We start from the raw sequence: 144,179 nt of genomic DNA on the forward strand, positions 1-144,179 counted from the left end.
TTGGCTTTAGTCTTAGTAGTGATGCTACCATGCATTTAGTCAGTAATTACATGTCTCAACTGTCACATACTCTGGGCAACAGGGCTACCAAATAATCTTTTCTAAACTTCACCCGTGGTCCCTTAGGAAAAACATGTCTTTTTCCATGGGTCTTGATCAAAACTTAGTCTAAATGTAGCTGCCAAATTGCTTCTGCTTGACTTTGGGTGTAGCTCCCAGCCCAGGCGCTGGGGCTCCTGCTGAGGGCTGGTTGCACAGTGACACATCTTCCTCCAGCAGCAGCCTCCTCCAGCAGAAATAGCAGCTGATTTTTATTGTCCTTGCTGCTGTATATTTATTTACCGTAAAAAAAGAAGCCATTTCTTTTAACCTAACCTAACTTAACAGTTGAAAAACAGGCACCACTTGATTGTGGTTGAAAGCACATCAGGCAAAGAGGCTGGAATTCTTCACCTGCATTGCAGAAAAAGCACCTCGCCTTAAAGATAACTTAAGGCATATCACCAATAACCAGGTTAAAACCCTCTTAAAAGGAAGGTCACCACAGTCCTTATTGGACAGAGCAAATTACTCTGGTGCCTTTTCCTTTCAGCTATGATTTTGTGCACTGACCTTTGGAAAGCATGGTCAAATAGCCTTTAGCAGTAGTTGTAAAGCATAAGATCATTGCATGGACACTGATTTCATTAGGCAGCTCTGTATAAATTAGCATTACTTACTGGGTGGTATGCAGCTAATGGCACTGAAAAGAGGTGAGGTCTGTTCATTCTGCGTGCTATGCCTATAAGCGAAGAGAAGCCTTCCTGTCTCTGCAGAGACACAGCTCCCCTTCCGCGCTTTGCTGCAGATGTGAGGTGTTGCACAGAGTGAGTCCCTGTGCAAGACTTTTTTTTTTCCTAGCAGAGACGATGCAGACCATGCAAGTGACGGAGTAGTGGCCATGGATTCTTATGAGGCTACTTTGATTTAGTCCAAGATCTTGTTCACTGTCAAATTTTGCACCCTCAAGTAAAACAACCTCAGGTCAGATTTGACCCTCAATAACGTCTGAGCACCTTCCAGGTAAAATGAAACAAGCAACAGTGAAGTCCCTTGTAAACTCCTAGAAGCCTCCAGCAGCTGTCTATCAGAGGGGAAATCTGGGGTTTGGCCCTTCTGGCTATTTTTTCTTCTTACAGCTCACTAGGTTTAGCCATGGGAAGGGTTTCTGGCAAGTGCCATTCTCATGATGGCAATGAATTTTGAAGCAGAAGGCTTGTTGGGCGCATCCTAAAGATTTTTAGACCTTAGATATACCTGATTTTTTCTGAGATTATTCCCCAGCTGAATCCCATCCAATAAGACTGCCAGTTCTGTGCTGGCAAAAATGTCCTCTATGTAGCTTAGCTCCCACCATTTATATATCTCTAAACCTTTAAACACCCTGAAACTGCCTAACAGTTTCAGATTTGGTCTGGTTTAACACAAGGATTAGCATTCAGGGTCACTTTTAGTTTTTATGGACCAGTTTGCTAACCTCCCATGAGAAAAGTTAGCTCTGTCTGAATGTCAGGGAACAGGGAAGAGAATGAAGGATTAATAACAAGAATAAAATCAGAGAAAAGCTTAGGTAATGAATTATAAACAACTGCCGGTTGTGGCAATTGTAGAACAGCTACTAAAATGACGGAAGAGAAAAAAGCACCGTTCTGATACAAGCATTAAAAATTCCCATTTCAGTTGCAATCCTGACACTCAAACTTGTCTAACTCCTTTAAGTGATCCTCTAAGTCTGTCTCCTTCTATACTTCAACAAAACAATAGGAGCTAGCAGATGGGAGAGGTGTACGCTGCTACACAGTCCCTTCCCTTGATCGCATTCAAGAAGCTGATGGCTGTCAGGCCCCACAAAGAAAGTTTGAAAGGCTCAGGGGGGTGTTTCTTCTTCAATATCACTGACTGGAAACATGCCTTATACACTTTCTCCAGCAGATTGAAGACCATCACTTGGAGCTTTGTTATCCATGCGTGTAAAAATTGACGTACCTTGACGTATTTTCTGCTACTAAAAAGTGGCGATTTTCGCGTTCTGCTTTACTTCCTCAATGTCAAACTTGATCTACGATTTAGAGCAGTGTAATGGCAGCAGAATTATCTTCCTTACATATTTATGCTTGCTTTTAGGAAGAACTTTAAAATTCTGGGTGCTGTACTTGCTCTTGCTCTTTCAGTTGAGTTTCGCTGTGGTGGTGACAAATGAAGCAGGGTGACACAAAACGGGGGCATGTACAAACTTCAGACTGTGAGTTAACTTAGGCACCGAAACATGCCCAAAGGAGAAATCTCTCTTCTTCCCCCTTTCTGTGGATGGGGAAGCAGGAGCAGCTGGGGCTGAAATGGTGACAAAGGAAGAAGCGAACTGGGTCCTGGTCTCTGCGTTCAGGTGAGACGGTGACCAAGGAGCTTGGGCTCGTCCCAGTCTCTGGCTGCAGTACACGCTACCATCTTCTTACCTCTATATTCTGTAGCTTGCCTTTGTCTAGGATGGGCTTTTGTCAGTGTCTCCTTGTCTTTTCATGGGCAAGATAAAGAAATGTAGTCCATATTATACTACTGTAAGAAGGGAATTAAATCAATGTTCTTTAACTTAAGTTTCAGTTTACATCCATTTGCAACTGAGACCTTTCCCTTTAATTCCAGTCTTGAGATCTACAAAGCTGCCCAGAACAGTTAACGGTCACTTCCACTTCAGGAAAAAATCAACATTTGAATCAGTTTAGTCTGAGGCTGATCAGTGGCTTTATAACACTAATTTTGGTTAAGGTTCAGTTTGAGAAATGAATGACATTTCAGATCTTCCTTGAGAGGTAGGCTCAGCACACACTGTTACTATTAAGCAATGTTCATGTGTTATTACAGATCTGTCCTAGCAAATTCTGATTAGCAGTTCTCTGTCATACTGGAGGATGTCTCAAGTGTGGTTTCAGAGTCTGGTACTATCCTGCTGTCTGTACTTCCATGCATAGACCCAGTGACAGAATAGAGTGCGCTTACTAAATTTGCAGATAACACAAAGCTGAGGGGAGGCTGCAGTACTCCAGAAAACACTAACAGAATACAAAGTGATCTTTACAAAAAGGAAAATCAGCCTGGAATTAAAAAGGTATCGTTCAATAAAATGAAGTGCAAGATAGTTCAGTCAGGCAGGAATACTGCACTTCAGACAGGACAGAGAACAACTGGCCAAGTGTTCACTCTGCAAGAAAAGTTCTTAAGGCCACAGTGGGTCAAAGAATTTTAATCAATCATGATGTAGTATGGAAATCAAAAAAGTTCCCAAACTCTAATGTCACCTTTAAGTGCATGAACAAGGATATGATCTATGACACTGAAAATAACCCTTCTATTCATAAGATCTCAGCCAGGATACTGAGTCTGGTTGCAGGCATGGGATTTCAAGAAGAGTATGAACATTTGGTCTAAGAAGATTGATAAGAATCAGGCCAGAGATCCAAAAAATGTGACCCAATTGGGGGGGGGGGGGGGGGGCGGGGGAGGAGAGAAGGAAAAAGAAAGGAAAAAAGAAATTATTCAGCTCAGAGAAAAGATGTCAGGAAAACATAATGTGAAATGCAAAAGCATCCTGCAAGGAACAAAGGATTAATCTGTCTATGCAACTGGTGGGTAGGACAGAAGGTAATGCATTAGGAAGTAAGGGAAATTTTCTAACCATAAGATCAGTGAGGGACTGGAGAAGTTTCCTGTAGGAAGCAGTTCTGTATTTTCACTGAAGTTCTTGAAGAACAGATAAAACAAATGCCTGTCAGGGATGCTTTGGGTGTAGCTGATTCTGCTTTGGAGTAAAAGGATGGGTTAAGATGACCTCTTGAGATGCCTTCCAGCTCCCTCTTAGCTCTAGTCTCTGTTCATTCCACCATTTCTATGTACCTACAGCAATATATCTGAAGGCAGTTAAAACATTAAAAAGCACATTTTATATTTTTTCTTCCTAAAACTGGCAAATTAATGATACTAATAAAAATGGTTTGCTCACCGAGCTCCCTTAGTGTGCTCTAATTACAACACTCTGAAATATTTGTGCTTCATATGGGAGCTCTGCTTACTATGGAGATCCAAACTTGTGTCATCTGCTTTTTCATAGCTAAATCTGTAGGCAGCAGCGGGCACAAAACCTGCTCCAATCTTAGTGAGACCAACAGCAAAGGAAATGCAAGCTCAGCCATTAGTTATCTTGGCATAAATAAGTATATACCTTGCCCAGACTAGCAAAAGCAATCGTGGATACATGATACACCATCACAGCTATTAGTCTGCCTACCTTTAGCTTGCATTGCCCTTTACCAAGTGTCACTGAGCACATTAGCCAAAACTCATCTTTCCTGACATTTCCCAGCGCAGCTCTAGCAGGTAATGCCCATGTTAAATCTGGTTCTTTCACTGGAAATGTCTGCTGGGTGCCTGAGTTACAGCAGCCACAGAGTACCCCCAAGCCTGCTTGCTGGGACTCCAGCCCTCACAGAGACTGAGCCAGCCCAAGCTGTTTGGCAGCTGAAAGCAGGTTTTGTCATCTCAGCTATGCAGCAACTGCTCCCACGTTGGCAGGATCCAGCTCTGGCACACACGCACAGGATTTTCCTGGTTAGATGTGCAAAAAACTCCCGGAACGGTGCCTAGATAGAGTCAGGTTATTAATGCAGAACACAGGCTTAAAAGAGCAGGGATGTCAGAGCAGCCCTCGGGATGCTCGTGTAATGAGGGGCGTCCCCGATCAGAGGCAAAGCCTTGTTTGCTCTTGCCTTGACCTGTGCTCTGTGCGAGGGGCCGTTACTGGCCCCTTGTCTTCTGCTCGCACAGCAGCTTCGTGCTGCTGGGTCTCCTTGTGCACAAGTCTACGTGCAGTCTCTCTTAGGCACCGACCTTCCCAGAAGAGCAGCTGTAACATCGCCCTCGCCACGGCACCTCGAGGCAGGTATTAGTTGCCCCGTTGTCAGCGGGAAGGAGGGAAGTGAGGGTCCCACACGTGACCGGGCAATGAACAGTCCCGGTTCTGTGGCCAGCTCACAGGATCCTCCTCCTGGTACCCACAGCCCTGCCCCTTTGACACAGACACTGTTTTGGCCTATTTACTGGGGGCAGCAGCAATAATTTCCTAGCCCAAATGAAGCCAATGCCTATAGTATACTCACAATACTGAGTACTCCCAGCACCTGGTGCAGGACTGTATCACAGCAGTCTTCCTGAACCTCTTATAGTTAACCGCTCACATACATTCTGAAAACAAAATACCTTTCTGGACTGCTACCCTACAGTTTTACTCTATATCCAGTACAATTCCTGGCCAAGAATAACAAATAAAAAGAGAAGATGTACCAATCTTTTATATCTGGAGGGAGAAAGAGAATAAATAAAAAGAAAATAAAAGGAACTGTTAACTATTCCAGCCCTTCTGGCAGCTAAAACACAGAGTAAATGTTGGGAGGGCATACCTCAGAAGTTTCGTCTTTTATATGGAAATACGGAAAGTGCTGTTAAGACTAGATTAACTGGTCTGAATTATTAAAAGACAAAACCTGAACATTTATTCAAAATTCAGGCCAAACTTCAAGCTGCTTTGAGGTTCATAAACAAAGCCAAAAACTTGTACTACCTCCCCTTTACATTATTTTTTGGTTTTCCCTAGCACTGAAATACTTCAGTGCCTGGGTTCTGTCTAAGCAAAACCCCAGTCATGCTGGAACGCTACCAGAAAATCCTCACACATCTATCCAAATTTTGCACCCTCGGGAGATTCAGGTAGATGGGATAAGCTTACAGATTCTTTCACCTTTCAGAAGCTTCCTTGTCTTCGGTAATTTTTCATTTTCTGAATATTTCTCTACTTCTGCACAGAGAGCAAATGCTAAGGATGTGCCATACATACTAACCACCAGTGAAACTAGGTTGGAAGAGAAAGCTTTTATTGATTAAGTTGCAAGGCGCATTACGAGAAGACAGCTCCTTTTAATCAGGGGAAGGAAAGAAGATTGTCCTTCCTTTCTGAACATCAGTATTTTAATACCGATAGTAAACCTCCCAAGGCCATGGAGAATTATTAGCCTATAGAACTCACCAGACAATGGTATCTTTCTTGGTCTGAGAACAGCAAAATAGATGCATAGTATTCTCTTTTTCCAAAGACTCTTAATACAATGTCTTATAGGGAACATATCAGGCTATCCACTACGCATTTACAAACACTTCTTCTCTTGCAACATCCTTTCCTTTTCTATATGCACACTGCCGTGGGAAAGGAAAGCAAACCCATCTTTAACAAAGGGTCCCCACCAGAATTGGCAGCAGGAGAAATGCACGTTTCTGCATATGCACTGGATGTGAGGGTGTTTCAGAAGGAAGAAATCATAGATAATTCTCTTTTATGTTTAAATATAATAGTACTATTTTACTAACAAATACATTCCCCAACATGGATCACAATTAAAACACCATTTTGGATAATAAATGATCATGTTTATGAATTTTACTCCTTTTAAAAGCCTAATACATGGGGGTTTTATGACAAACTGAAAGCCAGAGTGAGAACTTAAAATAACGTATTTGCTTTTCTAAATGAGAGTGATAGTGGCTCACAAAAGTGAGATTTTTTACAGTAACAGACTGGAGGAAAGTTTCTGACTGCGGTATGAGAAAACTTAAGTATTATTCGCTGAGTCACAATTTACCCTCAATGCTTTAATATTAAAAGGTATTAGGAGATAAAGTAAACTAAAACATAAAATATGGGTTACCACATCTTTTTCCTGCGTAGCACAGAAGACGAATGTTTCATCTTGTAAGTGTTAAGGATTTTCATCAATGAATAGCTTTATCTCAGCTCATGTCACCTCCTCCACCCTTTCCTTTCACCCTCCAGAATATCCTAGTACCTCTGTTAATGACACTGGTCCTCTTGCATGTTGCCACCATAAGCGTGTCCATGAAAGCTGTATGAATCAACCACCATCTTATGCTGGCTACAATTAAAATGCAAGAGTGGCAGGGAGTCTTAAAGAAATTTGCAACAATAACTATTCTGAGTATCTGTCATACCCCCTCCCGAAAGATCTCAGAGTCTTTTGGGGGTATGTAAGTTTAACACCTAATTGAACAGACAGTGACCAGTGATTTGCTCATAGTAATGCAGAATATCTGTTGAAGCGGGACTAGAACTCTAGTGTCTCACCAGCATTTCCATCTTTAACACTAAAATCACTTCATTTATGAAAGAAAGAGTGAATATTTCAGATGGACCAAATTAACTATGACTGAAAATTGCCAAACTGATGGCACTTGATGCCGATCTTTTATTGTTGTGGTTCTCTAAAGCACTGCTACAGTTTTGATGGTCAGAACACGGAATTCAGAGCTGAAAGTTGAGAACTGTGTTGCACTAGCAACAAGGCTGAATCACACCAGAGGAGATGATAATAAAGTAAATAGTCAGTGCTATAGATAACAGATTAACTCTACCATAAAGCCCAGTTTTGAGGCATGCCAATGCAAAACCTGTCATCCTAATTTACAGAAAGTGGTGTCATGTCCATAATAAGATGCGCTAAGGGATGCACACAGATAGCTAATCCTGAATTGTGTTATTGCTGGCAACAAAACGAGGAACTGCAGGATGCTATGGTTAACAAAAGGGGAGAAATGCTTGTGCAGATGGCTCACCCTGACCTGGGGCACCACCAAGGGGCAGCGCGTTTAACACTGTAGGACCCTATACGCAACATGTGAAGCTTGGAAGAATTGGTAACCAGGGTAGGAATTACCAGGGCAGCCCTATCATAAATACTAATTAAAGGAATAAATACTAATTAAATGTATATAGTCAACAAAAGCAGCGCTAGAAGGGAAAGTGTAATCAGGGTTGTGCTTCTTTGGGGAGGGTATAATGAGGAGGACTTGGGTGGTGAGCAAATGGAGAACATAAAGTGAAGCTACTCATATGATAGGGGCTGACCTGCTTCTTTATTCATGGCATATGAGGTGCTCACCCTCGTGTTGACCAGGGAGTCTCCAGAGGGCATAGACAAAACACCCTGACTTGTCAGTTCGCTCTTTTCCTTATTTCACAGTTGCCAGTGCACCGGTATTTGAGTGTGCACTGAAAGCAGTGGGAGATGCTGTGTGTTTGAAAGCCAAGGACATTGTACCAAAAAGGCTGTGCTAAATCAATGAATGGTTTGCCCACCCTAAGAATACTGCATAAAGGCACAAGCCTTTTAGAGCCTGAAAGATGCCAGTAAATTGGAAAGGACTCAGAGAAATGCAACAACAAATGATTAAGAGACAGATGGACTCCTGAAAAAAGTAATATTAAAAGGACTGAATAGTTGGGATAAAAGGAGGTCATGCAAGGCAAAGACTGTAAATAACAAGGATAAAATAAATTATTTAAGACTGTAAAAGGAAATACAATCCACTGTCACTAAATAATACTGAGCAGAGAAAAATTCAGTCAGCAAATCTGAAAAAAAAAAAATGTTTCTTTTCTGGTCCAATAGGTCGAAGAATAGCCTCCCAAAGGACATGATGGATACTCTACGGCCTGAGGAAATTTAAATGCAGAATCACAAAAATCAGGAAGAATAGATGACAGCAGGGGTGGAAAATCAGTCTGGAAATAGTGAAAGAATTATATGTGCTATCAGACTTCCCTATTTCTCATTTCTCTTTTTTACATCTTTATTGTGGTAACAGTGGTGAAGATCATATATGTGTGTTTTATTATTATTATTATCTGGTGTATGTGTTGAGGAGAACTTCCTTAACCTGCTAGCTGAATATTCATCACGAAATTTTGTTTCCCTCAGAAACATTTATATCGTAATGATACTATTTCAAATGTTTTGAAATGGGGATTGATCACAAATATTTTGAAGTTCAACCTGAATATCATAGAAAGGTTAATGATTCATTTTCCTTGATTGGATGAACTGCAATGCAAATATTAGTATATGAGGATTTAAATTTCTGGATTTTGGGAAAATGTATGCTTGTAGCTTTGAAATTTGTCTTTCAAGTTCGTGCCAGTTGCACAACAATCAGGTGGCAACACCAAACGAATACACAAGAGAGGTGCACTTAATAGAAATAAACTGATTAAACATGTTTATTCACAGAAATATTCTTGCAGTGTTTGGCTTGCTCTAATGTAATTATACAGCACTCTCATTCCCGCTGAACAATAAAGATCGCTGCAATTCTTCAGCGCACATACAATGAACCAGGATGTTCAGTATTCATCGGGGGTGGGGGGGGATTCTGGAGTAGGGTCTGTGGCCACAGCTCAGAAAAACATTTAAATCCATGCTTGCAGAAAAAAATCAAGTATCTTCTCAGAACAAGAGGCACTTTTAATTGCCTCCTGAACAAAGGGCTTAGGACTGTAAATTGTTACATGTGGGCAAACGGGCCCTATGAATGCTTGATCCTACCATCACACTCTAATATAATCAGAGAATCACAGAATGGGTTGGGTTGGAAGGGACCTTAAAGACCATCCAGTTCCAACCCCCTGCCATGGGCAGGGACACCTCCCACTAGACCAGGTTGCTCCCAGCCCCATCCAGCCTGGCCTTGAGCACTGCCAGGGAGGGGGCAGCCACAGCTTCTCTGGGCAACCTCTTCCAGTGTCTCAAGCAGGTCCACGTCTTTCATGTGCTTTGGCCTCAGAGCTGGGCGCAGCGCTCCAGGTGGGGTCTCACAAGAGCAAAGTAGGGAGGGAGAATCACCTCCCTCAACCTGCTGTCCACACTTGTCTTGATGCAGCCCCGGATGCAATTGGCTTTCTGGGCTGTGAGCGCACACTGCTGGCTCATGTTCAGTTTTTCATCCACCAACACCCTCAAGAGTTCTCAAACGACTCATCACCCAGCCTGTATCTGTGCTTGGGATTGCCCTGACACAGGTTCAGGACCTTGTACTTGGCCTTGTTGACCTTCATGAGGTTTGCATGGGCCCACCACTCCAGCCTGTCAAGGTCCCTCTGGACCTCTGTAGTTCCCTGGGTCTTCCTTTTTTCCCTTTTTAAAAGTAGGGGTTGTGTTTCCCCTTTTCCAGTCAGTGGGAACTTCACCAGACTGCCACAACTTCTCAAATATGATTGATAGTGGCTTAGACACTTCATCTGCCAGATCCCTCAGGACCCACGGATGCATCTCCTCAGGTCCCATGGACTCATGCACCTTCAGGTTCCTTAGATGGTCTCAAACCTGATCTTCTCCTACAGTGGGCAGTTCTTCGTTCTCCCAGTCCCTGTCTTTGCCTTCTGCAACTTGGTTGGTATGGCTGGAGCACCTGCTGGTGAAGACTGGGGCAAAAAATTCATTAATTATCCCAGACTTCTCCATGGCTTGGGTAATTAGGTCTCCTGTTCCCTTCAGAAGAGGGCCCACATTTTCCTTAGTCCCGCTTTTATCACCAATGTTGCTATAGAAGATTTTCTTGGTGCCCTTGATGCCCCTGGCCAGATTTAATTCTATCGAGAGTACGTATTCTAATTCTATCTAGAATATCTATTCTATTATACAACAACATAATAACAATGATGTGTTGTTGAAACCTTCTTCATTAGAAAGGCACTTGTGGAAAGTGCATCTCCTGAGGAAGTAGAACAAGAGTTTGTCACTGTAGACTTTGTGCAAAATGCTTTGAAAGATAATGGCAGGGGGTGATATCACACAGAACTGCTTCTCACCCTCATGACCACAAAGATGTTCCCTGTAATTTCTCATCTGTATCCAACAGTTTAAAAATAACCCACCCACTTTCCTGAACTAGTGCGTGTGCCTGCGCTGGACGGCAGCATGCTCAACAGTAAAGGAACAAAAGATACAGGAACAGTTTTCTTCAAGAACTCCAAAGGTATATTTTTGCTGTACCTACTACATCAGCTAAAATGAGATGGACAACGTGATGCCGGTCATTTTAACCAAAGAGAGTTTAAAGGGTAACTTTAAAATCGTATCTGAAATTATTATTTTCTCAGCTTGGGCCTGGAGTCCATTGTTCAGTTTTCACTTCTAAGATTATTATATCCCACATGGCCAAGTGGTTCCACTGTTTTGGGATCATAAGTTTCATTTTAACTGTAAAGCATATTACTAGGTGTAATATAGAAATGACTTGTCAGAGTTAACCTCCCTGTTCCCTTAAATTAGCCTGTTTAAAGTACTCTTTAACTTTCCACTTAGGCAGCAAAAAGCTGCTTTCTGTTCTCAGGTGCCTTAGGACAAAGTCAAAATTACTCCAGCAACTTTAACAGCTACTCCTCGTTTCCATTAGTGAAACTGGAGTCAAGATTTCGTCCTTGAGATTCAGATACTGTTTGCATACAAAGGAGCCTACTACCTCTACAACACTAAGGCAGAAGAGAAATAATTTATAGTATAAATAATAGCAATAACTCAATAATGAGGTCTCTATAGCTAGATTTGGTACACATCTTTCAACAAGACTACCTCAAACACTCACAGACTCAGATAAAGAAATCTTCATCATTGCTGGGGCAGGTAAGCAGAAAGAAGTAAAATTGAAACTAAATGGTCTGGTTTTGCTTTCTCTTTTCAGGTGAATGCTCACAGTTAAGTCAATGAGAAATAGGATTGCGCATCATCTCTATAAATCAGCCCAGCTATTTAAAGCCCTAACTTACATTGTTTCAGAATTTGGAATACAGGACTTGCCTAGGGATGTAGAAGGATGAAAACCCCAAGCAAGGAAGTTGCATTTTAGGAGTACACTAATTAGCTCTGTGTAAACTGTTGTGTCTACAGAGCCTTGAGCATCACAGCCCATGTTGGTCCAGGCCTGGAAGTCGTACAATCTTTTCAGCATGACCCTCCGTGCACACCAAATCAGTCCAGCGTTTCTAATTGTTTCAAGCACAGCTGACAACACAGGCAGGGCTGCACTGTACTGAAGACCCACATCGGCTTATTTAGAGACGGTACAAAACCTGTGCACAGCACTGTTTCGCTCAGCATAACCCGTGTAGAATGTCTCATCTTGGGAACTGGGAAGCTGGGAACTGAACTCAGCCGCCCTCAATCATAGACCAGTAGGTGAGAAGTGGACAGCTTAGTTATTTCCCTCTTTTATTCAGTCAATTATTTTAGGCAGCTAGCTGATTCTTGCAAAGCTAGAAGTGGAGATGGGTAATTTCAGCACTGCAAGGTTGAAATGCCTGTAGCTTGGTATGCAGCGTACTCTCTGCGTGTACACATGAACGTATGCAAAGGCAGGGAAATGAGAAATGTATTCTGCAGGAGCTATTTAATGGCCAAAGCAACATCATGCTCAAACAGCACATAACCTCAGTTTTTCTCGCTGTGCCATGATATTAGGGTAGGGACTGACTGACAAGGAAGAGAGCATCCGACTGAGTCATGAGCAGCACTCTCTGCATGAGTCTCACGAAAGCTGGGCTTCCAAAGGCTGAGCAATACCCATGTCATTCATCTCAACCATGACTGTGACAGCTCTTTCCCTCATTGATTATGGTTAACAACGGCTGAGCAAATCAGAGGAAGAGAATGACAGTTTCACAGCAGGCAGAAGACTGACCTTGTTTGGAAAGGTAATAGCAAAAGTGGTGGCCACAGAAAAAGGCATCTGAAAAACACAGTATCTCCTTTAATGAGGCAAATACTATGCACAGGAAGAGATCTCTCCAAATAAAAACGTCACTTACTTATCTCAAGCCTCCCTCCCTGCCACCGTCAACCTGAATTGTCCATCTCTTTCTTCTACCTATGAACTAACATGCATACATCTGCATTTGCTGATTTCTTTTTTATGGGTGGCAGAAAAGATTCTCCAAACTTGCACGTTTCTGGAGCCTGTTAGATGACAAAGTGATAAGGCGCAGTCTCACTTATCCCGCCACATTTGAGACACCAGTATAGTCATGTTAAAGCCCTCAGGACTGAGAAGCCAAGTGGATGAACAGATGAGATGAGATGGGATTGTTGTAAAAGAGCCATCCACTGCCTACTATTTGCTGCTCCTGGGTAGGATAAGACGTGTGAAACAACCCAGAGGGTTAGCTTTTCTTCCCAGGCAGTAATGGATTAAGTTGCCTATCCGAAAGAGTTACATCAGCATGCCATGTAAAGAAAAGACTTTGGGATTATTATCTTGTTTTAATCACTGAAAAAGGGATCTTTTTCATTTAAGATTTCCATGGTCCACTGCTGTCCTTGCTTCTCTGCATATCCAGACACGTCTAGAGCTGTCTTGAGGGAGTGGTCTATTTTCAGGAAAACATCCTGCGCCCTGTGATTCTGGTTGCCAATTTGTAGCCCTGTTAGTTACCTGTCCAAAATGAGCTAGCCATGTTTTGTACTGCAGTCAGGAAGAGTGTCACCTACACAGAAAAGGAGATGTTATGGTGGGGTGGCAGGAAAAGTGACACAGAGGTATGAATGGCTGCATCTGGACTGCAGTCATAAGTGAAACTCCTATTGCCTCCAGCTCGGCTAGGCTTACATCTTGCTGATAACAGGGTGGTTGCGATAGTTCCACACTTTACCAGCCTTATGAGTTCAGCCCCTCCTTGATATATATCCCAGTATGAAGATGAGATTGGTTTGGTTCTGAGCCACGGAAGTCAGAACCATCTCTGTGCATCAGAGATGGAGATGGGGGTTTAATGAAGGTGTTAATCAAGCTGGAAAGTTCAACCTCATAGGGAGATCTGGCTATCTTGAAAGTTCAGAGTAAGTTAAGTAGTGCCTCTAAAATCTAAGGATAAAACCATAAACAAATACTAAGCTTTGGAGAGGGAAGGAGACACAGAGGGGAAATAATCTAAAAATCTCTTCCCTGTTAACATGATTTTAGAAGAAACTTCAAAAATAGCACTCACTTACAAGGAAGGAGTAAAAGAAGACCCAGCTTTCTGTATCTGTGAGAGCTAATGGACGAAGAGAAGTGACAGGCAGAGTATATAGTTTAGAAAGCTGTATTTTACTTGATATTTTATTTAAAATTTTTTTTGAGTGTAAACATCTATCTATAGAATGCCCTTTCGTATAAGGGCATGCCTATCTGCCAGATAAAGCAGCATGCAGGACACAGAAAAAGGCTTTGAAGCCTCCTAGGAGAAAACAGTTCTACCTTAACGAAGTCCATTATGGAGCTCTGCTTTCAGTATGGGAAGGCACTTTCAAAACACGTCTAGCAATGAAAATGAGACTCTCTCATGAAGTGTAAAAGTTGTGACAAGTCGGCTACAGATGGAAATGACAAGTTTTGCCTGCCACAGACAACTCAGAAAATATCCCAAAGTGTACTGGAGCCTCAAGGAGATGCTGAATTTCAATCAGGGCTCAGTGAAATGAAGTGCAACTGAAAACACACTAGCTGCACCATGCATGTATTTACAACAAGGTAAGAAATACGTGAGGATGCTGTTTTCTTGGCATTATCCCTTCAAGTGTAAGGGATGCAACTACCTGAATGAGGCTGGAAGGTTATTTATCTAGTTAGGATGGAGGTGTGAGACCCAGGAAACCAGGTTTGCTTTGCAGCCCTGTGCTGCCTAGTTCCTGCTTGACCTTTTGCACTTTTTTTTTTTTTTTATATGCTTTAGATCCCTCTCTGAAAAGTGAAGACAACACTGGTTTATTTATTTATGTGGCTATTCTTGTATAGCATGGGGTTTCTTCTTAATACAATGGAAAATTTTCTGGATCTTGAGGTCTCCAGGTTAATAAAGTGGAAAGAATAAAAAAAAGTGTAATAATGTTCTGAGTTAATTCAAGATGGTGCCTCCTGCTGACTTTATTACCTCTCCTGTTGCTTGGAGGAGAGTGAAATCACCTTCATCTGAGACTTTTACTTTTGACATTTTGAAAACACTGTTGTTGAAACCTGTTATAAACAAAGGAAAGCCAAGCTGATCCAGTTTAAACAAGACGCCCATAAAACTGAACCTTTTGGCAATACTAGATCTCACTAGATTTGCAAAACTATCCGTCACATCTGTTATGCCCATAACACTTCTAGGTCCCAGTGGGACCTTGCCTAATAGGCAAGGAACTGAAATGCCCTATGGAAAAATTTTCAGTCAGATGCACAGAGGGCTGGCACTCTCACACTCGGAAGGCCATAGTGATGAGATTTCAAATGCCTTGCTGCGTGTTTTATAGATTTGGAGCAGGTTCAAACACCCAAACCCAAACTCCAGCCATATTTTTGCATCATGCGAGAGCAAGTGGTCTGAACCTGCCATGGAAGAGGAGGATCCTCAGGTTCTTGCACCTGTCCGGTATGACTCCGCACGCATGATTTATACTCTTTTCCCATCTGTAAAAAGAAGATAAGAGCTTCCTACTGGGCTCCTGTGTGGCTTAAATGAGTGTTTTTATATCTCTTCTACCATCACAACCCAGCAATGCTTCCAGAAAAACGAAATGTGCTCTGTAAATCTGCTCTGAAGTTCATAAAACATTGACCTCAAATACCAATGCGCAAAATTACTGTGAGTTTTATTTGTGGCAGGGGTTCCCCTGAAAGCCACTTCTAACCCCAAAAACAAACCAAACCAAAAAATGTTATCTTTCTGGTTGCTGCAGACTGTTTTATCCGCAAACTCTAACCCTGACAGTGCAATGACTGACTGACTTGGGATATTAAAATAGCACTTCTATTCTTCTAGAAATGCTTTACATGGTAATTCATCTTTGTTCGTGCTGTCTTTGCAAGCAGAACGTAGCCCCATAATTTCTGTGAATTCTCTCCTTCCCTCTCCCATATATTATCTTCCAGACCTCTAAACCCAAGTCATTTTATTATTGATGAACAGCATTTTTATAATGTTTGTCAAGAGATTTGATATGAAGGATCATAAACTTAATGTCATAATTTTTTCAACCAATACTGATATGCAGCCCTCTCCATTGTGGAACAGAGGATGCCTTGCAGATTAGAGGTGAAAGAGAAGCAGCTTGCAACTGAAAATGACCATGAAAATTAGTGCTACACAGAAATGAAATTATTTATTCAGACCCTAAGTTCAACAGTTTAACTAAAACACCCTGAGGTTTTCATAAAGTGCTAAGGACTTTTATCAAATTGTAAAAATTTTATAATGCTTGTTCTGCAGACTCACGGCAGCACGTTCCCACAGCACCCAAGCAGCATACAGCACAGAGACACCCATCTGGAGGAGGGAAGGTAACGCTCCTCATCATGGCTCACAGCCAGCCCGCAAGGCCTCCCTCCACAGCATCATTCCCACAGCTTCAGTGGGAGGTTTGAACCAAGACAAATGCCTGAACATATCTAAATTTTCTGTCACTCTCGCCGTTCGACACTGAAAAGATGATAGGGAATTTAATTGGGGCTGGGAGAGGGCACATTTCCTACAGAGTCATTTCTTTGAGCTCGCAGCACTCGTTTCCTTCACCCAGATCTCCTTGCCTGTCAAAACAACCAGCTATTGCTCTTATCAGTCAACTCTGAAGCAGAGCATCCTATTGAGTAGAAGAAGCCCCAGATTTTTCTGGAGGCAGCATGCATACAAGCACTGACAAGACATCCTCCTACTGAGACTCTCTAAATCCCTACAGCTAAATACAAGGGGGCTAGGGAGAACATGCGGCTGCCAGACTGCCATGAAATCACCCTCTGTAAGTGGCAGCATGGAGCCCTGAGGTGGGTTTGGCCCACCAGCACTCTCCAAAAGGCTGATGAGGCATGGGGTCTGGGGCTAGCACAAGGACCAAGGAGGAAGCATGCAGCTCAGGTGACAGAGCATACCAGAGACTTTCTCCCATACTCAGCATAAACAGTTTTGCCTCCCATCTCCCTACAAAATCTTCCAGCACTGTCCCAGCCGGTTTTGACACTTCCAGGACCAACATGTACATCCACCTGGAGCCAAGTGTTATGAGACATGGATGCAGGCAGTTTGTGCCACTGCTCTTCAGGCCAAAAAATGGTCCCTGGAGATTTTATTTAGCAGCAAAAGTGTAGACTCTGAATTCCAGAGATCCCAGTCCAGCTGGCATGGTAGTGGAGGGACTGACAACATCTTTACATCAGATTCCTTTGAATCAAGAAAGTAGAGACAGAATTCATTTTTCTCCGTTGCTGTCATGTTTGACTGGTGATGTCAGCTGGTGGCGGATTTTCAGTTGGATTTAGGAGATTTACTTTTGGTGTGATAAAGGACAATCTCACTTAAAGAGCCACTCTCCTCATCATTGCTCATTCTCTTTACACAACAAGCAGAAAAAAATAGAGACTAAACTTGCAAGAAAACTACAGTAGTAGTAGTAGTAGTAGTAGTAGTAGTAGTAATAATAGTGACAACAACAAGAAGCATCACCAAACAACCTGGGGCAGGAGGGACTTAAAATGCCTTATGTTTAGTTTTGATCTTTGCATCAATAAGGAACGAAACAAGCAAAAAGTTATCTTAAACTATGCCTCCATGTGCAACAGAAGGGAAAAGTCACTCTGAAATCTGGGTTAACTAAAAATTTATTGTGTCAGGGAATATTGGATCTAAGACCTAGTGCTCATGGCAATAAATTTAATTTTTTCACATACATTGGAAAATATGTCTTTCCCAGTGTGCAATATTTAATTAGACCTTCATAAGACTCTAAAGCAGGCTCCAAGGATTTTCATAACTCCATCATCTTGTAAGTTCACATGATAAATTTACATAAATGGAGACAAAGAGATTAAAAAAGCAGGAAATGTAATGAAAAATGCTGTCACCTAAGACCTTAGGATGAACAAAAGGGATAAGAGGAAAAGATCCTTAAGAAAAAAAATATGAAAAAAGAGAATTTATAAAAAAGAGTGCATGAAAAACATATTTAAAGAAGAACCCATACCTTATGAATGGCTAACAAAAATAATAGATCTTTTAATCTGTAGATCTTGTACTTCAAAGTGTAAAGAAAAGTTCATTATTTTAATTTTAGTAAAAGGAGGAAGCTGAGGTATCAATTCTGGTTGGCCCAATGAGGACTCTGATTTACTCAGTGACAAAACCAGCATGTTGGCTGTGCATAAAGAATGAACTGTCTGATCTCCAAAGAGTTGCATCTATTTCCCACTGCCTGCACACCCATGGTGCCTACAGACTTCTGACCCACTGACATGCTGTTCTTAGTGGTTGACTGCAAAAGACTCCAGGTAATGTACCTTACATAAATATATAGAAAGAGGGTATCCAGAGATGGTCTACCTCATATTCTTTTAATCTTAAACTTAATTTCTCTTCGAATGATGAGATTTCTCAGAGTTAAACTCCTTCTCAGGCCAAAGCCAGGGCTACCAAGAGACATCATCTTTCTGACCTGGGCAGGTTGCTTACAAGTGACTCAGCATGTTCGGTCTTCAACGTTGAGCCCCACAGAAGCTGGAAAACCACTTTCCTTGTCCAGAGTCTATAGCCTTGTCAGTACTTAAACCATGAATAGTTTTAAATACACAATAAAGCAGAAGGTAAGCAGAAAAACAGTAACAAAAAGAGACTTGAAGGGTCTTGGACACGGCCAAACAGCTAGTCAGTAGCAAAGTCAGAGTCATTTGAAGGCAAAAGGATTTGGGCTGAAGACAACACTGTTAAAGATGCATGATCTACCTTCAATATGACTCAGAGCCACCTCTTAGCACACTACCTGCAAAAGGGTGACTGCTCTTCTTCTCACTTATGCTTCCTAAGGGAGATCCAGAAGATTTCATCTTCTTATGAGGTCAGTGAGAAGCAGCATTAAAAGGAGGACTCTGGTGTGTTGATATTAACAGAGATACTGTCCTGATCTGGTGCCACAATGGCAGAAAACATATTGTGCATCACTGCCTCATCCTTCCTCTTCCTGTTGCCTACTGGTTCCCTTATCCTCTTCCTCTTTTTTCACAAAAACAAGTTCTAACCACCAGCTTCTTTTAACGCTGTGTCCAGAGGGGAGATTACCATTAAAAACTAATGTCCAGCCAACGGCATTCCCCGTTGTTTCCAACAAGGAACGCCCTTTAGGTCTACAGCTCAGCTCACTTCTGGTATACAGCTCATGTAACGGCACATTAGACAACAAGAGTTAACCTACCTCTGCATTCCCCTCTCAGTCCCCAGAAAACTTTTTAGACCATTTGCTCACTCCCCTCGAAACATAAAAGGAGGCATGCACAGTGACTAAAGCATGACATGGTATTCTTATGTTTTCCCTGCCACGCAGGATTTTTTCCTCCACTTGAACAAAGAGGTTTTCTATGGCTTTCTTAGTTCAGGAACAGCAAAGAAACATGCTTCATTTGGCTCTCTCCTCCCACTAGCTCATGCTGAGATCAAATATGTGTAAAGCCAAACCCAGCTCTTTACAGAATGCTCTCACTAGGCTGAGTTTTTGAGTCATTTTATGCATCTCTTCAGGGTGCTCTCAACAACTGAGTCATCACTGAGAAAAAAGATGGGGGAAGCAAGGGAGAGCAACCTTCAAAGGGATGACAGAATATATCATAAAAGATAGGGGTTTTTAAAAACAGATTTGAGAGGTATTCATTGTCATTATGTACACTGGAGGACAGAGGCTGAGTTCATGAAAGAAGGTATGAAGAATGAGCAAATAGTAGAGTTCAAGCAAGAAAAGAAATGAACAAGAGCTGGCATTTGAGCAGGACCATAGTCTGGAGAGTCAGAAGGCAGAATCTGAGTGTTTTGCAACTCTAAATACTCTGACACATTCCTGCTCCCCTTAGCCCTCTTTCATGGTATCTCAGCTGCAATATGGACTTATGTAGCTGAAAAACATGCAGAAGTTGTTGAAGGAATATCAAGGAAAAATGAAGATGAATTTCACAGCAGCATGTTGCATGGCCTGATAAGGACCAAGACAAAAGCAACAGTGAAAATGACACCAGTCAAAGTGAGAGGCAATAAGAGCTGAGAAGGATGTTAATCGGTTAAAAAGATGTGCAGTGATGCAATAAGGAAAAGCAAGGTGACTTTATGACTAATGATTGAAAAATAAAATGAAATTATGTTGATGAGGGGGAAAAAAAGTGCCTACAGACCTGTTCATCTAAATAAGATGTGTACAGAACAAAAGTAAAAACCAGCTTCCCTTCTTCCTGAGCAGACCTTGTTTAACAGTACAAACAATTGAGTGGAAGGAAGATCCAGATTTTGTAATTCATGATGATAAAATCTCCAATAGTATGTCCTCACTGGCTTTCCTGAGGTGGGGAACTGGCATCCAGACCACCCCTCTCCACTGAGGGAGATGGACAACAGGCAAGTTATCCCTGTATTTCTTCCTATTTTGTGAAGGTAGAAAAGAGCCACTGAGTTTCTCGGTCACCATGGCACTTGTCCTGACTCCTGGTGAATGGAGAAAAAAGAACAGGTAGGATGGAAGGAGGTTCCCTGTGAACGTAAGGAAAACCTTTTCTACTGTGAGGGTGACTGAGCAGTGGAATAGGCTGCCCAGAGATGTTGTGGAGTCTCTGTGCCTGGAGATACTGAAAAGCCATCTGGATGTGGTCCTGAGCAACTTGCTATAGCTGGCCCTGCCTGAGCAGGAGGGGCTAGACCAGGTGGCCTCCAGGGGTCCCTTCCAACCTCAAAGACTCTGTGATGGTTCTGTGAAAAAAGTTCATGAGTGTACAGAGACTTTTTACTTATATGCCAGATTTTCTTATATCTTATTTTGAGTTCGGACAAGTCATTTCATCCCTTAATGCTTCCCTTTCCTCATCTGCAAATAGGGTTTAATTATACTTACTTCCCAGGGAGGTACACTTCATTAGGAGTGCAATTCACCCACACACAGAAAACTTATCCACTGTTTAAACACGTATGAGTGGAACGTAGGTGATGTCCAGACCTTGTGACTAGTCCAAGGAGCTGGGATAAATGTCACTTTCCATTTGCAAAGCCCCTGGGATCCTGAAATCAGAGGAAGTGTTAACAGTGCAAAACATTCCCCTTGTTCTCTGTGTGGGCTGGGGAATGCCGCAGCTACGAACACTTTGTGATTCCAAGGCATTAAAATTTGTCTGTTGTCATAATCCATACGCTTGGGTTGTTATTTTGTGTAGTTAAAATCCGAACATGCTTCTCCGCTGCAGCTAATTAGTGATATGCACATGGGAGATGTTACAGCTCATAGGCTAGTCTTTGCTGTGACAGAGTTGACAGTGATGGCAATGCAGTCTGTTCCAAAGAGGGGAAGGGGAACAGTGTTATCTGGGATTGATTTTTGTCTCCATTAATGTCTTGTTGTGGTTTAGCCCCAGCTGGCAACTAAGCACCACACATCAGCTCACTCACTCCCCCCTGGTGGGATGGGGGAGAGAATCCGAAGGGTAAAAGTGAGAAGACTCGTGGGCTGAGATAAAGACAGATTAATAGAGAAAGCAAAAGCCGTGCACACAAGCAAACCAAAATAAGGAATTCATTCACCCTTCCCATCGGCGGGCAGGTGTTCAGCCATCCCCAGGAAAGCAGGGCTCCATCACGCACAACAGCTCCTTGGGAAGACATACAACATCACTCTGAACATCCCCTCCTCCTTCTTCTTCCCCCAGTGTTATATGCTGAGCGTGACGTCGTATGGCATGGAATACCCCTTTGGTCACTTGGGGTCAGCTGCCCCAGCCATGTCCCTCACAATTTTTTACGCATCCCCAGCCTGCTCACTGGCAGGGCAATGTGAGGAGCACAAAAGGCCTTGACTCTGTGTAAGCTCCGCTCAGCACTAACTAAAACATCCCTAAATTAGCCCCACTTTCCAGCACAAATCCAAAACATAGTCTCTTACTAGCTACTATGAAGAAAATGAACTCTATCCCAGCCAAAACCAACACAAGTCTATGCTTTTTCACTATTTTCCCCTAAGCATACCTAATGCACAGATTTATTTTAAAATATAAAGATAACTTGTTACTGGTTCAGTTTTATTGGAGGGGTTTTTTATGTATTTTAATATACTCACTACTCAAAGCCTTTGTGAAAGCTAACTCTACATCCGTATTTTGATGTTGTGAGGGTAAACGGTGTACAAGAAGTTTAGTGTTCACTTCTGGATGCCAAAGGGCTACATATTCTAAAAGATGTGGGATATCAGTATTCAGAATATTTGGGTTAAAGCAGATTATGAGGACAGTTAAATCATAAATTTGTAGAAATGACAGTCAATACCTACTGAGCTGTTGCAGTAATTCAGTGGAAAGGGAGAGTAAAGGTGTGATAAAGGTTTTTTGTGATCATGGTGCTGTTACGCTGCTAATAATCTGTTCCAGCCCTCCAGTCCAGTCCCATCTCTTTTCTCTTTCTTTCTAAACTATCAGATTAGAATAGTCCCATTCAGATCTTTCTTTAAGAATAAGGGAGTAAAACTTCAAACTTCAAGATCTATTCTTGAGACTCTAAGAGAACTACAGGAGTCAGATGGTTTCATGGAGAACACCTTTTTTTACTCCACTACTGGACTGTGCCTTCATTTTCCAGCTTCTGGGAGGACAAACCACAAATCAAAATCCATATGGACATTTATGAAATGGTCCATGTGCCAAACAGTGAATTGGAAGTATTTTGACTCTTGTAGGTCAAGGAAGTTGAGATTTGCATTATATGTAGTTTGGTATCTGTTATAAAAATGTCACACACATTTAGCCAGAGAAGAATATTTTAATGGACCATCCACATGCACTTTATGCCCAGCCAACCAGTCCATTTTATCACTTTGCTCTGGTATGTCCATTAGTGCTCACATTTAGAAACAAGACAATAAGCCTGATATGCCCGTCATGTGATTGATTAAGCCACACTGAGTGTTCCCATCCACAGAGCAAAAATATAATTGCCTGACTTACCCACTGAAAACATGCATCCCTTATTTCAAGGGAAGTCTAATAAACACTGCTATACCCAGTGGCCCTCTGTGTATGGTGGTAGCTACACAGAGAAGCCCTCCTCCTCCATCACAGTTCTCATACCTTGCAATATGAAAATGAATGGATCCTTCTGTCTTCGTTGCTTCCTCCTAGAAGTCATGACAGGTTTGCTCCACTGCCAGCTTAATCCACTTTCCAGTTCCTAAAAGGATTAACCCTTGTATTTGCAGGCAAAATTAGTGTTTCCCTTAAAACCTGAGTTTCAGGTCTGATGCCCAGAGCCTCAACATCACAAATGACACAGCAGTAGTGGTGACTCAGCTGTAGATCATAGCTGTAGATCATAGGTGTGTGTCGCCTATGTTTGATGACTTCACAGAGAAGCATCTTCCTCCTCATGTCTTTCCTTGTTTTTGTTGTCCAGTTTTATATGCATCCAAAGTTTTCTGGCTAAATTTTATTCCATCCCTAACTGTAACTCTATTGACAAAGGTTTTCTTGTCACCTGCATCTTCAAAACTGACTCAAAACACACTACTTGCAAAATTTTTTTCCATGGGTCATGAGGTCTTGGATAAATGATCAAAACCACATCAGTCATTCTTTTTATTCCAGCATAGTTATCTGTGGAACATGACTGAGAAAATGAGAAACTGCTGCCCCCTTAAGCTTCACAGTATTGCTAACTGAAGCGATACCCTATCATATCTGAATATTACTGGTGACATCCAGCCACATGATATAATTAAAAAAAAGAAAAAGGAGGAAAAAAAAAAAAGAAATGCAAGGCATGTAACTACTAACAGAAGGAATGATCCACTTTATGTATATGTATTAATCACAAATATTAGCCTCCAAGACTTCAGAACTAATTGATAGATGCAGTAATAAAAGTCGATAGAGATATAACAGCTGTGCAGACTTCTCTTCCTTCTCAACAGGATCAGCTGAGCTGAGCATAGCATTTTACATGGCACCACGGTACAGGATCAGTGCTGGCACTAGAAAATCACCTCTTATGTGGAGAGGATTGACAAAGCCCGTGGTAGGATATACGGTACAAGTACAAATTCAGGGGGCTCAGGGATTGAAAGTAAGATTTAGAGTTTTCAATCTAGGCATAGGCATGTAGGCATAGCAGCATGGTTGATTAAAACCAGCACAGAACGGATACATTCTGCTCCTTTCAAATCCAAGTTTCTGTCCACAGCTCCTACCTCTGGATGTTGAGAGATTACATGTTTCTGTAACCATTCTTTACAAGAGTTTTGAGAAGAGATTTTTTTCTTTTTCAGAGAAAAAAAAAAAAAAGCCATACTGAGGAGCCTAAGACTTTGGGAAAGGACTGCTAGGAGAGAGCAAGAGAAAAGAAAGAGAGGGAAGGAGATGTCAAAGAATGTGAGCAGAAAACCAGAAAACAAGTATGAAGATTTATAATGATGCATAGGGAGAGGGAATATTTTTGTTTAAGGCTCACGCTCATCCTTTCATTCAGACAAAGATGAATCCTCACAGCTGGGCTTTTGCTTTTGCATGGACTCTGTGTTTCAAGGGAGTGAAGTCAAGAGGGAACTCAAGTGTTTTCATGGCAGTGGCATTTCTTCTCTCCTGTTCTGGGTAGAAGTGGCATTAAGTGCGTTGTGCAAAACGGCAGCTTCTGAGCAAAAGCACAGATTGTCTTGTGAACAGACAGATGTTCAGCTCATGTCCGCATGAAATTGTAACTCCCAGAGCCACCAGGGTTGTGAAATGGAGAAACATTATTTGTTGCTTGTGGCCGGGAGGGAGTGGGAAAAGAAGGCGAGAAGGCAAAAGTGAGAGCAAATTTTTCCCTTTCTTAAAGTCACACAGAAAATCTGAATATTTCACTGGTTTCAAACGAAGCAAAAATCCCTGTTCTGAAATTACGGGGAAGGAGGATGCTTCCCATTTCCTTTTGCCTTAAAGTTTCCCTTTGAAATGGATTCATACCGGTACCATCAAAAACTTTGCAAACACAGTACCAGGCGACAAACATGAACCAGGTTTATAGTGAAGTGTGGTAGAAAACAGGTGAGAATGGCTTTTTCCCTCGCTCTTCCCAGGTTTGTAAAGAAAGGTTTTCAAAGCTCTAATTATAAATCAAAGCTCAAGCTCTTCTGTGAATCAGCGTTTGAAGGAGTCACAATTTTGCTCTTTAAAGCATTTCCTCAGGCAGACAGATGGATGGAGGAAGGGTGATTTTCCATGTTTTATAAGGTGGGCAGAGAAGGACAGTCAGCTGCAGAGAATAAGGCAGCATGGATGCCCCACATTAAAGAGAGGCGTGAACAAGCTTGTGAATAGCTCAGCCAGGTGGATTTATTTTTCTCCTCACCCAACAGCTGTGGTAAAACACAGAAGGCAAAAATAAATTTCACGGCTGAAAAAAAAAAAAAAAAGCTGTTTGAGTCCAGCCCATGACACAAAAATGTTGTGTGGGGAAAGGACAGACACATGTAAGGGATCATTCACCTGACCCAGTGGAAGGAATTTGCCTCCGTCAGCAAGTTGTTGGGTGATGCTAAGCAATTTGCCAGTCTGTCTTTAATTATGCTTTTCTAGAGGGCAGGTAGTGGAGATAGTAACAAGTCCTAGCACTGGGGTGCAGTGAAGATAGATCCATGGAGGTCTATGAAGCATTCAGATATTGAAAGAGTGAGAACTGAAAATTTTAGCTATGTAGAAATAGAATAATCCACTCTCATTTACAACAGGATGCAAAGAATTGCTTAAAAAAACCTCCGTGATGCTATCCAGATGATTTCATCTCCTATTTGAAACTCAGTAACATCTGGGTAAAACCTGTCACAGTTACATCTGACTTCTGACAATCTCTGCCACTTATGAAGGTCCTCTGTGTCTAGGAAGCCCATTCATTGTGTTCCCATAATGCTGTTTTTCTCTGCATTCACTTTTGCAAGGACCGAAGCTTTCAGATCATATATTATTGAACAATTACCACTTTCACAGAATCATAGAATTATAGAAAACCAGGTTGGAAGGGACCTTAGGATCATCTGGTCCAACCTTTCTTGGGAAAAGCACAGTCTAGACAAGATGGCCCAGCACCCTGTCCAGCAGAGCCTTAGAAGTACCCAGTGTTGGGGAATCCACCACTTCCCTGGGGGGATTATTCCAATGGCTGATTGTTCTTGCTGTGAAAAATTTCCCTCTTGTGTCCAATTGGAATCTCCACAGGAGTACCTTGGACCCCTTACCCCTCGTCTTTCCCATGTGACTCCTTGTAAAAAGGGAGTATCCATCTTCTTTGTAGCCACCCTTTAAATACCAGAACAGGGTGATAAGGTGTCCCCTAAGCCTTCTTTTCTCAAGGCTGAACAAACCCAGTTCTCTCAGCCTGTCCTCATATGGCAGGCTTCCCAGCCCTTGGATCATCTTTGTGGCCCTTCTCTGGGCCCTCTCCAGCCTGTCCACATCTTTTTTTGTATATCAAGGACCAAAACTGAGCACAGTATTCCAGGTAAAGCCTGACAAGCGCTGAGTGATGCCCTCGTTGATGCAGCCCAGCATCCTGTTGGCTTGCTTTGCTGCAGCAGCCCACATGTTCACTCACATGGAGCTTGTTGTCCACCAGGACGCCCAGGTCCCTTTCCACAGAGCTGCTCCCCAGCCAGGTGGATCCCAGCCTGTGCTGCACTCCTGGGTTATGTTTTCCCAGGTGCAAGACCTCACACTTGTCCTTGTTGGACTTCACAGGGTTCTTGTTAGCCCACTCCTCCAGCCTATCCAGGGCTTCCTGCAGGGTGGCTCTCCCTTCCAAAGTGTCCACTTCCCCACTCAGTTCAGTGTCATCAGCAAACTTCATCAGGGCACACTTGATGCCCTCATCCAGATCACTCCTGAAGATATTAAACAGTGTTGGGCTCAATATTGATCCCTGGGGCACCAGATGGCCAGTCTGAAAAAGAGCTGTTTACCACCACCCTCTTCTGGATGCGGCCTCTCAGCCAGTTCCCCACCCACCGCACAGACCGCTTGTCTAGGCTGTAACACACCAGGTTCTCTAGGAGAAGGCTGTAGGAAATTTTAATAATATTGGCAGTAAAGCTCCCTTGTCATTCATCTGTTTTTCTCTACCCTGCTTACTAGAAACTTCTCATCATCATCTCTCTGTAAAGGGAGTAGACAACCCCCTGAGACCACATTTCCCCGTGCCCCAGACTGGGTATCCGTTGTGAACAACTTTATAAAAACCAAGGAAGAAGAAAACCAGACCATATGTGACAGGTAATCAAACTCCATGCTATCATACTTTACAAAACCTCAAACATCATTGACAGTAATTCATGTGTGTAGCCCTGTATCAGCTATGGTGGCTTGGATTCATATAAACATCAAGGGATGTTTCCTAGTTACCATATCTGAGAAGTGTTATGAGAAATAGAATGATGATTGATGTCTCTGCTTTACCTGGCAATTTCACACACGTTAGCCTTTTCCCTAATTGCTTTCCTAGACCTCACAAGCTCTCCTCACCACAGGAGCCTTGGGAAGAACCACTCCACAGGGGCAGGTTTCTGTTCTCAGAATGGTGTGAATGCCTGTTCTCACAGCTGTGCCCAATTGTAGGCAGCCTTTCCTTACACCAGGAAGAAAAAACCCGTATCTTCCTTGTCTACATCATTCATAAGGAGCTCCCAGGAAAATACTTGGGAAAAACACCACATTGTCATTAGTACAATTTGAGGAGCAGAATGATTGTGTGAAAATCACACTCAGTCCTGCCATGGAGACAAGCTTTGGCAGGCATAACAGCCCAGAATCTAATATGTCTCTCATCTGAAAATGATAATTTCATTCAAGGGCATAAGCCAATAAAAAAAAAATTGTTATAAAATTGATTAGAGGAGGGACATTGCATGTCTCTGCTTTTGCAGGGTTTATTTTTCCTCAAAAAATTAAATTAATACCAGAGCCTTTATTTAGACTAAATTACAAAGAGATGAAAATTAAAAATGTGATGCAAGAGTTAGAAAAGCTAAACAGGAAAATTACTTGATGTGCACTGCATATTGAGTGTTCATATTTCCACTGTGAGAATAGGAATCAGTCCCACAAGCAACAGAGAATAGTGCTGTTCAGGTAGCTTCAGGTATTAGTTTCCAGCTGGTGCAGAAGTCTCTGATTTACTTAGTGGCAAAAAAATTTTTTCCAACATACTGGGGTCTAATCAGTACAACTGGATTTCAATAAATGCCATCATATTGAGCTGGAGAACACAAGCAAGTTGATTTCATGACAACTAGAGATGTTAAAATCAATCTTAATAAAAATTCTTCTGATTCATAGAGAGAAATTTTTAAAATATGCTGTTCATACTATCTAATTAGTTATTTAATATGTGATTTATGTGCACATACTCTACCCTATGGACAGCATGGCTTGTTTGATACAAGGTCTACTGACTCTTGTAGACGTGTGCTTGTGTGTGTGTGTGCATTCCTGTCACATGCCACCTTAGAAAGGGTTTTAAGAAGAGTGTAACACCTTTTAAAACAGAGTGGTTGAGTGGACATCCTCCTTGTCCGTATAAGCCATGCTTAGAGCAACAGGACAGAAAGACAATTGCTGATTGTCCTACAGATAACAAACTACTCACAGTCTCCTCATGATAAGGGTTGGTCCCTGACTTGCAGAGAAACAATACCCAGAAGACGCTATATTTTTACTTTTTTTTTTAGGAAGAGGAGGACCAGGGATACCCATATAATATTAATAACAACTGCTAAGACTGAGAGCCCAATATTTGTGTAAAAACTGCTTTCTGGAGGAAGTCCATCTGAAATCTGCAGCTACCAGAATCTGCAATGCCAGTGGTTTCCACAAACACTTAACAGCACCAAATCATGCTTATATTCATTTTAGCACAAAAGCAATGCTTCTGCACAGGGGATTCAGAGTGCAAACAACAACCGTGTAAGGAGGGACAGCCAGTGGGGAAGATCTGTTCCTGAAACGCTCATGTCACACTGAGAGGCCTCATTCGTCCCCAGCTGCTTCTGTAACACACACTTGTTCCTCAGAGCAGGGTGCCCATAGGAAACAAAATCCCCATAATTGCACCAGTGCCTTCATTAAGGGCCTCACTTGCCCCTTGCTAAACGGTCCTGTTGTATCTCCAAGGTGGGAACTGCCACAAGAGGCTGGGCAACACCAGCACTGGCGTCTCTTCCCTCTTTCTGCTTTCAACGTCCACCCGCTGCTGGGCAGCCCTCCACGACAAACCCAGCGCTCATGGCACAGAAACAGAGGCAGCCAGTCCTTTGCCATCACTTCACGTTGGAGCAGGCTGGCAAATCTCTTTCCTGCCCTTCACTACAAGAGTGTATTACATCCCTAAATGTTGTGAAAACAGAGCTGGTTTCTTCCTGCTCACACTTAAATGAACGATCCTTTGGTTTTACTTGCTTGAAGTAATTTTTAAAATGCATTGTCCCGGTAAGTAGATTCCCCCTTTCGGTAACGACCTTATTATGTGACAACAGCTTAAAAAAATTACTCGCAGTTCTTAAGGAAATTTTAATTTCCACTTTAGAAAAAGGCCAAATTATTTATGAAAATTAAGTGCCTGTAACTTTTAACCAGACAAACGTTTGGCTTAAAGTCATTTATTGCCCTGGTACAATGTAACTGACTAATTGTGGAAATTGTAATACATTTCTCGCTCTTGAAAGCAATTATTTTACCTGGAACAAACTGGGAGAAAAAACTTCTCCCCTACCCCCTTCAGTTCTGAAGACTTCAAGGTATACCTTTGAAATGTGGACATCTGTCACCTGATGTTGACAGGCTGGGCTGGCCTCTAAATGAATGACAGATGCTCTCTATTAACCCCTCTCCCTTCCCAGAGAGGGAAGAGAAGGAGAAAAAGGGAGAGAGATGGGTTGGAAAAACCCATAAAACAGCTTTAATGAAACAGTAACAATTACAAAAGGAAAACGTTAATAAGAAAATAATGAAATATATGAAAATACGTACAAAATCAATATCAAGCCCAACCGCCCTGGTGACCTCCCCACTGATGCCACAGGATAGGCACTGAGAAAGTCCCAGGTTGGATTCAGCGGCAGACGGGAGCTGGATTAAGGAGCGCACACATTGGGATCGAAAGCAGAAGAATGGACAGAGTCATCTTCAGACACTGGCCATAAAAGAAGATGACTTGACCTTTGTGATCACTCAGCTTTATACTGGGTATGACGTGTGTGGAGTGGAATACTTAGTGGGTCAGGTTTGGGTCACCTCTCCTGTCCGCTCCTCCCCACAGGCGTGACCTTTTTACAGACTTACAACCCTCTTACTTACAGCACTTCAAGATGGCACACAAGATTTAGCAGTGACGTTGGTTTCTATAGGAGCAAATATAAACAAGAGCCTTTCTGCACACCATTCCTTAGCAGAATCTATGAACAGTAAACGCTAACAACTCCAGAAGCAGACACTGTCTGAAAAAATATGTTGTTAACTTCAGAAAGTGTAGTCACTTAGAAGGGACTTAACTGAAAAGTAAAATCACTGAACGGAGAATTGTTTCTCTGTTGAGCTTTAGAGCTCAAACGAGGACAACATCTTCTATTTTGTGTTGTTTACTTTGAAGAGGAATAATGAAATCCTAGATTTACACAACTTTCATCTAAAACAGTATAAAAGCTTTTTATAATGATGCAGTGCAGATCATGACCTTGTTGAGAGAGGCACATGTAGACCTGTGTGCATATATACACACAAGCATACATTTATAAATGCATCCACATATTATCATCATGTAATGTGATGCCAATAGACAGTTATATATATAGTAGAGTAGTTAAAAGCTTTTAAAATAAACCTATATGAAGTAAAACAATGAAGTTACTTCCTTTTGCAACACACACAGTTGGTGCACAGGTGTGCTTGTCCCGCTTATGGGCAAATTTCAGTGGAGTTTAAAGGAATTAATAAAAGCCTGCAGGAAAGGATGATGAGAATAAATCTGCAGTATATGCCTGCACTCTGAGAGCCTTTCTTCTCGCTGCCTTGTATTCTCCCTCAGCTTTTTCTCTCGCTCTTCTCCTCAGAGGCTCCTACAGCACTCTTTCCATCTTTCGGCACATGGCCCTTCTGGCAACCTGCCCTTGCCATACGAGACAGTACAGGGCTACATTCTTCGTGTGAGCACCCAACAAGCTCTCCCCCAGAGCCAGACTCTCTGTAATTGCATTAGGACATTCATACCACCGTCGGAGCTGACATTTCTATATGGCGCTGTCTTTGTACGGAACAGGCACGCCCACGCTCGCAGAGATTGCTCATGGATCGCTGTAAGGGCGCAGAAAGGAGAAGTGCTTTTAAGCAGTCCCACCAGAAGATAAGGTGTTGGTCTCGTCCACTCTCTGTCTCCTCATGCCCTGCAGGGATCCTGCTCTATCACCCCTTTCAGATTCTACGTGTTCTTCCCCAGGTCTCCAGCACACCAGAAGACTTTGCTTTCGTCTTCCCACGTTTCGTACTCCTCCTCAATGAAGCCTTCAATCCTGCAAGTCTTTTAGACCATGCCTGGCAGAAATTTGAAGACTTGCTGAAAATCAGAGATAATGAGCAGAAGCAGAAAGACCGACTGTGAAGAGAGTAGGCCTGGAGGCAAGCTCATTTATGCAAATCTATTGCAAAATATTCTCTCACAGCCAGGCTGAAGTTGCCTGAATAAGAAGTCCCAGCCCTAGATAAAACTAGATTTAGGGCCCAGCCTCAAAAAATAAACAATTAAAAAAATGACTATTAGAAGAGAATAGTGATTTGAAGTCCTTGCTGATGAATTTATCCTTTTCAATTGCCAGTTTGTTTTCCTGAGAAAAAAGGAAGACTCTTACAATACCAGCAATATGTGTTTTCCATACATGAGAGCTTTATTTATGAGATACAGTGAAGCTCATCACATATGTCAAGCCCTTGTGTTACATGTCAAGGCAGCTAGGAGAAACAATAGATGAAAGACGATCTAACAGAGAAAAAAATATATCCATTATGTTTCAAAGTTATGAGAGGTCTTCACTGCTTCTTTTCCTCTAATTAAAAACCTTTTGGTTTTGGTTTGGTGTGGGGTTTGGGTTTTTTTTGCACTAAGTAGAAACCTGCTTATTATTTTCCTTTTTTTTTTCCTTAATGGAAAATATATTATTCTGTAGGAATTGTAAAATCCATCGAATAAAATAAAACCAAACCAGACTCACAAAGGCAAGTTGAACTCAAATTTAATCAAGGTAAAAACCCACCGGTTTTAGCAACAGATCCAGATTTGTTATGAAAACAAACAAGTCCTGATGTCCTTCATCTGTTAAATGGCAGAATATCCATCACAAAAGCAAAGCCCCAAGTCCAAAGCCAACAAGTGAGTCTGTGGTCCCAGCTTTCCTGTCAGACCAAACTCTTAGACCACTGACAATTCCTTGATGTTGGAAACCAGCCTCGTAAGCAAACCAAGGAAATGTGTTCTCAAATGAATGCAAAACCGCAGCTAGAATAGCTGACTCACAATCAACCTGGAGACGATTTTTAAGCATTACACCATAGGCATTTGGCCTGGCTTTGATTTTATTACTGATTTTAATTGACCAGAACAATGATGTTTAAAAAAAAAAGTGTAAAAAGCAAGCTGGACAAGATGTCAAGCTCCTTCAAAGACAGGATTGAAAATAAAACATATTGAAAAAGTGGAAAGCCACTCTGAAATCCATAAGACGAAATTCAATAGGCACAAACCCAATGTAAACCAAGCGAACGAGTGACTAAGCTGACTGCACAGCAGAGAACCAGTGAGTACAGCACATCAAATTGCGTATGATAAAATTAATAGGACGCTGTTGCAAAAAGGGAAGTTCTCATACCAGACCATATTACTCAGGAGTGCTGTGCAGAAGAAACCACAGCCACAATTCCGGTTCAGCTCATGCTGGTACCAAGGTACAAATGACTATTGCCAGTTTTGGATGACACATTTTGAGAAAGATAAAAGGAAACTGGTATAAAGAGAAAAGGAACAAGAAAGATAAGAAGATGAAAATGATAACCCATGAGTAAAGGTTGAAGGAAACAGAACTGTTTAGGCTAAGAAAGAGAAGACTAAAGGAAGACATAACATTCTTCCATTTTGCAATTAGTTGCTATAAAAAGAAAAATCAATAGCTCTGTAAAGCCAGTAAGGATAGAAAACAATAAAGGAGGAGTTTGTAGGAATTTTATTTGGTTTAAAACCCCCTGATTCTTCCAGTTAGATATTAAGGAAAAGCTAAACCAGAGTGAAGCATGGGAATAGACTCTGTAGGGATTGCTGCAAGAGATATTTCCCTGGAGCTTTATGAGAATAGGTTGTACAAATATCCAACAGGTTCACAATGTATTTAACGCGAGGTAAAGCAAAGAGCTATTTTGGTCTCTGGAGCTCTTTTGCCATTCTGTGTTTCCATGATTCAATGTCCACAGGTATTTGGAAGATTATTTTTAATGAACAAATTTCAGCTTGTGGAATTGTTAAAAACTACTCGTTGTTTTAAACAATATATGTTGGTCATCTCATGTAGTACATAAATCCTACGGTATTATTTCTGTTCCCTGATATTCAGAATTCTCAAGTATTGTACAGTGAGCTTCTGCTAGAAATACGTTTCTTCTGTGTGTTTGAAATTATTTTTTTCTGAGAGCTGATCAAGGCGATGAGTGCTATTTTATGTAAATATTTCTATTAAGATTTTAAAATTCTGACAAATTATAAGCACCCCCATAAATTATTTGAAAATGATCTTAGATGCTTACCAAATTCTTCTGGTTTTCATCAATATCTGGTGCATTTTTAATGAAAAACTATCAACATGATCATACTTTTCTTTTTACATGGAAAAAATGTCAGCTCTACTTCAACATAACGCTTCTCATGCAAATGTTCATCAAGAGCAAATGCAAATTGCTACAGGCATGGCAAAAGCAGAATGTCACTTGCCCCAGTTGCTTCTAATCCACTTCTCCCCATATTAATCCAGTCTCCTTCATAGCAGAAACAAAACCAAAAAAAGTAGAACGAGAAACAAACACAAAAATGCCACTGCCTGGAGGAATCAAGGTTTCCCCTACTTCCAGTTGGTAATGGCATTTTTGTAAGCTGTGTTGCTATTTCAAAGCCAGCCCCAAGAGTGCATTACCCTTAGCACGCAGAAAAGCGTCCCTGCAAAAATGCATATGCCTTCGGAACAGCACAATTGACTATTATGATAGGAAAAAAAAGCACAGGTTTGCTAGGATAGCTAGATCAACAGGAGGATGGATGTTAGCGAAGCTAAATCTGCCTGGGATTTCTCTTCTTGCCAGCCCAGACCTACACAGCTGTGGTGGCATAAGCCTGAGGTGTTGATTTGGCTTCAGACATTCTGCAGTAGGCACCTGACTGATGATCTGGAAGTATCTATTTGTCTCAATAGCCTCTAAAGGAAGCTCCGTACAGCTGAATTGGAGTCATACAGCAATCTTTTAGATGCAGAAATCAAATAGCACTTTTTTCCCCAGCCTAAAACGGGACAGGAATTGCTGTCACTTTCTTAATATCAAACCTCACAAAATGACTATAAAATCAGAACAAAGCCTTGAGGACTCTTAGAAGTGTTACCAGTAGAGATGTGTTTCTTGGTGAGGACTGCAATCATTTACGTGATATAGTTAGCATGAAATAAGAAAAGACATAGCTCCACAAAGGTACCTGAATGCTTATTTGCATAGTTAAGACCAATCCCCTAAAATAATAATAAGAAATTGGTTTCAAGGAACATTCTGACTCACTTTCTTAATAAAAACAGCAGAAAAGGTCCCGAGGCCACCAAAAGCGCTGACAACAGTATGCCTAATGGCCATGAAGTGTGTGACTGCTGAACAGTCCTCCCTGGTGCTGCAGGAGAGAGCAGGGTTGTCTCATTGAGTCTCAGACCACCAAGGCACATCTGCAGAGAGGCATTTCCCCGTCACACAGCAAACACAGAATATTGCACACTGAAACGGCCCATCCCATTCAATTTTACTGCACAGTGTCTTAAACGAAACTCAGATGAAACCACCTTAGGATTCTGACTGCTGATGCAGACAGCCTCAAGAAACCTACTTGTTTTAATGAGGGTCCCTGATGTGAGAACTGCACGTGGCAGCTGGGTGCGATGAGTTATTTAACACGAAACGCTTGAGCGCGCTGAGAATTGATTTGTTCTAAAAGCAATACAAAAGAGCAAGTCAGTCAAATACAGCCCTGGAGAGCAGTGGAAAGCTGCCACTCCACACCTTCACACCCTTCATTCCTCCGCAGTGTAAATGTCTGCTCTATCAAAAGCCTGACCTGCCTGGTACGCCTGCTGGCTCCAGTGCTTTGAGATCTCTGTCAGAAATGTTTGATCCTGGGGATTTAAACCAGAAAGCCTGCCACGTTTCATGACAGGTAAAATTGACTTATTTTGAAGCCCGGTCGATTTATCAAGTTGTTGGAATGGCAAGATTGTCACTTGCTATTATCAATGACACACAGTTCAGAGCAAAGCTGGCCATCAAGTTAACTGCAGGCAAATTCACTGGGACGCCAACTGTAATACAAACAAAAACCACCAACCCATTAATTGAGGTATTGAAATGTGACTTCTGGCTGAAAGCATGAAAAAATTCATAAAGCTCAGACAGCAGGGGAAGAGAAGGTGAAGGAAATTGTGACAAGCTAGTTTTAGGCGGTGTTTACTGTCTCTCTCTATCACATCTTGCTCAGAAGACATGAGTTGTGACAGAGGGCATCGGCGCTAGATAAGGCTGTACGTTCCCCTTGCGTTACGCCACCTGTATGTCTCTGCAATACCACAGATGTCAGTGAAGTTGCACCAGCGCAAGGCAGTGAAGAATTAGGCCAAACGATCCCATCTGAGTTTTGTTTTGGTGCATTTAAAAGGCTTACAGTTTTGAACCTTTCATAATAAAAGCAGCATAATTTTCATCAGCTTTCTGCATTTGCAAAATAAATAATGACCTGTACAACCAGGTACCTGTGCACAATTAACAAAGGTACATTCATTTGGGGGTCTGTTTTACCTGAGGGAGATAAATCGCTGTGAATACTTCATCTGTAAAGGATTCAAGTCAATGGAAAATTAGGTCGAAATATCCCTGGTATTTTGAAATGTAAGTTCACCTGATATTTCAGTTGTCAAAGAGTACAGTTGCTTTACTGTTAGCTAATTCCAGTCCTAGGTGTTAGCGACTGGTTGTGAAGCGTAGGATGCCTATTGCCTTCGGGAAAAAAGATGTGCTTTCAAAAATGGCACAACTATGCTTCATTTTTCTCTGACAGAGATAACAAATTACTCCCTTAAAAAAGGCTAATGAAGTTTACCCATGTATGTTTTAAGGCACTTCCAACTCCTTGCAGAGAAAGACAAAGCTTTGTTACCACTGAAATGAATGCGGGTGTGTGAGAGCGGAGAACGAGCTAGTTAAGCAGAGAATGTTTCCCAGGTGAAGAAGCAAAAAGATCAACCCTCCCTCACAAAGGTCTCAAAATACTCTGTTCAACTGAGGCCTCATTATAAAAAGTTTAATAATACTGCATTGTTAGCAGTGGATAACTTTTATTTCCTTTTATGCTAGAGATAGCATTGAAAATGTTCCTGGATTATACACATCATTTTCCAGGAAGACAGGGGAGTAGGGCTACACCTGAGACAGGTGCTAGATGGGATGCTTACTGCAGCTTTACTACAATGGCAGATTTTGATGAGTAGAGAAATAGAGCATGACGTAGGAAAAGGAGATATTTAAAATTCTTGTACGTTGGACTCATCCCTCAGAAAATATAACCATGCCAAACAAGGATATAGAGACGGTCACAGTTTTTCAAATTTAAAAAAAAAAAAAAAGGCACAACATTTATGTGCTGGATTCAAAATTAAGTCAGAATTGCTCATTTTTCTTTGTTTTTTCCCCTGCTTCCCTTTTTTTCCAAGTACAACCTCATAGGAAATAAAGCAGTAAGTTGCTGCTATGTATTTCTGTATTTCAGGTTACATCATGTGAATTATATTGGAGAAAACCAGCAGGATTTTCCACCTCTACTTCTTTTTAAGCCATCATTTTAAAGACAAACTTATGCCCAGAGGCCAGTTTGTTAAGCAATTTTCCCCCCCTCACTCCAGTTGTTACCTGCCATCCCCCCTCCTCTTGACATTCTCAACTTTTATTTTTGTTTAACAACTGCATCAGCTTGTAAAGGCCATTACGACGCTGCTGGACTCTAATCAGAAGAGACATTGTCAAGGCAAGAAGAAAAAACATCGGTTTCATCGAATGTGAGAAATCACAAACTGGTTTGCTGCAAAACCACCAGGGTTTTCCTGTATGGATGCTTCCTCTCTTTCCTTGCCCAGCTAGCATAAGAGCAAGAAAACAGCTTGGCAAAGAGGATTCAGTCTGAGCACAAGCCATAAAACGAAATTGCTCATCAGCCCTCCTTTGCTACAGCTGAAATATCTGACTGACATTTTCATTAGTCTCTTATTTTGTTTCACACATTGCTGCATGCCATTAATTACAAATGGCACCCAGATTCATGGCAATGTGTGCCATTCCGAGCCTCAGGTGATTCTGTAGGTGCTTGACTTTAGAAGAAATCCGTGTGAAAGAAGCATGAGAGGGAAGCAAGGAGAAGTTGAGATTCATCCTGGTGTGCCATCACTTGCTATAGACACTTGAGGCTCAGATCCGGTTTACTCCGCTCAGTTATTTAAGCTGCAAGTGTTTGTGGTCAGCCTCTCGTGGAAATATTTCTGATAATCCTTATCTTACTAGTTGAGAAATCCTTCTCCCACTCTCCCTGCCCATCCCTGCATTGATTTTATCTCTTTTCGTTTTCGTGGGGAAAAGTTATACTGATCTTTGGTGAAGACCTTACTCTCAGCGTCGTTGTCCCAGACTGCCAGGGCTCTCACCTTTGCGACTAGAGAGCAGAATCCTTCCTCTGTCTGCATGCACCTTGCCCCTAACAGAAGCCAAAGATTAACTATCCATTTCAGGGACTTTCTTCCTGCCACCAGCCTTCAGATTGTATTGACAACTCATCTGTTTCAGGCTGCTGAAGATGCAAACATTGTTTTGTGGCTATGTACTGGCAAGGGGAGGAATCCCTTCCTGACTGTGCAGAATTATTGTAGGCTGTGTATTTCGCTCATACTTGTCAGTGCAGCTGTCTCATGCTTTTTAGCCAAAGGAGAAAACTTATAGCTGTGTACAGGACTTGGGCTCTTACTCTCAAAAGAAGACCAAAATCACTGACTCTTTCATACCCAAGAGTCCACAAAGAACACATGAGTGAAGTTAAACTGATTTTCAAAGGAAAATGACTCCGTATTAGATAAGCATGGTAGCTAAAACAGAGCTGGTAGAGAGATCAACAAAAGATATTTTCCTTTCATTATGAAAAAACAGTGATCTCCACGGTTGGTTTGAGCATGGATCATGGGCTGAGAGAAGCTCGCTCTTGTACAGCGAGTGGTTTTGATAGAACTGCTCAAACCCAACAGCAAGCACACTTGCTAACATACTTGCTCCTTCCATAAGCAGAGAACTGCAAATTTTGGAGGAATCCCTGCTTCTTTCAAGCAGCTCCATCTCAAATCACAGAGGACATATGGGCAACCTTAGGACAGTTGATTTTGTAGCACAAGGGAGTATCGATTGCTAAGATTTTTACTGGGAAATGTAGCTGCAAATGCCTTCTGTCAATAGAGGCCAGAGAAAAGGACAGAGACAGATTCTTTCAAGCACACAGTTGAGCTTCCAGTTGCTATTCCGAAGCATGTAAGGTAGTGCTGAGAGCTAATCCAGATGTGGGTCAAGAATGACACTCAGTGGGAGGACAATGTAGTAGTCCAGAGAATTTCTATGGGTGTCTACCCTATTCATTTTTCCTGATGTAATGTGCTTCCAGGTAATGAACTATTTTAGGGTGCATAAACAGTGCCCTAGCCTATAAAACTGGAGCATTTTTATGCTTCTTTTTACCCTCTCCAAAATCTGAATCCCCAGTTAGGTGTTTCAGAGGATTTTCTCTTTTTTTCCCCACTCTCAATTGATTTTTATACATACAATACGGACAGTTTCCCATAAACCCCCATAACTACATAAAGCTGGATTAACTGATCAGTCATATAAAGAAACTGACCTATTCAAAGAGGATTTTCTAACCATAATAGAATAGGTTCGTAATAAATGTTTATGTTGCTTTGGTAGAATGCTCAAAGGCTTTTCCTTTGTCATGACACCATTAAAAAAACAGCAACAAGGAAACCAGACACACATTGAATCTGATCTGACTCAAATTTATTTTTCTCACCCAACAAGGGTTCGTTTGTACCTCATACAACAGTGAGGTACCACGTTCATAGCCGTACCATGCTCCACTACTCGAAGGAAAGAGAGCTGGCAAATAGTTTCGCTGTGCACTGGGCCAGGGCCAAAGCACCGGGATTAGACCCAAGTGCACAGCATCGGGGAATGCAATGAAGAGAGAGATGTGAGGAAGGCAGGAGAACTAATTTGTGAGTCCAGATAAGTGAGAGAAAGGGTCATCTCATGAGCAAAGCACAGGTGATGCAGGAGGGGAAGCAGGGATTTCTGGAGGCAGCTCGGTACAGCCAGTCGTGCTAAATTGCCTGAACTGCTTTTAGCAGAGCTTGGACCCCAGAACCCTCTGGCCTCCACCTTTACATCACCAACCTCGTTACTCCTCCTTTAGGCAGGTTTTCCTTTTAGCTATACCTTCATTGCCCAAAAAAAAAAAAAGAAAAAAAAAGAAAAAAAAAAAAAAAAGAGTGCACACCAGAATCCTTAGTCTTTCTTCTTTATAATACCACAATTTGTTAAAAAGGATCTCCTCAGAAAGCAGCCCACGCTTACCTCTAGCCCTCGGGGTTTGGTACTGTGCCCTTTTTACTGACACTGCACTCCTAACCTGAACAAACACACCATGTTCCTTGTTATGGCATGACATGTGAACTGCTTAGTGCCAAGAAAGGCCTAAAGGCATCAAAGTTTATGCTTTCCTATGCACATGGAGAAGGATTTTCAGTAACGGCAGTGGAAGCGATTTCTTCCTGTCTCATCCCCGCTTCTCCCTCAGGGTGGTTACAGCAGCAAGCAGGGGGAAATTCAGCACAAATGCATGTCACACCCCCTTTGTTTGTCCTTACTGCTCAGATAGTCCCTTCTCGGAGCAAATAATATTTTTCCTTACTAATGCCTACATCTGTTCGGGTATGTGTCCTGCATTAGTAATATCTGCAACCTGCAAAGGAAATTCACTGTAGAATTTGCCTCCAAATTCAGTGTTAATCCCCAATGAGCTCACACCTTCTGACCTTTTTAACCTCAGCTTTGAGCCTCTAAAATAAAATACAGCCTAGGAGGCCATTTCAGCTGGGTGGTTAATCCAGGAGATCTCTCAGGTCAAAGGCTTAGATTTAGCTGAGGCCCTACTGCAGCGCTTTGCCCAGGTAAAGAGCTTTGGAAACCTGCTAAAAAGGGTGAGAAGCAGAGTTCATAGCATCATATTTTATCGGATTCTTCTCCAGGCGCCTCTGAGCAAAGATCTATAGCACACAGCAGCACTCTGCTCCATCCAGCCAGGCCCACCAGGACACTTACTCATAAAAACTGCTGGTACTAGTAAACCGGCAGCTCCCCAAATACTCTGGCCCTTCCTCAGGCTGGGGTTGGTGCTCTTCTACCTCATTCTCATCTCAGCTTCCTCTCACTTGCTTCTCCTAGAAGAAACATTTCTAATGTCTAGGTTTGGTTTTGGGGGTTCTTTTGTTTGTTTGGTTGGTTTTTTCATGGTTTTGGGGTTCTTGTTTTGGTTTGGTTTGGTTTGGGTTTTTAAAATCCACTGATAGTTCTGTTTACTCCCCTTCCACAGCAAATAGCTCTACCTGCCCTATTTTCTACAGGGCTACAGCTATGCTAAAGACTTCATCCATTAAAAACGAAAGGCTCAGGAACACCCACTCACATGCACTGTTCCTCACTGGCACAGTAGAAACAAAAAGCTAGTAAACTTTAAACTTTCTCATTTTTACTAGCTAACTCCATTCATTACTCCTTACCTCAGACTCCTCCCTATATTGCTTTTTTCCACTGTTGTTAATAGGAATAAAGCAACTATTCTGCTACACAGTCTTCTAAATAACCAAAATTTTTGCACTGGTGCCTACCTTTTGCAAGAGTAGGGATGCTAATTAATTCTCCACACCCAATAGAAATCAAACTTCTATCAGCAACAGCGGGATTATGGCTGGACTGGCGTTTCATATTCTATCTTCTATCTTATTTTTTTTCTTTTTTTTTTAATTGATAAAACTCACGCATTGATGGAGTCTCAAATTTAAACATTTGGGAGTTTGTCGTCATTAAAGTCTCTCTTTTCCCCATGTTTCTTAAGGGCTCATCCAAAGCCAGAGAGAGTGCAGCTTCAATGCAAACAGAGAGTGAAAGAGGAAAACAAATATAGTGCGAGGGAAAGTTTTTCAGTTTGCAGGTTTGGCGAGCCACAACAGAGAGCTTAGACAAGCAGATATCCATGCAACCAGCTCAAGCCATCACAGAAGTTCCCTTCCATGGCCTATACTGTCTCACAACATTTTAGTGGCGTTTGTTGGTAGCGAGTGGTCAAAGGTGTCCTGGTCATGAGATGAAGCTGAGAAGATAACATCAGGGTATATAAACATGCCCCACACTGGGGAGACCAGCTTATTCACGGAACATGAGGGGGTCCTCAATGACATTTAAAGGCAGCAGGTTTACAATGGACAAAAAGGGCATTATTTTCCAACACAATAATCAGTAAAATTAATCTCTTTATTATGCAGCCCTCAGTTCCACAGTGTTATTTCTCTCAATAAGGCAAAAAGCTTTGCAAATTTGAAGACAGGATTTGGCAGGTATATGCACAAGATTAGCATTTGCTGACTGTTACCCAGGAAAATATCACAAGAGAAAATATCACCATTCTCATGCTTCAGGACACAAGACTGTCTGTCTTTGGAGGTCAAGGAGAATTCCCTTTATACTATTCCAGAGTTACACAGTATTACTACAGGTTTGGTTTTTTTTTTCAATGAGGATAGGTCATATATTTTCAAAATGTGCTATCTTGATAAAATATCCAAGCAAACTGTCACCTTTAAAAAAATAAGCATTTTTGTGAAGACTATTTTCCATTCCTTGAACATTTGCCAAATTTGTTGAAAATGCCTATGTTTCACATTTTTAGAGGGTTTTATAATGTCTTTGTACATGGACACAGAAATTGAGGATGTATTTCGTATTTTCCATATTTTGCTTTGACTAGTGAATGCTCACAACAAAGCTTTGGAGACAGGGAGAGCATACAGTGAGTCTTTCAGGTAGGCTTCCTTATTCTGTGTTTTTCAGGAGCGTGCCTCCCTGCCTTTCAAACCTGTCTATGCACCTAAAAAATCTACTTGTGTATCAGCATACTCTGCAGTAAAAATAACAGTGCAAGAACTCATCCAAGGCTTGGCTTTACGGGTGTGATTAAAGGAACTAGCCTTTAGCCTTAGTGTTCAGTTATCATTATTATTTATAGATCATTATTTTATATTAATGCAGTGTATTTCTGCAGAACCTCAAAGAAAACCGAAAAAGAGAAAAAGCCAGTGTGTGGGGGGGAAACAAACAAACAAACAAACCCCACAACAAACCACTGGTACATGGGCGCTTTCCCCTTTTTTTTAATATTCTTCAGTCACCAGTCCCATTTGATTATTTCTGGTTTTGGCTCTATCAGTATTTTTATCTACTTCAGTTCCGTACCTTGTTTGCACTGCTTTTTGATAAAGCTGGAAACAGAATGTATCAAAAATGATAGGCTGCTGACCAAGCCATTAAAGGAAATCCTGGGCTCACTTGTAACAAACTGGTTTTTCTTGGTAGACACTTGCCTGAGTAGAGGCCAGTTGTGTTCATATCCTCGCAACCAACTAACTGGTGCGAGTACAGCAACATGTATCCAGACATTTCATTGCTAATTTCTGAGCTTAGTATCTTCTGCATCACATATTGCCCACATAACAACCCAGATACTAAACAGCAAGTATCTCAAAGGACGAACTGCTTCTGGGCTTGATACATCTGATTTCTGGAGACAAGAAGACACTGAAATTTTGCCATGAAGGAAAACTCAGCTATTAAAAAATTTATTTTCTCTTGACCTCAAAGAAAACTGCCTTATACCCACATTTCTGGCAGCTATACAAATTTCTAAGGATTTTGGTAGTGTCAAATTGTTTTTGTTTGCGGATGCTGAAATGTTTCATTTAATTATGTCAAAATACTTTATTCCATTAATGTGAAAACATTATAACATAATCTTCAGGACAATATAAAATCTCATATAAATTCAATATAAAAAAATAATATGTACATACCAAATCAATTAATCAAAATGGTGCAGTCAAAATGATATGTTTTTACCTTAGCAAAACATTTTGACATTACCAAAATAAAACAAGACAGCTGAAGTGATTTGTTTCAGCTCCTTTCCAATGAAAATTTCATCAAAATTGACATATCTCCAGCAACATTTTGATGCTGATGAAACAACATGTCACAATGAAACACGATTCTATTTACAATGTCTTTGTTGTCCTTAATTTTAGGAAAAGGGGAAAAAAATACATCCAAAGGGCTGGCCACAATGACACAGCAGATTTTGCAGCCAGACATTTAGAGGTGCCTAGAGGTACTAGCAATTAAAGTACTTCCAGCCACTTACATCGTTAATTCTCCTTCCAAAAATAACCCAATAAGTCTCCTAGATTGTTCCTTAGGTGAAGATGACTCTAAAAAGGTTTGTCATTCGCCATTCTTTGCTACAGTGAGAGCACAGGAATAGCTGTAAGCATTTCATGACATCTCTCTCTTCTTGTCTTCTTTATTTTATGATTGGGGATGATTTTCCCTCCTGCACACTCACCCTTCATGCCCCTTCTTCTCCTCATTTCCATGGTACAGAAGCTTGGGCAAGCTCCCTTTTACTTTCTCCATGAGTATCCATAGGTCTAATTAAGCTAAATTCAGCTTGTCTGGTTTGAGAAGTCTTATCAGGAATACTTAACCTGTGCAAATAATATGCATAGACTGAAGTATTCCTTCGGAATGCTAATTAACTATCATACAAGACTTCATGCATAATCAAATGTCCAAATGCACCAAAAGCCTTACGGGGAAAGGGAAAAAAAAAAAAAAAAAAAAAAAAAAGCTTTAGAAAAGGTAACAAACAAGAATCCTATGCTGGCAATTCAGAGCAGCCCAGTTACTTCAAGCACATTTCCTGATGCATATTGTCACGGTGCCTTCTAATTTTAACTGGGGAAGGATACAGCTCAGCCATTCCTCCACCCGGGCTGCAGAGATTGAAAGATGGTGAAGGGATGAAAAAAGCTACAAAGGTCATAGGGTCATTCAGTCTTCTTCGTTTTCCAGGTTCATATTTTTAAACCGAATCTTGCATAAAGTAAATTACAATTAATTCTGTTTAGCTCTTTTTAGAGGACTAGATTTACATCTACATCTTCCCTTCAGTCTTTTCAGTTTGATTTATTTTTTCTAGAGCTTCTTACTTTAGATTATGACTGTCTCAGGCCATAGCTCTATCTTTTCACGGACTAGTCCTCCTAATATTCAGAGAAGAGTCCAACCAGCCTCAGACCCAAGGTGGAGGCTGCCGTGAACCTGAAGATCACCAAGAAGATCCCCAGGACTTGTCCACCTGGAGAGCCCGCAGGGGCACTCTTGACTCTGGCAGTGTGATTGATCTCACTGGATCTAAACATACACAACGTACATGTCAGATCTGAGCCCCTTGCTCAGGTGATGCCTACAATCAAAAAAAAAACCCCAACAACAACAAAAAACCCCCCAGAAAGACACTTTGGGACAGGAAACCATTCAGACTCTGTCTGGCATGAGATGAATCATGCTCTAGGAGAGACTCTTTCTCTCCTGTGGTCGTACAGGAGCTTAGTGCATCAATGACATCAATAGACATCTACAGTGCTAATGCCTGAAATCGGGTGAGGTAATTTCCTCTTCAGGTTTACTAGCTGGGCGATGGTGTATCATAGGGTACCAACTTCATCTACACCAGGACCAGGCACGAGTATGCCAGGGCTCTCTGTGTCCCTGCGTCCGAGGTGTCCTTTGAAAGCAGAATGAGAGAGATGTGCACGTGAAAGGACTGGTGTCCACTGGGCCGTGCCCAAATACAAAGTCAGGAAGTTAGTGGTAGAATATAACAGCCCTTTTGGACTCCCACAGACTTCCATATCCTGATGTATAAAAACGTGGAGCACCAAGAGCTACAAAGCACTTCAATCAGTGTGCCTAAAACACCCGAAGTCTTCTTCCTACATGTGTTTCTCATTATGGTCCAATTTCTTTCCCTGCTAAGTAGGTCAATTCTTCCTCTCTCTTAACACTCCATCTAATTCCAGTGGCTCTGTACCATAAGAATTCAATTTAAGAATCTTTTGCTGTTATCGACCTTAATTTTTCTCTTCCACAGTTTCCAACTATTTCTTCTTATCCCTTCGTCTTCTGATACAGAGAATTAGTTTTTCCTTTCCATCTTTAATATTGCTATTATGAATTCATGAAGCTATGATCAAATCCTTTTCACCTTCCAATCTTGTTATAATTTTTTTTGTCTAAATTTGTATTTTCTCCATTTTTTCAAACCATTTCTTCTTTCTCAAGTTCAGCATGGAAAAAAATGGGACAGTTTTGCAAGGCTACACAGAAGGTCACTTTTCTCCACAGTTTTGCATGAGATACTATAAAATGTATAATCCAAACTACACAGTCCAGCTAGACAGTCCTGTGTTCAGTTATGTACTCCCCATTCTCAGGCACACAGTATCCAGCTGTCTTTTTGATCTTCTTCCATCAACAGAAATTTCTTTCATTGTAATCCTCCACTGTGTAGACATGGGTGTCCATTACATCACAGGACAAATGGACAGAAGTTTTATACTCATCTAAATTCTGCTTTTGTTTTATTCTGCTGCAAAGTGATTTGTTCAGAGTCAAAGTCCCAAAAATTATGGTAGGAATGTGGTTTGGGAAGACCTGCCATTGAATCTTGAGCAGGGACTGGATGCCTTTGTATTTAGTTCTGATTGCTATAAGCAATTCTGTTTTCACACTTAAAAAAATCCTTCCTTCTGTCTTCCTTTCTGCCCTTAGTTCAGAGGATATTCTAATATCCAGTGCCGTTAACAACGGAGAAATGTACATAAATACATGTAGTGTGTAAAGACAAAACAGTTTACTATACAGGAACACCAGTATGTTAAGAGAAAGTATATTAACTGGATAAAGCATACAGAAAAAGTTGACTGATAGAAACACTGATGGGAAGAATTTGACTGATGAGAATGACTAATACATGGACTTATTACATGGATGAACTGGAAGGACAGATGGATGAGATAAATTAACAGACAGATGCATTGATGAATGGAGAGTATCTGCATTGAAGGGAAAGACAGGGAAAAGGAATATTAGAGAGAGAGAAAGAATGAGTGCAAGTATCCTCATGGAATTTCTTCTGCCAGAATGGACCCTGATGGATCTCTTTGGGAATCAGTTAAATGCAGCTCCCTCTTAGCAGCGAAATTGGATTCACTCCACAGAGGTGCAAGGAAGATGAGAACAGCCTTTGAACAGAGGCAACCCAAATTTAGAACTGAAAGTACAGAAAGGTATTAATGAGAAGAACACTAGGACAAAATTAAATCTTAGCAGAAGACCTATTTGGGGATATAACAAGGAAAATCGTAGAAGAATGTTACAAACAAAAATAATTATTTTTTTTTGCCAGTGAAACTCACAACTTGGATGTAGTTTTCATTTCATCTATGTTTTCCTAAAGCCCAGTCACACTTTTTAAAGGCCAAGATTTCACATTTTGGACCTTAATGACATTGAAGCTTAGCAAGAACTGGGCCTTCCATGTACGAACGTGATGCAGGTATCTGTCTGTAGTAACACCAATGGTGCAATATGAAGATGTGCAGTTACTCCCGCTGATGCTAGAATTTTCTGCTAACTGTTTCCATTAACAGAACCGGATAGCTCAAGGAGCTCGAATTTAAACAGCTTCTCCTCTAAGCCTCTGCTTTAAATCTCCCCAGGGAGGCAGTAGTTGTAACAGTACATTTATTAATTCACCCCATTTTGTTTTTCAATATGCATTTGTACAATACTCTTTGCATGCATGTTGTACAAATATTTGTGGGACCTCAGCCTCCCAGGTAACAAATCCTAAACACCTCCTACTCAAGCCAGCATGTGAAATAACGAGAAGCTACCACCCCTTAGGACCAGTAGCCTTCCCTGCCTAGGGCCCTGCTAGAAGCTCTTTAGGAATCCACTGCCTCATTGATGCTAGAGATAAGGCACAGCTTCACTATTTATCAGCCAGGTACTGAGTCTGCACATAACTTTTTGGAAGAGATCAAAATAACTGATACAAACCCACAATAGATTTTCACATACTTTAATTAAGAAATTGTTTCTACTAAAGCACATGTCTTCTTTGGCCAGTACGCACCAGAAAATTGATGTGTTTTGAGCTGGCTAGGTAACTCACAGCAACAGAAGTTAGAAGGCAAGATTCTTTCTACTTATATAAAGACCTTTGAGGGAATAAATATGCAATGGTAGAAACAGCATTTTTCATCTGACTTCGCTGACTTTATTCTCACTTACAGACAGACATGATTTTTAAGGCCATTAATTTCTATATCATTTTAAAATCTGGTTGCATATGAGAAGCAACGCAGCAGAAATGAACCATGGTACTTCCCATTTTGTGCTCCCAGTATGTCTTCTGAGTCATTTCTGATTAGCTTGCTGGAAACATTATATTGCCAACAACGCACAGAAAGCCGGCTGTGTTATCTTTTTGTCTTCTGAGCGACGCAACGTCAATAATGACCAACTCACTTCTGATCCCTCTCTATTTTTCACTGCGACAGTGAGGTGGTGTGCTTTCCATGCACTTGGCAGAGTTACCTTTCTAGTGGGCTGAAGAAATTAATTTTGAGCTGGAAACCAAAATATCGAGTTCACTGAGAAAAGAGCCAGACAAAGTGCCAAGACGATACTTTTTTTTTTTTTTGTTTCATTTCATAGGCTTAGCTTTTGCCTTTAACCACAGAGGAAGAAGAAAAGAAAAAAAAAATTTAAAAAAAGAAATTTTGTTTCCTAAATTTATTTTATTCATATATTAAATGTAATTTTTCTGATGATAAGGGATGTTGCAGTGATTGCTCTGACAACAGATATTTTCTTCTTCATAAAATAGCTGCAGCAAAGCTCTCAGCTTTGGCATAAATTGCTTTACTGAAAATGCCCTGTTCTTCTCTGCCTCAAAAATCCAAATCCCCAGCATAATTTCTCTTCTTTGCCTCTGTCCTGCCATGAATGGACTCCCCATCCTGGAAGAATAACTGGATCCTCATATTCCCATATATTTCTGTCAGCTAGCCATTTATTTCCAGTCATACTTGGTAATTCACATGAATACATCTATCAACCAGGAAATAACCCACACATACCAAGCTCATTTCTCAGTTACAAATGAAGAGCTATTGGATATTAGCAGTTCCTCCCACATGGCTGATCTTAAGCAAAATATTACCGAATATGGTCAAAACGTTTGTTTTCTTTTGTGTAGAAACTTGGGAATTTCCACTGTAAAACTCAAAACAAAAATATTTCCATCTCACCTTGGTGTCCCTGTTCCACAGAGGAACTATGGTTGAGGAGTCTGGAGTTCCCTTATGCCACCCAGCTGAACTCATTCTCCCTACTGTTGTGGTCTTCCTTTTCGGCAGAGGAAGCTGTCCATCATTAACTACATCATTTATTACACATTGATCTTAAATCTAAAGAAAGATCTATAATCATTTCTGTCTTCCCTCTCAACCTTTACTTTTCTGGGTTTATAAATAATTAGTATTCTTTCCAGGTTCCAAACCACAACCACACACATATAAAAACAATACCAAAAAAGTTACCTAATCAAAAATCCAGTTTCTCTAGTTGTTTCAAAGACTGCTTCTGAGGGGAAAATGCAGGAAATTTCTAAACTTTAGGTCTTCCTGAAAATGCCATTACCTGCCCAGCCTGGACAAATCTGGATATTGCTGTGCTTTGAATGCCATTGAACAGATTGCTGAGGTTCACAGAAGCAATGGTGGCACCTGGTCAACCTCCGGTTTTAAAAACGAATGTGTACCAGAATAATTACGCTTTAGTGCACCTGCTAATTTCCCCTGGAAAATACCTTAATAAATTGATTGCATGTTTCAAGCAAACCTGTAATGAGAGGATTATTTACAAAGGCCACACAGAAGCTGTTATTAAAAAGCAATCAATCAGAAGGAGTGAGGAACAATGGCAGGAGGGCTCAGTGGGGAAACCTTAATGGTGGGGAGTTTAGGATTTGGTTGGTGTTATCTTGCTGACATTCTAATTAAAATGTATTTCTCCCATTTCATTACTGTCTCACACTTTATCTGAATTAACTTTCACACTTGGTTAAGGAGAAAGTAATTTTCTTTACATACCAGGATAAGGCAGTGGCAATCTCTTTGCTTTCATTTCTCAGACTCAAACCTGCAAAATCCTAATGTTCAGCTCTGGATTCTGTTGATGTTGGATTTGAGAGTGCTGCATGAGAGGTTTTTCTGGGGTATTTTCAAGCAGCAGGGTCCAACAGAGAAGTGGCCCTATGGCTTGTCAAATGGACCCTGCAATCCTGCAAGAAATGGAAGCTTTAGCCAGACCTTTGCAGACACAGAGTTGAGTCTGTTAGTTGATTTAAGATGCTGACAGCATAGAGAAGCCAACCAAATTATTCAGCCCAGTCCTGTTTCAAACATTGAAAATTTTAAATTGTAGTTGAAATAAACTTCATATTAGACAAAAATGTCATATTGTGCTGGATTGCCCTCTCTTCTCCCTCCAATTAGTAAATAGGTTTTAAAAACAAACAAAAAATTAGGAAGCTGGAGAATTTGAGGTGTTAAAAAAAATGATTAAAAACCAAAAGATGTATCATTAGTTATAACTAACTAGCATATGTTTGCACAGCCCCCAGTAAACCCAAGTGCTACGTAATTGCTGTAGTTACAGGGAAGGAGATCCAAATGATCAGGAAGGCTGGGTTTAGGATAGTGGCACCAGCATCTGCAGAACATCAAATCCAAGGAGGGACAAGAAGCGTGCAGGATGTGAGTAACGTTCCCGGGGGAAAACAGCAGAAGGGCTGGAGCCTGGACCCTGTATGGATGCCAGACAGACTCAAAGCTGCTCCCCTGGGCAGTGCTCTCACTTCTTTCCCCTGCAGTAATGCAGCCAGACAGGCAATGGCTCGTAGCTTACCCTGGGCCTAAATGTAGAACTAACATGAAGTATTTTTTTAATTCTCAATCAGTTTTTGCAGGACTCACTAAGGAAAATCTTACAAAATGGTTTTGCTTTTGTTTCAGAATACTTCGGGAGGGTGGAAGGAGGAGGTAGGGAGTACCTTTCATGGAAATTCTTGAAAACACACGTAACCAAACCCACCAAACCCAGAATGTTTTAACTGGGAAGCGATGTTGAAGTATCTCATGGGAGCTGCAGACTATTTATGTCCTGTTTCTGCCTGTGTACAAGGTTTACAGGTCAGACATCTGCTCTGGCGAGACACCAGTCTAAGCAGCCACCATCTCTTTTCTCTAAGGAAAGAGACTGCAGAGCGTCATAGGAAAGACACACAACCACCCATCCCCATTCACAAGGCATTCACAGGAACCATAAGGCCCACAGATAAAATCTGGGACATGACAGCTTTCCTGCACAGAGTTGGTCAGTTTGTGTTAGGATCCCTCCCTAGACAAATGGTAAGGTGACATTATCTGAATCATTACAAAGAGGCTGGGTATAGCATTCTCTCTGTCACCAGCAAAACCATTCCTAGGCCAGCTCCATCTTCCTTATCAGCTTCAAAGTTGGTGTCATATTATTTGAGATGCTAAAAGAAATAGACCTTGAAGCCCATAAAGTGAAGTGGAAGAAGTTGCTGTTTCTGTGCATAATAAGACTATACAATAAAACTCATTCTGTGTAGCATCTTTCAAAATAACTGTTGACTAAGATGATTTGGGACTAAAAATTGCAAGACAGCGGTGAATATAACATATAGGTTACATTAAACCAGCCTATACAGTGAAAAATTAACACAGCTTTTACTTTTGAGTCTAATAAGAGACTTTAAAGAAAATGAGAGAGACAAGCGTGATGAGGCTCCTAGCAGGGACGCAAAAAAGACACAGTGATGTGAAGTGAGACAGGACCTTCTTCTAGGTAGCAAGAATTACAGACAAGGAGCTCACATCGAGAGGAGCAAGCCAGGAACAGTGACAGAAGCCACAGTAAGGAGAGAGAAGCCCAGGAGGGTGGCTGCAGCAGATCTTTGGAGGACAGTTTTGTACCAGGATTATCAGCAGACAATGGTGCTGCTTCCTGAGCCCAGGTTCCTTCTGGGCTGTAGCAGCGAACCTGTCAGGTACTCAGATCAAAAGCAGGATCAAAATCATCTGCAGTCTTTTAGCAGCTGCTTGACACAGTCCTGGTGAACAAAATCTGGAGATATTAGTCTTGGCAGCAAAATCAAACCAGAGGTTGAATTAAATGAAGATGATCAGCTCTGGCTCCTTTGATGCAGCTTTTCCCTCCCATACGCCTCTGAGCGTTACCTCTTTGTTACTTTCCTACTTTTTTGATATTGTTTTACTTTAAGGTGAAAACAAATTTTACTCCAAGGCAAATGTCACTTCCACTTGCATGAGTTCCCTTCTCACCAACAGCACTTTTTTCCACCAACCTATAAATCCTCAGAAGAGCTAAATGTAAAAAAACCTTATATCTGGCAGTTCTCTTATAAAACGCACAGGCTTCTGGCAACTAATATAGTAGAAAATGATCATCATCGTTACACTGCTTAGTTTTATGGTATGTTAAACTGCTGATGTACTGATTCCAGAAAAATGCCCTCAGCACATAGCTCCACGCTGAGGCATTCTTTGATTTACGGAAAAGCCACTTTACCAAGGATCTGCACTACCATACAATAAGCTCTAATCTTTACTCATATTTGAATCTGTCTATCTACTTCTTTACTGTGATATCTACAGATCTTTTATGATACCAAATGTGTAGCCGTTTTTCAAATAAGCACGGCCTCTAACACAGCACACAACGTTGTAAGCAAGCCTACCAACCGCTGTGCAACATCCCTTCCCCCTGAAGCTGGCAGGAATGCATTGCAAGATATTAAGCCAAATCATTGTAAGTCCAAACCACTGCCTGACACTTCAACTGAAAATCCATTTAGCGGTCAGTGCAGTTCAGTGAACACTGATATAATCTGCTGGCCATGGAAAATGTTATTTTGATTTCTGCAGAGTTTCATTCCAGGGTAGAAGTTCCCAAGCAGTTTCAGGAGCACAGGAAAAGTAATGAATTAGTCCGCACTTGAGATGACAAAGGTTTGGCTATCTGGGACCAGACTTCCTACTGGAAAAAGGATGCCTCAGCTGGTTTCTGAGCACTGGACAGAAACACAGTTCTGATAGAACACTGATTCCCTCCTAGTAAAAACCAAATGAACCGACAGGGTCATAAAATGGGTTAGGAAATGCAAGTATCCTTTCTAGATATATTTCCTCCATTAGAAGTGGTAGACATACAAGTTTGCAGGTTTTCAAGTTCTCAGGTAATACTGATATTCTGAAATGTCACCTGAAACTGTTCCCCTCAAAATGATCGATCACATGTGACAACTCCACTATCCTCCTAAAACTCAAGAGTTTTTTAAAAAAAGTCCTTCATATTCTAGGAAATTCTGGGTTTTGATGCAAATTTATTTTGCTTGCTAAACTGTTTTCGGTGCTTTCCTCTGGCTATCACTGCCATCCCCTGTCGAAGCAGACTGCGAGCACCAACGCTAATGGCTTGTTTTGGACACCTCTGAGGGAGAGAGCAGTCACCACAACCAGTTCACTGAATCTTCTGATTCTGTTCTGAATCTCTTGCAGGAGCACAAAGCCCTGGTAGGGCTGGACCACCATATAACTTCTCGTGTTGTTCTTCCAGCATGCATGTCAGCGGTGACACCACAAATTCCCCAGGATTTATGCAGAGTGCTTCTTTTTTAAAGGTTAGCTTATCAAAAGGGGCTGTTGAGTAGCGTGGAAACACAGTTCAGGGCAATTCTTCAAGTGAGACAGTACAAAGCTGTGTGCTGAACCCAGATCTCTTGAGCTAGACTAGTCTCTCAACAGGTGCCCTTACCTCCTTGCAGTTGTACAAACACCAAAATAAGGCCGAGGCTGCAATTCCCCTCTTCCCAGGCCTCACCAAGCATGGCATTAGCCATTCAGGTATATTAGAAGGATTAAAAAAATGCTGAGAGAGGAACAGGGTATATAACAGAGGGATAGGGTCATGATCAACAGCAAAAAGTCCAGCGGGAGGCCAGTAACTAGTGGTATACCCCAGGGTATCACTGGGTCTGATCCTCTTTAACATCTTCATTAATGATCTGGATGGTGGGGCAAGTTTGCTGACGACACAAAAGCACATAGCAAGACTCTTTTCCAAGCAGATGAGCAATTGCCCAATATTCCCTCCAATAAGGTCTCCATCAGCCAGAGGTTTTATCAGTCTTTTAAGTCCCTCTTTCCAGCTGCTGAATAAGGTAAAACTTCCCATGACACTGAGTTTGTAGAGGTTATGTATCAGGAATCACATAAGGGTTATGAATCAACAAGGCTGCATTGAACCAATCAACGCAGTCAAGTTCTTAGAAAGTGAGAAAAGGAGAGTAAGGCCTAGATTTCATAATCTTCCTTGGGACACATATAGTTCTTTTGGAGAAGTCACAGTTGGTACAAGGAACTATATTTTGTGTATGCTTCTATGAATAGAACTGACTCATCAGAAGTAGAAACATGCCACCCTCCAATCCCCAAAATTAGATATTGTGGGGTTTTTTAAAGATAATCCTACCATTCCCCAAGCAAACACCATTTACTATACACTCAGTGATGTCTCATTCTCTCTTCTTTTAGTATAAATCACTGCATCTCTGCAGTTCATTTCAATTTATTTCTTGGGCCCAGACTGAATTACTCTAGTGTCTTATTTGTCCCTTTGCTATAGTCTGGGAAGCTTTAAATATTCCCCTCCACATTCATAAATAGCAAATATATTCAAACTCAAATAACCACCTTCTCTCTCTTCAGTATTTAAAGACCTTACCAACTAATCTTAAATCCTGGTGGGTATGCGTATATTATAGCTTGTGGTATGTCTTCAATCCCAACTGTAACACTGCATGTGTAAGTGCACTCCATATTTCTTCATTAAAGATGAGTGCACACTTGCAAATGTAAGTACAGATACATGGATGTGGATGTGTTCACATGCTTTTTATAGCTTACATATACACATACATGTCCAAGCCGGAATGTATGTGTCTACAAAGCCTAGATTACCAAAGCAACAAAGAATTTGGGGTTACCTTTGTTTTTTAGCGCTGTTTAAAGTACCCGGAATTTCTGGTCAATGATCCTTTGAATAGCTGTCCCTCCTGATTTTTCAAGGTTGGCATTCAAACAGATATAACAAGGAGCAATAGGTGTTTTGACCAATGAATGTTTATTCAAACGCACAGACACGGAGCACAATGATGTTTATGTGTCCACATGCCTGCATATACCTATATGAATACTATTGTGTGTGTATAATAGCAATCAGGTAACGACTCAGTCTTTTAACTGGAGTCTTGAAAGCTCTGGAGGACGATGAATGCATTTTATTTCAAAGTAATTTATTTTCCCCATTTTAGTAGTAAAAGAGTCGTGACTCGAAGGGCACATAGTAAGATAGAGAAAGGCCTTGAAAGGCTCAAACCTCCAACATTAAGGCGGTAGGTGACTCTACAGCACAGCTAGATGGACTTATAAGTAAAATGATCGATAATTACAGTTGCAGATTTACATCAGCATCGAGAAAACATAGAGAAACCTAAAATTTTGTTTAAATTGGTAACTTGCTGTAGTGTCACCACATCCCAATATGAAGATGCCATTGCACCATTTAGAAGCTGTTTTGTTCTGGCTTTTTATTCTCTTTCCATTTACTCATATTGAAAGTTGTTCCTTTAGGGACACCTGCAACTTTTCTCTTTTCTGATAATGCATGGGCATGTGTAGCTTTGAGAGCTATTTATGTAATATTTCCATTAACAAGCTGTAATTAAACCATCTAATTAAAAAAGCAGTAATCTATTTAACAGGGGGTTTATTGTTTTTTAAGAAAGCCTAACAGAACTATGATTAAGTTCCTCTGTTAGATGAGCATTATGGCTTTTCATAAGGCTTTAATTACTCAACCCAAAATGTTAAATAAATTAAATTAAAGACATAATTTTATTTTTCTGAAAAGAAAAAAAAAAAAGAATAACACACGCTAGAGTAAAAAGCTCTTCCAAAATATCCATTAATATAGTAGGGATTATTTTTAATGTGCTGTGCATTTCAGCCTAGACAAAAGCTGATTAGTGATGTAAAGTATAGTGAATAATATCTTGCACTTATTAGACAAATAGATATGTAATTGCACTTTTTCTTCCCAAGATATGCCTACTATTAGAGCACAGGAACAGCCCTTTTGGGCCACGGCAGTGGTCCCCCTAACCCAGCACTTTGCTCCCAGATGGGGTAAAGTGAGAGACCATCCAGGAAAAGCCCAAGCCGGGACACTTTCCTCTGTGACCTTGTGTTTCCTCAGCACCCACCTTTGTTGGATCAGGATGTTAGGGAATAAATCCCTGGTTGTTCCCTTCAGTGTCCATTTACAGTTTTGTTGTCTGGGAATTTGTCTAATCCCATTTTGAGCCCGCTGATGCTGTCTGCCTCTGCAACCTGCTGGGTCAGCAAATTCAAGGAGTTCCCTATCCACTATGGGAAGAGCTGCTTTCTTTACCTGTTTTAAGCTGTTGTCCTATTCTTTTTTGTCAAGTGCTCTTAAGTCCTATTCTTGTGGGATTCAGTGAGCAACATTCACCTTATCTGTGATCTACATCTTATCATAACCTTACCAGAAATATTCATTTTATTTTGCCCTATTGTCTGTTTCCAGCTACTTTTCCTAAACGTGTTCATTCTCATCAACATTTCCCAGGTTGGTTGTCTGCCCTCATTCACTCACTTTCACTAAGATAAATGTTTCTGAGGGCAGAAGTCAATCAGCAAAGGTGGGGTGCAATTGCCGAGAATGAAATTATGACCTCTTCTCTGGCTGAAAAAAATTAACTCGTACTCTCCTGAGACTCTTTGGAACCTCTGTCTTTTGCAAAGTTTGACAGGAGTTCGCTGCCTTGTGGGAAAAGTACTTGACAGCTGTCTAAATTTCTCAGGCCAGTCAGCTCAGTCCTGATGTGGTGGAGCTCAGTGCTGAAGTTTACACAGACACTTAAACTCCCTGCATGTTCAAGGGGCTCCTTGGCGGCACTCTCCCAAAAGGACCAGGCATGCTGTGGCCTGGGGCTGTGGGTGCTACAAGTAGGATGGAGCTTTTTGGCTGCTGCAAGGCACGGCATCGCAGCAGACGCAAAGGCTGCGAGCAACCAGTCTGTCCCGCGTTCCTCAGTCTGCGCCTGCCGCTTACACACAGGCAGCATGATGGAGAAGGAGGGATCAGCCTAATCTGAATGCAAATGGGAGGGGAAAGAGAAAAAAATGAAGAAAGAGGAGCTAAAAAGAGAGGATCTGTGGAAACAAAATACAACCCTGCAGTTCAAGCATATTTGTGGACCCGCTTCGTTTGGACCCATATCTCTTGCCATGTCAAGCCCAACAAGAACAAACAAATTAGGCCAAAGGAGGGTGTTGTTGTTTAGTTTGAACACAGAGCAGTGATATGTGAAATGAATTTCTGTATACTTAATCTTAGCCAAATGAGGCTGTCAGATGTTTGTTTCTCCAACCTGCCTCAGCACTTTATACCAAGAGGAAAATGTTCCCTGAGTGTAAAGCACGAGCAAGTGAAACGAAAAACCATGAATGCAAATATTTATCATTTTCTTTCTCATTAGCCTCCTTTGCTCAAAAGCCAGAACGTGCAGCTTGTGCCTCCTCCATTTCTATAAGCTGCCTGGCTCCCTTTTCGCTTTTCCCACAGGCAGCAACTAATAACAGCCTGCCATTTGAGGCTGTCGCGTGGGAGTGCTCCAGAGAGTAGGAGAGTAGGAGGGGGTGCGAGGGTTGCCCCGTGACACGCACCCAAACTTCCAGGAGCAGTTGCCTGTGACTCACCCTGGGACCAAGAAGGTGGGTTGCAGGTGCAACCACCAACTCCCCCAGCGGTTTCAGTGATCTTTTAGGTTGACCTGCAAAGGTCTGGAAGTGCCTCTGGCTCCTGAGCGGGCCCTACTTACCAGTCAAGGCAAACGGGACAAATGATGTTTAGGTACAGCTCAAACTGAGGAAGCCAGGGACCAGGTTTCGATGCTGAGTTTTGAATCGCAGGAATTCGGGATCGAGGATGCCGAAGCAATCCTTGACAGATTCCTATTCTCAGTTACAACACAACAGCACCCTTTAAGCAGGACTGATCCACTCACTTGGACCTAAAACCCCAGGCATAACGTCACACTCATCCAATATGAGCTTACTGGCACCAAGTGAAGGGCAGGTTAATTTGTGTTTCAGCCTGGGTTTTGATCCATGTTGTTCTCTTCAGAGAGAGCTCTACTGCAAAGCTCCCACACACAGGGATCATGGATCCCCTATACGAATTGAAGCAGGGAAGCCACATCCCAAACTTCATAACCATCTTCTCTGAGCATTTATGTGCCCCTCTAGGCAGCCAGGTTTGGGGTGAAATGCAGAAGGCGTTGCTGACCTAGCACCATCCTGCACTCTGATCCCGAACAACACTGAAGCAGTCACAGCAGTGAGTGACAGCCATCTGCTGCAGGTTTGGGTCTGCTCAGTGCCTGCTAACCAGAAACTCTGATGGAATCCATTCAGAAGTGACTGATGTGCCAGGGATGAGGACATTTCTGCAGACAGAGCTGTCTTATTTGAAAAAGGGAAGAACATTTGTTTGGATTGCAAGGTCCTGGCCACCAAATTCTGTTGGTTTTTTTTCTACCACAACAAAAGAAGAAAACAGTTTTGATGGTAAAAGAAAAAAAAAATGGAAATGTGGTTACACATTCTTTACCTAAATTGGTTTTTTCTGTGAGAGAGAGCAAGCTTATTCTAGTTTTCTGGGATATCACACACTCCAGAAAGTCCAATCTAGGCTAGAAAATCACAATACAAGAGCATCGGCTAGTTTGAATGTTGCTAGATATCTCAAAGCCAAGAGTACATGGTACCTGCTCATGTCAGAGATGGGCTCATGCAGCTCGTGTACTTAAGAAGCTGCTCTCAGAAACTGCTTGCAGAAGCAGCTCCCTGTTGTGTTACTAGCCTTGTCCAAGTCCCAGCACGAGAAGCTCGTGCTCTGCGAGGTATTACCTCCTTTAGCACTATTGGAAGGATCTTAAAAGATAATGGCCTACTTCTCGCCTTGTGATGGTCTCCTACTGTTGACTTAAATTAAGTTATTGTAGTTTGAACTGTTGTGATGTGATGTGAGGTCAGAACTATTTTCTTACAAGGACATTTAGACACAGTACAATGAAAGAAATGGAGGTTAAACACCAGGAAATAACTTTATAACAATAAAAACACTGTACAGGAACAGATTTCCTGATGAAGACGTGGAATATCCAACAGTGGAGACTTTTAAGCAGGGATTAGGTAAGAATTTGACATACATAGGATCGCTATGCGAGATCCTGCGTCAGGACAGAAGGAGGAACTGTATGCCTTTCTGAGGTCCTTTCCAGCCCCAGTTTCTGTGATTACTCAGTTCATGTTAACTATATTTAACCAAGTTGGATAACAATTTCGGCAGTAAGCCAAATGTCGTATTTGACATTTGAAATTTGATTTGTTACACTTATAGGCTGCTTTACTCTCTCTAATTCTTCCTGCAGTGCTTACCGGGCCTAAATCTCACAGACCTGTTTACCTATCTGATATTAATTAAATTCTTCTCAGGATCCCAAGGAGCTATCATTTTAAGACCCAGCAGTGCAACATTTGATTTACTCCATGAAATTTCCTTTTTTTTTTTGGTAGCAGGCAATGAAAATATGTCAACAGAGTCTCACATCAAAAAGAATATCAAGGGGAAAAAAGCCCATGCAGCCAGCTGGTTCTTTCCAAAGATCATTCACATACGCTGCATGTGTGTGCTTGGGGGAAAAGAAAAAGGGCAAGGAAGGAAGTTTGAGATGGGAGTCAAAAGTTATATAAATCTGGAAGAAAGATGAGAAATAATGAAGCTCTTTATCCTGCCAGACAAAGCCAGGAACCCTCAGAGAAAGTGGAGCTGAATTTGGAAGTGGTAATTATATCACTATATTGCTGAATGTAAATTCATCTTTTTAAACTATACTGATACTAAATGTACAGGAAACAGGAAATTAAAAAGGTTGCATATAGAAGTTGAAATGGATTTGTTAAGTTTCATTGTGCAAAAAACAGAAACACAAAGTGAGAAAAGGTGGGAACGAGGAGAGGAGAGGAGAGGAGAGGAGAGGAGAGGAGAGGAGAGGAGAGGAGAGGAGAGGAGAGGAGAGGAGAGGAGAGGAGAGGAGAGGAGAGGAGAGGAGAGGAGAGGAGAGGAGAGGAGAGGAGAGGAGAGGAGAGGAGAGGAGAGGAGAGGAGAGGAGAGGAGAGGAGAGGAGAGGAGAGGAGAGGAGAGGAGAGGAGAGGAGAGGAGAGGAGAGGAACCTACAACAGGAAAAAGACATACGCAGTTATGGAGAAAAACAGCTTCACGATTTGAAGGGCATTTTTTTCTTTCTTTTTCTTCCTTGATTCTCTCTTTATTGTGCTGTTAGGAAACTATAGTCTCTTACATTAGTAGCTCACAATGTGTAGTAACCCTATTATACACAGCTTCTGACCATTACTTTACAACACAGTATTATTTTTAAAGACAAATTTTAAGGTAGCTTATTAAATGCCTGTGTTGTGGTTGGCATTATGTCTTCAAAGGAAATTAAACCCTATATCTGAATTTCAGCTACTTCTTTACAAAAAGATAAAAATCAATCCAATTCTGTTTCTAGAAACCCTGGTCAAATCCAAATGCACGCTGCCATTGCAGATTTAAGCCAACTGAAACTTCTTTATACAAAATGGTAAGAACCAGCATTTTGTTTCCATCAGGTGTTGGGGAACAAGACATTCATGCATTACAAGATGTTTTTAATCTTACCTAAAACCTTGACAGAAACGTGCACTGAACACTCAGAGTTCTGCTTGCCTAGCATAAGGGATGGAGGGAAAAAAAGCAAGAGGAAAAGACAAGCCTCTTTTTGGGAAGAAAGGAGGAGAAAATGTCAAGCCTGCATACCAATTCATCTTTTTGAAAAGCACTAGATGTATAACACCAAGGGAGAGTATACAAAGATGCAAGAATCAGAGCAGCATCTTTCTCCCTCTTATTTTCTCTGAGCTGCCACAATAGGGTTTTATGTCTGGACTCTTCTAAATGAAAAATCCATTTCCCCTTGGATTAAAGACACAGAAAACATTTTGGGCTAGAACCTAAAACATAAATAGGACTTTATTCCAGCTTAACTCAGGAAGTAACAATAATCATAACAGCAGCAGCAAAGCTAATAACAGCCTGACCATACTGATGCCTTTGTCTATGTGACATATGCCTTAGTGATTCTGTTCCCATTGCTTTTCTGGCATGTGGGGTGCCGCAGAGAATGACAAAAGTGTCTTTATTTGGTTATGTTGGAGGTGCTACATGTTTCATAAGCAGATGATGTCTGGAGCATGGAAGCTTTCAGGGCAAGAGTGATACTTCTGCAATGTCTGCAAGGGTCTGGCACTGTGAGTCCAAAGCCCAATCAGATTGCTTGGAGCTATAGGAATACTGCACAGAGTGATAACGTGGGATGTGTGAGTGACATCCACGGTATTCTTCAAACGCAGATTGATCACTAAGTTTCATTAGTGTTAATGGTTGCTACCTACAGAGAAAAATTTATACCCTCGATCCAAACGTCTTTTGTTTAGATTATTGAAAAATAATAACAAAGGAAAGATCTAAATTAAAACACAATAGCAAGTCTGTGACACACGTGTGTTTTCTCTCACAAACTGCCTGAGCTTTTCCACACAAAATGACAGTTGCCTCTGCAGATGACAAATTCTTAAAAATGAAAAAGTCTGGTGCAAAGAAAGCGGAAAATCAAAATACTTGCCTAGCTTCATACTTAAAAATCACATCGTGCCACATTCCAATATTTCCCCTAGGTCCACAGCTGAACAATTTTCCATACGCAGCTACTGCAGCTGCTGCAGAAAGAGGTCTGTGTTTGCACCTAGGTGTTGTCATCATAGACAAAAATATGCAGCCAATAATCCATTTACTTAATAATATACACAGCTGGTGACAGAAAGGTCAGTATATCCTTTTCTATTACCTGGCCAAGGGATTCTCACACATACCATCATGAAACTCATTTTATTCAGCTGAGTATCTGTATCTAGTGGAGTGCCCCAGGGGTCAGTACTGGGACCAGTACTATTCAGTGTATTCATCAATGACCTGGATGAGGGAACACAGTGCACTGTCAGCAAGTTTGCTGAGGACACACAACTGGGAGGAGTGGCTGACACCCCAGCAGGCTGTGCTGCCATTCAGCGAGACCTGGACAGGTTGGAGAGCTGGGCGGGGAGAAATTTCATGAACTACAACAAGGGCAAGTGTCGAGTCTTGCATCTGGGAAAGAACCACCCCATGTGCCAGTCTAGGTTGGGGACTGAGCTGTTAGAGAGTAGCGTAGGGAAGCGGGACCTGGGGGTCCTGGTGGGCAGCAGGATGACCATGAGCCAGCAAGGTGCCCTCGTGGCCAAGAAGGCCAGTGGCATCCTGAGATGTGTCAGAAGGGGTGTGGTCAGTAGGTCGAGAGAGGTTCTCCTCCCCCTCTGCTCTGCCCTGGTGAGACCCCATCTGGAATAGTGTGTCCAGTTCTGGGCTCCTCAGGTCAAGAAGGACGGGGAACTGCTGGAAAGAGTCCAGTGCAGAGCCACAAAGGTGATGGAGGGGGTGGAACATCTCCCTTACGATGAAAGGCTGAGGGAGCTGGGTCTCTTGAGCTTGGAGAAGAGGAGACTGAGGGGTGACCTCATCAATGTTGATAAATACGTAAAGGGTGAGTGTCAGGAGGATGGAGCCGGGCTCTTCTCAGTGATGGCCAATGACAGGACAAGGGGCAACGGGTGCAAGCTGGAGCACAGGAGGTTCCACATGAACATAAGGAAAAACTTTTTCCCTGTGAGGGTGACAGAGCGCTGGAACAGGCTGCCCAGAGAGGCTGTGGAGTCTCCTCCTCTGGAGACATTCAAAACCTGCCTGGACGCGTTCCTGTCTGACTCACTCTAGATGGTCCTGCTCTGGCAGGGGGGTTGGACTGGATGATCTTTCGAGGTCCCTTCCAACCCCTAACATTCTGTGATTCTGTGATTCTGTAATTCTGTGAGTACAAAGAAGTGGTAGAAAATGCCCATTGAAAACATTCCTTGTACTCTTAATGAAGTAAGGTGAGATAGCAAAGCCTGCACCCTTATCAAAATAACATAATTAAGCAAAATTTGACTTGCAGCAGTACATTATTTTGCATTTTGAATGTTTAAACAAGTTCCTTTCCTGCCCAAGGTGAGTATGAGTTGATAAGTAAGTGGTCATTTCACATATATAGCATGAGAATAACAATGCAATAGCCATTGGAAAGGTTTAGACCTTTCATTTCGTGCCACAAAATTCCGGCCTATCTTTGACAACCTAGTGGCCTAGGAGAGATGTATTTTCCACAGCTAGACAAAACATCTACTATAAATTGTCAGTTCTTTAAAAGGTCCTATTGCCTTCAGTAAACATGAAATAATGCTTCTGAAAGGACTTTATCTGATTTTTTCACTGCATTGGAGCTGAAGTGTCTCCTTGCTTGTAAGCTGTTGAGCACTCAGGCTCATTTTTTAATGACAGACATAAATGCATCTTTCCTGATTTTCTTTTGTAAGAATTACGTAGGGAGACTCCCTGAAATTTAGTTAAATGAGACTAGTACAAATTTGGAACATAAGCATCTCCCTGCATAAATTTACAAGCACCGATTCCAAAAGGTTAACAGTATGGCAGATGGATATCACGATGTGTGAACTCCGAAAAGCCGAGAATTCAAGGTTTGGTTCCAAAAGCAGATAAAAGTCTGAGCGTTTCCCCAGTCCTCTTGAGCAGGCTTCCTTGACTGACGTAAACCACCTGCTGCTTCAGTTCAAGCCAAAAATAGTCCAAGAACAGCACTTATGTTTCTTTTGCATTGCTTCTGCTCTTCATTTCATTGAGAATCCGAAAGCATGGAAGTAGAAGCAAAAATGCACAAGTATGAGCTACCCCATTTAAACAAAGAAATGTAAGCCTCTGGAAGAAGTTAGTCTAGTGTCCAATTCTGGATTAAGGTCAAATGTTTTCAGTGCTCATTTTACGCTGAGATTCTTCCACTTGGAGAAACATTTTTGCAATAACAGGAAAAAATGTGTTTTCTGTCCTCTCCATGCAAAAGCTGTTCCTGCATCCTTATGCATCTGATTTCACACTGTACAACTTTTCTTCCTCTAGATGCTCTCCTTTCATGTGGACAGCCTGAAGCAAATGCTGAGAAGTGGAAAAACCCTAAATTAAAGAAAAATATATACATTTTTCCTCATCTTTCTGTCCTTTTTTGGTATTATATCGCTGTGGCTTTATTTACTCATCAGGAAGAGCAAGGATGATCTCCCATGACCTTGGGTAAGTAACTACAGAAAACATGTATACGCAGCATAAAGTAGAGCTTTGCAGGTGCCAAGCTAGGTCTGAATAAATGGAAATGAACGGTTTAACTATACCCTCAGCCTCCATTTCTCTTGGTCTCTGGTGGTGCATGAAGCTGAACAAGATTAGAAGCTCAGGCCCAATTCAGGAGGCAAGTCCCCCTGGGAAAAAGAGCTATCCCTTCTCAGGCAGATTCACCTCCTGCACAGAGTAGGTCTGCCAATACATTTAAGGTTTTCTACTTTAAGAAATCCCAACACCTCACTCCTCCTCCTCAGCGTGGTGCTGTGTCTCCCTCTGATGGCATCTGGGCCACACTTCCAGGCTGATGAACACGCTAAAGTCTTGCATAACAGAGGATGCCTTTTTAGCTCAGCACATGGAAACATTTGGATCAGAAGTCCTAGGTCTAAAACCTACTATTCCATCAAAATACGATTTGCTCTCTAGCCCTCTAATGAGCCAAGTCATAGGGACAAATTTTCAGAAAGGACCAGTTCTCAGCCACAACTGAACTGAATTAGTATTTGCAACCCTACAAGGATAGAGGCACAAGGGGAGATTTAGCAATCAGTACTTGCTAGAAAAGCTGTAAGGACTTCAGATATTTCAAAGTGAACTCCATCAGGCTACTCTGAACATCCAGTTTGTCTCAAGGCTGTAAAACAGCTACAAGAATCTATAATTTTCACAAGTCCCTCAGGACTTGACAGTAGACTTGAGGTTTGAAAGACTTCCTAGTTACCTACAGCTTGCGATTGACACCCTGAGGACCCCAAGGAAGCTTTGCAGCCACCACGTGCTGCTTTACTGTCCTTCAGTCTTTCACACACTGCATCCTACTGAGTGACTTGGCTTTGAACCGCCATTACATCGCAAATAGTTGCAAGAGATTAGTCCCACACTACCAATTACAGGAACTCCTTAACAATAATCTCAAGACTATTACTTTATTTAAAATGCAAGTATTTACACCCTCTTTGCTCAGCCCAGCCTGGCGAACGACTGCTAAACTAGTTAAGTTTATTAAGAAAAATGAACTGTGTGCATTTGCCAGTGACTGGAGGACTTCACCATAAACTATCAGACCTTAGAAGAAGGGTCAGCTTAAGGTCCACTCAAATATTATTCCATTATTAATACTCTGAAGCAGGACATAATAGGAAATCCCCACTAGTAACTCAGTGCTCACTGGTAGTTCAGTTGGTTTGGCTATGCTGAAAACCAAAGGTATGCTGAGGCCCAGATTCCTTTCTTCCACTTACACAAGCAACAACTGTCTGTTTTTATAGGGTTAAAAATATCATCTTCTTGTTGTATTGCAGTACAGCACTTTAGCAAAATGTCTCAAGGCATTAAAAACAATAAAATTATAGTAATCCTGCTGTAATGAAAACACTCAGCAATCTAGGATCTGGGAATAAGGATAAAGCAAACGTTTCTTGTTAGAGGTCTCATCATCTGTATGTTCCAGAAAAGAAAAAACCAAGAACAAACCACAAACAGAAAAATCTCTCAACAAACTATAGCAAAAACATTAAAATCAGCAGCACTGCCATTGATTTCAGTAAAATCACTCTGGTTTTTGATATTTTAGATTGTGCCACTGAGCTTCAGAAAGAACAGCAGCATCTTAGACATACTGTCTCTAGGTCTGAAACCTTTCCATCATATCTGAACCCATCTTACTTCTCAGAAACAAGAAACCAAAAATTAATGTTAGAACACAAAATACTGATGTTAGTAAGAGGAGACTAGAATGCTAGAAATATCTCTGCAGGAGCCAAGACTAGTGCCCTTTGATTCTGCTGGAAACTGTCTAATCAGAAGTAAATGCTCTTTCTGCAGAACATTCTTTTTCTTTCTCTAAGCCATGTGTTCATGGAAGGGTGACTGCCTGGTGCTAATGATTAAACCTGGGGGGGGAGTTCAACCTCTTCATCTGTGCATCCATACAAATTTCCCAGAGAAAGGAGAGATTCCTTTAGAAAGTTCACATACGGAGACTGCTGCAAGCATGTGTGAATCAACTTCTCTTTGTCACTTTACACAGACCCCATAGAAATAGTTCATTGATCACCCTCATAAAATCATAGAATCCTAGAACAGTTTAGGTTGGAAGGGACCTTTAAAGCTCGTCTAGTCCATCCCCCTGTCCCCCCCCCCCCCTGCAGTGAGCAGGGACATCTTTAGCTGGATCAGTTGCCCAGAGCCCCACCCAACCTGACCTTGAATGTTTCCAGGGATGGGGCTTCTACCACCTCTCTGGGCATCCTGTGCCAGTGTTTCATCACTCTCATCACAAAAAATGTCTCCCTTATATCTAGTCTAAATCTACCCTCTTTTAGTTTAAAACTGTTCCTCCTTGTCCTATCACAACAGGCCCTGCTAAAAAGATTTAAGTACTGAAAGGCCTCCATAAGGTTTCCTTGGAACCTTCTCTTCTTCAGGCTGAACAACCCCAACTCACAGGAGAGGCACTCTAGCCCCCTGATCATTTTTGCGGCCTTTCTCACGGACAGGTGTCCATGTCTTCCTTGTGTTGAGGGCTGCAGATCTGAACGCAGTGTTCCAGGTGAGGCCTCATGAAGGCAGAGTAGAGGGGGAGAAACATCTCTCTCGACCCGCTGGCCACATTTATTTTGATGCAGCCCAGGGTATGGTTGGCCTTCTGGACTGTAATCACACATTGCTGGCTCATGTCCAGCTTTTCATTCACCAGTAACCCCAAGTCCTTCTCGGCAGGGCTGCTCTCAATCCCTTCATCCCCTAGCCTGTATTGATAGGCCCATTTCTCAAGCTTGTCCAGGTCCTTCTGGATGGCATTCTGTCCCTCAGGCATGTCAACTGCACCACTCATCGTGGTGTCATCTGCAAACTTGCTGAGGGTGCACTTGATCCCACCATCTATGTCACTGAGGAAGATATGAAACAGCACTGGTGCCAGTATGGACCCCGACACCACTTGTCACTGATCTCCATCTGGACATAGAGCTGTTGACCCCTACCCTCTGGATGTGACCATCCAACCAATTCCTCATCCACTGAACAGTCCACCCATCAAATCCATCTCTCTCCAATTTAGAGAGAAGGATGTTGTGGGGGACCATGTCAAAGGCCTTACAGAAGTCCAGATAGACGACAACTATAGCTCTTCCCTTGTCCACTGCTGTAGTCATGCATCATAGAAGGCCACTAAGTTGGTCAGGCAGGACTTGCCCTTGGTGAAGCCATGCTCGCTGTCTTGGATCACCTCCCTGTCCTCCATGTGCCTTAGCATAGCTTCTAGGAGGATCTGTTCCACGATCCTCCCAGGCACAGAGGTGAGGCTGACAGGTTAGTAGTTCCCAGGGTCCTCCTTTCTACCCTTTTAAAAAATGTTTGTGCTTTTCCAGTCACCAGGGACTTCACCTGACTGCCAGGACTTTCCAAATATCATGGCAAGTGGTTTGGCAACTACATCAGCTGATTCCCTCAGGACTCTGGGATGCATCTCATCAGGTCCCATAGACTTGTGTATGTTCAGGTTCCTCAGGTGGTCACAGACCTGATCTTTTATAGACTTTGCTCCCTCAGTCTCCATTTTGTGGCCCAGCCACTGAAGAGGTGTGGGAAGAGAGGGTGCCAGTGAAGACCAAGGCAAAAATTTGTTGAGTACCTCAGCTTTTTCCTCATCCGCTGTTACCAGCTTGCCAGTCTTGCTCATCAGGAAGGTAATGCTTTCTTTAACCTTCCTTTTCTGGCTGACATACCTGTAGAAGCCCTTCTTATTATTCTTTGCATCCTTTGCCAAGTCCAGCTCCAACCATGCCTTGGCCTTCCTGACCCCATCCCCACAAGCAGGCAGCATCTCTGTACTGGATACCTGTCCCTGCCTTCACTGCCTGTGCATTTCCTCCCTGCTCTTTAGTTTGCCCAGCAGGTCTCAAGTCATCCATGCTGGTCTCTTGCCTTGCTTTCCTGATTTCTTACACCTCTGGAAAGCGTCCTTAAAGATCTGCCAGCTCTGTTTTTGCATCCTTGTCCATGAGGGCAGTTTCCCAGAGGGTCCTATTGACTAACTCCTTGAAGAGCTGGAAGTTTACTTTCCTAAAATTCAGGGTCCTGATTTTATTCTTTGCCTGACCCATTCCCCTCAGGACTGTGAACTCCACCAGGTATGATCACTGCAGCATGTGCATAGAACTGTGTGCAGATACGGGGATCTGGCTGACTCAAAGCATGGGCAGATCAAGCCACAGAACACCACATGTCATGACAGAACACCACAGTCATTCGTCTTCTTCATCACACCCTTCACTATCTGGCTTCCATTTTGACTTCAGCTAGTACTATTTTCACCGGCCTGTCAGCTGAGTCCTGTGATTAGATGCTTACAGCAGCCTGGCCACCACTGTGTTCCTGGCACACAGCACTGGACTCTACACAACACTGGAGACATCTTCAGATGGAGATTGCTCCAATGGAGGTAAGATTTATCACTCGGCTTGAGATCTTCCTTATCAAGACTCTGGGTTTGTAATGGGAGAAACTGTTTTCTTGGCAAGGGTTAGCCCAGCGTGTCCTCACCTAAGACAGTGGGGTTCAGTGCTCTAAACCTGGATTCCCCCGCTGGCTGGGCCACTAGTTTCGATGCTTCTCTCTAGAGATAGTTGAGAGTCAATTAACAATGGCAGTATTTGTGCTGCAGAGTTTGGGTTACTTTGGATAACAGTCGGTCTATATTTTCCCCTCCCTAGATTAAATGAGATCTATTTTGTCCTATGTAAGACAGGCACTGTCAGGTTTAACTTGTGAATGACTTTATGATCATCAAACACTGATATTTGGGAATTAGGACGTAGAAATTATAACGGACAGATGTAATGAGCTCATCCCAGAAGGGCAATAATAAAATCCATTTATGTCTTCCAGTCATTTGCTCTGAAAAAACAAAACAAAAGAAAACAAAACAAACAGGAGTCTTGTGTGGGATATGGCTGAGGATTATTTTTTTTCATATTAGCATTAACCAGGCTACCAACCCCCATCTGGTTAACATACTGCATTGAAGTGATAAAGGCCAAAGTACATATAGCAATGAGAAGAAACACTACAAGAAGCTGAGCACCCTGGCAACTGGGATCAGCCAGTTTAGTTTGCTCAGACTAAATGAAAAGTTCTGAAAGTGTTGCAGCAGGTAGCTTGTGGGTCAAAACACAGCCAAGGAGAAGGGACTGGTCTGGACCAAATTAAAAGTGAGATCCTAAGGGCCAAATTCTAGCAAACACTTTCAGACAGGGAGACATAGGAAATTAGGCTGCCAAATTAGAGTTCAGCTTGTGTGTTTACAACGTGCCATGCCACACCCTCTGATTTTTAGTGGGAATGGTTTACACCAGCACCTGATGAGAATATGTGTTCCCACTGGAGACCACAGGAGTTCCCCATGCCCTCAGTGCACCAACAAATACAAATTCATCCTATTGCTTTCCTTGATCTCTTTTTCATATACTTGCACAAAAATACATTTTAAGTAATGTAACGCACATAATTGCCTCAGCTTTTGGAAACAAACTGTATGATAACACAGGGTAGAAATGGCTTCTGATGAAGGCTGTCTTTAACAGCACAGCTGGTAAGAGCAAAAATTGCTCTGTGCACAGGGGCCATTAAGCCACAGGAAGGTGTCCATATGAGTGGGACTGGGCAGACTTACATATTTGGAAAGATAAATATGCACAGGCTGGCGTCAAGGGAAAAGAAAAGAAAGCATGCCCTGGAAATCTAATGTGAAAACTTCCTATAGGTCCTTCAGGCTGCATAGCCCAGGAGACCGTGGTTGCTACTGTGTAAGATGGCGTTGCCACGTTAACAGGTAACGATTTAGATGAGCTCCAATCTAGATGTGAACCCTGCAGTTACTGCGTATTGTCACAGCGTCAGTGCCTTAACCAGTCCTCCCACTCATGCTTTATAGATTGTACAAGGACAGGATTGCATCGGTCTGTTTCAGACCCCTGAACAGTTAATCTAACTGAGGTTTTTAAGGTTTTAGCAGGTCCTTCTAATAGCTGCCATGGTAGTGTGCAGTTAACCTTTATTGCCGTGAGGGCCCTATTAAGAATGAGTTATGTTCATCCCATTTAAGGAAGGAAGGATTATACTTCCAGATGTGTTGATACACTTGACATATGCCCTGTGATTGCAGGGACTCTCAGGCACCAAAAGAGTGCTGTATTCACAAAGCTGTAATTTTTGTTTATACAATATATATACATGTTTGTAATGGTAATTTGTGCATGGCACTCAGAAACTAAGTGATGAAACTACATAGAGAGAGAGAGAGAGATTGAGTGAGGCAGTAAGAATACACTGTACTTAACACTGCATACTGAAAACTCATCCTCACAAGCACAGCCTATATAAAAACAGTTTCGTTTTGCTTGTTCCAATTAGAAGATCCATAAACATTTTCAGTTGTTGCTATCATCACATGAGTTTGAACACATAGAATAGCTTGATTTGTAAGTATATGCAATTATATTTGTGAATGAAAGCATCGAATTTGGTTCATCTAGATTAGTAGATGCACATTGTGTCTTGCTGCTCACCATTCAGAAAGCAGCAAGGTAATTGCATGACTGTTGGTGTTGCAGTTGTTACCACTAATAATTACTCATCCAGAAATCCATACCCAAGCCAAGGAATCTTTTACTCTGCTCTTTTTAAAAACTTTTCCATCCTCTGCTCTGTGAGCAGAAGAAATACAATGGCTACATCTACACTGTAGGCTGAGTCTGAGAGTAACCTTAACCCCAGAGTCCTGACAGCTCATTTCTATATTTCTTCTAAAAAAAGGAAACATAAAAAAAAATAGTCTAAGGGAATCTACCTGAAAGACTATTTTTACTTTCCCACTTTACATCCCACTCCCGACCCTACTATTCTTGCTCCCCACATCACCTGTGAGGGTATTCACATCAATGCAAAATCTGTGGCTGTAGCACAGGGCAAAAATCCATTACCTTCCTGTGTCTAAGCTGACAACCCCCAACAGGCAAACTGGAAAAGACTGAATAACATAATTCACAGCCAACAAGTCCTGACTATTGTATGAACAGAGAAGATGGTTCTAAATTAATACAAGACTCATAAAGTCTCTGACTTGTACGAAGAATAACTACTCCTGCAAGATGTGAATGAGCTTGAGAGAGAAAGTACCATCCAGCTCAGGCAGAGTCAACAAGAGGAATCCAAAGCTATTTAATAATTGAAATCACCTTCTGAAATCAATGCAAAAAGACTTTCTGGTTGATTTTATTTCAAAGTAGCTCAGACCTGGGGATTACAGAAGTTCTGTCATCTTTCAGTCGTACACAGGCATGTCTCAGGGGTATGTACCTCTGACTGTCAGCAGCCACTCCACTCAGAGGCATGTAACACTGGATCTCATTCCAAGAGGGGGCTGGAGTACTTTGAAAATGCCAAGGAAACGTTCAGACAAAAAGTCAATCAAGGGTTAATGATTCTGGAACAAATCCATGGGAAGGCCATAGGCATTTGACTATTTTATGACTGATTGATCAATGGATTACATACACTGATCGCAAATGGTCTAAGGAATCTCTCTGTTGATTACAAGACAGCTGCAAATGATGTAGAAAAGTATTAGAGAACATGAGCTCACAAATGCTATTTTTGCTTCTCCTCTACCCCAGCTCCACTTGGGATGACAGCTCTGAGTCACATCCTTTGCTTTATTTTAAACCTTGTGACATTAGTGTGTTTATCCTTGTAGCCCAACGTATGGAGGACAAAATCTGCATAAATAAAAACCCAAGCAGTCAGATTCTTAACAGGTTACTAAACACAAAGACATCCTGTTTGCTCAAGAAGTCCGTGAGACAGTGGGGCTGTGACTCTACTCTACTTTCACCCTTTTCTAAATCTGCCCCAGATACCTGAAAGTGCCTACTGTTGTAGCTGCTTAGCTAAAGAGACTTTTGGTCTGACAAAACTCTAGATGCTGGTGGGAGTTTTTGCTTGCTCAGTTTCTCTGAAAACCTAGAAGCATATTTAAGTCTTGCTGAACAGATTTTGGATCTTGATTTTGAACTCTTGACTTTTAAGAATCTGTCCATTCTGATCTGTAACACCACCACTGTTCCTCCCTGAACTCTGTCCACGTGTTCTACTTCTTCCATGGTGCCTTCCAGTGAGAATGACTTAAAGTCCATGCTGATAAAAGACTTGTTGTCTAAAACAACACACACATGCATATATGTATTCTCCACATTTGGCTCCACCTGTTCCTTTTTTACCACTTACTCTTTGTTTTAAGTCCTAGAACAAAGATCAACTGTCCTTCGTACTTGTGGTGTATGTAGCTGAACACATCAGTTACCCATTAGTGACCTAATCCTAAGTGAGCATCCTGGAAAAAACAGGAATTAGGAAACATTTTTTCACTGAAGGTGTTGTCAGACATTGGAATAGGCTGCCCAGAGAGGTGGTTGAGTCACCATCCCTTAATATGCTTAAAGATCGTTTAGATGTGGGGCTTGGAGATACGGTTTAGGGGTGTGCTTGGTAGAGTAGGGTTGAGGGTTGGACTTGATGATCTCAAAGGTCTTTTCCAACCTGAATGAGTCTATGATTCCGTGATTGATTATTTGACTAAATTTCAGTTCCATCATGTCTCACTCTTCAGCAAGATCCAAAGCGTTAATCTTAAAAGGAATGTAAGTAATTTGCTGGTTAGAAATGGGTTTAAAACATATATCTCAATGTACTGCTGAGCAATGACCATCACAGGCGTTCCAGATTAGAGCAAACTACTTCCCCCCCCCCCCCCCCCCCCCATTCAGTTTGGTTGCTGAATGAAAAAAAAAAGAATGATCAATCAAATTAGGAAGTTCCTCAGAGGTCTGGGTTAATTTAAAATACAACCTTCAGAGTTTTAACTTGAATATATTACAAATGCCTTTTTCACTTCAGTGCAAAATATTTTGTTTTGTTGTTGGGTAAATTTCTCTTCCTAATAATGTTTATTTATTTTACACTTTATCTTAAAACAAAAGGTGACATTCAAAGTAAAACGGAAAAAAATCACTTAGAAAATGACAAAATGAAGTGTCTTACATTTCTATACTTGGGTTTTAATCAATAAATTTGACCCCAATCAGCAAAGCATTTTGGTCTCCCTGAAATCTGTCTATGATTATTTTGGCAAATTTACTATACAATAAAGATTTTCATGTGTTATTTTTGATTCATTGTATTTGTTCTTCTCGAACATTAACACAAGAACACTTGTGCTCATAAGAAAACTAGAGTGTCATAGGAATGTGCTACTTCTGTGGGAGCCGCCATCAGGAACATTGCTTGGGACTGAAACGAGTAGCATGCCGCAAAAATGTAATGTGACTGCAGTGATCATTCACCAAACAAGGGACTGGCTGGTGAGAAATGTGCTGCTGAAACATCTGCACACCAACCATTGATTTGATCATTTCAAACAATGAGAAAAGCCTGTGTGTAAACATACACTAAAAAAAGTGCCTAATCTATCAAATAAATTGTTTGCTGCAGATGGTCCTCCCAGCTCTATCTCTAGGTGTGCAAATAAAAACAGATGACCATGTAAGCATGACATGGTTATCTTGTCTACCAGTTTATCTCCAGTCAGGTCGCCCCAGAATCCACAAGTGAGCCAGAAGTGCTTATAGACATTGGATTGTTTCTGGAGAGGTTTAACTTTTACCTTTTTTTGCACGAGTTTTTCTTATCCTGAGAGGTCTAGTACTTACTTGCAGCCTCAGGATCTGCAGCATGAGATGATGAAGAGCCAGGAAAAGTAAAAAGAAAGTTGTTTAAGATTGTGGTTTCAGAGAAACAAAACCAAAAAAAAAGCAGGCTTTGGAAATGACAGCGTTATCACTTGCTGGCACTGAACCATCAAACAATACTGCCCAGTGCTAATCTTAAGAGACAGAGAGCTAAAGAATCTGAGCCAAAGAACCACTTCAGGAAGCCATTACTCGTTGTGCTTCAGGTTACCTGTGAGCACAAACCCCATGCAGGTGAGAACAGAATACAAGCCTAGCAATAAACCTTACAAGGTCTTTCGTGCTAATCCACCTGCAATTTTGTGCACCTCCTCATACTGAAGTCAAACAGATGGTGGACAAAGAAAGCGAAAGGAATAAGGAATATGGTGGAAAGATTTAAAACCTGAATGGTTTTGTGTTGTTACCACCTGTGCATCGTCATGGTTGGTACTTAATTCAGCATCTCAACGCCCCACTGTGCTAGTTATCCTGTGAATACCCAGGAGCCACCAAGGAAATGGCTACAGGCATCAAAAATTCTAGATCTGGGCTCAGTATGTATAAGAAGTAAAGCCCCAGGCCCTCACTGCAGTCAATGAAGCGCAACAGGCGTGGCCACAGGGTGCTCCATCCTACCTAAGGTCTGAAGAATATGTTGGAGGTTCCCTTGTTTCTCTCTCTATAGTCCACCAGAGCAACTAGGTTCCCATTTGGGGCACGCCATGAGGAAAAAAGCTGCACACAATTCAGAACACACTAATTAAATGGGGGATAAGCCTTGCTGGCTCCAGAGCACAAGGCACTCGCTGCCTCGCTGACAAGGGAAGAGAGCCTCAAAGAGAGGCTGGCCGTGACTGACTGGATGAGAAAGCCTTGGGGAACCAGGTGGTGCAACCCATCTGCCAGTGAAACAAGTGTGCAGGCTGGGGACACTGTTCAAGCCAGGGCCTGGTCCTCAGTCCCGAACAGCCACCATGAACAAGGGCTCCAATTTCCATCTACACTCAGAATAACGCAGGCACCTTTTCTTGCCTGCTGTGGCCATGCCACAATTATACAGGACAGAGGATTAAATGACTTCAATGCTCTCTCTGTGCAGCTACACCTTCAAAATATTCAACCTGAAGCCAGCACAGCATGCTGAAGCCTGACAGGCTGCACACTGGGAGCAATTTAGGCCTTGCTCTGTGCATTTCTCTGACCTCTACTAAGCTCCCAGGTGGAATTCAAGGTGATGGTTTTAACCTACAAAGCCATCACCGCTTTGAGACCTTTTCAGCTTAGTAATCCCTCCCTCGCTCCCTATTAGATGCTGATGCTGTCTCTCAGGGGACCTGCACCCACGTGGTGTGTCAGATCCCTGTTTTTGTTATCTTTCTCTGCAAAGCCATCAATTTTCTTCTTTCTCTACAGCTACACCGAGCAGCAGTGGATCTATTCACAGGTACACCCCTTATTTAGCCTGTGAGTTGTAACTGATTGTTAAGGTGCCTGAAGCACCGAATGAGTACCTACAAGTACATTCTAAAAAGAGCAAAAAAATGAATAAAAGAACAGTTGTCTGCTGCATTTGCAGTTAATTATCCACAAGCTTACTTTCCTCTCCCCCTCCCCAGCGCCCACTCGAGGACTGAGCTCACATGTCAGACTCCAGGCAATTGTGCACAGAGGAGGTTCGGCAACATGTGTTCACCGCTTGACTGTACTCCCTTCGTCTACCACTTATCATGCTCAAAAATTTAACATTATGCATACAATGAGACAGAGACACATTGACTCCTTCAACCATCATCTTAAATATCCTCCAGATTTCTCTTTCTGTTCATCTGCTCTCCATATGATTTTCTGTCACTTACCAAATTACATGCCTCCTCAGCACTTGCTCAGAGGTCTCCTATGGGCCATTCCACATCCTTTTTGCAGCCAGAGAGTTTTCCAGTGCCTCTGGCCTCAGCCTGCCACCACTCCCTCCTCACTGTGAGCAAAATGACAGCCATGGAGCTGAATGTTACAGAGAGAAACCCACAAAGGCAAATTGGTCGCATGCACCTTGATTTGTGGTGCTGTGCTACAGCAAGACGGCTTCAGCGTCGTGTGAACTGATGTCTTTTGAAAGAATGAGGAGTGGATTTAGGCCAGCAATTTAAATACTAAACTGATAGATGCTTTAGAAATGAGTTACGGAGAGAATGTTCTCTTTTATAGCTGCTGTAAAGCCCGGCTCTCAGGATATTTTGGGTTCATAAGAATGACAGGTTGATAGCTCCCTTTCTAGGCATTCGGAAGTGCAGGCAGAGCTGGCAGATGCCTTGCCTGTACATTATGATACAGTGCGCTGACTTTACCGTAGATCTTACCAGAGCAATCAGTAGCCTGGAGACCTCCAACCAGCTGGTTATGCAGCTGTCTAATAACTGTCATATTGCTTCCTGCTAGAGGAGAAAGGGAGTTGAGGAAGATGGAATGAGACTAATTAAAAAGGAAAACTTTGAATATGTTGCTTTTAACTTCCCTCAGCCTAGCAATTTGACTTCCTAAATTAGTGCAATATAATGGAAAAAGCCAGAAAGTGACTGGGGGCAAGTGGTGAAACGGCATCAGAAATCTGTCCACTGTCCATCTCTTTCATTACAGTCATCAACATTATTACAGTATTTTCAGTCCTTCATGAAGTCAGTTCTCCAAAAACAGGTGAGTGGCAGTAAAAGAAATAAATGGAAAGAGCTGCTGTTCCCTCAAAGGTCCCCAAAATGCCACACACCGTAGAGAGGAAGATTACATTAGTTCAGGGTGCATTGGAGACAAGAGAGGAGCATTCCATTACCACCTCAGGTTTGGAAGGAGAGGGATTACATTTAAGGACATGGGGGGGTGCCAAGTTTTAGGGTGTTGCTGAAATACAAAACATTTAGTGTCAACCACATTCATTTTTTGAAGGTTGAAATTACAAGCACATTTAGGGTTCAATAGTACATTTTGTCCAAAGTGGAAATAAAGCATTTTAAAGTGCATTTGATTAAACAGAGGAGTAGATCAGTAAGTGAGTGAAAGGAGGGAGTGCAGTACAGCATGGCTGCTATACCACTGTACTCAAACAGGGTCAAAGACTCCTCTAACAATGTTCAAACCAAGGATTTTAACCAAAGGCTCCCACTCACAGGAGCTTGTTTTAACCACTGAACTGAACAATAGTTAAAGACACGCCTCTCTCACTCTTGTCTTTTGAAGCTGATGTAGCAGTTCTTTAAATATTCACTGGCATAGAGACCAGAAACCATATAAATAACTCTAACCTCGTGGCTAAAGTCAGTTTTTCACTTTGTGTCTGTGAATATTTAAGGCAGGTACAAACTGGTTCTACTTTGAGCTTCAAAAGGGCAGCTCAATTCAGAATACACAATAGCTAGCAGCTAGGCGGCTCTCCTGAGGGACAGAAGACTTACTTAAAGTCCATACCTTCTCAGCAAAGGAGTCAGAGGTGTGAACAAGTCTTACAACCCCAAGAAACTACCCAAATATCTTGTAAAAGAACAAAAGAACAGTTCTTCCTAACTTACTTTTGTAAATGACACTTAAATCCACAAAATGTTTATTTGTCCAAAATTATATGGTGAAATATGCCTGGGTTTGTTAAAAATTTTAAATAGACTTAAATACTCTTTTTTTTTTTTAAAAAAAAAGAGCCTCTTTGTGTGTGTGTTCATGCATGTTTGAGTGTATGTACCCCCACATGGTTGATCACCTACAATTACACTGAAATCCCCAAATCCAAATTAGATCAGATACAGGTTGCATTCAAAAGTGGAAAACCAATTTAGGCATAATTAAATGTCAGAATAATACCTGGTCCCAGAAGATTTCAGACCACGAGGTAAGAACCAGATACTTAAAAACTCTAGCAATAAGTATAACAACAACAACAAAAAAGGAAAAAAAAAAAAAAAAAAAAAAAAAAGCAGAGGAGAGAGAAAGAAAGTGCAGTTGATTTCTTTCTAAAATCAGTTATCTCAGGAAACACCTTGCAAACCGACTGCTTGTGAAAATTCAGCAGACTGAAATCCAGCCCAAAAGCTTGGTCTGCTGGAGTCTCAGAGTCCATCTCAAGCAGAAACGTCAGTCACAGCTGAACTCTCTGTCTAAATCCTCTTCCACCCAAGAGACCAGAGCATGCAGGCCGCTTCCTAGGTCTTTGCGTTAAGACAGATCATTTCCCAGTGATTTGACAAGTGGAATCAAGGGTCAGAGAGAAAGTACAGATTGTAGAGAGATGACAAATAGCCATTTTTCCTTTCAAACAGTTAAAATGACTATGTGCAGTGTATTAACGCATTTTGTGGCCAAGTGAGAGGCACTGAATTAACTTATCTACGATGAAGCCTACACATAAAATACCATGAGTCTGGCATTTTCCTCATCCTCCCAGATCTTTGAAGTGACTTGCTTTACCAGCCATCACTCTGTCTACTTTAGTGTAAACAGCAGTGAGCAAACCCGTTGTAAAGCTGCTCAGACCCAAATAGGCTCCGCAAAGGTCTGTGCTCAAAACCAGAGCAGAACATAAAGTAGAGTGAGATGAAAAAGAGACTTATCAGCTGTGCCAGGAAGGTGCAGGGAAGATCTCCTTTTGGTGATTCTAGGATCTTCAGGGATGCCAGGAGGAAGAAAGGTGTCTGGAGAAAGGGCATAGGAGTAAGAGAAGGGAACTGGCTGGGCTGAAGCCATCTTTGCTCACACTCTTCTTCTCAGGCCTCTGCAGATGAAAATGCTTCCAAGACTTGAACGTACAGGAGTTAATGCTACTTGGAGCCTCGGAAGGCAGAGTTTAAAATACTTAGCAGTATTTTGGCCCTGAACAGTCAGGTATCATGAATCAGGACGCACAAAAGTAATAAGGTTTAAAGTATTTTTTAAAATTGGTTCTTTTCCTGTGGTTTTTTCCCCTGCCTTTGGGACATACGAACTTGGATCACCTTTTCCAGTTTTCCTCTATAAATGTGAACTCTAAGGAGACATTTATTGAATTATTATTCTTAACTGAGGACTGATATTCATGCAGCAGCCCCACCTCCAATCCCTGCCCCCTCCCCATTACTATACCACCAAATACCATGACTTCAAGATTAGTTTAATTTTCCAAGAAACCATTCATCCTTCTTTAACATCAAGCCAGTAGCATTTGTTCTTCTCTGCGGGTTTGCCCCAAACTGTCCCAGCTGCCTTTCCTACGTAAAATTGACTTTCTATTGCCTCCATTACTTCAGAGACTAAATCACGACACTAGGGCTAGAACAATGACTATTAATACGAAACAAAAAGAATCCCAGAACAACCAACACTTCTTGGATTATTATTTTTCTTGCTGAGCCAGAGGTTTGTGGGACTAATTTTTCTACTGGTATAAATATAAAACACAACCACTGAGAAGGAATAATAATGAAAGGTTGCTCCCTGGGTGCCTGCAAACCTTTCTTAAATTAGATCACCAAGGTCCAAATTCTCCTTCAGAGAAGATCAGCATAGCTCCTTTGAATCTGCTGGTGCTACATGCATTTACATTAGCTTTGAATGCAACTGTCTAACAATGTAGACAGGATGGCCAGGCAAAGAAGCACATATGGGGCATCTGAGTACCACCTGACGATGGGGAGTGTAAATTGTCCAAATCCTCCATTTTTCACATTTTCTTCCCCACTACCAGTAGCTGTAACACCTGATTTCAGGCTGGAGATGAAAGGAAGATTCCTTTGCGGCTCCTGTTCGTCTTCCTTGTTGTTGCTTTATTTATTCCCTACCTAATCCTGTCACAGGAATTTGCTGCTCCTTTCAGGACACATGGCGTGGAAAGAAACCCATGAAATCTGATGCAAGAGGACCTCGGGAGAAACAGGAATGGAGAAAAACAACCAATGCAGAATGATCAGTATATGCCTGGGTATTGAATATTTGATGAGGCTGCCTGTTCAAAAGAAGAATCAGCTTTGCTCAGTTCAGCCCATGAAAGTACTTTAATGAGTAGAGAATAATTTGTGCTGAGATCCTCGCTCTGTGGTAATGTCCTACTGGGAAGAGATCTGCAGCTTCTCTCACTTCTTGCCCACCCCCTCACACACATATACCTGTATAATGTCTACCATTCCTGCTACAGTACTTCTGGATGACATCATTATATGGATTTTTGGAGCAGAGATAATAATTTCAAAGGCAAGGGGTGACTGCAGTGTTTCTCTCTAGCAAAGAAGGAAATAGCCACTACATAATTTCTTCTTGAAAGCAAGACAGTAACCCCCATTAACCCTATCACTGTTGGCTTCTCCATAACCTCTGGTTTTCCTAAAGTTGCCAGGATGTGAAAATACCCCTTATATGTTCATTAGCAAGACTAGCGGGGAATGCATGATATCTGTTTTCATCTGACAGATGTAACATAATAGGTGGAACAGCAGGTAGGGGTAAAACAAACCAGTTTTTCATCTCTGTGTTAAATATTAAGTTTCAGGTATTGTTGTAAGTGTTATGGAAGAGACTTCAGGGCTGCTGGGAAATTTTCAAGTGTAATGTTCTCATGGCTATTCTACAAGTGTTACACCTAATGAAACTTTTTTCTTTTTCAGTTGGAAATATTTGTGCATGTTCATTATCCCGGTGAATCTCAGTATTGTAAAAGGAAACTCCAGCTGCTTTATCTTCTTGTCTGGTGGTGTTCTTGGACATTTCTGTCTGAAGAAAACCCAAACAGACTTTCCCTTAGAAATTTGGTGACATAATCCAAAGATGAAGAAAGAACATGTTCTGAAAAAGATGGAGAGCTGAGTTCCCCCAGTGGTCTACAGTCTTATCCTAAATCTTGTCAGTGACAAATTTCACTTACTTTTTCCTGCCAGTAGCTCAGAGACAATCCACATACGAGAGAAAGAACTGAAAACTATCTGACTCATGTGTCATCAGCAGAATTATTACCTGAGATTCAGCTGCAATGCCAAATTTCACCCTAAGTCAGACCTGAGAAAATGAGCACTGATAGGTGACAGAGGACAGAGCTTCATGCCAGGGAGTTAACACAAAGCAGAATTTGTCTTGTACAATTCATATTACTAACGAGGAAAGTGAGCAGAAAAGCTATTTTTTCAGCGGTGAAGCAGGCAGCTTTGGGGTGGGTATCTATTCAGGAGGTTGACCACGGAACCTCCAAGTATTTCAGACAGGTTGAAACTTAAAGCAAGCATCTGCTTTTCCTTTCTCGGTGGTGAATAAATGCAACAACACTGTGTTCTAATTGTGCTCTGTTGCCAGGGTTATCAGCAAGGGCACTGGGTGATCTTTTCATTAGTTCAGATGTCTCAGCTTTCCAGGAAACAAATGACAAAAAAACCAACAGAACTTATGGCCTACTTCTTATTTCTCCTACTCAGAATATTTCTGTCTGCTCATTAACTGACAGAATTAATAGTAATAGTTGTACAGTAGTTACTGCTGTTGAAATAGTAGTACATTAGCTTCTTGGTAAGGTCCTCATTGCACTTTCTTTAAACAAGCAATTGCTGTAAAGAGGACAAATTTGACAACAGAAATTTGAAGACAAGCACAATCAGCAATTGCTACTGGAATTAGGAGAGAATTAATGGGACTTTAGTGCATTTCTGTACATATTGCCTCCACACAGTTTGTCCCAGTCAATATAAAGGTATGATCCTCTAAGCTGGTTTCTCAGTTGCAGATGATTTTTATTAATTAAAAAAAAAAAATAGGAAAAGACATTTAGATTGATCTGAAAGACCCTGATTGCTGCTCACAGTAGAGATGGTTAAAGAATGCCGAAGGGAACAGGGTCATAGCAGCTTTGGGAGTGCTGCCAGACATGAAGAGTCAAAACACATCAGTTTGCCATAAAAAGTTCTGTTGCTCAGAAAAAAGACACAGTTTGGGCCATCAAGCCTTTAAAAGACAAGCCACCAGTGTCTTGACCGACGCAAAGACCAGTTTAGGTACGTCCTGAGGAGGCTCAGGGGAGCTGTTGAGAGGGGAGCAGCGAAAAGCAGAAAGTTGGTCAGCACAGACCCTGCTTTGAAAGAGCTAAGTGAGGCTGAGGATCAAAGTCAACGGTGAGACCCTGCAGGGAAGCACCTGGACTTCGAGTAGGTGCAGGCATACAAGGAATGAAGTGCATTGGCCAGGGCTGTGGAAGGATGGACCACGTAGTGTTTGTCAGCCCAGCAGTAAGATCACGCGCAACTATTTTGTAAACAGAGGAAAACATTAAAAATTACATCTTCCCAGGAGAATTGCCCTGACTCTTGTATCCGCCGTATGGTACCTTCTGTTTTGCAGCTTGTATGCTGGGCTTAACGAGGAAATCACCCTAGCGTGAGATACTACTTAACGAGTCAATATAGGCAGTATAGTAATGACAGTAATTAAAACACCTTATGGTACATATGTTTCTCAAACAAAAGCCGTGGCTGAGATACAGAGGCTGCGCTGCTGGTGGAACAGAGGAACAAACCTACTTCTTTGAGAAATGGATCTGATGGAAATTGGTGTACAGAGATAAAAAGAGCTCTGATAAACCAGTCTGATTATTGTGCTCTGAAAGCATGAGACTGCCAAAACTGTTTAAGGGGTTTGCATGCTGCTACCACCACTCATACTGACTTTTGCTGAGACACACTCCTTGGACTTGGTGGCCTGCCATTCTAACCCATTACATTCTTGTTTTGTGTGTCTTGATTTCACATTTAGGCACACTGTTATTTGTCTCTTACACATGTTTGGCTGAGATGATTATTTATGTGTCTCATCTTTGTTGACAGGAACTTTCTTCTCCCTTTTTTGCTTCCAGATGGATTTATGGTATCACCATGGCAGGCTGCCCAGCCTGGCCAGGAAGTTTAGCTGGCAAGATAGCACTCACAAAAATCAACACCCCCCACAACCCACTGGGAAAAAAAAAAAAAAAAGAAAAAAAAGAAAAAAAAGAAAAAATACTACTGACAAGCCCTCTAGATCTAGACTCAGTACAATTACATGAAAATCAGCTAGGGACTGGGTGGCATACGGACTGGATAATGGCTTAGAGAACCCTCTTCTGCTGGGGGTTGGGTTAAAGGAGTAAGAGCATGATTCACCCTGGTTTCTGCTTAAAGCCACATGCAGAAGTCACAGACAGAGCTCAGGATGGAAAATAGCTATGGCATGCGCAGCTGTTTTTCTCAGTAGCAGCACAGCAGGGAATAAAAAGACACCATCCAACCCTAAAGTTTGAAAACCCACGATCATTCTCTAGACTTTAACTCCAGCCTTGCCAGCCAGGTAGGGACACAAAGAGTAAATACACTAAAGAAAACAAAGTGCAAGAACAGTGTGCTGCACTGCAAGGTTGCAGGGTGCTATAGTTACAAATCTTCCCCCCCGGGACATTGAAAAGGCTGCTGATAAACCTCGCTGCCTGTATCCATCACTGGGAGGCTGAATAACAGAGGTATTTCAGACCACCTGCCACGCCTGAGAGATGGAAGTTCAGATACAGAATCCCGTGGAAGGGGTGACAAATCAGACCTTCCCTCAGTGGAAGATGCCTGCAGGGATGACAGGTCAGAACTACCTATTTGTTTCTTGGACAGTGGCTTTCTTTGCCTTTTATATTTGCGATGCATGGAGGTGTTCCTTGGACAATAACAGTAAGGCAGCCTTTCTGCATTTGAAGGGCTGCTCACTGGATGTCGGGCCTGGTGCAGATTCAGCACTTAACAAAAGCCACACCAGCTCTGAGGTAGCTGGTGGGAAAGTGGGAGGAAAACGTACTTCTCACTGCTGTGACCCAAAAAGGAAGTTACTAAGGAGTCTGCTTGAACAAAATGATGAACGTTTCTTGAAGACCACCCTGCCTCCAGGACCTCAGGTGTAACCAGAGGAGAGCAAAAGGCAGTATGCTGAAGCTCCTGAGGGGCAGTGAACTGCCTTCCCTGCGTTGATAAGCTCACAAAACATCAAAGAAACACATTAATCTCAAATTTTGAAACACATTACAGACAGCACAGGAGAAGCAGTTTGCTATGCTACAAGTGTGCAATTCACATGCGCACACATTTATGTATTTTACCAAGGGCAAGACGCATTAATTATTTTTAAAAAACAGTATGAAAAAAGAGTATTTTTTGTATAGTACCATTGAGTAAAAAATCATGGTGCATGAAGTTATAATGTATATACTTCCATGATTTAAGAAAACCGTGTTGTAATGATGGGCTAGAGATCAGAGTGCTGAGCACCATGCAAAATCAGTCCAGTAATTATCCTTCATCTCTTGAATACATTTTGCCTTTCAGTTCAGTAAATAAGAAGAAAGGACAGTGTTTGGGGAACACTGTAACACGTAAGTGAATGTTTGCAGCACTGAAAAAGTGCACTCACTATGGCAATGATCATTCATGGGAGTGTGCTGAAGAAGGAATAATTATCTATATACAGTGCAAATAACTTTACTGGTCTACACTCTGCAAAATGGAAGACAGTGATAAAAGCAAAGGAAAAGTGCTAAAAGCCCCTAACTATGGAGCAGCTTTTAGATGCATATTGCTGTGCAGCACAGTCAGCAGATGAAGTTTCACCTTCCCTGTCAAAGTGCTTTACCCCGCTTTGGTAGTAGGAAGGAATGAGCTCTTTGATGTCAAAACTGAAAAAAAAAAAAAAAAAAAGGTTTTGGCAAGTTTATGCCTTTGTTGTTCTTTGCTGTTGTTGTGAACTATCATGGGGCTCTCATACAAGCATTATTCAGAAAGGTTCTACCAACACTTTCTGCAGAAATAATTCATCATATGGGCTGCGTGAGCACTACCTGCTGTAACCACTGCTTACAGAAAAACTCTATCGGTAAACCTTTACTTGGATTGGATAAGCAATTGTCCACACTGTGTGCCATTGTTTCTGACATCCAACTGGCAAAAAAGTGTCACTGAAGAGGTAGAAAGCTTTAATAAATCATATCTGAGATGCATGTTAACCAAGTGCAAAAATACCTACTATATCTACCTCAAATATTCACAGATTCAGAGAGATTAAGGGGCAATATCTCAGCTTACCTGACCTTCTGAATATCACGGGCCATTCAATTTCACCCAGTTACCCCTGGGTTAAGCCAAATAACTCATGCTTGATGGCAGCATATCTTTCAGGAAGGTATCATGTCTCGATCTGAATATATTGGTAGAAACACATCTCTCCTTCTGTAATTTTTTCCACTGATTAATTCTGCATACTTTCATATTTTTTCCCTAATTTCTCATTTGAATTTGCCTGGTTTCTGTTTCCAGACACTGGTTCTTGTAGTACTTTTCCCTGCTAAGCTGAAAGTGCCCTCTCAGACCCAGACTCCTCCCCACAAAGACACGGGTCTTTAATAACTTCACCTCCCTTTCTGCTTCTTGACAAGCTAAACAGACTCAGCTCTTCCCCCGTAGCATTTTCTCCAGCCCTCAAGTAACATTTGCAGCTCATTTATATGCTCTCCAAAATACGCTAGTTGTGTCCGTGATTCTATCATCCATCTCATCAAGGCCACATTTGGGAACAAACTCACCCCCTGCTTTCCCATTCACACAGCAAAGACTGCATTACTGTTCCTCTCCACAGTATCGTGTAGGACCTCCTGTCCAGCAGCTCCTATCCAGGACGGCTGCTGTCCGAGGCACTGCTCTCCCTTCGGCCCCGAAAGCCTGATGCTCTTCTTATACATATCTGACTTTGTCTTGGGCTGGGAACATTCCCGCCCAATCCAACTGATCTCGCTACGTGACTACCATGTCATCATTGTTACCACTGCACTCAACAGTGCATCTCTTGTGTGGGTTTGTTTGGTTTTTTTAGGTTTGGGTTTTTTTTTTTTTTAATTATTGATATTTCCTGTCGCATGGTGGATAAAAATATTGGCTAGGACTGGTTTTAATATTGATCCTTCTTGTACCCCACTTAGAAACATCCTCATTCAACGATGTTTCCTTGCTGACATTCCTAGCATTTGAAATAGTCAGATAGCCAGCTATAATCTATTCAATGTTAACTTTATGATATGACATGGAGCTTTTCGTTAAAATAATTTCATGTGGTATTGAGTCAAATGCCATACAGAAGTCTATTATGTCTGTGCAGTTTCTCTCATCGACTAAACTTATAATCTCATCAAAGAATGAAATTGGGTTTCTTCGACAAGATCTATTTCCATGAAAAAAAAAATATTGACTAGTGTTAATTCTATTACCACACTTAATCTTGCATCCACTGATTCCTGTGTCAATTTCTTCATTTTTTTGCCAAGCAATCTTATCAGGCTAATTGTGCTCTGCTTATCTTAGTTATTACACTTACCCTTTCCAAACAGTGGGATGGTGTTAATAAACGTCCACACTTTGGCGCTTGTAGTGACATTCTTATATTCAGCAAAAAAAATAAGGTCATTGAGCCAGAATGTTCCTTGGCCAGCTCCTGTAGGACTCTTCAGTAAATGCTACCACCATTGCTGATCCTAAAGTTTCTCTTATACATACTGTTTTCACCCCTCCTTAGATACCTACACAAGTAGATGTGAATAGTTACGTCATGGTGATAGCTTGCCTAACTCTCAGCAGCACCCTTTATTGAAAGCTAACCCCACAAAATCAACTTGGCTAATTAATAAAGCACAGTAAGAAGAGTGTACACGTTTCCTTGACTCACATAGTGGCATGCTCAGAAACACCAGGAGCAGAAACCTGTGAGACTCCTCACACAAACTGAGACACATTATGCTGTAGCCAGGGTGGTAGAATGAGACACGTGCTTGGATGGGCTGTTGCTCCTTTCCATGTAAAAATTTTCTTTGTCCAGGTTTGACAGCAAACAAACAGACAGGGCCGCAAACACCACCCAGTGTAATGTGGGGTGATTGCTTGACCAAAATTCCTCCCTCTTCAATAACTTTCTGGGAAACAGTACAAGCACTGCAGAATGAGGATAGATGGATAGAAGACATGTTTCCTAACTAATAGCGTTTTCTGTGAACAATAAATAGATGGAGCTAAACTGTTTCCCAGAAGTCTTTCCTCAGGGCAGAAGATCCCAGTCCCAGCCATGACACCTCCTAGGAAACTCAGCGCAGAAGCATACAATACCAACTTTCTCCCCCCTGTATTTCTTAAAGTAGCTCCAGTTGATGTACTGAAATAATTTCAGATGCAAGCTGGTGTGATATGTCCTGTCTATCACCTGAAGAAGCAGGGTTCTTCACCCCCTGCTTCCCCCCTGGCAATCTGGCAACCAGGACTGGCCTGTGAGATGCCCAGAGAGCGCTTTGCCAATGCACAAGCCACACTCACAGCTTGCGGGCTACTGCTTTCTCTGCCACCTCTGCTCACCTTTGGATTCATAGAGCCTATGACACCTGAATTCATGAAGACACCAAGTTCTCAGATGTCTGGACAAATTAAATGGTGTTGTCAATTATCTCTGTTCCCAAATTTGCGCAGAAAGATGGAGGTCCAACTGAAACCTAAGTCGCAGAACATGAACACAGTAACCCATAGAAATTACATACATTACACTTTCTAAATCAAATAACAAACATCCTGTCTACACAAGCAATTTCCATCACACCCAGCACTGCACGAAGTCACTGAAGTCCTCATTAAGATGAAGAATAGCTAGGAATTTGATTTTAGAGTAAAGGGTAGAAAGCATTTGTCATTTGTATGATGTTACAGAAGAAATTTTCTTCAGAGTTCAGATTTCCCCGTGGACACAGGACTGATAAGCCTTTGTCTTTATCCTCCTGCAGACCCTCTGCAGACTAGGGAAGCTGTGACATGCATCCATGTTCACATCAGTCTATTGTCTTTCCCAGGTCAGGAGTGCTTAGATCTATGATCAGATTTAAGCCTTTCTGAAGAGAGGAACTGCCTCTTCAATTCAGGTCTGGATCCAACCTGGAATTTAATTTCTCAAGTATCTATCTGCCTGGGAGTTTAGAGCACAAATAACTCACGCCATACGACAAGACAACTGTCTTCACCTTAACAAAACACAACCAGAACTGAAAAGAGAGGTTGCAACTGAAAAGAAGGCCGAATTATTTCTGTTCATAAAACTTGCAGTGGACCAAATTTCTTCTCCTGAAGCATGACAGCAGAACTGAACGTCTAATTGATCAGGAAGAGATTTATTTTTTTCCTTCCCCTGCTCTCCCTGGCTGCCGGAAAACCGCAGGCTCAGGATGGAAGTGACTTCGGTTTTATCTACAATCTTACAACTGGGTCACGTTGAGCACTAAACAAACCCAAGAACATTTATTTGTCAGCCACTTGGTTTCAGCCCTTGTGACCAGCACCCGCATGTTCTTCAGTTCAGTGGCTTCCTTTTCTGCCTCCGTAACCCAAACAAGACATCACCTTATTATAAAAGACTGTTGTTCCGTTTTGTTTTGTTTTTTAAAGTGAGTTCAAGCTGACACAATGTCACTTTCTGCTGTAAAATGCTCTGTGGGCAGCTAGGGAGAAAAGGTTTATTGGAGACTTATTAAAATATATTAAACAAATCGAAGCATACTATCCAGCCAGCTGATTGCGGCAGAGACTCCCTGTAGATATTTTGGTTGTGCATTAAGAAAGTTGTCACAAGTAATTTGGACCGGAGCGTGGAGTTATAGACTGCCAAATGTTGATTAATTAAGCCCATGTTTGGATTAGTTCTGCTAGATTGTTTCATTAGGGAAAATGACTGAAAATATGGAATAAAGCAACCAGGGGGAATCCAGGAAGAATTTACAAGTAAGTGAGACCTCCAGCAAAGAGCGAGGGCTGGGACTAAACTGTATGTGCCCTATGATGTTGGTGCTCCTGGCTCCTCCCTGACTGGGGCAGAAATAGGCACCAGGAGAGCCAACTTGCGTGCGACCGATTTCACTGGCATCATTCTCAACAGCCAAGGAATGGAGCCCTTTCCTTGTCATGTGATGTTTCAACTTCAAAGTAAACTGCCAACTTATTTTACACACATAATATCAGCCTAAAGGTGAGAAGGAATATAAGATCATAAAAGTAATGACTGCACAATGGTTATTTATTTTAATTTCAGATTTGCCTCCATATGGTTTTCCCCATGTAGTGTTGTGGAAGAAAATGCCTTGATGGGGAGACATCCTGCATTGTGAAATCCTTTCCTTATTTTCGTAGGCTGCTGTAATTGGCCTGTAAGTGCACTGCCATGAGACTTCACTGAATTTAGCTGCGTTCAAAAACCGGTGAGACAGTAGATAAAAAAAAACCAACCAGCATACCAAATTAAATTAAAAGAGAAAAACTCTGTGAGTTTAGGAGCTGAACCAAACTGTGACCTACCTGAAGTAAATAAAGTCTCACTCTCTGAGCAGCCCATTAAGAGAAAAGCATCTTCCTCCAGCCCATTTACCTCTGAGTACAGGGAGAAAGGTGGGGGCCTGGATTGTCCCAGGCAGAAATCCGGCTTGAGTTGACAACCCTAGGACTGGCAGAGAGAGCACCTGCCAGAAGACAGACACCAAACTCACATTTCAGGGAAGAAGAAAAGCGAGTGAGGCAGTAGCTGAGTGCAAGTGTGTCTCAGCTGGAGAAGGTGACACTGCAGGTACCCAGCACACTGCCCACAGATCTGTGAGGTCTGGAAATAGAGCAGCACATTGCTGAGCTGCTGGCACCAGAGTGGGAAGCTGGTGCTTGTACCGCGTAAGTGATGTTATAATACAGAATGTGAACTCATCACGCTTGTCATGATTCATAACATAAATCATTCTGCCTGCTTCTAAATACATTTCACAGCCATTGTGCTCCTGCTCAGCCACGAGAGACACAGCCACAGCTGAAAGGAGGGTGCTGGGTGAGCTCCAGTATCACCACCAAGCAACCAGAAGGCGGCAGGCCACCCAAATTCTGGCTGGCCCCACAGCATTGTCTACAGGCCTCATGGATGGGTGAGATACATCAGAGGTTCTCAAAAGTTTTAACCTTGTGACAAAATAAATCAACGGGCTATTTGGCTATTTTCATTAAAATGAAGGAAAAGAAGTAAGACTTGTAAGCTATGCACTCTCTGAAAAAAAAAAACCCAGCTCTTTTCAGTTCAGCTAGCCAAAGTCTTTAGTCACTCTGGAGAATATAGGTGCCATTTCTCTCCCTTCCAAGCTTATTTTTGCTGCAATTTAGAAGATCTGGACATTGAAAGATTAAAAGACATTTTTGACCCTAGTCTTACATCATGTCATCTCTATATATCAAACTCCCCACTTAAGACTACAGTAGGCTAATAGGACTTTCACCTCATTAAGTCCATCGTCAGGTGCATTGTCATCCATCAGTCTTATGTGGAGAAGAATCACACTGAGCTCAGGAGTGTTCCCAGAGGTTGGAAAAAGAAAACAAAACCACCTGCATCCTTGCTCCTGAAAAAAGACACTAAAACCAGCAAAACAAACCAACAGACTATTAGTCTTTTTCTCTGCTAATGCAAATTCTTTCCATTTAGCAGATGTGGAAAATCAAAGTGAGTGGACAGAGAAATTTTTTGATACGCCTATTTGCTCTGCTCACACATGTCGCACTGCTCCTATGCTGGGCATAACCTTCCAATGTTATTCTTGTACAAATTTGTCACAAATATCCACATTTACCTCTGAGGTTACTCCAGGAGAACTACTAGCAATTAACTAGGCTAATTCAGCTCAGCCCTTAGGTGGAAAACATGTAAATGTTTCAGAAGTAATGAAAAGTATCACACGTCTCTCTGTTAATTGCTCATCCCCCTGGTCACCTCCGTCCCTGTCATTTCCCACTTCTCTGAGTATCCCTGCTCCTGTCTCCCCTTCTCCCAGCTTTCTGCCCTAGGCCACCCCACCTCCTCCACCTCCCTCCAGCCTGGGCTCTTCTCAGTTACTTTTCCCTGCGTCAAGTCAGCAGAATTGGGTTAAGGACTGTTGTGGGAGGTGGTCTTACATGTCAGGTGACATAACTGCTCAACCTTTCTGATTTCTTTTAGCACAAGGTAGCAACGTGGAGGCCCTTCTACAATTTCATTATTGTATTACTAAAAGTCCATCTTTAAGCCTCATCTATTTCCATAAATTATATCTTCTTACCTATGTGGGTTAAGACTTGCACTACCTGATATTATAAACCCTTTGTCTCTATTTTTCCTCTCTCCATAAAACCCTTTTGTGCCATGTGTATGAAGGATGCTATTTATACAGCTCAGCTACACTGTATTTATCCATCTTCTAAACAATAACAAAGCTAGTGAAAATTGCCAAATTTCTGTATTGTAGAATATCAGTAAATTTTTTTGCTTAATAGGTGCTGTCACAGGCAAAATCATCTGCACAGTTACATACTGACAGTTTCCTATAAATACTGAAATTCTGTAATTATCACTCATGCTACTCATCAGAATTCAAAAATAGATAAAACAATGAGAAAGAGAAAGAACTTTTAGCATTTAGTCCTACCCACCTCAAAATACCCACCAACCACAGTTCTGACAAGGCACCCAATCACTCTGTAAAGGGACTTGATGCCACAAAGCTGCTATATTTGTGCCCAACAACAGAAATGTAGTAGGAAGCAGGTTATTTTTAGTCAAAAACATAACCTGACAGCAGGAAACTGATTCTGAATCCAAACCACTAGCTATATATCAGAAAAAAATGAATTATTCTAAACCATTTTTAAAGATCTGTCCAAAGAGGTAATGCATCTTCTGTTAACTTGTATCACTTATCATATTGTCTAACATATCATAAATTTGGCCTACTTGTCTCCTTACTGGTCAAACTGGAGCTACAGTAGCATAGATAATCTCTGAGAAAAGAGGCAGAAAGTATGAAAGGCACAGCAAGGACAAACTGCCACTGACTGCAAAAGAGAGAACTGCACTTTCCAAGTGACTTGCCTTCTCCTGTCATGAAGAATGGCATACCCACACCCCGAACACACGCTTTTGGGTACAGAAAATTGCAATCTACTTTTGAGATTCTGGGTCACTTCTCATCATGGATGGAATCAGCGAAGTGTTTAAATACGGTCAATACCGCTACTTCTCCGGTTGGTATTAGCCAAAGGTCTTCTGTTGACCAACCTTCTGTTGCATTTACATCATCCATTCAACCTGAGGAATTCTAAAGTCCCAAACAATCTTGCAGACAGATGCAGTCAGTTTTGAGGACGGGGGCAGTTACCAGCTAATCTTGTTTCTAGGCTGTTCCTAGTCAAGACTACAGTACAGATCACCAGTCCCACTGGCAAAGCACAAAACAGTTGCATGGAAAAAAAGAAATCTCAATAGGTGACCTCTTTATCTAGCGTATGGGTGGGAAAAACAGTGGAAATAGTTGCCTGAAAGCCTGAGAAATGCCAAAGCACCATATCAGAACTTACCTATCCTTTTCAGGCAATACAAAAAAAGCAATGTGAAATCTCAGCCTTACACTGGGCATCAGGCCCCACTAGCATTGTTACCTCAGTTTGGGATGAAAGTTTGACACTGAAATGTCCAGGACTCAGCCAATACAGGGCTTGGCTGACCTACGCAGGACTGGAAAAAGATAGTCACTAATTTCCTTACAGCTGCATATCCAGGAATCTCCAAATGCCCGTCTGCTTTGTTCATACAAAACCTGTTCGGTTCCCCTTTACAAGAACTCAAAAGAAATGTGGATATTAAAAGAGAGTGAGCCTTACAGGTCTGCAGCCTCTTTGTCTGTTCCTTTGGCCATGCTAGTGTTTTATTAACTGCAGTGACAAAAGCTGTTTAGAAGGATAGAGAACAGTCACAAATCTCTCTCTCTGCCCCGCAATGTTACCTCAGGGATCCACTCCAGTGGTTCTTCAGCACGAGGCATCGCTGTGGAACAAGGGAGAATGGTGGTGGAAGGCTAAAAGGAAGCGCCAAAGGAGGCAGAAACTGCTTCAAGTGCTTGTACTGTACAGGAATGAGCACGGGGAAAGCGAAGCTGAACATCTGTGCGTGTTTTGTAAGGGTGAGCGGCGATAGCTCGTGTGACCAGCGCTATTCAGCAGAGCTGATCTGCAGGGCTTGCAGTCTCTTGCAGTGCAAGCAGCCCCTTAAAACGTCTGGGTTGGAATTGGCTCTTAGGCAGAGTGATGGAAGACCCATTACTGGGATTCTTAAAAAGAGAATGAACCAAACACTGAAAACAATACCATGGGGTCCCTCTCTTGCTCCAGCCCAGGGTAAAGCAGAATCGATGAAATCTCAGGGGATCTTTTTTATTCTATCTCTGGATTTTGAGAAAGAACAACGCGACATAAACATAGATTTACATTCTTTCCACATCCAGGAGCTGTATATCCATGAACTGCATGTTGCAGCTGTATTTCTACGGATTTGGAAGTATCCTGCCCCTGAAACAAGGGCTGGCAGCAGTCAAAGACGATGCTAGAGAATGTCGGCATTAGCAAGAGACAAAGCCCAAATATGGCACGTAACCACAGCAAAACAAACCACTGAAGTGACAAAATGATAAATAATTTATGCTTCCAGCCAGAATAAACTTTTCTTCCTCTTATTTCAACATGTTGCATTTCTGAGGGTAGCAAGGAGGGAATTAGCAGCTTTTTGTCAATCACAAGATTATCCTTCCCAACTAGTTAGAGTCAAGTGGTGTTTTATACGAGAAATTAATCAGGAGCAGGGAGGGACATGGGAGATTTTCTTTCACTCAGATTAATTTTTATTACCAATAGCTCAAGGCTTCACAGTTGGGATGTTCACTCACTCAGTATCATGGACTCATAGTACCCCAAAAATCTGTGATGGAAATATCATGCAGAAAACTGCATATGCCATCTAGTCATGATTTTGATTTCTCATACTGCTGTGCAGGTTCTTGCTTTTTCCTGTTTTCTGTAAGTCCCAAAACACCAGGGAAATTGCTTTGCTAAGTATGAGACAGGCGTTCATTTTTCCATTGAACTGAAAAGATGATCCAAGAAACTCATTAAAGGCTGAACCATGTCAATGTTTTAATTTGTTTTCAAGATTGTTTTAAACATTCAAGGTAAAATGTAGAAGAGAGTAGTAACAGTCATTCTAAATGCAAATATAGGAAAGTTTAATTTTTAAAATGTCAAAACAAATATCAAGCGTTTTGATTTTTTCAGAAAGGAGAAGCAAGTGTTTCTATCGATACAGCAAAAATTAAGTAAAGCAAATGGGCAAAACCTTGTCTTAAAATAAATATATTTGACTAGGAAAAAAATATTCCCAGCAAAAAGCATCACCCAGCATTCATTTGATTCTCGAGCAACTGTCAAGAACTCAAAATCACAGAAATCTTGTTCATTCAGACTGCCTCTTTTTTTCTCAAAGCTGCAAATTCTACTGCCAAAGATAGACTAAATGTCAGACTGGCACCAGCTGCCTCTGAAACCTGAGGACAAGGTACTTCAAACTTACAAGGACAAACCCTTGCTCCAGCACTCTGTGCTCTCAGTATTTATGAAAGGAGGAACAAACTGGGTCTGGTGGAGTTTGAGCAGTAGGAGCAGGAAGGCTACACGCTTACAGTCATTTTGCCCAAAACGATCTGATTGTTATTATCACTATTACAAAACATACCTTATGTCAAGGATACAGATATGTGTAATTTGGGCTACCTTGGGTGTCATTTCCAGGGTTCAGAAACTCATAAATGGAATTCCTGTCCAGCATTGCCCTCACATGTTTAAGGTCACCACTCGCATTATCAAACTCATTTTAAGGGGCTGAATTTAGCACAGCAGATGTCAGAGCTCTCTGCGGCGTAATGCGCTGTGGTCCCGAGCTGGCGGACCGAGGGGGCATCCCAGAGGCCGTGCCCTCTGAGTCCTGGCTCGTGTGGGGAGGGTGGCAGCATCCCACCGACCTCCAAAGGCTGCAGGGGTGTCCCTGCGCATGGGCTGGTGCCTCACTGCACAAACCCACCCAGCTGCACCTGGGGAACGCTTGGCTCTCTCCTTCCTCAATAAAGGCAGATATTTTGGCTGGCTGCTGCGCATTCCCATCAACAAACCCCAGAGAGGCCGTAGGCTTTGGCCCGGAGGATTACTGAGGTGAAAGCTCCTACCAGATAGGGGTTACAGTGGTGCATTTGCTGTTGTTGTTCTCCTGCCTCAGTAAAATGCACAGTGAGCTGTGGCTGGGACTCTGGCTCCTTATTCCTGAAGTATTAACTATTCTTTGCAGCTCTGTCTGCAACCATCTTCATTTTGGTGTAATTACCTTCTAGCCCCCTGAATTCCCATGTGCTTTCAATAGAAGTTATTCTTTTCTCCCCATAACAGTTTTGTCGCTTCATTATGCCCCAGAGATGACGACATGTCACTGGTGGCTGAGTGATTCCATTATAGACCATCTGCAAAGAGCTTAGGGTCTCTTCAAGATGAAAGATGCCACCTAAATATGAGTTATATATTTTAGTAATATGCACTAAAGTGTAAATTCTGCTTTGCAAGGAACACTTAAGGTCTCCAGCAAGCTACATGGAGTTAATAAATTGATAGTCAGCAGTGGCAATCTCATATCACGCTTATTTCAGAGCTTCCAACTTCTCCCAGAAAACTGCACTTTATCAGACAAAAAGCCTTGCTTGCTGCAGTGCCTCACTGTTATTGTAATGCTATTGACATCTTGCCTCTCCTGTTGCACTCAAACCTTATTATCAGCAGTGTAGGTTTAACATCCCCCAACTGCAGCAGAGAAAATTAGCCCTTGTTTGCGAATTGATCATTCCTTCAGAGGTGGACACCACCGCCGCCACCACCCTGGTCTGTGGGAAAGAGGGTGGCAAGCAGAAGCCTTCATAGTATATTTAACTGCTTGTAGGAATCCAAACAGCGAGCTTTTGTTTCTTTGCTTCATAGGCTCTTTCTCAGTATTTGGAAGTAAAAGACCTCCTGACCTGAAAGGTGCCCAAGGGGTTTGTGTTAATAATCCCACGGTGAGGCAGCAGCTCTGAAGGATCCCTGAGATGCTTCATTCTCCTCCCCCCGTCTCTTTTTTCAGTGCCTTACCCTTGCCCTTCTGTGCAGAGACCCGAGCTCCTTCCAAAGCCTGTTTAGATGTATGGTCCACACCAGTGGGATAAAAGCTGGCTGCTGCCAGTCCCTGGAGAGTAAAACTCAAACCTGGAGGAAAACAAAATTAAAACCACTTTGTCCTCCCAAGTCAGACAGCTGCTTGGTCAGCATGTGTGGAGGTGGTTTCTTGGCTGATTAGCAAACTTAACATCTCAGTTGCCAAGCATTACAGAGCAGAAGAAATCCCTGGTGGTGGCGGCAGCAAGGGAGATCCGTCCTAATCCCGTGGTGTGATCTGGAAATGGCCATTAGTGTCCGATTTAACGGCCAGGCAAAGGCACTGGGCAGATGGTGAGTTCACTTAAGGCAGAGAGCAGTTTGCTGGAGATTTAAGTGTGCAGCTGTGCTCTGCACCTGGGAATAGCAGAGGGTTAGGACAATGTTTGGGCTTTTAAATTTATTTATTATTATTATTATTGAACTTAAGGGTAAGGTAATCAATCCGCACGTGAGGATCACACCTTCCTCAATGTGGCTTGTGTCAGGCTGCATTTTCGGATGATTTTTAAAAATTTTTTAACAGGGATTTTCAGAGAAGACAGCTCATTCTGCTTTCTTTGGATATATTTTAGCACATATTTCTCAACACAACAAACTTATTGCTCCCTGCTGTAAGTCCGCACAGACCTCATAACTGCACATCAGTTTCTGTGTAAGTTTGGGCTGAAAGGTACCCATCTGAGGTACAGAAGACTTTTTTTGCCAACCAGCAGTAAGGGGACTGTAACACGTGTAGCTGAGCAGCTCCACTTCCTCAAGCAGGGGCCATGGAGCCACCATCCATTGCCCTGGGCATCTTTTGTCACCAAACAACAGGGACTGCAAGTCAAATGCAACCTTTCTGGTAAGCAGAGCCAATGGTCCGTTTTCAGACGAAGGGTGCCCTTAGCCAAAACGTACACTTGAAACTCCACCAGCAGCAGAGGAACTAAACATGCTTTGCTGGGCTGCTGAGGACCAATCAAAAGCCCATTGAATTTAGCATGAGTGACTTCACTGGTTTCAGTGCCTTCAGACTAAGCCCTTGCTTGATACTGACTCATGTACTGGGCTGTTCAGTGAGCTTCACACTGCATCAATTCCACCAAACCCACCATATCCGACTATCCTGATTGCTTTATGGGAATTACCTCCGGAAAGATCCATAATCAGCCTGAGAAGGGAAGCAGGGTAGATGCTAGCGCAGCCTTCACCAGCTGAGATAGTCTTGAAACTGTGACTGTTTGCCATCTTGTGGTGAACGACTTCTCAGTTCTCATTTAGTCTTCCCCTGCAATGCTGCACTGGTATTAAAGTATCAAGCAAGTTTTCCTCAAATCATTCTTCTCCTTCTTTTATGAAATCCCCATCTGTTCTCAGGACTTAGTTCTGGGCCTTTTTTTGCCTCAGTGATTTAATAATGTCCTTTAACTCTTCCCCAAGTCCAAGCTTAATGAGATAGGCCTTCTGTTCATTCACCAGTGTTAGCTAACAGGCCTTGCACCCAAGCGCAAGGTCAGCAGTATGAAGCACAGTGGTGCATCTGTTACTGCCTCAGCATAGGCTTATTTACACTGATCCCAAAATCATCTTCCTCCCCAAATGTGATTTTCCTCTTGCACAACTAAGGGTATTGTGCAAGGGTACTAAGGGTACCTGCCCTGATTTAGATGGATGAAAATGTAAAGGAAAAAAATCAAGGCCTCTCTTCTGAGTGAAACAATTCCTATAATGTTTTGCTGGACTGCTTTCCTTTAATTGCTTCTCTAAATCTTTGCTTTCTAAGTCACTAGACCAGCCTTGGTCTTCTAGCAGGAGTATAACAGAGATGTTTGCAGTCACAGGCTGACACTTTTATTATTACAGGCTTTTTAGCAAGCTCTTGTCAAGCCCAGACCCAGAGGTACATTGGAATGGTATTGCATGCAGCTGGAGAGAATATGGATGCATGTATATAAGCATGTGTGTACAGGAGTTCTCTTCAGCTCTGAGCTGATGAAGTCATGCAACCACTGTGGTATTTCTGAAATAACTTAGAGCCTAACACATTGTCTGCATGGGCAGGAATAATCAGCTAATAAAAATATCAGCACAACCCAGCCCTCATATATTACAATCAAAAGAAAAGAAACTTAATCTTCCTCTTTATTTCCAAAGTTTGGACCACAATTCAAGGCAGCGATTATGTCCATACCGCTAAATAAAGCAGTCCCGAGGCCAAATAACATGGACTGGGTGTGTGCATGTGTCCACAATTCGTGGCACTTGGCCTTGGGTCTCCTAGGGCCACAGAGCCCCACATGGGATCCATAAGACACAATTAGTGCTTAATTTCCTTTTTTCCGATTTAAAAGAGTCTGAATCCAGGGAAGTCTGTGTCGCAGCTCATCAGAAGAACCGAATATAAAGATATTTCTTATAGCAGAAAATAAGGGGCATATTTTACATGTCCAGGTGGTGGCATGAGGGCAGGTACAGGGGTCTGAAGGCACAGAGCCTCCTGGATTGGAGGTCTGTGGCGAGGTGAAGGATTCAATGCCGACAGTGTTGTGGCCACACTGTTGAAATGGCACTTAGAATCTTAGAATCATAGAACAGTTTCAGTTGGAAGAGACCTTCAAGATCATCGAGTCCAACCTTTGTCCTAGCTCTATCAACACCACTAAAACATGTCCCTTGGTTTGCTGGAACTTGGCACAGCCTGTACCAGCAAACTGTGCCTGGGCATTGTTGTGGAGACTGCAAGTCAACACAAGCAAAAACTGCCAGGGCATGTATTAACAGTGAAACAATCTGGACAATCCACATGCCCAGCACTCAAGCACTCCTTGCCAATTAAAAAAGTGCCAACAAATACCACTAAATAAACATATTAAGAATGCCCAGCACGTTTCCCTCACTCGTATACACAGATGGCCTAAGTACACAGTCACGGTCACTGTCCCACCCCACTTGAGCCCCTGTTCACTACCCAGTGGCTAATGAAAGACAGAAAATAATACTTTTCTACAGCTTGGTTTGCTGCCACCTGAAAATATCCATCCAGCCCTGCAGGCAAATGGACCTTGATGGAGCACAACTGGCAGGGCTCACTCAGAGGAGCCACCGCTGTTTTAAAGTCTCCAGAGTCTTTTTCACTTAGAAGAAAAAGTAGTTAGAGAATGAATCCCCATCCTCCCACAGTTCACCTGTGTTCGGTTTTCGTGCTGCCCTTCTCTGCCCTGTTTCCACCTCTTCCTTATAGAATTTGTATTACACCTCCCTTTCCCCTTCTTCCTGTCCTAGTTCTTGACTCTTTGGCAAATAAAGCCTAAGACCAGTTATTTCAGCTGATCCTTCAGCTGCAGCCTGTTCAACAGGGCTTGCAGTTAAGCGGTGAAAAAATTTGCCCAGCTTTCGTTACTAATCAAATGCAGAAATAAGCAGCTATAGTGGAGTTCATTCAACACACACGAAGCAATGTTCCTCAAGTAGGAGCAGAATAAAGTTGTGTAAAAAAGCAATAAAGCTGGAGGAATGATATGAAGATAGATAAAAATCTATAATCAGAGAAGGAATTCAAAGCACTATTTTCGAGACTAGAACACTAAACAACTAATGCCATTTCAAAGCGTGGAACGTGAAGCAAGATATCACCAGTGGAGGCTGCAATTTTTATGCAATTCAAGAATATCAGTGTTCTATTCAAAGACCACAAAATGGATAAAGAAAGAAAGATATACACCTCCTAAATTAAGAAATTTGGCTATACAGTAGGAGGATCTGTTACTTTATATTAAAGGACTAAGCCCATGCAAAATGTCTGGTCACTCATGGGCACCCAGACAGCTTCTCCTGTGAATTTACACTAATTTTAAATAAAGTACTTTCAGAAGCATTTAATCCTATCTTTTCAGAAGGTTTTTCCTCCTTAAAGAGGAGAGAGGTGAAATCTTTAGCTAACTGAAATTTGTCTCACTTCTCCGCATTCTGTGGTGCTGTGCTGATCTACAACATCTGAAAATTTGGCATAAACGATTCTCCTTAGATCATTAGTTGTTTTTTCTTAAATAAATTCAATATACATATTAAAAACAAATGAACAAAAACCCCCACAACAACAAAATCAGCTGTCAGCATCCTGATACTGCAACTGACAACAGTGATTTATTTTGTTCCCTAAGATCGATTACTGTCCCTGATGTATAAGCATCCAAGGGCAGAGACTGTCTTTTTTTGCATAGTGGAAAGCCGTTCACTGCCACAAAATCCCAGTCTGCTCTCGTTGTACTGATATCCCTTGCAGGTTTGCACACAGAAAAGCAACCAGAAAAGACAGGGAGAGAAAGCTGTTAGGTTTTCTAGGTAACAAGTCTAGATAACAGAGGCCCAAAAAGATCAACTGGCAGAGATGGCAGTAAAGAAAACATTCTGCCTTCATTACTTCAGCTCTCAGGTTAATTAAACAGCATAATAGCGGCTTGTTGTTTTCTTTGTTTGTGGGGTTTTTTTCTTTCTCAGGGACACAAAGAATTCTCCAATATTTGAAGTCTTAAAATATAGTTTGGATGTATTTCTTGAGAAAAGCAACCATTCAAACATAGGTTATAATTTGTTTCTTAATCTAAACTGTATAACCTATGTTAAACATGCCAGACAGTTCTCTTTCTGTCCCTCAGATACATGAATTTGTAAGTTCAACAGGATGGCCTGAAAAGCACTGTCAGTATCCATCTGGCTACCTGATGTGCACTAAAGAAAAGCCCTAAATCTGCCTAATGAAAGGGAAAATCGCTGCCTGGCACCATTAGGATGAAAGGCTGCTAGTTCTGAAGGTGTTAACGTGCTATTCATACCTCCCTTTGCTCCAGTAACATTAAACAGTTAATGGTGGTTCAAGGTTTGTGTGATGGGACATGGGTCTGCTTTTACCATAGCAACCACATTATAGAAATCCTTTCTGATACTATTAAGCATAGATGAAAAGCAAGCAAAACAGAAGCATTAAAATACTTGGAATTCAAAAGTGATTTTTTTTTTTTTTCCAGTTTGGAAAAGCTCCTTTTTCTTTCATTTACATCCAGTAAAGTCCTTCAGAGAGAATAATGCTTAAAAAGTCTCTGCATGGTACCAAAAGTTTTTCTTGTTAAAAACAAAATAATATGTTCTCATTTACAAGGAAACCTTTTTATGCTGCTTCATAAGTAGAGGAGACCTTCGTAAGGCACAAAATGCCTGAAGTCCATTTTAAGGCCCAATTAAATGACTTCAGTATCTTAAAAGTCCTTTAACGTACCTATGTCTCAGATGTAAATAGTTCATTAATTATTGGATTTTTGGCTCAGGAATAATGTTCAATAAGGTCATCCCTGTTCTTGAAAGAAACACAAGAAAATACATATAAGGGAAAGTGCGATGGGTCCTGTCTCACTGGGACAATCAGCACATGCCGTTGGCATGACCAGACACAAACCAGTGACAGATGAGGGCCCCTCTTTCACTCCCCCTTGTGCTTTTTCAACTTGAGGTAATGCTTTCTGAGCACGAGTGCACAACCCCTTTAGGTCCTCCTTCTCCCAGGGCAAAGCCTCAGACCTCCCTGGGATCTCACAGCATGCTGCTGATGGAGATCAGCTGATTCCAAACTTGCCTCTTCTGGCAATCCACAGCGCAGAAACCAACAGAAAGGTTGGAAAGGAGGAGCTCACAGATGCAGACTGTTTTAAAAACACTAAAGTGGTTATCAACCAGTCTATCCAGGGGGGAATCAGCCTGCTGCACCCACGGGTATGTTTGTAGCTTCAGCATTCAGCAGAAGATCCCTCCACAGGATGAGGTGGAGGTACCTGAATGAAGACTGAGGGCTGTAAGACCCTGAGACCTAAGCTTGTTTTCCTAAAATGTTGTAGAAGATTTATAATTCCCTGTCATCCTCCTATGAACCTAACTCTTCAAAAGCCCCAGAAATAAGCATTTCTTTTGGTTCCATTCAATGCTGAGACTCCATTTATGACAACCTCTGACCTGAGAAGGTTCTGAGAACAACATTTTGGACTAAATCAAGTCAGTTCATTCAGCCCCAATGACTGCAGTTTCATAGCCCAAACTTAAAAGCTCAAAGTCACCTTTATGATTCTGTAGTCTGACTTAACGCAAGCCGTAAACTTTCATCAAGTGGTTCTTCTACAGAGCTTATAACTTTTATCTAATTACATATATTTTATAAAGCTTTTCATGTAAAGACTTCAAGAGATACTGATTACATCATAGAACTGTAGAAATTCTTCCAGTGGTTAATTAACCTCTCTGCAAAATAAAAACATTTTGTAGTTTGAATTTGATGAATTTTATCTTTTAGGTGAAAAATATCCATACGCCTCTCTATGTTAGATCAAAATAATCCTCATGTGCAGGTCACCCTCTAAACTTATCTTAACCTTCTTAATGGCACAAGAGGTAGCAAAACCAAGGCCTCCCTTCTGTTTATGATCCCACTACCTACAGGTATCTTACATTTGCTTCGTAACTCACCAGCTAACCACCCAGCTAGTTGTCTGCTATGATCCACTTTTCTAAATCAGTGTCTTATCAAAACTGTTCTTGATGATTTTTATTTTATGGGCAAAGCTAGATCTTGTTATTGTTTGTAAGATTGCTATTTGTCACTCAAACCACAAGCCAACAGGTCAAGGTATACAAGGTAAAAAGCATCTTTTTTTCCATTTTGTTTTTCTGGAAGAAAATATAACAATGGTAGCACAGAGCCCTTTCTAAACTACTGGGATATGCTAAGATTTTAAGCATAATTTTCCCAATTTTTCCCTACCCAAAAGAAAACCGAGAGAGTAATACAGATTGTTAGCAGAACTCTTCACCAAATACAGTCTGTTCTTAGCTCTCGATGAATTGCAAATCTTGTCAGTCATTAGCATAAACTAAGCCCAAGAGCTTATGGGCCAGAAGATGAGAATATCAATCAATTTAAAAATAAATATACAAGTGGCCATGTAAAGCTGAGAAATACCTCACCAAAAGACCTTTGTCTTCTTTAACTGTTCAATTGCAGCTTGATAGATACAAAGCCTAAAGTAGGAGACGTGCTCCTGATAAAACCAAATAGGGAAAATATAGGGCAATAGGATCTGTTGTCGCTAAATAAAGCTCAATACACCTACACCACTTAGAGACCGCATGCATCTCGGGAAAACCAGGTAGCAATGGTGTTTCTGGAAGTATTAAGCTGTAGTTACTTAAATGGCTCAAGCCAGTCACTGATGCTGAAAAAGATAGTCCCGCGGTTCCTGCCCCTGCCCAGCCCTCGCCCTGACAGAAGCAATCCTTTGGCCACGCAGCCAGCCACACCACGAGGACAATGCAGCTGAACAGATGCTTTGGTGAAACAATTTTCCTGTGGCATCTGCAGCTGACTTGGCTGCACTTTCAGTTGCACGAGTCCAGGGTGTTGGCACAAGGGTTGCGAACAAGGGAAAGAGGATGCTGGAGTCTTACATGGATAATCCAAGAAAAACTGTCTTCCAGACAAGGAACATGAGTTGCAAGGAGGAGGTGTCTTGCACGGACCCTTAAATTCCCTCCATTCTTTCAGATTGTTTACAAGGAAAAAAAGAATAACATGTGAGGGCAAGTAAACTGAATGTTCACAGAGGAAGAACATGCTGCCTTAGCCAGTAGTCCAAGAGGTACAGAGAAAATAGGCAAATTAGCTTTCAAGCTGATGCTATTTTCCTTGCTCTAAGTAGAGTCCTTGCTGGATATTAGATGAGTGACTTTCTGTGATGTATACAGGGCCTTCTTCTATTTTGGAAAGACTGAGCAGGAAGCTGTACTTTCGTACAGAGCAGAGCGAAGGTGTATTCTGAGAGAAGATAATATATGTGAGCAACTGCTGTAGAAACCCCTGATAAATTGACTGGGGACTCTTTCACCACTTACGCTTTCTGTGGCCATCACCCTAAATAGATGCATTGTTTATTCCTGAATCAATTGCATTTCAGCTCCATTTCATTCTAATCAGATAGTCAATAACCCCTGGATAGTATTTAGCATTTGGCAGCTGGGAAACCGCTACCTCTTGATTTTTTTCTTCTTAATTGTTGTTTGGAAACTTATCTGTTCAGATTTCCTTAGTACAGCTCTGCAGACTTTTTTTTTGACCCTGCTTTTCTTCCAATAGAGCATGCAATTGCCACATCAGTTGCAGTGGAGAGGGTTCATACAACCGTCTTATTTTTTAATCCTCCTAGAATTTGTGTAATTTGCAAAACCTGCTAGTCTGACACCCTTTAATGTTTACTGTAACAAGAACGGATCAGGACAAAGTACCACAGGGATTTAGGTCCTGCAAGCTATCTTCCATGATGACAGGCAGCCATTTAAGATGGATGGCTAGAAATTTATTTTGAGTGCTGCTGCTAGGCACGTGCATTGACAAATGGCGAAAGCTGAAACTAGGGATGTTGGAGGAATGATCCAGTAAAACACACAGTCTATGGGAAATGACAAAATTATTTATCTCCAGATTTCAGCTCTTGCGGTCCACTTTGGTTTGACTGCACAGAGAGACCTTTCTCAAAGAATTAGGGACAATTTCTATTACATTTGCTCACATGAGTGGTACTTACTCAAATGAGTGACCACAATGATGCTTGAAAGTCAGCTCCTCTTATGGTGCCCTAGCAGCAGAAATGTCTTAGAGAGCTGGTATCACGGAACAGATGGAGGTTGCATTCATGCAGGGAAATCCCTGCAGAGCATACAGCCACCTCCCTGCTTTTGAGAGAAAGAGTGGGACAAAACGCCACAGACAGCTGCCTACATCTCAAATCTGCAAGGCCAATGGCTACACATCCACATAATGCCACATAATTAAATGGCATTTTCAGATCCTTATTAACCCTTCCCACGCAATGAAAACGTTCCGATTTGCATTAGAGGACCGTGCTGGTCATCTCAGGGCAACCAAGTGGATTTCAGCAGTGTTATACCTCACTACCACAAGGGAGAGGAGAATAAGTCCATGAGGACTGTTATTTTCTGCACAAAAGTTGAATCATATTCAATGGCATGCCCATTGGAATAGGGCTGGCACTCGGCAGCCAAAGGCAACTTGGAGCAGCAAAGAGATCAATGCTGAGAGGAAGTTTCTCTTGTGGACCAGAACTGGGGGTCTTTCCTAATCTCAGCCTGAGCCAGAAATTAGGGTTAGGGTTAAGCAGAAGTTAGCAAAGGATGGTTGTGCACCTCCACTGCCCAAGGTCTTCTCTCTCCATCCCAGGCAATCACCTCTGCCCCTTTTACAACCAAGCCTAAGAGAGCCACGTAATGACAGAACCACACGTGCTGCACAGACTCTGAGAAGTGCCCATCCTTCCCTTCAGACCACACAGAAAGGCTAAATGCCTAAATTTTGTTGGCATGAGGGACAGGAGACATGAAACTGCTGAAAATCTTAAGCAGAAATCAGTCCAAGACCTGGGCTTTCACCATCATTTGAGACACAGCAAGATTTTCTTTTGCCTAGTTACAGCCTGGAACTCCAAACAGATGAAAACCTGTCACAGATCCCTGTCCAGCAGGGCAAATGTTCAGATATGCAAAGCTAAATGCATCCAGACCCAGAATTTGGGGGTGTTTGCTTGCAGGGTGTGCATTATTATCATGAGGACAGTGTCAACTGTCACTTCACAGTCAAGTCTGAGCGCAGTTTTTCATGTTAACAGAGGTTCAGCATCTGTGCACTGTACCCTGCCCCAAAGTTCAGCACTTACGCTTGGAATTTAAAATCAGTAGAGGCAGAGCCCAGCTGTCAAATGAATACCTTGTCTCAGCTTGTGTTGGAACATAAAACTGAGCTAATTTCCTAAGACTACTCAATCAGTTTCACAAGGCACTTGTGAAAAAATAATAATGAAGCCACCTGATCAGAGTGTACCCCAAAACAGAGCTATATTAGAAGAGATCACTGAGGAGGGAAACAAGACCAAGGACTCTGCAAACAGCCACGAGCTCATCTCCCCGTCCTCCACACCGTAGCTGTCCCTGCAGGGTGTCATCTCCCCACACCTGGCTGTTGTTCTCCTGTGGTGGGTTGACCTTGGCTGGATGTCAGGTGCCCACCAAAGTCTCTTTATCACTCCCCTCCTCAACCGGACAGGGGACAGAAAATATAACGAAAGGCTCATGGGTCAAGATAAGAACAGGGAGATCACCCAGCAATTACCATCACGGACAAAACAGACTTGACTTGGGGAAATTAGTTTAGCTTATTACCAATCAAATCAGAGTAGGATAACGAGAAATAAAACCAAATCTTAAAACTACCTTTCCCCCACCCCTCCCTTCTTCCTGGCTTAACTTTATTTCCAATTTCTCTACCTCCTCCCCCCTCCACCAGCACAGGGGGCACAGGGAATGGGGATTGCGGTCAGTTCACCACATGTTGTCTCTGCTGCTCCTTCCTCCTCAGGGGGAGGACTCCTCACACTCTTCCCCTGACCCAGCGTGGGGTCCCTCCCATGGGAGACAGTCCTCCATGAACTGCTCCAGCATGGGTCTCCTCCATGGGGTGCAGCCTTTCAGGAATGGACTGCTCCAGTGTGGGTCCCCCACAGGAGTCACAAGTCCTGACAGCAAACATGCTCCTCTGTCTCCACAGGTCCTGCCAGGAGCCTGCTCCAGCACGGGCTTCCCATGGGGTCACAGACTCCTTCAGGCATCCAACTGCCCCTGACATGGGGTCTTCCATGGGCTGCAGGTAGATATCTGCTCCACCATTAACCCCCATGGGCTGCAAGGGGACAGCCTGCCTCACCACGCTCTTCACCATGGGCTGCAGGGGAATCTCCGCACCGGCACCTGAAGCACCTCCTCCCTCTTCTTCTTCTTCACTGACCTTGGTGTCTGCAGGGTTGCTCCTCACATTCTCACTCCTCTCTCTGAGTGCAATTGTTCTTGCACAGTTACTTTTCCCCCTTCTTAAATACCCTGTCACAGAGGTGCTACCACTGTCACTGACTGGCTCGGCCTTGGCCAGCGGCGGGTCCATCTTGGAGCAGGCTGGCACTGGCTCAATCAGACGCGAGGGAAGCTTCTAGTAGCTTCGCACAGAAGCCACCCCTTCAGCTCCCCCGCTGCCAAAACCTTGCCATGCAAACCCAATGCATCCTCTCAGCAGCTGGGCACAGTAGGCTGGGGTGTACAGGCTCTCTGTGCAGCGATGACACAAGAGTTGCTGATGAGCCACTTCATATACCGGTGTCACTTATTACTCAGCAGCGTGTAAGAGCCCTTTACCCCACCACTTCCATCTCCTGTAGGCATCACAGTCTCAGAGCCCATGGGGAGACCAGCACTAATGCCATCTCATTACACCTTCCTTAAAGTGTCACCGGTTCTGCGTTGAAGTGATTATAATGACACGCTCATTTTGCAGTTTTACAAACATCAACTTACTTCTGATCATAAAATGTCCATCTTCATACAATATAAGCCAGTAAAACTTGGCATCTGATGTTGCAAGAGTGCCAACAGACAAGAGATGTTTTGTTAGCCTAACCCTTTCCTGGTAGTACCAATATCTTAGTCACATGCCAAAAGCTTGATTTTCATATCAGGAATTTGCCTGTTCAAGCACTTTTTTCTTTTTTTTCCTTGCTCTGTGCAATATATATCCATAATTGGTACATCGATGGAGATATTTACATGGTCTTTTACTTAGCCAGCCTAAACAGCGTGAAATAATCAATATTAGAAGAGTAGATGTGTACTGGTACCTATTCCCCAGACGCACTTAACTTCATCTATTTTTAATTTTAAATTAAGCTGTATTTTCTTTGAAAGTAAAATTTTGGAGTTCAAAAAATTACCTTGTATATAATAAAAAAGCATCATCATATTAATGTTGCAGTTTAATCTTCATACTGTCTGAAGCCCACCTGCCCATAGAGATTATACAGGAAACTCTGCGTTGTTTTATTTTCTGGCAGATTTCACTAAATGGAGAACCTCCTCCAGGGCATGCATTTAGAAATCGACTAAACACTTCCAATTTGAATTCTCATTTTTCAGCTGGGTGAATAACGGTCTAAGTATGAACTTGCAACTCGCAAGGAAGAATGCAGATGTCTGCAAAATGTCACACGGAGGGAAAAAGATTTTCTTCTTTTTGGACGGGAGAGGATGGGTCCAGACTCAGCTTGGTGCATCAGTTGACCAATGGAGTGGGGAAGAGAGACAGAATTTTCTAATAGTCCAGATGAACTGAAATGTTGTGGAAAGCTCTTAACGTCTGCAATCCGTTCACATGAAGCAGTCAGGTGGTTTGTTCAGTCTTTCCTAGAAAGAGCTGTTTATTCCACTACAAAGCATCTCAGAGTGGGGCCAGGATTTGTCTGAGGCACGGAAACAGACTGGCAGAAGCGGCTCATCCCATTATCCCTTGAGCTGTGCTTACTCTGTCAGCATCCCTGGTGTCTTATCTCCAGGTCTGTGTTGCTGTGGGCCCCTGAAAACGCATGTCCCCATCCACTACCATTTTTCTCTAAAAGGAACAAAATGGAAATGACAACTTCTGTTATCTCCATGGCTAAAGTCTACCCAGCAACATGTTACATGGTGTTTTTAAACATGAAAACAGAATCATCTGTACCTATTGTATCCAGGTTTAAACCAGAGATGGGCAAGCATCTCAGCAGTATAATCAGACTCTAATAAAGTATCCCAAAGCCATGGTGTTGATTCATATCTCTTGAGATGGAATACTGGACAGTTATGCTACAGCAACTTGTTCTTTCAATGAAGTCTTGGTACTTCTTGAACTTTGATGCGTCATAATACCCAACCTTGCGTTTTCTTCTTGACATTTCAAACTGGATGGAATTAGGAAGAAATTTGCTTCAAAACCAAGGACACTTAAACTGAGTTTTAGGACTTTAGAAGCATTTCAGATTTGCCTAGAGAAAGAGCCAAATTGCTGTTTATTGTGTCTCAAGATGCCTACATCTCCCTGTGGCAATTAATCTTAAAAGACATGAATATTTCAAGTCAGCAGGAGACTTTGATGAATATGCAAAAGGCCAGACTGGCCTTGTCATTTGTCTGGCTATAAACAGAGCTACAGACATGAGGAACCTTCAGTCTCATGCCTCCCTGTAGGGCACACGTACAACCACCACACATCTGTCTGAGCTCTCATCCAGCACCAGAGCTTTGCCCTTCTTGCTGGCCACAGAGATGAACACCCAGGAGATGGTAAGTTACCCCAGCTCCTAGTAAGGCCACCACCAGGCAAGGCAATAAGACATCCTTTCACATCTGTTCCCCTTTGCCTTCTACTCTGCCAGACACTTTCACTTGTGCACTGTGAGCTTAAAACGCTGCCAATCAACTTTGCCCCACGCCCTGTCCAATTAGTGGCTTCCACCATCAACAGCCCAACATGACCATGATTTCAGTGCAGCTCACAGGTACGGCACTGTACAAATCAGACCACCCTAACTTCGCAGAGACGAAGAGTCCAGCATTCAGTGCAAGCCCTAGAGCAGCTTCATATGAGCATCTCTCCCTACACTACACACCTCTTCCCACAGAGGAACGAGAGGGGGCTTATGGGCCAAATTAAGCTCCCAGCAAACTGTGCTGGATCAGCCCAAGAGAGTATAACTGCTTTGTGGTGCACAGGATGCTCAGTAGCTGCAAGAGCTCTGGTTTGGGATACCTGGCAACTGAGAGACTGAATACAGCACTATTTCAGATGCACTGCCTCTTTCTGATTCAGGTCACCTCCTGTTTCCCTTTCTAGCCACACGGTTATGGAAAAGACCATTTGTCTATTCCCACGGCTTCCACCAGGTTACACAAGGCAAGTCAAGCAACAGCCAAGGGCTGTAAGTTTCATCGTCTTACAAGATGGTAAAAATAATTGAGAAGTTGTTACAGCATGAGTCAATCTGGCACAATACACCACAGACAGCAGATGTCTGAAATATGTGGCACAGTATCTAAAATGCATGATAATATTATAAAATATAAAAGGATATTACAAAATTGTACAGTTTAGATGACAGATAAAATATATGATTTGACATGCCATATATTTTCATCTTTCCTCTCTAGGAAAATTGTAATCTGAATGCATTACTTGTAAGCGGTAGTTGAAATACTCTGCTGCGGAGTCGTACAGTCTGGGGACCGCAAGGGGAGGGGAAGGGACAGGGAAAAAAAAAAGAAATGAAGGCAGGATTTCGAGTTCACAAGTGAGAAAGTTTACTTGTAGCAACCTGAGTTATTTCCTTTTTTTTCACTCTGATTAATGAGAACTATATCTGGCCCCATGTATCTTCCTAACTGCTTATGAGATCCTTTGCACACTGGTGGTACAACATAGAGGAGTGCAGATATCAAGCACACAGGTCAGTACCATTTTTGCAGGGACCTGAGCACACAAAACCCAGAGAAGCCCAGGCCCTGGGGTACCCAGGACTAGAAGCACAGGACACTGGCTGGAATATGACCCCATTTCATTCTTGATCTCTCAGCTGATGGTATCTGGTTAATAAACTAGACAAATAAATCATTGATGTTTCATTTAGACCCTAAGCTTGAAAGTACTTGGGAAGCCACATCAGAAATACATGTGGGAGAATGTGAAAAGGACTGGAAATCCAAAATCTTGTGTTTGACAAAAGAAGAGCCACATCAGTGCTATATCCAATAAAGAAGCCTTGTCATGCTTCAAAGGTCCTTTAAGAGAACAAGTCTTCAATGACATGGCACTAAGAGGGATCTTGTTCTGTACTGGCAACCCAGGCTTTGAGGAGGAGTTTGCATACTGTTAAAGGATTAGAAACACAGACAGGAGGAGACTTCAGCGTATCATTCTTCTTAAACATTTTTAGTTTCTGTCTCCGCTTCTATCCCACACCGAAGTGACAAGCTTCTGAAAAGAGTGGCAGTGTCCTGTGACATGTTTAGGTCACCTAAAGTCTCAGAGGGGCATTGGACATGACATTATAGTACATCTGGGAAGCCAGAGTCATCTCTTCAAGCAGTTTTCTCTTCTTGCAAACCTTGATTACCAAAATAAAATGAATTCCGCTAGGATTTCCAAAAGCCTTTCTAAGAGAAATGCATAAGGCACACCTGTGAACTCAATAGGGTCACAGCAAGTCCCTAAGACCCAGCCCATCTTGAAGGACAGCGTACAGTTCCCTCATCCCAGAAACAGTGACAGGATAAAACAGTGTCTCAGGGGAACTACTTATTTTCTCTGTTTACTGATGCTTACATTGGTACCTGCGAATTACATTGCCTCAGCTCTTCTGACAGTTGTCTTTAGGAGTCATGCACTCTTCATCTAGCACCTACGCTGGGCAGAGCACAGGTATTTGACTTTCCTAAACACCGACCATACCCATGGGGATAAAAAAAGGAGCTATTGTGACCTTCCTTTGGAGGCAAAAGCATGATATTCATGGTAGTGCCCCACAGGATGCTGTGAAGGTGCACCACCACTCCAAAAAAGCATGGGTGATGAACGCCAGGTGGAGACAGAACCTGCTCATCTGGGACCCATCCCCACTAATGGGAAGTACCTGGGTAAGTAGGATAGTCTTATGGGATCACTCCCTCTGCCTGCAGCCACTGGAGAGAGGAAGAGACAGATTTGAAGGTATGGCCCACACCTTAGCTGTGTTGAATCTTCTCTGGAGATCCTCCTATTTTGCATTGACTCTTGAGGGAGTTTAGGGCAAGAACACTCCCAAAGGACAAGCTTCGGATAAGCCCTTATATTTAGGTGAAATGCATCTTCACTACGCTTTTCTGTTTCAGAGGGGGCGTCTGTCTTTGTTGAAATGCCTTTGCCTGATGGCTATAATGTTACCATGGAAATAAAGTGTTGTTTATTAACACCCATTAGACACCTGCCTTCCTTTTTTCTATCATGGGTGAACGGGCAGACCAGAGTTTCTTCACACAATTTTCACAGGCTCAGGAGCAGAGCAGACTGATTTGATTCAAAACTAAAGCTCTCTCTGGGAACTACCAGCACAGCAGGAGCCCAAGGTTGCAGGGAAACCTCAGCTCATCCATTTCCCTCACGCAGTCAGCCCCCACCTAAGGAGGTCCCCACAAAAATGACCATAGCCCCACACAACTCAACGCTTCAGCCATCAGAACAGACGCCTAGCACTGTTCCAGTTGCTGTAAGCCTTCTTTTCCTATCTGCTTTCCCTACTGCACGCTGCAATAGCACAGGCGTGAGTGAGTTTCCTGAGGTGCCAACGTACAGCTTTGCCTCTCCGTCATTTTCTTCTCCATTTATACCAAGGAGTTATTTTTATCTTAATAATCTGGGTGTTGTGATTAAAATTCAACATTTAGAAGGTGGTTCTGGTTCCTCGTGAGGGGAGTGTAAGTGTTTGCATACCAAATCAGGAATTGTTGGCAAGGCTGTGAGATAAATGACCAGCAGAGCCTAAAAATGCAGTCAAGGCAGAGCAATAGATGCAGTAGAAGTGACCCACAGCAGGCAAGGTCAGAAACAGTAGAGACAGAGAAGGCAAAGGGTGGTTAGAAAAGGGAGAAAGAATAATGTCTCTTCTAAGCACTTCCCAGTCCTTCAAGAGGAGAAGATTAGCTCCTAACGAGGGGGTCAGGGAAGACATTTGAGTGTGGCCATTCATGGAAATTTATCCATTTATATGATTGATTGCCCTCAGAGTTACAGAGTGAGTCCTTATGGGTACTTGCTTCCCAAGCATGTCTGAATCACCCCTATACTCATGCTACATAAACTGAACAGTGCCAAAAGAGATCCTAAATCCCCGGTTAGTTTTCCAGTTAAAAATTGTATATGAAAAGGTAGATTACAAATACAGTCATGCCAAAATGCAGGGTTCCTGTGTGACAATGCTACTGCCTTTCCTTTCTTTAAAAACGCCCTTTTAAAAGAAATTTTCTTTTTGTAATAGTCCCCAAGTAAGCGGAAGGCTGAGGGAGACCAAAGAATGCCTCATGTCCTCTTGTGAGATGAGCAGGCAAGGAGGTCTCAAACACAAACACTGAGCTCTCAGCAGAGAGCAGCTGCTTTCCCTGCCTTCTGCCAGGTGAGCAACAGCACAGGCTCGTAGGACTGCACAAACAGAACATGGAGCCCGCTCTGAAATCTCCCTCCTGCTACCCATGCAGCACTGAGACCCAGCCAGTCCCGAGTGCCCAGGCTGGGCTCTGTTTTGGGAGCAGGACGGGCAGAATCAGGGAAGACTGACCTCTGCCTGGGCCAGCAGCTCACAACTGAGCACCAGCCCGTTCCGCCCAACATGCTACATCATTTGCAGCGAGTTTCAGAATAGGCTGATTAATAATGTTATTGAGCCCATGTTTTCTTTCAAGCTCTGCCAAACCCACAAGCTTGACCTACTCCCACTGCCAGGTTCTTTTTATATCTGGGGGTTTTTAAAATTATTTTTACTTTTATCTCCCCAGACTTTTCTTTTCTCATCGAAGGCAGACAATTCCACGGCACTTCGAGGCACATCCTGTTATGACAGACAGGACATACACACACATGGACAGCCCTTACCTATTACTTCTCTGCTTGCCATGGCTTCTCTCATCCCAGCTCTAGGTGATCCCAACTCCATAGGAAACTCCAACACTCACCCTTTGTATGCAACCCCCCACCTCCTACCTCCCTCCCTTTCTGTCTCCCCTCCTCCTTCCACCTTGCACCCCCTTCCTTCATCAATGAGTGTCCTTCATGCACACACAGCTCCCTTTCTCCCTACAGAACCCTTCACTCTCAGGTATCCTTCATACATTATTCTTTCCTTAAAAAAACCTGTTGTAATACACCCCTACTTCCTTCTGCCCGTGGGCCTTTATTCTTTCATCCACCATTCTCCAGTGTCCCTTTTGCGTTTACTTCCTTCAGCCTAGATATTTATGCACGCTTGCCTTTTACTTTTCCTCTTTGCTCTTAACACGAGCTGCTGGGAGCATGAGGGAGAAGAAGCTGACACAGTCAGGAGGAAAACTGTGGGGAAAACGAGCCTTCCCAAGAGCACATGCTTTGCTGCTCCTTACAGACGTGTGGCTCTCTATGGGGATACTGCGAGGTGGAGGTGTCCTGCCTAGAAAGATGTCCAGCCACCTGCAAGGTGGAGAGGCCCAGGGAGAGCCAGCCTTGCTACGCTGCCATGCTCTGGCTGGCAGTTCTGCTGCCTGTGGATAGACACTGAAACACACCACTTTGGTGTGCCTTCCCAGCCGGCCTCGGCTGTGTCGGCTGGGAAAGACCCTTCTGAGGGTATAACACAGGCAGCGCTTTGCGTTTCCTTCCTGCGCTTTCACAGCTACCAATAATGACCTGGAAATAGCAGCAATGAGCAGTTAAGCCACAGGTTTCCCAAAGAAGAACTGAATACTTTTCTCTCCATGTCTTTCATTATGGCCATTCAGCACAGCAATTGTTAGCATGGGCCAGGACAAACATGTTTGCGTAGCAGAGCAGGAGGAAAACATACAAATACCCATAAAGCATAGACAGCAGGCAGTTGGCTGGCAGGAAGGATATGAAGGAGATGGATATTTGCAGACAATGCAAAAGTTATTGTGACAGCTGCAGATTGCAAGCCTTCTGTGGTAAACTCAGAGCCCAGCCGAGAGCTTAGGAAAAGGAGAGGAGAGGAAAGCCTTAGGAGAACTCTGCCAGGCCCAGAATAAACCTCTGCTGAAAGGTGCCACAGAATATTTATGGTGCAGCTACAATGGGTTTAACAACACAAGGACCTCACGGACATCGGCATGCAGATAGAGATTATTGCCACTTGCGCCTTTTGGCAAAGAACAACAACGAGAAAAACAGCAACTTGTTCTTTCCCTGCCTCATCTGTCTTTCCTAATGGCAGGGCTGAACTTCCCGAGGGCAGGGACCTTCCCATACCCCGTGTAAGCAGGGCACGGAGCAGGGAACTTCTAAAGGACACATCCCCAGCCGGGTCGCAGTTGGCCCCAGCAGACACAAGGGCCTATGACAGTCGGGCACTGCTCTCTGAGCTCAGAAAGAAGTCAGTCATTTTTGGTGCCATAAGTTCAGGCCTCCATTTCTGTTTCTACAATTTACAGTACCCATGGATATGTCGGCTTAGCTTGTCACAGTGAAAGCTGACAGCGGCTACTAACGCAGAGGGTATTGCACAACTCAGAGGAAATGGGCCACAGAGACCTGGGGAAGTGTTACCTTTTTCTTTATTTCAGCTGTTAATTCTACAAATGTTGTAGGACTTCTGACTGCAAACCCTTCAACAGCTCTGCCAGCAAGAGTTCCCAAGGCTGTACACAGATCACAGTTCGAATAGCACAGAGGAGTCCTCTGCCCCTCCACCAGCTCTGCTAGATATACTGGATTAGCAGTTGCAATGATTTGGCTTTCACAGTAAAATCCTACTCTGAGCAGATGCACTGAGTTTTAACACATCCCTGAAAACAGCCCCAGTTCACCCCAGCAGTTTCAAGACCTTATAAGTGCATGGAAAACTCACCAGTGATAATCTTTTTTTTCCACCTGATGGCTTTATTTAGGCACCATCACAACTGCCCTCATGTCAACATCTTCAGCTTAAACAATCCATGGATCGCCAGAAACGCTCAGCTTGGAAGCAGCCAGACTGCTCGGTCACACGCAGCTTGCCACGATCTGGAAATGAAGCAGAAACCTGTTGCCCCCAGGAGCACCCATCAGCAGCCATGCATTAAATCAGCTGCATCTGCAAAGTGCCTACAGGAAAGCATTTAGTCAGCCAGCAGCATGTTCCTTATAATAATTAATACCTACAATATCAACTCAGTCTTGGGAACTAACAGGCTGCAAGAGCTCATGCAGATAACAAGGATGTCCAGCCACCGGAGACAGACAATTGCCCGCTGCCCATTTCTTGTTTTGATGTGTACCATTTATGGTCCTCCCTGCTCAAACAAGGAGCCTCTGAAGTGCTCTCAGGCTCCAGACCGAAATGCTAACAAGCCCACGGACGCGGTACAGCAGGAAGCTGGCACTCGCTGCAGCCCATCAGGCTGGCTCTAACCAGCAGGGAAGCACATGCGGACCAGCATCTTCTCTGCCCTCACGCATTCATGCGCAGCCCCCCCCCGCCCCCCGCCCCAGGTAGCCTGTAGCTCCAGAAGGGAGGAAAAAAACCCACCCCAGCGGCCTGGAAACCTTTGGAGCAGCAGGAGTTTGCTGGGAGCATCCTGCCTCATCGTGCTCGTTAAGGGGCAAGTGCAACACAGCGCAGATGACAAAACTCTGATCTACCCCCAGTGCCTAAAGCTTTGTTTTCAGAGACTCCTGCCCTCCAGTCTCGACTCCCTGTGTCCCTGAGCGCTGTGTTCGCACATGTCTAAGGAAGTGAGAGAACAGCCTTGCTATTCCTCTAACTTCCTTCATTCCCTCCTCTCACTGCAAATCCCAGCTGGCAATTTCCCTGTTTTTCTTGACTACAACCTATTGTTCTCTCCCTTCCAATAGCATTTATTCCTTTAACTCTGCCAGTAATTCAAGGGAGGGGGGTCTGGGCAGGGAGGAGGAATGCTCTATAAGATTAACCTGTGTTAGGTCATACTGTTGTAACAAACAGTTCTCCGCACACAGTGTCGTGATCTGTATGTTAGTTGGAGAAGAAGAGTGGGAGAAGATCCAGGACTATTTTTTTTCTCTCTTCTGGTTTTATTTTCAGTTTCTAAGGAAGATACATGGCTCTGTATCTAAGGAAGATATATGGTTCTGTAACTAAGGTGTCAGTGTCAGCTGCAGGAGATGTGAATGCCATTCCTTGCTTTCTTAGGATTCTTCTGCAGATGTTTTAGCTGTTTGTGAGCCTTGGACTAGAAATAGCAAAGCAAATATGACCCTTCCTATTTTTGCAGTGTAAGTCCGTTAGTCCCATTCTAATCAGGGACATGAGAGCTGGGACCGTCATCCAAAATAAGTACACGCTTCATCTACTGCAAAGACTACTTTTGAGACTTTAAGGTCCATACAGGTGCTACTACTAATTATTTCAAAGTAAAGATTTTTAACCAAATTCTGTTGTTAAGGATTTCAGAGGTGAGAAAAAGGTACAAGAAATGGCAGTACACGGGCAGAAATTAAATCATAAAATGAAGGCTCTTATTATGCTGAGCCTCAGCCTCTGAGAAGATCATTTCCCAGTAAATCTGGCTGAATAATTGCTAGTAAATAATTTGCCTGACGGTCTTCTCTCTGTGCTTTGTAGAGACAGCCACTAGCAGATTGTGATTGCTTCAGAACGGCTTGTTATTCAAAAGTATTTGATGACTTTTTGCAAGACTGCTTTTATCGGCAGCTTGCTATTCACAAGAAAGCTATGCAGTTACACCGTGATGAGTGGTGGTATTTCTGTTCCCGGGTTGCAGAAGGGTAAGCCTTAGTTATCCAATACAAATACTTTACTTTCCTCAGGTGCAAGAGCAAAAAAATCTTCAAACCTGTTTTCTCCGAGTGAATACACAATTAAAACTCTACCTTATTGCCGTTTGCTGACAATAACCCTGGAAGGGCTGTGCCTGCAACCTGCACCAACTCATTTAGGAAGCAAACAAAACAACAGAGAATTGCTGCTGGTGGCGTTCAGAGGGCTCTGGTGCCTGCTGTTCGCTCGGCACGGAGGGGTGTCAGCCCTCTGCATAGAGACTCCCCAGTTACAGCACTGGGAAATGCCGCTCTCTTCAGGCTCCAGCACCGCCATAAACTGCCATGGCTACTACGGACCTTTCCTCAAGCGGAAAAACCGCAGCAAAGACCAAAGCGCAGGGAGGGAGGGGGTGCCCCGGCCAACACACACACGCACACCTCCCCCGAGAGAGCTCCTGACGGGCGCCAGCTCCGACTCACCGCCGGCGGGGACGAGCGGGACGGCGGGAAGCCCCTCAGGGCCCGCGGCAACCGGGGCGGGGCGGTTTGCGCGGGAAGGGCTCAGCCGCCCTCCCGGCTCTAGGGGCCGACTCCACCAGCGGCCATGGCCCTCCCAGAAAAGGCGAAAGCCGTGGTTTCCACCCGGCCGAAAGCCATCGCCAGAAGGAATGTGGCGACCCGGACAACCACGCAGCTGTGCGGGTCTCTGGCTGCAGGCAGTGCCTGAGCCTGTCGCTCCTGCCGGAGGGCGGCGGGGACAATCCCCGTGTGCGGTGTGAGCAGGGGCCGATCGGCTCAGCCTGGTGGCGGAGCTGAAAGAGAGGTGGAAAGGTTGAGGAGCATCAGGGAGTGTGAGAGGGAGGTAGATTGGTGGAGCCACACCCTGCCGTCCCTGGGGGAAAGGCAGCAGAGGGAGGCCCCACAAGAAGCAGGGGATCCCCCACCTTCTTGCCACCAGGCAGAAGGAGGAGGCCTAAGAGACGGGGTTGAAAGAAAACAGGTCCCTGCTGGGGGCGGCAGGTGAACGCTCTCCCGGCCTCCCTCAGCTTCCCAGTTGTCCCTACGCAGTAGATACGGGGCTCTAGAAGTTGAGGGCCAGGCAAATGAGGGTGTAGATGAAGGTCCCTCCAGGGAGTTGCCTAGGGAGAGTCAGTCAGCCCCACGCATTGGGATTGCCTCTGTTAAGGGAAAAAGGAGGGTAACTCACAGGTGATTCCCTTCTGAGGGGAACAGAAGGCCTAGTATGCCAACCAGACCCATCCCACAGGCTGCATCGATGGGCCGAGGTCAATTGTATGAGGTTCAACGAGTCCAAGTGCTGGGTCCTGCCCTTGGGTCACAACAACCCCACGCAGCGCTACAGGCTGGAGAGGAGTGGCTGGAAAGCTGCCTGGCAGAAAAGGACCTGGGAGTGCTGGTCGACGGCCAGCTGAATATGAGCCAGCAGTGTGCCCAGGTGGCCAAGAAGGCCAACAGCATCCTGGCCTGTATCAGCAATGGTGTGGCCAGCAGGAGCAGGGAAATGATCGTGCCCCTGTACTCGGCACTGGTGAGGCTGAACCTTGAATACTGTGTGTGGGTTTGGGCCCATCATTACAACAAGGACATTGAGATGCTGGAGCGTGTCCAGAGAAGGGCAACAAAGCTGGTGAAGGGCCTGGAGAACAGGTCTTATGAGGGGTGGCTGAGGGAACTGGGGTGTTTAGTCTGGAGAAGAGGAGGCTGAGGGGAGACCTCATTGCTCTCTACAACTACCTGAAAGGAGGTTGTAGTGAGGTGGGTGTCGATCTCTTCTCCCAAGTAACTAGCAATAGGACGAGAGGAAATGGCCTCAGGTTGCGCCAGGGAAGGTTTAGATTGGATATTGGGGAAAATTTCTTTACTGAAAGAGTGGTCAAGCATTGGAACAGGCTGCCCAGGGAGGTGGTGGAGTCACCATCCCTGGAGGTGTTCAAAAAACATCTAGATGTCGCACATCGGGACATGGTTTAGTGGGCACAGTGGTGTTGGGTTGATGGTTGGACTTGATCTTAGAGGTCATTTCCAACCTTACTGAGTGGGGGGCTGGGGAGGGACTTTTTACAAGGGCCTGCAGTGATAGGACGAGGGGGAATGGTTGGAAGCTGGGAGAGGGCAGGTTTAGACTAGATAAAGGGAAGAAGTTCTTCACCCTGAGGCTGGTGAGACACTGGAACACGTTGCCTAAGGAAGTTGTGGATGCTCCATCCCTGGCAGTGTTCAAGACCAGGTTGGATGGAGCCTTGAGCAACCTGGTCTAGTGGGAGGTGTCCCTGCCATGGCAGGGAAGTTGGAACCAGATGATCTTTGAGGTGCCTTCTAACCCAAACCATCCTATGATTATGTGATTCCATGTTTCTAAGTCTATGACAGAACCAATAACATAGCAGAGTTCTCTGAATGGGTAATGAACTTGGCTGAGAGCAGCTCCCTGCTCTGTCGCTCACCCTTTTGGGGATGTTCAGCTCTGCAAGGCTTTTTCTGCCTCTTACTATGTCTCTGATGACATCTGCAATAATAATCCTGTGTTCAGAACAGAAGGAACAGAACTGAGAGACATTCCAGGCTTTCTGATGTGATGAATGAGTCACAGTGGGGATGAGGGAAGAGGGGACCAGCTGTGTGTGCTACATGGTTGAGGGTAATCCCAGCAGGGAAGTGTTGTGTTCTTGAACTTCAGAATGGCTGTTATAGATAGTTAGAGGTAAGAAGATGAAATTAAAATCTATAGAAAGCACTTGACAGCAGCTCTTTTGACATCACTGTTGATACCTTCCAACCCTGCTAAAGTTCACTAATCTTGTTAGTTATGACCACCCAGTCTGGAATAAAAAAATTTTCTCCCTTAAACAGACTTTGGATATATAATTTGGCTTTAGCTTTCCTTTTCAAGGCAGCTCTATTTTCACATATTAAAATTAACGCAGCTCTGAAGTCATTAATAATTTCAATTTTCAAGAGCTCTTTTCTATGAACACTGTAATATTACATTATCTTATTGACACTATGTTTTTTTCATTCAGATTATTCTTCTTCCTCTCTGTCTTCTTCTTGCTTTCATTTTCAGTTCCCAACTTTTCTGCTACACAATATTCATCTGTCAGGATCCAGAAAAAGGAGAGGCTGTCAAGCACAACATAGGCTATTTTTTGTGTGAAGATTTGCGTTGTCCTCCAGGTGATTTTCTCTTGAGCTGTTAGGATTTTCGTTGTCAGCCTGAAGGGTAAAATATCTGTGTACCATGAGTGTATGTGTATGAAAGGAAGCTGGGGGGGAAGGGTAAAAGGGACTAATTCTTTCCTTGTTACTGAAAGCAGAATGCAGACAGATATGCATATATTTAATGTTTCTGGTTATACAGGACAACAACGCAGTCTGACAGAGTTAGCATTGAACTAAAGTAGCTGCAGCATCAGTGTGCATAGCTCTTCACCTCTCACTTTCCCCCTCATCAGTACAGTAAATGACATTTAGCCATCCAATAAAAAGTGGTTTAGGACCTATACTACGCTGCTACGTAACAGAAAGTTTCAGTTTCCAGTAAGGCTGATTCATTCCTCCCATCTGAGTAAAGGCTGGGTGTTATACAAGTAAAGGGTGAATGTGATGAAAGTGTTAGATGAAGCATGTCCTGGTCCTTTGAATGGAAAACGTAACACTGAAGCAGGCTCCATCAGGCCCTTAGGAGAGATTTCTCTCCCCAAATTTGAACATTAAACATCTCGTCTAATCTAAGTTTTCCCTATAGTCAACAGATAAAGACAGGTGCCTCCAAATGGGCATCCGTCTTCATAAAATGTCTAACTGAGAGGGGATGACTTGTGGTTGGTTAACTTCTCCCTCTCTGGGAGCCTAAAGATTACCTTAATCAAGTTACCTCAGATTCAGAGAGTGGAAGATAAGTAAGATGAATCCCACCTGAACTAGGAGTTTGCTCCCAGCGGTGTTTGTTCTGAAATACACCGTTCTCTTCTCCTGCTCAGACTCCCGCTCACCAAGTAATGAGATTCAGGAACTTTTGACCCTTTTAGGCTTGCCAAGCCCAAAGAGCCACAGGAGAGAAAACCAGGTTTCAACGTACTAAATGAATTGTCAACAGAAGTTTAATGAAGCTCCGCTCCCAGAGCCTATTACCGACAATGATGTTGGAGCCAGAAAGAGTCCAGCTTGCCAATCAGGGTGAGATTTCAGTGTGTTTATTGAATACTTCAGTGCTACTTACAAACAGTGTATTTGATAGAAAACTCATCAAAGTACAATAAACATGGACTCAAATAAACATCGGCTCCAACAACATTATGTTTATGGAACCATTTTTGTAGTAATTCTGGGTTACTTCAGTGTGTTTAACCAAAATCATTCCTCTTATCCATTTATGCATTAGGCTAGAAACTGTTTGATTCTGCTATTAGCCATTTCCACTGCCTCCCTACTAAAGATTGTAGGAATCTGGTGGTGCTGCTGTTGTACAAGTTGTATTTTGGAATCCCTTTCACCACCAAATGGGTCAGACCTGGAGTTTTACATTTGGGGCATGGACGCTGACTGACTGTCAGAGTCAAATGTTGTTACTGCACACAAATGGAGTGTCTCACTTTACCAGGGTACACATTAAGCATCTGTGGAACACTAAAATATCAGAGCGGAGAGAACCCTTTAGGGAAAGAAATGGTCCGTTCTGTCTTCAGATTTGACCAGCACACGGTAACGGAAAGGCTAATCTTACCCTTTGAGCCACGAGGGGCAGGGAGGGTATTGGCTAGTAGCGCAGCAAGGAAAAACTACTGACCTGCACACTGACTAAAACAGGGTCTTGGAAACAAACCAAGTTGTGGCTGTATAATTAAAGGCTTTATAATGTATATTCCCCAGCAGGGCAAATTAAGATTGCGTAAGCATTTCTGATGCTGGCATTTTCTGATTTCTCAGTGCTTGACTTTGCAACTTTCCTATTGTTCCTTAATTGTAATCTCTATTCACTTCTATCTACCTACATATAAGGATGTTTTCTGATTGTAAAGTCTCTCATCTCTCCTTTCCCCACTCAAGAGTACAAAGGGAGAGAAGGAGAGAAGGTCCAATTCTTGTTTTGCAGATGGGTGATGGTACATGCAGGTGGGGTGTCCAGCTCATACCTGTGAAGACAAGTGGGACAGAACTGAACTGCTGCACTGTGAATATCGGGCCAGTGCGTTCAATGAGGTGGACATTGAAGAGTAAAATAACAGTGCTGGAGATGTGAGAAGTACAGTGACTGCCAAGTCCAGACATCCAAAGGTGTCAGCTGTCAAGTGCCTTTAATCTCACCTTGGTGACAGTTACCTCCAGCATGGAGCGCAGAGACTGTCAAGGAAAGCACCATGTGGATGTGCCTCTCCGTTTCTTTTTCCCTTTGTCACTGATACTCCTCACAGACAGGTTCTGCGTGACATGTTTCCAGCAGAGACTGGTGACCAGTTATAGTGATAAAATCCTGCTCTGGACCAGAAACCAGACACAGTTTCCTCATAGAACCGATTCCTCTCAGGGTGAAGGACACACTCCAAATACTCCTAAGAGAGACGCAGGCAACTCGCTTGGCCTGTGAACCCTACTCCTGCCTCTTTGTACTGCATGAAAAGGACTTTTCCTCCATGAATATATATAGGGACTTTCCTGCTCTTCGCAGGGTTGCATGAAGCCGCCATCGTCAGAACCGTAGTGTTCACCCCAACTCTTCCATTTCAAGGGTGTGCCACTGAAGGTAGGGACAGAATGAGGGAGGGAAATAGCCTGGCACAGACTGGGAGCGTGGCCACGGGACCACAGAAGTCAGCCCTTTGCTGTGCTCCCTGATTTGAATGCCAGGTCGGAGAGGTGTAAGTTGTCTCTCAGCCCCACTTGTTTTGTTTCCCTGGGCTGTTCTGAGCTCAACAGATGGTACAACTAAGGATCCAGGTGGGCAAGTGCACGATGGAATACGATTCTTGCCTACTGCTGTTCGTAGATAATTCTGGGTCACATCTTCAAGTTCAGGGACATTAGAATGAGCATGATAAAGTGACAAAAACATATGCAGCCTTGTTTCCCAGCTAGCTTGTCTTTTGGGGAGTTATGCTCTGCTTCCTGTATTTCCTCTAATATAGAAAAATAAAACTCCGTGAGGATCTCTGATGGACACAAGGGATGACTCCTTAGCTTTGCGCTTCACTGAGCGTGAGCAACACAGGCAGCATTGCAGCTCCTAACACTATACTGTACACTTGGTTTATTAAAATCACAGGAGTATGTGAAAATCCATCCTTTTGTTGAGCTTGTAATTACACTTTCAAAACCAGCTACTGGTTAACTGCTAATCTAGCCATCCACTCATCTGAAGTCCCTCTGAATAATACAAAAAGATACCGAGCCAGTAAATGAGAAAAGAAAATGCCTCTAAAAACTGGTTACCTTTCGAATTTGGACCATTTGCTACTGTGGTGTTAAGTTCTGTCTTGGCTCCACATGACAGGATTGTGCCACAGTACAAGGGATTTCTACAGGTCAGGTTTAAAATGATCAGACCTTCAAGCTATGTGACATGCCGGGGATCATACCACCGTCACTCCTCTGTTCTCCACCTGCAGAGATCTGTGTTACGATGCGGCTTTGTTGACCCACATCGAAGAATTTCATAGACCATAGTATGAGATATGAAGCCCTTAGCATTAGTGCCAGGCTTGTACCCCAGCTGTTCCTAAGAAGGATCGTTCTTTGACCTCAAGAAATTACATTTAAAGCAAACTGGATTTGGCCTTGAATTTTTATTCCTTCCTCAGTTTGTTCCCCAAATGTCAGCCATTGGAGCAGCATGACAGCAGCTGTATGAATAAGAAATTGATAGCACCGCAACAAATTGAGGGCAAAGAGGCTATGATCTCCATTTGTCAGGATGGAAATAAAGGCTTAGTTATTCCCTGCAAACACAAGAAGTAAAGCGTGACTAAGATTTTTCCTGGCCAGAATATTGAGACAGGCTGACACAACAGGAAAAGGAAAAAAAAAAAAAAAAAGAAATGAGAGTAAGCAAAACAGAATTCGTCAACACAAACACTCATGCTCTTCAAAATGCTCATCAGAGAACATTTCCAAAAGCTTCTAAACCACTGTGCAGTCTAAATCCATCTTTCAGAAGGGACCCAGCTCTGAGAAGCCTACGCTTTCTTGACTTTCTATACTATTTTCCTAACTGATTAGACATCACTTATGGTGAATAGTCGGTGGTAGTTACAGATCCTATAGACTGGCTAAAGCTAGACAGGCTCAGGAATCAGCTCACCGTCACTGGAGGTGACCTGAGTTCATCATGAGCTGCAACATTCAGGGCGAATAAAGGCAAAGCTCTGTCCTGCTCTGCTTCTGCTGGGGAAAACGACCACCGGCTCGCTCAGGTATGTGTTTGCAACATCCCTTTTGAGCAGGACTTCAGCTTGCAAGCCTCTCAGATCAGGGCAGGAGGGAGTCCTGAAACACAGCCATCTGAGGAGCTGTCTGCACAGGGCAGCCTATGGCAGGTCAGGTCCTGAAAGCAGCCTGGTCACCCTGGTGAACTGCTGCCAGCTGGCTCGTAAACCTGGCTTCCCATCGCCCGAGCGACGCAGCGAAGTTGCATGCCGCCGAATCAGGATCCCTGTGCCTTTCTGTGGTAGAGATGTGACCTTCTGCATCTTTAGGAGGCTCTGTCCGTTTGCATTGTGCCACCACTGTGGTCACTGGATGGGCCTTCGGTACCATTTTGGCACAGGGACAGGCATGTTTAGTTCCTATAAAAGGTCACATCTCCACTGAGCTCTGACTTTCCAGTGGGTCTCAAAGCAGCAAGCCTTCCTGTGCTGCTGCAGACTCTGGAGTGGAGCAGACCTGGAATACTGTCCCACAGAGACACAATTCCAATTGTATTTGCTGAGCCTTTAAATAATGTGTGTGTATTCCCTGGCCACTGGTTTACAGGAAAGTTACTTCTTTCAAAAGATTCCTTATTGCTTATGTTTTCTTATGTAGGCAAAGATTTTCCAGCTTTAGTCCTATTGTATGTTCTCCAGTTTCTAAGGAGATAACAGACATTGCAATCCATTAGGTAACTGCATTGACAAGTTTCTTAGTGGTGGTGGCTTACCGCGCTCAGGAAACTCCTTTCCTTTTTTTTTTAAATCAATGTCTTTTTTAGTTTGCCTCCATGAAGTGCCTTCACTAATTAAATTCACTGCTCTGCCTTGCATCTGCCACCATTCAGTGTGACAACATTCTGTCTTTTACTCCAGGTTTGCTGTCAGTGAGTGGAGAGATTCATGTTTATCCGGCTTTTAGCCCATTTCAGAAAATACTAAGGCTAATGTATATCAGCCTAGGGATCAGGCCATGATCTTCTCTTACCCACCAAGGCTTTTAACACACATCTCTAGTTCCCACTTTCCCTCTCTTTTCTTCCAGTCCTCAGTTTTCCCTCCTGGAGAGCCATGCCTGCTTCTCAAGCTAAGTTTTCTATAACTTTTTGAGTTCAGCTTGTTCTCTCCTGAAATTGTTGCTAGGCAAAGAAGGAAAAGGAGGAAGGTGTCTCAGCAGAAAACTCCACATATCTGAGTTGTGTGGATTAGGAAGAAACTGATGCTTCACATTCAACATCTGCAAAGGGTGAAACGAGGTGAATATGAGATATGTAATCCTTGTAATTCCTTTTGAAGGGTTTACTGTGTGGATCTGCTGTTCAATTACCTGTAGGCCAGCAAGAAGATTATAAAGGGAGAGAATTTCCTCTGTGACATACAAAGGGACTTAAACCTGAAGTGCAAGTGAGAAGATTTTGCAGGCTGAGCACTATGTCTTTTCTTAAAGGAGGAAAGATGGACTTTTCCCCTGTAGATCCGCGGGGTTTATTTTAATTCAGCCCCCTACATTTTCAAAGTCTTATATGAAGTGGAGAGTGGCCATCTCACTCCCACCCTCTCTCCTCTTGCATGTGAATCGTGCAGCATAAACTTTTGCACATTCACTGCAAAGACAGATGTGTTATTATAATTTGCTCAGGGCTTGATTTCAGGAGGAGCTGGGTGGGAATAGGAGACCAAATTCTTTTCCTCATTCTCAGGGAGTGCCACCATCTCAGAGGAACATTGTGATCTCCCATCAGAGCAGGAGAAGCTTCAGGTTTTGCTAGATCCAATCAAAATCTCAGTCCCTTTATCGGACAAACATAGAGCTTTCCTGCTTCGTGGAGGAAGTACAGTATTTGTGACACCCACAAACAGATAACCAGCTTCACCGACCTTCCCCTTCCACAAGCAACAGTTACTCCGATGGTGCAAGACCTCACTAAATCTGGGAATGCCCTCACTCTGCTCCCTGCAGCTGCAGGACAGCGGGGAGCATGTGCACGTGTGAGCGCTGCAATGGATACAACACTTGTTGCTTCCATCGCTGATTTTAGTACTTCCAGAGTAAAGTACCCACTTCATCCTTGTGGAGTAAACCAGAGGAGCACCTCAGCTTAGCTATAATAAGACCTTGCCCATAGGAAAGTTGTTTTTATCCAGAGTAGCAATAGGTAGTCACGCCTCTGTGCCACGAGCCTTTGTAGTGTGGTGTCTTGCTGTAATAAGGACATGTTTGCCTTTGTGGCAGAACTATATTTTTACTTTTTACACTCGTACTACTGCAGCAGTCCAGGGGGGGCCAAGCTGTGGGACAAGACCCTCGTGACCCCCTAAATACAACTTAATGCTGAGATGATCAGCAGCATTCCCTGGTCTTCCAGAGCTCTTTGCCCTTCGCAGAGTCTGCAGGCATTGACCTGTTCTTCCAGAACAGCATCCACAGCTGCGCTGCACACCGGCGCTGGGAGGAGGAGGAGGAGGACAGTGCTCCAGCCCTGTCTCTTCAGCTGACTCCAGCTCCTTTATGCTTGGCTGCCTCTGGGTTTGTTTTAATAACTCAGCTGTTTGAGCATCATTAAAATGGCTCTGACTGAACCCTGCGATAAGATAGCAATCAGCGTATGAACCAAAGTGACTCACTCCACAAATAATATTTGCCTGTACCGTTATGAGAATAATGAAGCTGCTACTGTAAGGCTCCCAAGAGCCAGGAGACGAGGAGAGAGTGGAAGGAGAGGAATTGGTTATGAGGCTTCCTAGAAAGGTGGATGGAAAGGGCCTTTGCAGGACTTGCAGTTTAACGGAGCAGCTTTCCTCTTGGGCAGTTTTGGATACGGATACGCGTTGCACGCTTCAAGCAAATGTTGCGTAGGTTAGCGTTCCTCAAAGGGAAGTCAAAGCCAGCATGTGTTGGCACTGGCAGTGGGTGTGTCTGAGCTTTGTTGAAGCTTCTGATGCACACAAACGTGCACGGTGAATCACTGTATTTTAGATTATATTCCCAAAAGAGTCTGCATCTTGGCAGAGCAGAGGGTCTGTGTTTCAGAAGACAAGATGTAGACAGCACACGGCCTCTGTTTAAGGATGTTTCTTTAACGAGACAAAACCTTCCCTATTCACAAATTCTCCAGCATTCCTGACTTTCTCTATTTCCAAATAACAGGGCTTGTGGTGCTCACAGTTACTATGGGACTAATTATAGCTTGCTTTGAACTGAAAATACTGCTGCTGACCCAGGGAACAATTCAGCTGTACGGGAGCTGAGGGCAGGGCATATCAGCATATGCCTTTGCAGAGCAGTGCTTAATGCCAGGACATGGCTGCGTGGGCCGAGCTGGCCCAGCGTTCGCCTGTGCTGATTCTGGCTTTCCTCGCTGCTCCTTTTCATGAATACCAAATGTAAGTGTAAGAGAAGAGATCAAATAGCAGAGGCTTGCATTCCTGCTCTGCCTGCAAAGGGAAGTCTCAGAACATCTTCATTTGAACTGTGCAGATATAATTAGTCAAGCAGTGATAGGAAGTGAAGTCTTCCTTGTTTATAACCTGTGCTGCGCCAGCGGAAGCTCTCTCAGGCTCCTAAGAAGCCACTTCTAATCTTGCCACAAATTGCAGTGAAAGTAGGGGTGTTTCCTTCCTTCTGACAGTCACCTGACTTCTCCCAGCACACTCTTAATTGATCTTTATCAATTGCTCAGGAGTTTCATAGGCAGAGTTCAAAAAAATATTATCCTGACAGAATTTCACAACAGAAAACCCTATTTTTATTTGTATAGATTTTTTTTATATACACATTCTTCTCCCCACCCCCCCCACCCTCCTCCCCCCACATGATACTTATTGTTTTAAAATTTCTCTGCAGACAAGTATTTGAATATGTGGATATTTCCTGACAGCCTCCAGTGCCGGCTTCTGAGTCTGTGGCTGCCGATCCTGGACTTTTTAGTATTTTGGGGGGGGTCCTCAGCCCTCTCTGGCTCCTTCATCTTTTCTCAGCATCATGGTGCCAGGGGCACTGATGCTGTGTAGTTCTTGCTTTTAACAGAGGGGAACAGTTACTTTTTGCACCTTTCTGCCTCCAAAAGAGAACTGATCTCAGCTACATACCTGCTTTTCTCCTCTGCCTTTCCCTACCAAAAATTGTGGTCCCTCTCTCTGTGCCTGGTCTTGCCACTGGCTTCAGTTCATTCTATCTTCTTGCTCCTTGGTACTTAGAAAACGAGTTGCAGCAATAGAGTCAAAAATATTCCACAGACAGTCTAGGAGCCAGTTCCCTTTTCCTTGTGTGACCTTGGATAAATTAATTCTGCTCAGATCTAAAAAGGAAGCTAAGCACTTAAAGCGGGACATAGGAAGATTCTGCAGTGCTCAAAACTGCCGCTCATCCAATGCTTCGTGTTGAGAGGTTCCTCAGGTTTCAGTATTTAAATCCCCTTCTCACTCCAAGTCCTGCTTCTGACTGTGGCCAGAGGTGACACAGTCTTGACAGGGCTTATGTTGATACCCCACCAGGATCCAAAATCTCAGCTGTCCTCTGTATGCCTGGCCAAAGCAGTTGAATTCAAAGATGCTCTGCGAAAACATTGGCCAGAACAGTCTTTGCAAAAAGAAAAGCAATTCACTTATTTCCAGACACCAGCAAGGAAGCTCTGCGGTGAACACTCACCCAGCAAGGGGAGTCTCTGTGAACTGCGTCAGAGCCACCTTTCCCTAGCTCTAGGGCAATACCCAAAACACAGACCAAGGGAGCATCTGAGCTCTCAACAGCCTGTTTATAGAAGCTGCTCCTTCTGGCATGAATAAATAAAAGATTCCCTGGCCCAGAAACAAAAGTAACAAGGAGGCTGCCTTTCCAGCTCATGGTTTTCATGGGAGGGGAGAATCCTGTGTTTTAAGTCCCTCTTCCAAGGGGGGGAACTCCCAAGCTTCTGTGTTTCTGGTTGTGACAAACCTACAGAACTCGTATGAAGTGGCAGCTGAGACATTCCTCCATAAGCATCCTGACAACGAGGCTATAAGCTCCTCAGAGGAGAGGACAACAAAGATGCTTCCCTGTTCTCCGTGTTTCTTTACCAACTGCCTCACTTGGCTCCTTGCTGAGGCTGGCGGTTGTCTTCAGTCTTGTCCAGGGATTGTGTGCTCCTCTGTGGTGGGTGAACCCTGGCCAGCATCCAGCCGCCCAGCCAGCTGCTTTCTCACTCCTCCTCTCCACAGGCTGTGGGGAAATCCCTGCTCCACCATGGTCTTCTCCATGGTTTGCAGGGGAATCTCTTCTCCAGCACCTTGGGCACCAGAGCCTCCAACAGCCCGTCTTGTGGAGCTGCTGATGCCTTCGCACAGAGACAACAAGTGCAGTGTGGGCACAGCTTGTGGGCTTTAAAATAGGAATTAAAATTCTCCTCTCTATTTGGTGGTACCACTTTAAATAACTGAGTTAATCCATGTGAAGCGTTTTGGTAGGAATTGCCTCCTACTATGTGCATGGATAATACCTGGCTTTGTGAATCCGTGAATTATGTTGGAGTCCTAAAGGGTACTGCAATATAAATAGTAAGAATGACTAAGTGAACTCACCTCATTTTCTCCCCCCTTGTTGTTCTTAAGCAACTTCAGAGACAAGATCACTGGAGCAAATAAAGAAATGTGCAGGTATGTCAGAAGAGCATGGCATAGCAATGTATGATATCTGTCCAACTAAAAGCAGCATTTAGTTGATATTTTGCATATTCTTAGCAAACTGATCAGAGAATGATGCAGATTAAGGATTATCTACAGAAATTATACGCCGGCAAATGAAACAAGAGAAAAAAGGTGCTGTCTCTGGGTATTTCAGGAAGAGGAAAACAAAAAAAAAATCAAATCCTAGATGCTGTTCTTCTAATGAATTATTCACCGTGAATTAAGTAAACACCAGTTCGTATCTACACAGCATTTAGTAACGCAAAGTGATGTGCAAGCATTATCTTTGTCTACAAAAAAAGCTGGATGGGTTAAATTAAATCAGACCTCAAAGATACGAACAAAATGCATCAGCTGACCTACATGAAATTGTAATTGTTTCTAAAAAAATATAATTTTCTTCTTTTTCATCTTAAACCTGAATGCTGAACACTTCTGAAAATTACATCAATATACCATTTTCCTGCCCATCTTCAGTGCAGATGTAAAGGGAAGTTATTGATGCAGAGTTTATGCATCCTTTGTAGGCTGTTATTAGAGTTCCCTCTGCTGCTGACTATGCAACTCGTACTGCTCAGGTGCTGGGTACTAACAGAGGCAGGTTCAACAGTACATATTACTGAAGTGAATAATACCTCAATTACAGACTGCTGGTCTCCAGAGATAGCACAGGAGCAGCAGGAATAAAAATCCTGAGACTCTGCTCCTGGACTTGTGGGTCATAGTTCTGATATTTCAAGAGAAAAAGAAATATGAGTAACAGCACATTACCATTTATCATATTTGCTCATCTACCAGTCATGTAGTTTTATTCCCCAGACTTTGCCCTTAAAAATTCTTTCGCAGCCGTTACATGCATCCCTGAAAGTACAGTATGACGCTTGCCAGCACCTTGGCAAAGCAGTTACGTTAGACAGCTGCGAGTTGAGAGTGACCGTTACACATGCCACCATATTTTACAAGGTGTGCCAGAGCCTGTATCTCATTTCTTTTTTTAATGAGCTGGGAGTTAGGAAACACTAGAATCAGAATTGTTCCCTTTTCTTTTAGGCTCCAAGATGGGGTGAAGGATGTTTCTCAGGTCCATTTCTCTCTTGTTTGGCCTCACTGAATTTTCTGCCAGATCCTGACGCTCTCTGAAGGTGGTGACTGACCTCTACCCCATTGTGCTCATCAGCACAGCACCCACGGCGGGGCTGGAAACAGCCAGAGGGGACCAGCAGGACTTTGGGTTCCTGCAGGCTTGTGTCTCACCCTGAGGCCAGCAAGCACTTAAGTGCGGGCTCTGCCCAGCACCATCAGAACTCCATGGCTGTGGTCTCTGCCCAAACAAAGAAGGCAAAGCAAACTCTGCCTGCCAGCACTTATAAATGAATGGTGTAAGAGAGGGAAAGCGAGAGAAAAGGGAGGTGACTTACTGATGACAAAACAGAAATTGATCCCCAGGTCCCTCTGTGACATGCTGGCCCCAAAGGAGTCCTTTTAATTTGTGATCAAGATAGAAAGTTCTCCCAGGAAAGAGAATCTGACTGACTGATCTTCCAGGATATTTTTAATGTTGAGTTATTTCTCTTTCATCAGTTTCCAGGAAAAAAAAAAAAAAAAACAAAAACAAAAAAGGGAGCTGGAGAAATGGCCCTGAATTAAAGCAACAATATTTTCTTGAGAAATTTCAGGGCCTTTCCTACTTCCATGCACTCCCAGCTAGATAAAATTCAGCCACCTCCTGAATGCAGGGAAATGCTTTCCAGCCAAATGGTCTGTCACTCCTCCTCATTCTTCAGCATGTTCTTGGTCACATCCTTACTTGCCCCTGAGATGTTACTTTTTTTTATTTTTGTAATCACTAACTTCTACCCACAGTCTCAGAGTATGGGAAGTCCTTGATTACACCTGAGTGCAAATGAGGCATGGGCACAGACTGAGCCTATCCCGGGGGAAAAAGCATGAAGTGGGAACAGAGATTCAGAGCTGAAAGTCTTAGCTGCCACGAGTCTTGAGGGACTGCTCGTGCATTTTGCTTGATGTGCAGCTGACTAGAGGATCAGAGGGTGGTGTCCACCTGCACAAACATAGGCCTCTGAGGCTGAGCCAGTGACCAGAAACGGGTGATTCCAGGGTATCACCCTTCTCAGCCTAAAGAAGGAATATCAGATAAGTCAGGTGAAGCAGGGCTGAAAACATCTAGTTCTCCACATTGATGCTATAACACAGCGACCTGTGCAGATGAAGGTTCCTACACAGCAGAGGCACCTAGAGCTAGTGAGAGAAATCCAAGCCCTAGGCTCTGGTGGCACCAGGGCTAGGCATCCATCCTCATTAGGCATCTGTATCAGGCGTTACAAATACTGCTCCCTCTCCATCCCTGGGGAGCTGCTGCTCAGTGAGACGGTGGAGATGTTCCAGGACAGTGACTCAGTGGTGGGGAGAAGGTGAGACAAAGCATCTGGCATTGCCCAGAACTTGGGGGGGCATAGGAAGCACTTAAGCACCTGCTTCAGCCAAATAAGTGACGTGAGTTTGGTCCTGGGGCTTTTGTTCAGGGTATAGAGGAAGCCTCTGACAGACACAGATAAAAACTCCTCCAGTCCCACAGAATAAGAATTTCCTATTAGGAAAATGGAGGAAAAAAAAACCTTCTCTCCTGCCATTGCTTGGTCTGTCCATTGGTCTGCTCAGTGGACACTGAGCATTTTGGGATAAAATGTCTTTAATGCGTTCAGTACTCAGTACAGATAAACAGGGAGAGCAAGAGTAAATTCCAGGCACGAGTCAGTTGGTGCTTTGCAGCTCAGTAATTGTAGAAAAGGACCAAAACAAGCATCTAAATCTGCATAACAGATTGAAAGGTGGATCTACATCTTGTCATTTGAGTATCACAAAACAGCGCAGATATCTAAAGGGCTACTGGTAGTATCCACTGGAGATAGTCCATGACAAACAACAGAGACTGACAGCCCATTGGCATTATGAGTTCCATTGAGTTAATCGGATTCCTCGCAGTGAGAAAAATGCCAGTGCATCCACAAAGAGGAACATCGCTGTCCTGCAGGCAGCTTTAAGGAGGATTTGGTTATGTGTTTCAATGAGACATTTAAAATTGCAGTCATCAGTTTTCAGAAATCTCACTCATTTAAATTGTCACAGCTCAGTAGCCCTGGGATTTAAGAGTAGAAAAGGGTAAGACTCATCAGCAAAAACTCCTTACTAATTTATCAGAGAACAGAAAGAGAGCAAATTTTTAGTGAAAGAAATAAAATAGAGGAACCTGACTGCCTTCTCTGTCCTAGCTACTGGATGCCGAGGAAAAAGACACATTGGTGTGGCTGCTGCTAACCTTGGAAGGCTGACAGAAAGAAGCCAGATTATCTGCTGTTGACTTTTTGTGCTGGTGAAATCAGGGCAAGACGGGGTTAGGTAAAGGGGAAAAGGGTAGTTCAATGGAGAAAGACTCAAACAGGCTTTAATTCAGGTTGCTCTGGTCAGCTGTAGTCCAGCTCCTGCACTGGAGCTATTCTGAAGGGTGAATGATGGCTTTAGGAGCAAATCTCTCAATCAACCCACTGTATAGATATTTTTTTTCTTGACTGTGGCTTCAGCCCTCTGCTAAGAGACAAACAACATTGTGGATGTTGCTGTCTCTGGCAGGCAAGCAGTTGTACATCTCCCCAGCTCTCTGCAGACAGGGTTTCCCTCCTGCACTGGCTGCCAGCCCTTTCTCAGGCAGCTACACCCCACCTTGTCCCTCCTGCGCTTTAATCTTGGAGATTTTCTCACATTATTTTTTCCAGACACTTGGGTCTGGTGAACATCGCTAGCACAGCCCAGCCCCACGTTCTGCTGTATGAATGTGCTTGTCATATGATAGGACTCAAATTATAGTTTTATTAGAAACTTCAGGAGTATGTCAACTTGGGAATGATTTTCTTCTTACTTTTCTTTGTCTGTAAGGTAATAGGAGGTGACGAAAAAGAGATGCCTTTTCTCTGGGTGGGAGGGAGGAGAGAAGAGAGGTGAGATGAATGAGAAAAAAAAAAAAAATCCCTGCTGCAAATGTCTTAGGAATTCAGCAGGTGAAGAACAACCCTACTGTGGGGCATGTGAGATCACCTGTGCCTAAGCCTCTGGGGCATGTCACAAGTACGTATGAAGACGGGAAAGGCTCTCTCCCATATTCAGATGATTGTCGTCCTGTCACTGACCGTAGCCATAAGGAGTACAGAAATGTTGGGCAGGGAATGAAAGCTAACAGAGCCACCTTTCTCTAGTTTCCAGCAGGCAGGAGTTAGCTACTACCTGCAAAAAGGCAGCTTTTTGGCAATGTGAGGAGAAAACAGGCAAAAGGTGAGTTAGCCCTGCCAGAGCAGGCTGTAGAGAGCAGACAAGCAGGTGTCAGGGCAGGAGCTGATAATGCCGCAGCCCTGCTACACCAGCCCTGTGGATGAACAGGACCTGTTTTCTGGTTTTCTCAAAAGAGACAATCTAACACCTTGTAAAAGTGCTAAATGCGCTTACAAAGGAGGAGAGCTGGGAGCAGAATGCAAATGCCTAGCGCTGATGACTCGAGTGAGTATCAAGCTGCAGGAGAGCCCCCGGGCACCAGCACAGCTCCTGGGCAGCCCCCACCCCACCAGCGCTGGCAGAAGCTACCCCAACCATGCTGCTGAGAAGGACGGCAGGCGAAGGGATACATACGAATAGGAGGGCACCTTCCGTCCCTGGTGTTCTTATTCCTCTGGATCTGGCGTGCTGCTACGTACAACTTGAAGTGGGAACCCCTAAATGGGACCCAGTGGTGAAGCCACCTTCACGTTCCTGCCCCTCACACTTCTGCCAGTCCCACAGACCACGAGGAATCCCAGCCGTGTCCAAAGAGGGTGGTTCCTTAACTCCAGCTTGAAGAGGCTGGGTTTTTTTTTTTGTGCTTTGAAAGCCTCTGATTTAGTTTCCAGTCACTAACATTTTTAGGGATGGAGAACAAGTTATAGTGCCTCTGCTCAGCTCCTTAGCAGCGCTTCACAGGTTCTGTACCCTGCTGCTCACTGGTTCGCATGCCGTCGCCCAGCCCCTGAACAGGCTGCCTCACAGGCAGACTGACTGTCTAGACTGAGCATGGCCAACATAATCTGTGAGAATGGTTTCATGCTGGCATAGTGTCCTGGGTTACAGTGTAAAATGTGCCAAAAGAAAAAAAATATATTCTATTACCATCTTCAGGAGCTGTTGAGACCAGGTGGGGCAGTGCTCCCTGCCTCCCCCCTCTGGACTATCTCCTGTCAATGGGCACAACAATGCCTTATCGCCTGACCCATCCATAACTCGCTCCTGGGCTATCTCCTGTTCATGGCCCATCAAGGAACTGCCTCACGACTCCCCATCCCATGGTGAGATGCTCCGCCCGGGGAGGGGGGGGAAGGAGCCAAGCAGTCCATGCCAAATAAAAACGGAGATTTTGAACACCCTAGCAGCCTTTCTTCCACTGGATTCCCAGAGAAGCTTTTCCCCCCACTGGAGTTCCAGAGGACGAGAGCTACCTGCCGACCACTGGACCTTCGGAGGAAGACCAGACTCTTTTACCTGATTGCTGCTTCCACAGCACTACACCCATCGCTTCAGGAGGACTGCAGCCAGCATCTTATCGGACTGCTACTGCCACCCTAACAGGGGGTCAGGTTGTATTCCTGACTCTGTCAGTGTAAACCAGGGGGTTGTTTGTTTTTCCCTGCCTTGTGTTATATATATATATATATTAGTAAAGAACTGTTATTCCTATTCCCCATATCTTTGCCTGAAGGCCCGTTAATTTCAAAATTATAATAGTTTGGAGGGAAGGGGGTTGCACTCTCCATTTCAAGGGAGGCTCCTGCCTTCCTCCACAGACACCTGTCTTTTCAAACCAAGACACATAGCCTTCACCATAAAGATGTTTAAAATTCATATAAGCCTTTACAGCATTGCCAGAAAGAAACAAGGCAAAAAATATCTACAGGGTAAATGAAATAACCAAGTAGGTATTAATGAGAACGTGTAAGAGACTAAAGAAGGTGGAAAACATGGGGAGGAAAGAGGGCACGTCTCCAAGACTTGGGAAATACCTGTCCCTGTACTGTTGTTTTCCAGCTTTTCTCAGCTGCAGACAATAAGACTTTTCTTCTGTGTCACTTGCCTGGTAAACAAAGTATTAACTCTTCATAAAGGAAGAGAAAAATGAAGAAAGAAAAAGCAAGGCCACCTGCATTCACGACTAAGCCTTCTTATTTAAATTCAAACTCCTCTTCCCTTTGTGTGAAGTGAAAACTCAGTGGTCCCGATCACAACTTCATTATCTCGGGTGTGTGGCTGTGGCTGTGCTGCACAACATGAAGGTGGGTGCTAATTGCCTCGCTCTGAGCCAGGCTGATTCGGGTATTCGCATTTCCCTGGCTATTTCTAACCTGCCCTACAGCCTGGGTAGCATTACTGTGACACCAGTAATGTCAGTGAGTCTGACTTTGATTTTGAGAGAGATATTTTGAGGCTAAATACTCAGTGAAGATTGTGAGGTCTTCTCAAAGCCTCCAGAATAGGGTCTGTATAATTAACTAAAACAGATAGATGAATGCCTCACTGGCTGCAACTTGTTTGTATGAATTATTCAGGGAATACTTTATGAAAAACTAACACCATCAGGATTGTTTCATGAACTGTTCATGTGCAGGAGAAAAAGGTTAGATTAAACAGTTTATTCATATGTAATATCTGATTCAAAAAGCTTGGGTAACTTTTACTAGAAGAAACCAGGGGTGAAGGAGGCTGCTGAGAGCTGCAACAGGGATCAACACCGGAGACAGTAAGAGAGTTGAGAAACCCCTGGCTTGCAGTTCAGCAGCCAGATCATCTGGATATCCAGGGTTTGGTTTTGAGCCTCCAAAGTTTGATTTATAAAATAACCCAGTTTTTCCAAAAGTATAAAATCTGCAAAGCAAGGCTTCACTAGTCTTTCCCCAATCATACCTCTGACTAACAAGTACCATGACAATAGCTCTTCTGAAAGGCGGTTACAAGCTTTTGTCCCGGCCATGGTAGGAAACGAGCTTCTCTGCTAACAGCGGCAGTCACGGGGTTTGGCTGCCTGCATGGTGCCTGACAGCGTGAAAGTTCTCAACCAGGAGCTTAGGAGTTTGTATATTAATTTTATTATCCTCTGGCTCCCAAAAGCAGACCAAGAAGTTTTCTGAGAAGGGAAATAGCCAAGGTCGTTACAGTGCCTCAACAATGCAGGCAAGGTAGGAAAACTTAGAAGATCTTGTATTCTTTGTGTCACTGAGGACCAGCTCCCACCAAAACTGAGATGGGATCTGGTTCTGCCGTTCAGAAAGCAAACTCACCCTCTGAGTTTATACTGAAGTAAAGCTTTCCAGGCACCTCTCTAACCTTCCACAGGTGTTCCCACAGATCGTGGAAATCTTTCTGTTCAAATGAGATTCTATAAGATAATTTCTTTTTACGCAGCATAAGTTGTTTAACACTCCTTTACGTTGTTTCTTTTCAAAGTAATTTCTCTTTTCCTTGTCCTCATAAACAGTTTCCTTAGTGTCCTCTCATCAGACCTAATCTCCTACAAGCAGATTGGTTTTCCTCTCAAATTTGCAGTTATTGAGGGTCACGCGTCTACCACTTCCCAGGCAAGGCACTCGGGGACTGACTTCCATTTACAGAAGGGCTCCTTTTTATCGTGTTCTGATGAGCGACAAAGGACAGGGGTTTCTACCTGTTTCAGGGTAAGGAGATATTATTGGCAGTGAGGTGCAAGTTCTCGACTGAAATGAAGTGGGCCCTGCTGGATTATTTTCACTACAAGATTGTGCAGAGGCCTCAATCAGAAACTGCGGCAGCGTTCACACAGGTAATGAAAAGATTTTACAAGTGTATGGGCTGTGATTGGACTCCGATGGCTGGATCTTTATATCTGCACTGAATCCCAGTGAAGTGAGGTAAAAACACACGCCCACCCTGCTCCAGTGATTACAGCGATGTTCAAGTTGAGAACGAGTTAAAAATGCCATTTGAAAGAATGAAGAGGCATGGAGGACCTGGGAAAGAAATACCGCAGCATCAGGAGAATATTTTCAGATTGTATCCAGATCTAAACATTACAGTCTAAATTGAGTACAAATCCTCCGATAGCCCTGCATATTAGCCAAGCAAATATTTTTAAAGTTATATAAGAAAAAAGGATTTATTTGACTAGGCTATTGAAGTATAGAGGAGATTTATGAATTAAATATCCTTTTTAATAATATCAGTGTTTCAAGGAAGGCGAGGAAACCACCAGCAGGAATCAATATGGTTGTCAGACATTAAGTTAGAAACATAAAGACCTCCACTGAAGGAATAACTAACATTTGCTAATTTGTTTTAATTAGTGCTGCTGAGATATCTTTTTCTTTTGATGTCTTGCAGTCATGTTTAAACGAGGCTTTGACAATGTGAAATCTTCTGCGGTGGTTAAAAAATCCCCTTCATTCAATAAACTCCTGCAGTAAAAGATCACCTTTTCTGCCAAATCCTGAAAGCTCTATAGGTCATCTTGTGAAAATATCTCAGCACCTGAAGGTTTTTCGTGCATTATCCCCATAATATCTTTGAAAGTCAGGAAAGCACTGTAATTTCCATTTCACAGGTGAAGACAGAGAAGCGAAAACAGGACTCATGGCCGGCTGGTCTCTCCCTCAAATGAAATGAGATACAGCAAAGGCAGATTACCAGACCTGAGAATTAAAAAAGAGCTGCCTAGAGTGAAGGCCAGATGTCAACCAGATACAGTCAGTGCAAGTGAAGAAATCTAGAGAACTTTCTTTGGAAAAAAGACAGAAATCTAGGTGGTGAATTCAAACAAGTGACACAAAACACCACACACCAGCCTAACCCTGGAAACACCTACACAACATCCACTTTTGGGACTACAAAAGGTATCTTTAGAGTGCCTAATGCATAAAGAAAGACATTCAGAGCAGGAAAACAAACACCGCTCTGTGTCCACACCCTGTATCTACCTACAGGCCTACAAGAGCAAGCCCTGGGAAGCAGGGAATGTGTGGGATCACATCACACGCGGGTACCAAACCCAGGTATCCCATACTTTTTCCAGCACCTAGGCTGGAGAGCGGAGGCAGCTGTCCAGAAAGGATGGGATTGCTCAGAGGAGGACGTCATTTATTCAAAGCAATACCCCTCGTGCAGCTCTTCACCCCAGGGAGAGGAAGAAATTCAGACAGGCCTCATGCACAGCATTTCATACCAACAACCAAGTGCAGATGCGGAGCTACCTGGTTTTACCTTCGAGGAGGACTGTGCATGTAAACGCCCCTCATCTTCTTCAATCTTCCAGGAACTTGCCCAGGATTATAAAGGAGGTTCTTAAAAGAGCATAGGCTGGAAGTTGAGTTGTCCAAGCCCCAGACCACCCTCCTTCATATATAAGACCTGCCTTTTCCTACATATATAAACAGATTCCAAATATCAGACACGTATCTGGTTTGGGCTAAAGTGTTTCTAAGCCAGGTAGAGACTTATCTAGTTCACATCAATTTTAATGCAAATCATGTGCCTGAATGCACCAGAACTTTGGAAAATTTTGCCCTGATTTTTCCCTAGTGTTAGTCTGTGCATTCTTGATTGCAGTTGTGAAAAAAAAACAATGTGAACAAACTATTCGAACCTGGAGTCCTCAAGCTGATATATACACATAAAGATCTCATGCATCTTTCTTCTTCTCTGTGACATATTTCTTTTCCTCTCCCCCTGCCCGCCCCTGCCTCCATTTTTAAATATGCCTACTTTGTTCATAGTCTGGGATAGCTGGTGGACTTTTAAGACAATAAGAATGAAAAATCTGATAATGCCTTGAGTGATTGATTTTTTTTTTTTTTTTTGCTGAAATGGAAGTGGATTTGTTAGTGGAATTTGGGATCGATATTGTATTTATTTATTCATTTCTGTCTTTGGCTGAGTGTAAGCTTATAGTCCTTGGCACTTAGACCATTTGTTAAGAAGGCTGTTGAAGATGTTACAATGGGATTTATTATGCACTTTCACAGATTTATTCCCTGTTAGATAATTTGGTGGATGTTTCATGTACTGCATACTGGATAATAATATAAAAGGACACCATGCTTGTAAAACTGAACGAAGTCTTTTATTAGTAGAATAATTTACAGAAACGTTGCAGCCACCGTTGGCAATCTCACCCTGCATATCCTCACTTCCCAGCACCTTTTCAAAACTCTCCACCTGATTGTTTCCTCCACGTTTTAGGTACTGACCTCTCACCCCTTCCTCCTGTATGTACTGATCATTGGCTTCGTGGGGACAAGAGAAACCACTGCTTACATCAGTGTCCAAGTGTTGTGGGCGATGTGGACCAGTAACAAATAGTAAATGAAAAACAGGAGCAGTGAGGTAATTAAAGGTAGAGGGCCAGACGGAGTCAGTTACAGCTCTCTCTCCCTGGCACAAATCAAAAGATGCACAGGAACAACACAGCCCATGGCACTGGAAAAAAAAAAGTAGATGCTGCAGCACTCCTTTCACCTGGCCTTACTCCTTCCCCTACTCCCTTTGGCCCCTCTCACCTCCTTCTTTCTGAGGGTATGCGGCAGCTGGAGCTGAAGGCAGCACAGCTGTGTCTGCCAACTGTCTGGTGGCAGAGTGGTGGTGAAAAGGTAAAAGGTTTTATCCAGTCAGTGGAAAGTCACCTAGCTCTGCTCACATGGGAACTTCAGGAGATCTCGGGGATCCACCGTCTCCTCCTTGTCACTTCGACACTAGTCACGACTGATTACAAGCCGGTACCAGCAATGCCAAAAGGAGCATATCAGGTCAAACAGCTGAGAACAAGTCTGTCACATCCTAGAAGCACATTTAGGGCAAAATGAGTGGATGACTGCAGCTCTTCCCCTGCCTGACACAGTTTCAGAAAGAATAAGGGTATAGGTAAGAGGGTCCCCTCATGGGCTGCTGGCAGTATATTCTTGCTTTGCCACATCTGAATGGTCACACAGTGCATAAAGCAGAGGGATCCTGATGCTGCGAGCCACCACGCTGTGGGGGATTCTCCCAGCACACTGCCCCAAGCCCTTTTGGGATCCCTGGGGCTTTCTTCCAGTGCTATTCACTTGGCAGCATGAAGGAGAGCAGAAATGGCCAAATGACTTGGAGTCACTGTCCGCACCGTGTTTATTGCAAAGCATATCGCTGGAGGCTTTGGAGCAAGCCCTAATTAGCTTCAAAATGCAGCCCACTTCTTCTCTTGTAGGACTTCAGTGCAGCATAGAGTCTTAAGCCAGGATTGAATGACCAAGTAGTGCTCCCAGGAGCAGTCTTAGCACCATGGCACAACACACAGGGTGGGCTTCTCAGCGGAGCGCAGGCTGGCAGCCAGATCCTCTAGCGGTACCAAACTCCTTGCAGTCCAGTGAGTTTTATACCTCAGCAAGACTCTGCCTTTTAGGTAACTGTGGTGTATCGAACTATGCCTCTAAAATCGCAACCTGGATCTGACCCTTGCAGATATAAGCGTGGCCTGGATTTTTCACTGATGCCTAGTTCACATCACAGAGCATGGAGAGCATGAGACATGCTGTTACTGAGGGAAGAGCATGGATGGAGAAGGGGCATGCGCCTAATGCAGCCTATGAAGTACCCACTGAAGGAGTGCGGTACATCCAAGGATCCCACTGGTGTGCCCAAATACTGCCTGCCCACATCCATGCCTCTGCCAGGTCCTCCTGGAAGTGAGCAAATGGCAAGCTGCCCCCAGCAAGAGGATCTGGGCTCACTGGGGAGAGCTGCTAGCAGAGGCCCTGAAGACCCACATTTGCAGAAGGCAGTCCATGTGAGGGAAACTTGAGTGCTCAAGTGGTTAGAGGAAGGAGTAGGGTCCGCAGGGAAAATCTGCAGTGACTATGAAGAAGCTGATGGTGACCCCTTAGATCCGTCCTACCTGCTGGCTTATTTGCCTCCGTGGATACAACCTGCCTCAATTAGGCATATTTCAGAGCATCAGGAAAAATTCCCTGTCTTCTCCATTCGTATCTCTCTTCTCGTGGCTATCTGATCACTGCAGCATGCCAGCACTGTCACTGATGGATTACAGTATTGCTCCATCCTGCCCACCCCGGCGTCTCCCCAAGCCTTACTGAGCTCCCAGCGTTGCTTCATTGCAGCAGGCATCATCCTGGGCAGTGCAGAGCTCCTCCTCCTCCTCATAGCAACAGCCTTGGCAGGATCTGGCCCTGCGCTGCTTTCATCAGGCGCAAGTTGCTTTCCACTTTCCCTCAGTAATTCTTCAGACCTTCTCCCACCCCTCCACATTGTTACTCTTTTCTTTTTCCTGGCACACAAACGGTGAAGCAGGCACACAATAGATAAAGCAAAAGCTAATTGCCAGGCATGTAAAACACAATAGATGTGCTGGGAATCTATATATCAATACCGATGGGCATCCTTATGTGCACTGCATAGCTAAACACCTCTGATAAGAGGCTGGACTGGGAATACATTGCACAGACAATAATGGATTACTAGCTACAACCCCCAAACTAACTAAATAAAGGAGACAGGCTTCTGGACTTGTTCATTATTCTTATAATCCTAAATTAACAAAAACTCAGGGCTGTGGTGGGGATAAAACGTTCTCCCACTGCCCCCTCCTACCTCCCAATTACAGTTTTGGATTAGTGCAATGAGCTGCCTAGGGTGGTTTGGCCAGGACCCAGGCTCCGAACTCACTCATCCCTGACAACTGCTGAAGTCTGAACGGCAGCAGCTGGGAAATCTTGGAGCTGGGCTGGCAGCCTGCCTGGAGAGCAGAGGCATTTCTGTGTCTATATGCCGCTCCTGCGAGAGTTGGGGGCTCTGCCTTCTTCTGTCCTCCTCCACTGCCGTGTGCCCGTAAGCCAGGGAAGCCAGAAGGACTGAGAGAAAAGAACAGATGAAACAAGTGACTCTGTGGAAGGCCACCATGGAGAGTGGTAAAATATCTGCATCCCTATAGCTCCAGCCCTAGAATAGTGTCCAACAGTACAGAGACAGAGAAAGGCACAGACTGAACATCCCCTCGATATTCAATCAAGAGGAAACTGGGAAAACAAGAAGAAAAACCCAAGGATCTCGTAGGAAGAGCACAATGTGTGCGTGTGTCTATGCTGTAGTTGTAGCTAAATGTAAAGTGGTGACTACTCTTAAACACAATGCAGATTTTACATTTGGGTATTGTGGGAACAGCTGCATCACTCAAAGGTATTACCTCTTAAAACCCCGCACTCTTCCACAAAGTTGGCAAAGGTTTTGTAATTATATTTGCTCCCTATAATCAGCAAGAGTTTCCAGGGAAGAGGTGGGGAAGATGGTAACTAAAAGGAGAAGATGAAAAGTGGATGTTTATCAGATTGTTCAGCAGGAAGGAAACTCAACCTGCCGGGGGCTGGCAGACCTAGTGCAGGCACTGCTCCTAGCCAGAGCTTCCAAGCCGTTCAACATGGTCACTGCCACTTTGGTTTGCAGCTCTGTCCCCTTTTGATTAAGACTGGTCTTCCCTGAAGCTCAGACAGCCTGGTTTCTGCCGTACAGTGACTTGAAATATAATTCAATGAGGGAAGAGATGGTTCTCCTTAACGGGCTG

Source organism: Leptosomus discolor, chromosome 2, assembly GCF_034619465.1.
Source record: "Leptosomus discolor isolate bLepDis1 chromosome 2, bLepDis1.hap2, whole genome shotgun sequence".
NCBI classification, from domain to species: domain Eukaryota; kingdom Metazoa; phylum Chordata; class Aves; order Leptosomiformes; family Leptosomidae; genus Leptosomus; species Leptosomus discolor.